The 143,431-nt window shown below is 41.3% G+C and overlaps 9 protein-coding genes across 12 annotated transcripts; 5 read left to right on the top strand and 4 right to left on the bottom strand.

The window, feature by feature from the left end:
* Nucleotides 1-3,389: 3,389 nt before the first annotated feature.
* Nucleotides 3,390-6,324, bottom strand: LOC133450523 (lysozyme g-like). Its single transcript, XM_061729210.1, has 5 exons — nt 6,194-6,324; nt 4,952-5,029; nt 4,650-4,846; nt 3,952-4,090; nt 3,390-3,872 (listed from the first exon to the last, which is right to left on the bottom strand). Exons 1-5 carry the CDS (start codon nt 6,195-6,197, stop codon nt 3,739-3,741), a joined length of 552 nt encoding a protein of 183 aa, XP_061585194.1. The 5' UTR covers nt 6,198-6,324; the 3' UTR covers nt 3,390-3,738.
* A 10,202-nt stretch (nt 6,325-16,526) lies between these two features.
* Nucleotides 16,527-23,778, bottom strand: LOC133450514 (lysozyme g-like). The gene is made up of 7 exons (XM_061729198.1): nt 23,616-23,778; nt 23,281-23,372; nt 22,710-22,790; nt 20,667-20,747; nt 19,696-19,916; nt 17,770-17,908; nt 16,527-17,686 (listed from the first exon to the last, which is right to left on the bottom strand). The coding sequence occupies exons 2-7, from the start codon at nt 23,345-23,347 to the stop codon at nt 17,547-17,549; spliced, it is 729 nt and encodes a 242-aa protein (XP_061585182.1). The 5' UTR covers nt 23,348-23,372; nt 23,616-23,778; the 3' UTR covers nt 16,527-17,546.
* Nucleotides 23,779-31,074: 7,296 nt separating this feature from the next.
* LOC133451204 (lysozyme g-like) lies at nt 31,075-35,203 on the top strand. Its single transcript, XM_061730206.1, has 5 exons — nt 31,075-31,202; nt 32,940-33,017; nt 33,123-33,319; nt 34,198-34,336; nt 34,416-35,203. Exons 1-5 carry the CDS (start codon nt 31,199-31,201, stop codon nt 34,547-34,549), a joined length of 552 nt encoding a protein of 183 aa, XP_061586190.1. The 5' UTR covers nt 31,075-31,198; the 3' UTR covers nt 34,550-35,203.
* Nucleotides 35,204-44,123: 8,920 nt separating this feature from the next.
* Nucleotides 44,124-47,159, top strand: LOC133449957 (lysozyme g-like). Its single transcript, XM_061728803.1, has 6 exons — nt 44,124-44,228; nt 44,322-44,456; nt 44,770-44,850; nt 44,990-45,210; nt 46,787-46,925; nt 47,008-47,159. The coding sequence occupies exons 2-6, from the start codon at nt 44,360-44,362 to the stop codon at nt 47,157-47,159; spliced, it is 690 nt and encodes a 229-aa protein (XP_061584787.1). The 5' UTR covers nt 44,124-44,228; nt 44,322-44,359.
* A 1,589-nt stretch (nt 47,160-48,748) lies between these two features.
* On the top strand, nt 48,749-52,586 carry LOC133450838 (lysozyme g-like). Its single transcript, XM_061729772.1, has 6 exons — nt 48,749-48,922; nt 49,008-49,097; nt 50,247-50,327; nt 50,467-50,687; nt 51,011-51,149; nt 51,577-52,586. Exons 1-6 carry the CDS (start codon nt 48,784-48,786, stop codon nt 51,714-51,716), a joined length of 810 nt encoding a protein of 269 aa, XP_061585756.1. The 5' UTR covers nt 48,749-48,783; the 3' UTR covers nt 51,717-52,586.
* A 5,137-nt stretch (nt 52,587-57,723) lies between these two features.
* Nucleotides 57,724-66,389, bottom strand: LOC133450763 (N-acetylmuramoyl-L-alanine amidase-like). The gene is made up of 5 exons (XM_061729663.1): nt 66,319-66,389; nt 66,127-66,238; nt 62,306-63,166; nt 60,953-61,163; nt 57,724-58,056 (listed from the first exon to the last, which is right to left on the bottom strand). Exons 2-5 carry the CDS (start codon nt 66,197-66,199, stop codon nt 57,753-57,755), a joined length of 1,449 nt encoding a protein of 482 aa, XP_061585647.1. The 5' UTR covers nt 66,200-66,238; nt 66,319-66,389; the 3' UTR covers nt 57,724-57,752.
* Nucleotides 66,390-70,542: 4,153 nt separating this feature from the next.
* LOC133450932 (lysozyme g-like) lies at nt 70,543-98,562 on the bottom strand. 4 transcript variants are annotated; one of them, XM_061729947.1, is made up of 6 exons: nt 98,493-98,562; nt 97,102-97,216; nt 94,854-94,931; nt 94,557-94,753; nt 93,690-93,828; nt 93,427-93,610 (listed from the first exon to the last, which is right to left on the bottom strand). In XM_061729947.1, exons 2-6 carry the CDS (start codon nt 97,172-97,174, stop codon nt 93,477-93,479), a joined length of 621 nt encoding a protein of 206 aa, XP_061585931.1. In that variant the 5' UTR covers nt 97,175-97,216; nt 98,493-98,562; the 3' UTR covers nt 93,427-93,476. The 4 variants fall into 4 exon arrangements, with proteins under 4 accessions (XP_061586082.1, XP_061586008.1, XP_061585931.1 ...); XM_061730098.1 differs by lacking the exons at nt 93,427-93,610; nt 93,690-93,828; nt 94,557-94,753; nt 94,854-94,931; nt 98,493-98,562 and adding exons at nt 70,543-70,736; nt 70,816-70,954; nt 71,564-71,760; nt 71,861-71,935 and having other exon boundaries at nt 97,102-97,189; XM_061730024.1 differs by lacking the exons at nt 93,427-93,610; nt 93,690-93,828; nt 94,557-94,753; ... (1 more) ...; nt 97,102-97,216; nt 98,493-98,562 and adding exons at nt 70,543-70,736; nt 70,816-70,954; nt 71,564-71,760; nt 71,861-71,935; nt 72,966-73,163.
* Nucleotides 98,563-102,002: 3,440 nt separating this feature from the next.
* trappc5 (trafficking protein particle complex subunit 5) lies at nt 102,003-104,074 on the top strand. Its single transcript, XM_061728802.1, is given in 3 exon segments — nt 102,003-102,035; nt 103,788-103,893; nt 103,896-104,074. Coding segments are annotated over 3 exon segments (318 nt in total).
* A 6,931-nt stretch (nt 104,075-111,005) lies between these two features.
* Nucleotides 111,006-142,423, top strand: mcoln1a (mucolipin TRP cation channel 1a). The gene is made up of 14 exons (XM_061729184.1): nt 111,006-111,146; nt 123,845-124,137; nt 126,634-126,801; nt 128,513-128,669; nt 133,046-133,154; nt 133,420-133,516; nt 135,534-135,633; nt 136,967-137,073; nt 137,898-138,047; nt 138,122-138,223; nt 139,104-139,226; nt 139,573-139,779; nt 139,854-139,984; nt 141,992-142,423. The coding sequence occupies exons 1-14, from the start codon at nt 111,116-111,118 to the stop codon at nt 142,026-142,028; spliced, it is 1,812 nt and encodes a 603-aa protein (XP_061585168.1). The 5' UTR covers nt 111,006-111,115; the 3' UTR covers nt 142,029-142,423.
* The last annotated feature ends 1,008 nt before the right edge of the window (nt 142,424-143,431 follow it).

Genomic DNA, 143,431 nt, shown 5'->3' with positions numbered 1-143,431 from the left:
TAGCCGTTTAGGTCGGGATGAAGTTTATGGTTTTTACAAATGAGAAGGAAATGACAATTGTTGATCAAATAGACAATACACGGCATACAATCTAACAACATAGAAATTCAAGGTAAACACAATGAAATAAACCAAGATGGTGTAAGAATGACCGAAATGACCAAAACGGTCAATTAGGAGCAAAATACAAATATTTTGATCAATTCTCGCTAAATATATGTATATATATATATATATATATATATATATATATATATATATATATATATATATATATATATATATATACATATATATATATATATATATATGTATATGTATATGTATATATATATACATATATATATATATATATATATATGTATATGTATATGTATATGTATATATGTAGATGATAGATTAGATTATTGATACTGGAGCCCCATAAGCAGCGCTGCTGCACTGTCTGTACATCAGAGCAGTCACAATTTTAATGAATGTATTAAAATTAACATATCAGTCAATTGAATTTCATTTTATTTTATTATTAACAAAGTTCTTCTCCTCTCTGTCGAGTCGCTCCCTCTCCCTATTTATTTCAGCTCCCGGACAAATTCTCTGTCAAAACACAGCAATGAAAAGTAGTTATTTCATGAAAATACAACGAACTCCCAATATATAACGTTGTCAAAACACTTAAATCACTTTTATTTACCTAGCAAGCATGCTAAGATAACTAACAAAAACCTAACATACTATTAAAAACCTAACTTCAATCCTTTTTGGGCAGCATTTGGCCGCCCATTGAAGAGGCTTCCTCGGATCGCCACATAATCAGCGCCTCGTTGTCTGCTCTGTCTCTAATAACAACAAATAGATTTCAAGTTATATGTTGTTTTCTTCTTGACAGCTCGCTATCGGTAACGTTACTTTAGCCGACTTAACGTTACATTATCGCTTTGTATTCCTCCTTCTCCCTCTCCACGGAGCAACTAGTCCTTTCTGCCATCACACAATTGTGCTGTCTTATCGCCACTGTTTTGTATTGCACTTGTGTTTTCTCAATAAAGCTTGTAAAAAAAAAATGCGCTGTCTGGTCAAGGGCGCATTGCATTCTGGGATATAATAGGCGAGGTAGACTGGTCTGATGCATGCTGCGGATTTTTTCCAAATCAGTAAAACATCTGGGTATTTTTCGCATACTGCAGATTTTGCTTTTGTTCACATACTTCATACTACATATTGGCAAAATCAGTACATACTAGCAGTACAGTATGCAAGTTCGGAAACGGCCTGAGTCTTTCGTGATTCAAAAAGACGAGATTTCGTCTCATCCAGTGAAAAGCAAACTCTGAGGTTTTATGACCAAGATAAGAGTGTGTGTGTGTGTGTGTCTGTGTGTGTGTGTGTGTGTGTGTGTGTGTGTGGGGGGGGGGGGGGGGGTTAGAAGGAGAGGATGAGAGGAGAAAAGTAAAACCAAAGACACGAGAATAACTTCTCACTACCGGAAAACCAAGTTCTTCTGATGTTTCCTACACAGAGACGCACCAATGTGAAACTAACTCCACATCTTTTCTCTGGTCATTAGACTGGGAAATGAGGAAGAGCTTTGTTTTCTGTTGTGGAAGAGCATGTCATCTAGATCCAGCAACATGGATGCAACAATAGACAAATGATAAAATGAACAAACACACTTAAACTAATAAACACAGTTGTGACGGGATCAGCGGCTCACAACGCAAAACTAGGATAGTTAAATTTGTTAACTATGTTTGTCTGCCCAGAGACAAAACAGACTCTTACGTGCATCTTTGTAGTTGAAGAAAAAGGTGGTTTGATCTGGCCGGTCAGCGTTCCTTGGTGAACAGATGGGTTATTACGCTACGCACAGGGCCGCCGCAAGGGGTGTGCGAACCGTGCGGCCGCACGGGGCCCCGCGCCCCAAGGGCCTCACGCTATGGGCGTTTTTTTTTCCGTTTTTTTTCCTTCTTTCCCTTTATAAATAGAAATTTCGGAGGATGTGAAAAGAGAGGCTCCAAAGAGTGACAAGACAAAAAGCAGCAGGGCAGATAGGGAGGGAGCGGGAGCAGAAAAGCGTCCGCCTTCACCGAGAGCCGGAAGATGAAGCTTATTTTATGTTGTCTGACATTGCAACCCGTATCCAACCAAGTACCGACTTTAATGTGTCTGAACGGTCCGACCATCAATCAAGCGGAGCGGCTTCTTCGCTACCAAAGTCACTAAAACATGTTGACAGATTCTTAAGTGCAGTGTACCACAAAAAACTGGTTCGAGGTCTGTAAACACAACGACATTAATAGAAATGGCGCACCTGATTACAAGGCGTACTGCCGATTTTTGAGAAAAATTAAGGATTTTTAAGGGCCTTTTTGTGCAGAAAATACGGCACTTTTATTGACCATAAAGACCCTTTCACAAACCGCCACAAGGACCCAGATTTAATGAAGTAACCAGCTTTGACAACTCAGGAAAACCCAGGACTCTCATATGGAGCCCTGAGGGATCCCATGGGCGCAGTCGGTCAGCCAATCATTGGGTCCCGGTGGTGTCTTGTTCTGCCCAGGTTCACATTAGCGTGCTCAGGAAGAGTCAGCTTAAAAAGACATCAAAGGGCATTTTTCTCATTCGTTTCTTTTTTTCTTTTTTTTTGAAATGTTTGTAATGTCCTTTTTATTCCCGTTTATGAACCTTATTTCTCATTTTCAAGCCATCCATCTTCATTAAAAGTTACAGTTGCTCAACATTTATTAGCTCCAGTGATTACAGATAGGCTTCACTTGCTCTGAAGTGAAAAATTAACTAAGCTGCGCTATGTAGGCCGATGGAAAGAACCTGAACACACTCTATTAGTTATTATTCAGTTATGACTTTAACTTTTCACATAGAGTCCAATAAAAGTAAAAAAGGAGCAGAGTTGTACTTTTCATGTGGGATTCTTCTCAGACTCCACAGCTGCTCAGATATGGAAACTAAACTTCAGTAAAACCATGTGACTTACAAGAAAAAGACCTGACTGCCTGTAAAAGCACAGGGAGGCTCTGAGTTCAAACATTGCAGTTAAATAAGTAAATCACGTGGTCTCTAACACTGACGACCACACCCAGTGCAGCTGGTTAATAACAGCGGTGACACTAGGAGAGTTTTATCAGTTACACACTTTACTCAGAAAAATCTGTGACCATGTAAAACTCCAACACGGGTGGTCATTTAGAGGATATACTGTATGGATAGTACCTACACACTTGATACGTTCTGGACTATAGTACTTGATTGTATTTCAATTAGTCGACCGGTTTGATTGTAAATAAGACTTGAGATTAAAAATGAACACATAAATATTTTGTGGAATAAATTATAAACATCAAAAAAAGCAATAAATAGAAGCACAATTTCTAAGCATGCTTGGAATGTAATTTATTTATCACCAAACGGTACACAAATGGTTTCTTTTTCATTCCCATCTTTACATTTTTATCACTTCCACGTAGGGATGGGAAGGAATGTTGCGTTTTCCAGCAGTGTCAGCAACGTTAGCATTTCGTTGGCTAATAATACTGCAGGTAACTAATTAACTAGTGAACACTCCCCATCATATTAGCGCCATTTGCCTCATTGTTGTCCTTTTTTTCCAAATGGGAAGCGATAAGGGAATTGTTAAAGAACCGAATTGGTAAGCAGAATCGAAAATGGAATTGGAATCGTAAAAATCGTGTCAATTCCCATCCCTACTTCCAGGTGTTAATATCCATTTCTTTTGTACCACTGAGCCCTGGCAGCAACATCGTTGGAGTAGTCTCGACCTGTTGTTTGGGCATCCACATCTTGGTAGGAGTGGACGCTTCCATCCCCCATGTTGTAGGCCGCTATCCCTCCTGCCAAGACAAGATTAAAGATGCAGCTAAGGAAACCGATCTTGTCTCCGTGCAAGTTCACCAATTCACTGAAACAAACCTTTCAGCTGCTGCTCCCTGGTCCAAGAGGGGAATTTGTTCTGGATGCGTTTGATGAAATAAACAAGGATATCTGTGCCTTGGGAGAGATGCTCCTCACTGTTCCAGTCCCCCTGTATGGCGTGGTGCCTCTTGTCAACCTGCAGAGACGGAGCAAACAGACGGTGAATACGGATGTCGGTGTACTGCTGTGGGAGGATCTACAAATATCGCAAAGAAAAACCTGTAATGGAAATGGCTCCGATTGAAAGTATCTAAACAATCATTTGAACGCTGCCTTCATGCTCTGTTGACTATTTTATCAACAGCGGTAGCAGCAATCGCTCTAATTTGTCAAAAGTTAAAGATGTTGTTGTTTTGGAGCGGCCCACGGTAGCACCGGCTGCTCACTGAGAAACAAATTAAAAGATATGTGCTTTAGACTCTCCAAATGACCTGAAGAAGTGACTAAATTTGTCAGTAGAGAGGTTTGAAAATTCACTAAATATATAGCGTGAGAGTTGCTAAATTGGCAACACTCCTGCAGTGCCGAAGGGCTTGCTACGCTGATGAATCATGTGACATAAAGGCGCCTTTTCATAGGTTGAAGGAGAAGACGATGAAAATGAGACAGTTGCACGTAGGTCTGAATCCAGACTAGGCTTTTTAACTAATTGTTTGTGCATGCCCAGATACGAGATAGACAATGTATGTCGAAACCTGCATCAGCCCCCAGGCATTTCCATGGTCCCCCCAGCCGTTCTGCAGAGCATTTCCGGCCCTGGACTCTCTGGAGATGATGCCAGCGATAAGGGCTGGATCGATTCCAAATCTGCTTCCCACGCGTTGGATCATTGTTTTGTATGTCGCCATTCTACCAACGTCAATCTGGGCCATTTGGTGTGATGCAGCCACTCCTGAGGTAAAAGAATAAATCAGAGCGACAGTGTGTTTATATCAAAACACTGGAGATGAAAATATCTTTCTGCAGGTCTCGAGCACCGCTGGACTCAGCTGTTTACCTGTAACACTGAGTCTGTCCTGCTGAGACGTTTCCCATGAAGCTCCAGAGGTTTCAACCCTCCCGATGTCTCCGTAACCTGCAAAAGTTCAGGTGATTACACACAAACATCAGCACAGTGATTTATTATATGCCTCCGGATTTTTCCATTAGACTGTAAAAGGAGAAGTGGACATTGGACGAACAGCTAACAGTCCATCACTACAGATCCTCTTAAAGGGATTTTTACCACCCCTACCCCCCCACTCGTGATCACATTCAATTTTTACAAATCAGAGTGCTCCGAAAGACATTCTTATGAAATTTAACAATGGAAACCAACATCGTTTTATGAGCCAGGCTGTGAATATGATTATTTCTGCTGTAAAGTTGGACATTTTTCATATATCCCCACATTCCATCCCACCACAACGACAAGACAGGAGACAATGGCAGCAGAAAAACTAAATTCGGTTGTTTCATTCATTTCACGAGGCGTTCGCTGGAGGAAAAGAAGCTGATTAAGGAGCTTGGACCGGACCAACCAGACCTAAAAATTAGAAGAGAACTCTAAAAGTAGAGTTTATAGTTGTGTTGTAATCCCCACTCGCCAGTGCGCCCCCCCTAAAATGTTTTATCACCAGCCGCCACTGAGCAAGAGGCAGCTGAGCGGGATCCTGATGAAAAGCTGAGACTTTTTCTGGACCGATGCAGACACAAGGACATAAAACTAAACGTGGAAAAGTTTAAACTGAAAAAAAAGGAGGTTTTCTGAAATGTTGATGTACGTTCATACTCAAATGGTTAAGTACAATTTTCAAGAAATATTTACGTAGCCAATGTTTGTGAAATACTGTATGGTGAGCTGTATAAAGTCAGACTAGCTTAAAAAGGAATTATAATACCTTTTGTTTACAGTAGAATACAAAGATGAACATTTTTTGGTTATTATAGCTGCTTTGTTTATTATTTCAGAGAGATTATTTCAATTAGAATTTTGTTTATCGTAACCGATATGAAAAGAGAAAACTCTCAGAAAAGAGAAAGGATGTAACAATAAGAGCTATTGTTTACATATATGTTCACTAGGAACTATTGTTTTACGTTGCAGGAGAGTTGCTACACGGACAGTTTTGAGTGATGCACCCCGAACAGGTTGGTCTGTAATGTGCTGAAGATATAATAAACTATAACCCACTTGGGTTGAAATAAGAAATTCTGTAGTCATTGATTAATGAAAGAGACAAAATTTAACAGCACTTACTCATTGTTCTGGTTTCCTCTGGTGATGCTCCGTCAGCTGAAGTGGAAAAGCTCTCTGCAGTTTCCTGCTCTGTCCTGCAAACGCACTGGATCAGGATTTATACCCGTTTTAGTTTCAGTTTTCACTTTCGCTTTGACTCTTTTTTTTTGTGGCATCACATCCATAGACATCATATAGAACATGTTCTAATCTTTATGATGTCTATGGCCACATCCACATGAATAAACAAAGTCCAACACAAGTCACGTTGAGAAAAAAAAGAAACCGTGAATCCTTAAACTACAGCAGCTTGAACGGCTGTTGCAGAAAATTAATTCTGCAGTATTTATATATATTACAGGACTGTCTCAGAAAATTTGAATATTGTGATAAAGTCCTTTATTTTCTGTAATGCAAAAATGTCATACATTCTGGATTCATTACAAATCAACTGAAATATTGCAAGCCTTTTATTATTTTAATATTGCTGATCATGGCTTACAGTTTAAGAAAACTCAAATATCCTATCTCAAAAAATTTGAATATTCTGGGAATCTTTATCTTAAACTGTAAGCCATGATCAGCAATATTAAAATAATAAAAGGCTTGCATTATTTCAGTTGATTTGTAATGAATCCAGAATTTAAGACATGTTTGTGTTTTTAATTGCATTACAGAAAATAAAGAACTTTATCACAATATTCTGATTTTCTGAGATTATATTTATATTTTCGAGCACCTTAAACCAGGTCCAATAAAAAAAAACACACAATACTCCCCAAATTTAGATTAAAGTATCTCTTAGAAATTAAAGAATCTTTAAAACATTAATTTAATTCGTTAAAAGAGCCATTTTCACAGTTTCTTAGAAGAACTGAAGTAGGGAGTGGGCTTTCCCTCCTTTTTCAACAATTGACTGCTAAAACTTGAAATAAAACATTATATATCTTTATTTAAACTCGAAAATCATTGAGACGAGCCCTCATTTACAATGACGTTGAGCAATACAAAAGTAAAAACAAAAGACAGAGACAAAAATAGAACAACAAAAGAGCAGTCAATTAAACAAATATGAAGTTACAATTAATAATGTAAAAATAAAATCAATTAAAACGGATACAAGCAGTGCTTAAAAGATTTAAGATCAGGGATTTAAAATGACCAAAAGACGCTAGTGAATTAATTTTTAGTGTTTTGTAATGAGTTCCAGGTGGAAGGTGCAGAAAAGCTAAAAGCAGATCTACCAAGCTCAGTAAAGACTCGGGGACTTGTAATATAAGCCAGTCATTGGATCGAGTGTCGTGTAAACTAGCAAGCCAAGCAAGGAGGGAGGAAACATATGTCGGCAGCAAGCCAATAATAGCTTTATAGATAAATAAATAAAAGTGAAAATCTGGACTCTCAGAGAGGGAGGACCATCCAACCTTACTGTACAGAAAGTGCAGAGTGATAAACAGAATCAAGGGGCTTTAGCGTTGTAGCCGAGCCATGTCTGTACAGTATGTCACCATAATCTAAAACTGATAAAAAAAAGTTGCCTCAATAAGGGTTTTTCTGCAATGCAAGGGGAAACAGGATTTATTCCTGTAGAAAAAGCCAATCTTTTGCCTCAGTTTACTTGCCAGATTTGAAATATGATATTTAAAAGATACATTTTCATCAATATAAATACCAAGGTATTTATAAACAATAACTCTTTCAATAAAACTGCAATTTTTAGTAGAAATGGTGCAACTACTCAAATCTTTATTTTTGGATCTGGAGAAAAACATACATTTAGATTTATCTGCATTTAAAACCAATTTAAGATTATTGAGTGCAACTTCAAGATCAGAAAAAGAGTGCTGGAGAGAGGTTATAGCAGATTCTGGGGTAACATATCTGAGATAGTAAAGAATATATCAAACAGGGATTTCTGAAACTCCAGCAGCAGGACCATCCTGCAGTTTTCAGTATTTCCCTTTAAGCTTTTCCTCTGTTGTGCCACAAAGGGAGTGATGGTTCAGCTATTAGAGACTTATTAATAATTGTCTTATGATAGTTATTAATAATTATTAAAGAAGATGACTTATCAGAATGAATTATAAAAATGAATCAATCAAAATGGGGAACCGCCTGACTTTATCAGGAAAAGGTTGGGCCTCACAGTTAGGCTTCAGAATTGAAATGAAGTGTTCCCATGTTCAACACAGGGCTGTGGCCCAACACCTCTGATTGTCTATGGACTTTAGTCCATCTGACTAAGGGAGGAGCTCACTTCAGAAAAAGAAAAGAAGAAGAAACAGCTTATTCACAAGAAATTGCAGCCAGAGAAGAAACGCAAGGCTCGAACCACAGCTGCTTTAACTGCTGCTGGAGAATTGTGGGGGGTGAAGTCAGATTATTTCTACTCCTGGTTACAAAATCCTTCAAATTTCAGGTCTGCTCAGGTTCAGACTGCAGTATGACCTTAGGGAAAGATGGAAGAAGCAAGCTGTTCATAGCTCCCATCTCTCTTAGTTAGTTAGTTGGTTAATATTTATTTCGGTCAATCACAAACATAAAAATCAACAAAGAAGATAACACAGGTTTTTCCCTGGTCAACATTGTGATTATTTTGACCGAAAAGGTCTGGGCTTGAAGCATAAAGCTTATCTTGCCCACCTTTTAACAGAATAGAATATACAAAAAGAACAAATGAAGTATCATAAGTCTACACAAAATAGTAATAATAATAATAATAATAATAATAATAATAATAATAATAATAATAATTAATAATAATAACAATAATGATGATGATAATAATAATAATAGTAATAGTAATAGTAATAATAATAATAATAATAATAATAATAGCAATAATATGATAATAATAATAATAATGATAGCTCTGAAAACAGAAAGTGAAAAGATGCTAAAGAAACCGACAAAACCAATTTAAGTTGTCATTTTATCTCATGCATGTGTACATTCTTCTTTGTTTGCTTATTCTGCTTCTATATATGTGTCCATTACCTTTGCTTTGAATAATATCTTGTATGCTTTTATTGAGTTTGCTAGTTTAAGGTCGTTGTGTAATGAGTTCCACAGTTTTACTCCTAAAACAGATAAACATCTGCCCTTTGTATTCCTTCTTATTGCTGTTGTGTCAAACACTGCTGTTCCCCTGAGGTCGTGTTTGCCCTCTCTTGGCTTGAACAGTTCCTGCAGCCCGGAAGTAAATTGTTGTAAGCCTTGTATATTATCACAGTGGTGTTCAGATTAACTATGTCTTGCAATTTAAGTGTATTGTTATGAATGAAAAGTGCGTTTGTTGATGCAAGATAATCAGCCAAGTTTACAATTCTAATTGCTTTTTTTTGTAAAATATAAATGGGTTGAATTATTGATTTGTACGTATTCCCCCACACTTCCACACAATAAGTCAGGTATGGGAGTAGGAGGGATCTGTAAAGTGTTTATAATGATCTTTTATTTATAATACCTTTCATTTAATATAATATAGCTATTGTTTTAGATAATTTTCTTTTTAAGGTATTAATATATGGCTTCCATATGAGTTTTTCATCAATAGTTATTCCTAAAAATGTAGTAGTGTTTGTTTGCTCTAGTTTTATGTTATTAATAATTAGGTTTATTGGAACATTTATCATTTTGTTGCCAAAAACAATGAATTTGGTTTTACTGATATTTAATGATAACTTATTTATTTTAAACTATTTATTCATTATGTTGAGGTCCTTCTGTACTGCATGCAGGAGCTGCTCCAGTTCTGTACCAGATAAGTACAGGCTTGTGTCGTCTGCAAATAAGACACACTGCATGTTTTGTAGGGCTTTACATATATCGTTTATATATAGGATAAATAATTTTGGCCCTAGTACAGAGCCTTGAGGAACTCCAAAAGTTATTTCTAAGGGTTCCGACTCGACTCCGTTTAGGCTTAGATGTATGTATATCTTTTTTAAAACCAAGAAAAATTAAAGCTGCAAGCAGCGATGAACGGGTCCTCACGCGTGCGATTTTCAAGAATAAAGGTCAAGGACTTTCTTTAAGTTGCGACATGATACAGGTGTGTCCCGATTTTCGTTCATGTACGTCAAACCGTATTATGGGGCTTGAGGCACAAAGTTTTTTCTGTCTGAACCAATCAGATGAAGGGTTCTCGCGCTTTTTGGTATCTATCGTCGCCACGGTAACGCTTTTGAAAGAGAAAAGTAATGCGTGGTGTCGGAGGATGGAGACGCACATTTTGATGTATAACACACTTGGGTGCACGTTACGGTTCGGGCTGAATTAACTGCCGAAGGAATGGCATACATTTTGCCAAAATGACACAATTCATTCAAAATGGCCGACTTCCTGTTGGGTTTTGGCCATGGCGCCAAGAGACTTTTCTTTAAGTTGCGACATGATACATGTGTGTACCGATTTTTGTTCATGTACGTCAAACCGTATCGTGGGGCTTGAGGCACAAAGTTTTCCAGGGGGCGCTGTTGAGCCATTAGACCACGCCTTTTAATGCAAACCATTAAATATCACATTTTTCGCCAGGCCTGGCTTGCGTGAAAAATTTGGTGACTTTTGGGGCACGTTTAGGGGGGCAAAAAGGCCCTCCTTTCGTCAGAAGAAGAAAGAAGAATTCCTACAGATACAATAGGGCCTTCGCACCAGGGACGTAGCCAGAAATTTTGAATAGGGCGGGCCTGAAGAAAAGTGGGCGGGCCAACTTTTGCCAGAGGAAAAATCAATATAATATCCACTAATGCCTAGCAGAAACAACCTTAAAGGGGACATATTATGGCATTTAATGTATATTTTAAACAGGCCTTGAATGTCTTAAAAACAATCTAAAGCTTGTTTTTTCTACCTAAATCAGAAATTCAGCCTCTGGGCGATGTCTATAGTTTTACAGATAATAAAGCCTTTTTCTGTGCTTCATTTTCAGGGCGGTGGGGGCTATGATAATGAACTCTGCGCTGATTGGCTGCTTGAATGACGTGTAGGAGGGGAGGAGACAAAGCGTTGCTCCGGGGAGAATAGCAGCTGCTGCGTAGCAAAGCGTGTCCACGGTTCTGCGTTAAATCGACACATACCTTACGCCGTAGGCTCTGCGTTGGTGTAACGCGGAACCATAAATCAGCCTTTAGTCACCTCGTCTTCACACTAATTCACACAGGAAGATTGAATTTAATTCTAAACAGGTACACCACAGTTATTTACTCCGATTCCTCATCATTTCACTTCTTATGTTACAAGACAAATGAATCATGTAACTGTAAAGAAATCACAACACTGAATTTTCACAAATGGCAACTTTATTTTATATATATATATATATATATATATATATATATATATATATATATATATATATATATAAATATAAGGAGAAGGTTCAATTTTGATGTAGATCCTTGTATATTTTGTAAAACAGAACACGAAACAATTGAACACTTATTCTTTTCTTGTTCGATCACAAAGCTTTTTTGGCAAGATGTTTATCGGTGGTTAAAGATTGGGATCAACGACTGTATGTTCAGCAAGCTTCAGGTCATGATTTATATGATGGTCTGCCAAAGAAGGTATCCAAGATGGTGAACATAATTCTAATTTTGGGTAAATATCATATACATAAAAATAAATGGAAAAACAGCAAACCCTCCATAGTATGTTTTAAAAACGAAATAAAAAGTTATATAACATCTATTAAGGTACTTTCAAAAGAAAATCAGTCTATAAATGATTTATGTGAAACCATGTTAGAGTCTCTTGCTCTTTAAGATACAATCTTGCTACGCTTATACACTTTTGTTGAAATGTCAACCCCTGTGATTATTTTATTTTGTGATTATTTAAATCTATTTTATTTATTTTCTTTTTATTTAAATTTAGAAGTTTATCTTGGAAAAAATGTATAGTTACATATTCGCTTGTGTGTTGTGAACTTATGTTTCAGTTGCAAACTAATGTTTCCTCAAAGGAATTTTGTAATTTTGAAATGTTGAATAAAGTTTGTTTTAAAAAAAAGACCAACTTCCGGTATGCATTGGTTTTGCCAGGTACTCTTGAATATTTCTGGAGTGAGATGCAGAGCGGCTACAGTCCAAGGGCATTGAGATACATTTAACCGTGAAGACAGTTATATTTGGTGTTTTTGCTGAAGACAAGATTTTGGACTTCGTCCTTTAATAATTTTGTGTTATTGCGAAAATTCTTCATTCACAAATGTAGATATTTTAAGACCAAACCGTGTTTGACCCATTGGAGAAGTCCTTGAGTCTTGTTAAAGAAAAGAAAGCCCTTAAACTGTTTTCTTTACTTGAAATATATGATTTAATATGAGATGGCCCTTGTGAGTTATTTATTTATTTATTTTTTCTATTTTATTTTTATTTTATGTTGTACAATAATTAGATTCTGAGTGTATATTTTGTAATACTGATGTTGCTCAACCCAAGGCAAAAGTTTGTAATTCTGATATGACGTTTATGTGCCTTGTTTGTTTGTATCTATGTTTCAATAAAAATAAACAACATTTGTATGACAATAACAATTAAAGCTGAAAGCAGCGATGAACGGGCCTTCACACGTGCAATTTTCCCCAATAAAGGTCAAGGACTCAAAACCATGTCCGATGACACCACCCACGAGTCTTCATGTCAAACCATTCAAAAGTTATGGCAGAAAGTAGGAACTATCAAATATGGACCAATCAGATGAAGTGAGGCGCGCTTTTTGGCGTCTATCGTCGCCATGGTAACGCTTTTGACTGAGAAAAGTAAGGCGCACCGTCGCAGGATTGAGACGCACATTTTGATGTATAACACACCTGGGTGCACGTTACGTTCGGGCGAAGAAGCGGCTGAAGAAATGGCATAAATTGCACCAAAATTACACGATTAATTGAAAATGGGCGACTTCCTGTTCGGTTTCGGCCATGGCGCCAAGAGACTTTTCTATAAGTTGCGACATGATACAGGTTTGTACCGATTTCCGTGCATGTACGTCAAACCGTATGGTGGGGCTTGAGGCACGAAGTATTCCAGGGGGCGCTGTTGAGCCATTAGGCCACGCCCATTAATTAAATGAATTAATTAATTGAATGCAAACCATTAAATATCAAATTTTTCGCCAGGTCTGGCTTGCTGCAAAATTAGTTGGGGCACATTTAGGGGGGCAAAAAGGCCCTCATTTCGTCAGAAGAAGGAGGAAAAATTAGGGCTATTATTAGTTAATAACAATATTTATCAAAATTTAAGAATGATATAGATGTTAATTGTTCTTTTTGCCAAAGGCATCCTGAAACATATTCTCACTTAAGGTACTTTCACACCTGTCCCGTTTGGAGCAGTTGTTCCGGAACAGGGAACGTTTCCCCCTAAATATCGGTTCGTTTGGTATATGTGAACATAGCAATCGCGCTCTGAAACGGCACAAAACAAGCGAGCCGAGATCTCCTCGGAGAGGTGGTCTCGGCCAGATTCCATTCGAGACCTGAAACGGAAATTTTTTTTATTTGTAGTGAGAACATAATCCACACACAGCAACCGATACAACTCCATTCATTGTGTATGTGCGACCGCGGTTCAAGGAGAAGAGTCGGAGCCTCCACCACCTTCTCTCCTATTGGACGTGCCGAGATGTCGTCCCAGCGCGGCACAGTGAAATAAAAAACTGAAGTGAAGAAAAAAAAATATATATATATTTTTTTTTTAATTCTCATTAAATTATGGAATCATTTTTCAAAATGCTTCAAAATATGCCTATTTGTGGAAAAAAAATATGTAGTATTTGAGTTACATAAAAGCTTGTTATTTGTTTTCTTCCTAATTGTCCTTGTGGTCAAGAACCCCCAACACAAAAATGGTTTGGCCGCTGATCAAAATTTGACGTTATCATTTAATTCAACCATTAGAATGGTCAAAATGTCCGGTCAGCACAAGTCCGGTGCTCAGAAAAGAAGAGAAAAGAGAAGAAGAGAAGAAGAAAATAGAGGCCTCAGAGATTCTCTACACAAACATTTTAAAAAAGGTGGTGACGGTGAAGCTGGAATTAATAAAGTCAGCGTAGAGCAAGGTAAGAGACAGCACAGCCAACGTTTACCAACCTTGTAACTTAACCTAACTGGCTAGCTCTAATGTTAACGTCCATTAGCTTGTATAAAAACCTGAAGAGCAGAGGGAGAGGAGAGGAAGAGGGAGAAGGAGAGATCCGGGTGCAGGGGGGCCCATCTTAGATTATTTTGTCCCAGGCCCCGGCAGGACTGTCAGCTGCCCTGGTCATGCTTACAGTGTGCACGGAAACTTCTTTTTGTAGTTTCTGGATTTCCAAGTCCAGCTTCTTTAGTGTATTTATTTCCATATCTAGGTCCAATTCCTGCAGTTTTCTTTTGTGATATGTGACCTGCATGTTTACCAATTCTATTTGCATTTTTTAAGTTGGTGCTGAAGAGACCTCTGACGGTTTGGGAATCATGTTAATCAAATTAGCAGAGCATGAATTGTGCCTGGTACGATGTCCTCTTAATTCCCCTATTAAGTATTAAGTATTGCAATTGCCCCTCGGGGATAAATAAAGTTTTTCTGAATCTGAATCTGAATCTGAATCTGAAGTCCTGCTGCTTCCCCTAGTATTTGTCCCACTGATCAGTCTGTCCTGGTGACGGGAGACTTCAACCAAAGGGCAGGGCTCAGCTCATCTGTCGATTCACATTGTTGCCTTCACTTACTTACGATCCTAATCCTGATAGCGGAAAGATTATGGATGTATTGTGTGACCGAAAGAGAAAATAGCGTTGGAGTTTTACATGCTCACAGCTTTTGCTGAGTAAAGTGCCTGACTGATAAAACTCTCCTCCTGCCCCTCCCTGTTATTAACCAGCTGCACTGGGTGTGTTTGTCAGTGTTAGAGACCACGTGATTTACTTATATAACTGCAATGTTTGAACTCTGAGCCTCCCTGTGCTTGTTACAGGCATCCACGTCTGTTTCTTGTAAGTCACATGGTTTTTCTGAAGTTTAGTTTCAATATCTGCAAAGCTCTGGAGTCACTCTGGGACAGTGAGACAAACAACAGTCCTGACTCTGCAAATGATCATTTATTTATTTCACCACAATACTTCACAAACAAACAACTTCTGAGGAAAACTTGGGATGCATTGCATCAAATAAAGTAACTGAAAGATAAATCTGCTGTGACTGGACGCAGTGACCATTTGGGAACGGACGAATATGTCGGACTTAAACTGTGAAAACCTGTGTTTAAAAAAACAAACCCAAAAATACTAAAATATATTTCATGATCTAAATGTTTTACCTATGAATTCAGGAAATCAAATGCATTGAAAGGTCAAAACTCAAAATTAAAGTAAAAGTGCATCCGTCAAGGGTTTAACAAGGGTTTAACAGAATTATGACTGATGCAAAAGACAAAAATCCTAATCAAATATTTTCAAAATAAAGACATACAGCATACACATACATACAAATATTTAAATCATCTTTTAGACTGAAAGGTTGAAATACATCTTTGTTTCATTTAAGTCAAGTTTAGCTTTTTTCAATTGTACAAAAAGAACTGACAGAACTGTTTTATTCTTACAAAGACTGGACCAGGGGCCTCATTTAAAATGGAGTGCGTAGGATTCAATTAAAAGTGCACATACACCCAACCCACCCACGAAAATGGCGGGCGCAAAAGAAAATCCGGATCTATAAAACCATGTGCACGCACACCTGCAAGCAATGTTCGCTTTATAAATCACAGTCCAGCTGGAAGGTTGCGCAGCTGAATCCGCCTCATGTCCCGCCCCCTACACGCCCACTTTTTACCTTAAAAGCGTAATCCAAAGTAGTATTTGCATATGAATGAGCCTGCTGAGCATGCGCAGCAGCTTCCTGCAGCCTGTTTGGCCTCGGAATGAATGAGACGTGTCGAGCTACCGTGCCACTGAATTTCACTGAGATCTGAGATCGAAATGTTGAGGATGAGGTGGAGGACAGGAAAATGACTTTATTTGGTGGATTACAGTAAAAAAAGAAAAAGTATATAAATAGTATAGAATAAAGAGAGTGAGTGGCAGCACGCCGTTGCTGCGCTAAATGCCGTGAGTGCCACGGCGCAACAGGGGGGACAGACATGTCCCCCCGTCAAAATCATGTTTTTGTCCCCCCCACTTTTTACAGTTTAAAAGGTAACGGTAGGATCAGCCTGTAATTTCAAATCATCAAGACACCCTGTGCGAAAGCGATGCGAAAACGGCCCGACAGCCCCGCTCCCCCTCCTCCCCTCCCGTCTCCCCTCAGAGCTGCTCAGGGCTGATTTATGGTTCCGCGTTACATCAACGCAGAGCCTACGCCGTAGGTTCTGCGTCGTTTTAACGCGGAAGCCTAATTTAGGCTAAGACCCGCATGTAAAGGTTTCATGCGCGCGTAAAACTCATTATATATATGAAAGAAAATCTGTGTCCCTTTAGGGGCTCCGTAGGGCCCCTAAACGCTCTACGGAGCCTCATTTGTTCTGTCCTAAAGCGGTGGGTGAAGGAGGTTCCCGGCGTGTCCTGCACCGCGGCTGCAGCAGCACCAGAGTCCTGACTGACGCTGAGCTTCAAACACAGAGGGACACGATCAGCGCTATTTTATTATAAGTCTGATATATGTTGTGATATGTGTTGACATTATTAAGAGTATGACATGAATCTGGCTTCATTTCACCACCTCACAGCCTGCGTCCCCAGTTCCCCATGTCTTAAGTAAGTTCCTACGGGAGGGTCGGGGTTGCCGTAAAGATAAGCAGATTTTTCGGTTAGTTTTTTCTTTTTAGATCCCAGCCTTTGCGTAGAAGGTGGCTTGCGCATCTTTCAGGCCCTTTTTGTGCGCAAGCAAGCTTTATAGATGAGGCCCCAGGTCTTTAGACTCATCAAGGGATCTAATGCGGTATAAACCCAGTTAAACTACTAACTTTCCAGTTCGTGACACAACCTGCCACCTTGCATTACACTCCTCAAGGGAGCAACATAGCCACAAGCCAATAACCTCAAATACACCTGGGGAAAAACAGCGATGCCTGTCCCTCTTAGGTGCAACGTGATGGCACACCACCATCCAATCAGGCACTTGTTTGTTCCATGCGATTCATTTTCACCCAAACTTGTCCTGCCACCTACACGCAGTATCCTCTGGGTACACCACCACCATCAGCTGGGTATCAGCTCAGTTCCAACAGGGATCCGAATCTACCAATGATCAATCGACCCGAGCAAACATAAGGCTCCTTGTCTGAGTGATAAAGTCCAACTCGGACCCATTTATAGTCTATCCACCTTCGGTCTGAATTGTGTCTCTACTGGGTCCAAAAGCCCATCAACGGCAGGCAATGAGGACATCTTCAGCTACTCAAAGCTAAAATTTTCTTTGTACCACTTTGCTCTTGCAACAACATCGTTGGAGTAGTCTCCGCCTGTTGTGAGCTTGTCCACGTTTCCATAAGACTCGACTTTTAGATCCCCCACGTTGTACGCCGCTATCCCTCCTGCCAAGACAAAACCCAACATGAAAAGGCAGCTGGGAAAATTCCTCTTGTGTCCGTGCAGGTATACTGATTCACTAACAAACCTTTCAGCTGCTGCTCCTTGGGCCACGAGGAGAATTTGTCGATAAATTCAACCAAGATCCGTGTTCCTTGTTGAATATGTATCTCACTGTCCCACCTACCCTCTGCAGTGTGGTTACCTCCTTTGGGATTGACATCGACCTAGAAATGAGGATGAGATGATGAGAGTCCAGTGTACACTATGTATCAGTAGAGATCGTGTCGTTGTTGCCTTGTTGTAAATCTGTAGACCTTGGCAACGAAAGTCACGCAATTTTTCAATAGTTCTGTTGTCATGAACATCTCTGAACCCATCTAGTTCTCAGGAAGCAGAGGCGATAAAGCCTCCTTCTTTTGCATCTGTTGTCAGTAGTTTGCACGATATTTGGTAGCTGACTTATACACTTTCAACGTTAAAACCCCCTTTGTTGGTCTGGGTCCATTTATCTGGGTCCGTTTGTCTGGGTCTTTTTGTCTGGGTCCGTTTGTCTGGGTCCTCATCCACACTGTCTCTTAAGTGGAATGCCTTTTTTGAATCTTGTCAGAGGGTTAAAACAGCAACATACTTTGTCTGTTGCACTCAGCGCTAACACGATTACCATTTTGCTGCATACACATATTTGGTTCTGACTCAAAACTGCTTTGACCCTGTCACTACCTGATGTGAGTCTGCTACCCGATTTGAGTCACGCATGCGCAGTCGCGTCCAACATGTGCATTTCAGCAGGAAATTAGTCAATCAGTGGAGATCTAGCTAAGCTAAGCTAAGCTATCATGCTTAGCTATGCTTGCTAAAAATAATATAAATATTTTTTGCATCAATACCCTTATATAGCATAACATTCCCTGTTGTTGGACGCAACTGCGCATGCGTGACTCAAATCGGGTAGCGACACACATCGGGTAGCGACAGACCCCCCTGTTTCGGTCCCTTGTGACGGTTTCCTCTGCTTACTAAGGATGGGAGTTGATAAGATTTTTTTACGATTCCAATTCCATTTTCGACTCTGCCCAACGATTCGGTTCTTTATCGATTCTCATTTGGGAAAAAAGGACAACAATGAGGCAAATGGCACTAATTTGATAAGCAGTGTTGGTTACTTAATTAGATGCCTGCAGTATTATTAGCTAAGGGCAGAGCGAAATTTGCTGCTGCTGCTGTTGGGTTGAGAATTACTGACGTTGGTCCCGAGCGGATCGAAAAGGCGACATTCATTGATTGTTATTACGGAAGAGTATTAGGGCCAGGCAGGAGAAAAATAAAAATAATATTTTAGGGGAGGAAGATTTTTTTTTCATTATGCACTTGGAGAAAAAAGTCGAAATGTCGAGATAAATATTCAAGTACAATTTCGAGAAAAAAGTCAAAATGTCAAGAAAAAAGGCAAAATATCGACTTTATTCACGAAATATCGACTTTATTCTTGAAATTGTATTGCAACATTAACCTCGACATTTTGAGTTTTTTCTCCACATTTAGACTTTTTTCTCAAAGTGCACAATAATAAAAAAATCTTCCCCTCTCAAATATTTTTTCTCCTGCATGGCCCTAACACTCTTCCGTATTGTTATTGCATGCTGTGTGCGGAAATGTTTTTGCATGTTGGAAGTGTTTCCTCCCCTTTGACGAAATATTTACATACCAAGTATTGCAAGTTGCCCTGTTGTCGTCTTTTTTACTGAAATGAAACGTTTTTGTCCACTGGAATCAGAGATGGAATCATTTGCAAAATTTGCAAACGATTCCAAGGAATTGAAACGCTGGGAACTGGTTCCGAACAAGAACTGGATCTCAATTCCCATCCCTACTCGTTACCATCTAATAATAGATCTGGGGTTGTTTTAACTCCAGGATGTTCCTGTATAATTCCTAAACTTCACCTAATAACCTGCTTTTTACAGAAACTCTTGGACCTCTTGGTCACAAAGCGCCGGCTGCTCCTTCTAACCTGCATCAGTCCAAAGGCGTTGTATGCATTTCTTTTTGGGTTCCAGTCTCCCCAGCCATCTTGATCTTTTATAGTATTTCCAGCCCTCGACTCTCTGGAGATGATGGCAGCAATGACGGCTGGATCAATTTCAAAGAAGTCTGCCACATTCAAGATCTTTGTCTTGTATTTCTCCATTTTTCCTGCATCCATCTCTGCCATTTTTTCTGAAGCGGCCGGACCTTTAGAAAGAGACAAAGAGACAACCTTACTGCGACCTCATTATAACAACCTGCAGGTATGAATGGTTGGAGGGAAACGTCATCAATAGAGCTAAATCATCCACGTGTCTATTAGACCCCATCCCGACTCGACTACTCAAATATGTTCTTTCTCTTATTGGCAGAACAATACTGGACCAGATCAACTTATCCCTAAACTTAGGATGTCTATCACAGGTTTTCAAAGTTGCAGTAATTAAACTTTTACTTAAAAAACCTTCCCGTGACCCAGACATTTTAGCTACTGTAATTATAAACCAATTTCCAACCTTCCATTTGTATCTAAAATTCTAGAAAAAGGTTGTTTCAACCAGTTATGTGACCATTTGTATAGAAATGATGTGTTTGAAGGTTTTCAGTCAGGGTTCAGAATGCATCATAGAGAGTCACGAATGACCTTCTTAAAGCCTCAGATAAGGGATTAGTGTCCAAACTGGTTCTACTGGAACTCAGTGCTGCTTTTAACCCTGTAGATCAGCATTTTACTGAACAGGTTAGAGCATGTTGTTGGGATTAAAGGGACAGGTCTACGTTGGTTTAAATCATATCTATCTGACAGATTCCAGTTTGTTCATGTACATGAGAACATGTCATGTTCTGGGTCTCTGGAAAGCTCCTAGAGACAACTTCTGTTGTAATATATATAAAACTGAATTGAATAGAATGGACTCAGTTCTCCTCAGCTGCTGGTTTCTTCTGTCAAATATGTACCTGAGTATTCCAGCTTGTCCTGCTGAGCCGTTTCCCACGAAGCTCCTGTGGTTTCAGCCTCCATGATGTCTCCATATTTATCTACGGAAGTCAGTTTGGTCGTCAATTTTCACAACAGCACACTTACGGAGCGTTTAGTTTATCTAGAAAATTAACTTCACCAGATGTAAGACAAGCTGCTGCTGCTGTTAGCCATCATTCAAGATGGTTTGACAATAAAATACACATTTCTCTACATTAAACATTTACTGAGGCAGAGGAAAGACTTCTCAAATTTAAGTCTCTGCCAGTAGATTTAATTTGTACCCATCATGAGTTCAGGACTACGAGGATTTTCATAAATGTGGAAACAGGCTGAGGTTTTGCCCTCCCAAACCTATTTCAGAGCACAGACATCTTTCAAAGTAAAAATGGCAAATTTATCTACGTGAGATTATAGTGTTAATAGCTGAATGAGTCAAACGGTGTTAGTGCGTTTGCGGGCTAGTTTTTCAAACCATCGCTGCTCCAGGTCAAAGCCACCAGCATAAAGTGTACGACGCCAGCTGCTACGGTTTTCAGCCATCCTTTCCCAGCTAGATGTATCGACATTTAACGCTTTCATAACGCGTTTCGCGACATCCTTGAAGCGAAGAAGTGGACGTCCTCTCCTTCGCACACCCTCACAAAGCTCGCCGTAGAGGATGCACTTGGGCAGCCGGTAGTCTGGCATTCTGTGCAGGTGACCAAGCCAACAACCGAGCCAACGACCAAGCCAACGACCAAGCCAACGACCAAGCCAACGACCAAGCCAACGACCAAGCCAACGACCAAGCCAACGGAGCCTTCTGATCTTCAGAGTTTGGAAGAGAGATTTGCTGCCAGCCCGTTTCAAAACTTCTTCGTTCGTGACCTTGTCCTGCCACTTAATTCCCGGTATGTGCCTTAGGCAACGCATATGGAAGGAGTTCAGCCTTTGTTCTTGACGGGCATATGTTGTCCATGTTTCCGCACCATATAACATTATACTAAGAACGCAGGATTCATAAAGGCAGCACTTAGATCGTTCCGTGAGATAGTTGTTCTGCCAAGTTCTAGCTCTAAGGCGGTTGAATGTAGTTGCAGCTTTACCAATGCGGATTTCGATTTCTTTGTCCATTGAGAGATCGCTACAGATTGTCGAGCCGAGATAGGTAAAGTGGTTTACACAGTCCAATGCTTTATCATCAACAGTGACGTCTGCGTCATATGGGGATCCCGTTTGGTGCATAACTACTGTCTTCTTTGTGCTGATAATCAATGCGAAGTCCGAACAAGCAACATTGATCCTGTCCATCAAGCGCTGTAGGCCTTCTGTGGAATGGGACACTATTGCAGCATCATCAGCAAAGAGTAGTTCACGTACTAACACTTTATGGACCTTTGATTTGGCACGAAGTCTGGCAAGGTTATACAGTTTTCCGTCAGTTCTTGTATGAAGGTAGATACTGTCCGAATCCTCACAATCACCGAAGGCGCGATGCAAGAGAACTGAGAAAAATATGCCAAACAAAGTAGGTGCAAGCACGCAGCCTTGCTTAACTCCACTGCAGATTGGAACGCTGTCTGCCGTTGAACCTTCGAAGGTGATTGTTGCAGACATGTCTTTGTGGAATGATTTTATCAATGCGAGTAGAGTTGGAGGACATCCGATTTTATCCAAGATGATGAATAGCCCTTCGCGGTTGACCATGTCAAATGCCTTAGTAAGATCTACGAAAGCTAAGTGCAGAGGTCTGTTTTGCTCCCTGCATTTTTCCTGAATTTGCCTCACAGAGAAAATCATGTCTGCTGTTGAACGGCCGCTTCTGAAACCACATTGAGATTCCGGGTAGACGATCTGACAGATTCCAGTTTGTTCATGTACATGAGAACATGTCATGTTCTGGTTCTCTGGAAAGCTCCTAGAGACAACTTCTGTTGTAATAGATATATTACAACAGAAGTTGTAATATATATAACATTGAATTGAATAGAATTGGCTCAGTTCTCCTCAGCTGCTGGTTTCTCCTGTCAAATATGTACCTGAGTATTCCAGCTTGTCCTGCTGAGCCGTTTCCCACGAAGCTCCTGTGGTTTCAGCCTCCATGATGTCTTCATATTTATCTACGGAAGTCAGTTTGGTCGTCAATTTTCACAACAGCACACTTATGGAGCGTTTCGTTTATCTACAGTAGAAAATGAACTTCACCAGACGTAAGACAAGCTGCTGCTGCTGTTAGCCATCATTCAAGATGGTTTGATATGAAGTTGGACGCCAAACAATAAAACACACATTTCTCTACATTAAACATTTACTGAGGCAGAGGAAAGACTTTGTACCCATCATGAGTTCAGGACTACGAGGATTTTCATAAATGTGGAAACAGGCTGAAGTTTTGCACTCCCAAACCTATTTCAGAGCACAGACATCTTTCAAAGTAAAAGGAGTTAAAAAGTACTAATACTTGAAAAAAAGTGGAGTAATCTCTATTAACAAATATGAAAATAAGAAAAATATAAACACAGAGTACAGACTAAAATATTAAATAATTTGTACGTTGGGGAGATTTAAAAAAAAATATTAAGAATAATGGTTAGTGATATTTGTGATTACCATAGTCAGATTCAGACTCATCATGAGATTCAGACTCATTGGTGGTAGAACTGAAAAATCCTCCCATCTTCTTATCAGAGATTCTCCTCAGGCTGGTCAAGTGAAAAAAGAAAACAACAAGAAAAAAAAACATTACTTTTACATTACATTACCTGGTAACACAAGTGACCATCAAGAAAGCATTCATCTTAAACCTCAGGTACTCATAGACTGCTAACACCGCAAGCCTTTACAAACTTGTGAACCGATTGTGTTTTCTTTAGACCGCCCCGAAAAGGTAAAGAACGTTTGGTTTAATCAACAGCAGTGTATGTATAGAAAGTATAAGCACTTACTAGTTTTTCCTCTTTTCCCCAACGTTTCCTCAGATCTTCCTGTGAAGTTGAAGCAGACGCTCTGGACAGCCTCCTCTCCCACCGGAGATATTTATACCGTTTTTAGTTTTGTTTTCACTTTCATTATGAGATCGCTTCTTCCCTGTGCCATAGGTGCTTTCCAACTCCCCTTTTCACTCGCCAAGATTACTCTATTACTCTACTAATTCATGTGTGTGTGCATGGGTTATTTGTGTCCAAGGCGTGAGTTCAGGTTCTTTCCAGCGACCTACATAGTGCAGCTTAGTTTCTTTTTCACTTCAGAGCGAGTGAAGCATATCTGTAATCACTGGAGCTGATCAATGTTGAGCAACTGTAACTTTTAATGAAGATAGATGACTTGAAAATGAGAAATAAGGTTAATAAACAGGAATACAAAGGACATTACAACATTTCAACAAAAAAGAAAAAAACGAATGAGAAAAATGCCCTTTGATGTCTTTTTAAGCGTTGATTTGAAGTTGTTCTTTTTTTGTTTTTGGGGCCTATTGAGACCTGCAGAGCTGACTCTTCCTGAGCGCGCTAATGCGAACCTGGGCAGAGTGAGACCACCACCGGGACCCGATGATTGGCTGACCGACTGCACCCTTGGGATCCCTCAGGGCTCCATTTAAGAGTCCTGGTTTTTCCTGAGTTGTCAAAGCTGGTTGCTTCATTAAATCTGGGTCTTGTGGCGGTTTGTGAAATGGTCACTAAAAGTGCCGTATTTTCTGCACAAAAAGGCCCTTAAAATCCTTAATTTTTCTCAAAATTCCGGCAGTGCACCTTGTAATCAGGTGCGCCTTATGTATGAATGTTGTTGTGTTTACAGTAACACACGCACACTCTTATCTTGTATAAGAAACCCTCACTGCTCGTCCACTGTGGATTTGGCTGCACTCAAACAATAATTGAATTTGAGATGGGTCTCAATAGAGAAAAATGAAATGAAAACTATCCCATTAACGTCTATCCCCTACTTGGGCTCTAGGAAGAAACTGGCTAAGATTACAACAAATTCAATTATTTCTAACACATTTGGCGCATGGCAGGACTCTCACATTTGAATACTCCTCTGATCAACGATCCTAACATTTCAAGTCATATTGCTGACAGAACTTTACAAAGTTGGACTGAGAAAGGTATTAAAACAATTGATGATTTATATATTAATTGTTTATTTGCCAGTTTTTCTCAACTATCTGAATAGTTTGACTTATCAACACATAATTTATTCAAGTATTTTCAAATAAGAGACTGGATTAAAAATCAATCGCCTGACACATTCCCCAATAAACCTGTAACATCTCCATTGGAAAAGCAATTGCTTGATAACAAAATTACATCTATAAAAGGAATAAAATCTGTAATCTATAATATTCTTATCAATAACCTACCACAGACCTCCAATGAAACAAAAATGAAGCAGAACTGGAATGTTCATATGAGGACAAGGATTGGTATACTCTTTTAGAAAAAACACACACTATGTTAATATCCACCAAACACAGACAAATTCAATTCAATATTTCACATCAAAACTACTACACTCCCTATAGATTAAATAAATGTAATAGTGCGGTCTCTGCCATGTGCCAAACATGTAAAATAAATACTGGAAATCTACTCCATATGCTCTGGAACTGTCCTATTATAGATGCTTTCTGGAAATACGTGATCAAAACACTCTCTGACATTTTAAAATCCCATATTCTTGATCCTAAAGTCTGGATACTGGGAGATATCAGTTCGCTAAATATGACTTATCATAAAAAGTATTTCATTCTGCTTGAGGGCACCGCGGCAAAAAATTTTATTCTTAAAAACTGGAAATGAGAAAACCCCCCAGCACCCAAACAGTGGATCAATGAACTAGATCATATAGTACTCCAGAAAAAATACTGTATTCCGTTAGAAAAAAAAACTAGAGACTTTGACCTTATTTGGGGACCTTTTTTGGATTTTTTGCCTTTATTGGACTAATGATCTGAATCATTTACTATATTAATGAATGTGTTTACACAGGACATGATTATCTAATTTATTATTCATTTTTGTTCCAGTATTGATAGGCATATGTGAAAAGAAGTTAAATGATTTTGAATGATGTAATCTATTGACCATATGAGGGAGGGAAGGGGAGAGGGGTGTGTTGTTGTATTTATTTTTGTTCTTATTTTTATTCTTATTTTTTATTATAATTTTTTTTTCTCTCATTATTATTATTTTTTTTGTTTAATTTATGTTATGAAAAGTAAAAAAAAAAGGGGGGGGAATATTGATAATTATATTGTTATTGTAAATCTTTTTTTTTTCTTGCCCTCAATAAAAATATCTATACAAAAAAAGGAAACCCTCACTGAATGAGAGGAAATCTCGTCCCCCATTTTGAATGATGCGAGACTCGGTCACCACGTGACCATCTATCTTTCCACGTGTATGAATAACCATCATGAAACACACACACACACACACACACACACACACACACACACACACACACACACACACATATATTTGTACATATTTGTCACAGCTGCTGGGTGCTAAAGTCTGTACTCGGACTCCTTCCTCACTGTTACTCTATAGCGCCACCCCTGGCAACAGGCTGGCACGCATAGAATAACAGCTACTTTGAGACTGATTTTGCTGTTTAGTTGTTATTTCCTGCTAAAATCAAGTGGTGCCCCATTTGGATGGATTCATTTTATTTTTTTTTTGTTATTAAACTTTTTATTAAAGAAATAAAGTCAGCCATGCAGGATTTACATATTCGCAGTATCAATATTTTCATAAAAAAGGAAAAAAAATGTAAATAAATAAATCAACCAATGAGTAAGTAAAACAAATCATCAATAGTCTAGATGGAAAGGGGGGTCCACGCGCACCCCCCGGATTTTTTTATGCCACCTGATTTTTTTTAATGCTTTAAATGTCTAGTTTCAGAATTTGGTCAGTGCCAAGATCAACTAATGTCTGAAAGGCTTCGTTTTCACACTTAATTGCATCTAACTCCAAACCACAAAATTTAAATTTGAGATTGGCAGTGGCATATCTTATCATACATACAAGCCACAGAGACTAATAAACACATTTATTTTTGCTGCAACCACCGAGCAACGACCAAAACAACCTAGCAACCACCTAGCAACCACTTTTAAGACCCTAACTACCCTAGCAACCAGCCTAGCAACCACCCTAGCAACCACACCTAAACGAACTTAAAACCTCCTTGGTCTAGAAGGAAAATGGGTTTCAAGGGTAACCCCTATTATTTATGTCATTTACTTTTTGTTATCATCAAAGTGTCTTCTTTCAGAATTTGTCAGGTGCCAACCTGAAATCATCTCCCAAAAGCTTTATTTTTTATCCTTGTACTGCGAACCCCGACCAGAAAACTCTAAACACCGACATAGTATGTGGTGCAACTTTTGTCCTAAACAACTTACAGAGACAAATTAATACATTTTACAAGCCAACTCTGATAGGCCATCACGTAGCAACCACCTTTAAGACCCTAGCAACCACCCTAGCAACCACCCTAGCAACCGCCTCTGTAAGTTGTTTAGGACAAAAGTTACACCACATTGTAGAGACAAATGAATATATTTACCCAGGCAACTCTGTTAAAATGAACATAATAAAATAATTGTTTATTACATTTGACTAAACACTGACTGTTTAAAACAAAAATCGTAAATAAAAAGGCAAAAAATGTGTGTAGGATGCAGTTAACTTGTGACTAATCGTCAAATTCGCCATCACTGAGGAGATCTTCTATCTCTATTTCTTCCATTTCTAAGTCTTCATCATTCTTATACTCGTTGTCCTCTTCATCACCAGATATGTTGTTGTTGACAGCATCGGCTCCCATGTCAAGAGCCGCCTGCTCTTCCACCTCAGCTCTTTGAGCCAGTAACTCGACAAGAGTAGGTGGGAGGATGGGTCCCATTGTCCATATGGGTTCCAGTACCTGTGTTTCAGGCAACCAGTGGTTGCCAGTGGTTGCCTGAACCAGTGGTTGCCTGAAACGCATCCTAAGTGGGAAATCATATGCCAAGGCTCTCTTTAGTCTGAAGGCAGTCACAGAAGCACTTGAACGGCTGCTCTTCGATGTCTTCCTAGATGACGAGAAGCCAGACATCCCACATGAAACCCTAATCAACCTCATCCACTGCTGCTCTTCGGAGAACCTTGACACCACTCTGAAGGATCCCTCACTCCTAAACCTGATCGGTCAGTACCAACAATACCAAGACAAGGTACGCAGAGGACATCTGGGTAAAACAGGAATGTTCTGGCTCTCCGTGATGGATCATGCGAGGCTGGTCTTCATGATGGATGTTGCTGTGAAAACCAACAACTTTGAGCTCTTTCATCACTGTAATGGCGCCATGGCGGATCTCTTCTTCGCGTATGATGGCCACAATTACTCCAGGTAATCTATTAATAATCTATTTTAACTTATTCTTTTATTACTTAATGTAAAAATAAGTGACAAACTTGTAATTGCTTACTAAGTTGATCTTTAAACGATTCATTTTTCATAGGTACCTGACCTGGTTTGAAGCCTTTCTCACAAATATTCAACTCACCTATCCTGGTGCTCTTGATTACATCAAGCTTGGAGCTATTGCTGTCGCAAGATCTCTGATCCCAAGTGCTCTGCAGCAGTGGACAAGACCATGGAGGAGACATTTATGAGATTTGCCAAGTCTTCAGGTATGTCAATGTGTGGACAGGATCACATCAACCATCATCTATATTAAGTACAGGCTCATGGTTGTGATGAGAGAATTCAGACTTTTCCATAACTACATTGCAGGTGGTGTTCTTGGTCTCTTCAACAACTGTGGTGCCTACCAAAAGTGGTGCCGCACAACCTCTGCCCGTGCTCAGCTCTATGAGCTTACCCTGGATATGTGCGGCATGATTAATGACCCTGACATGCCAAAGGCAGGCAAACACCGGGAACTAGAGCCAGCCCAGATCAAGAAGTCTGAGGAGGCGGTGCAGAGTGTCATCACTGCCACTGCCAGCGAGAAGGTCCTGGACTCTAGGTCGAAAGTAGACCTCGAACGCCTGCCTCCTCCCAAAGCCTGTCTCATCCCCCATGTGCAACGGGCTAACTACAGGGTGGCATGCTATAAGAGAGCAGCCGAGGCAATAATGGAAACCCAAAAGCATATGACCCGGGCATGGGCTGGGAGAAAACAGACGAAGAGGTACTGGAACCCATATGGACAATGGGACCCATCCTCCCACCTACTCTTGTCGAGTTACTGGCTCAAAGAGCTGAGGTGGAAGAGCAGGCGGCTCTTGACATGGGAGCCGATGCTGTCAACAACAACATATCTGGTGATGAAGAGGACAACGAGTATAAGAATGATGAAGACTTAGAAATGGAAGAAATAGAGATAGAAGATCTCCTCAGTGATGGCGAATTTGACGATTAGTCACAAGTTAACTGCATCCTACACACATTTTTTGCCTTTTTATTTACGATTTTTGTTTTAAACAGTCAGTGTTTAGTCAAATGTAATAAACAATTATTTTATTATGTTCATTTTAACAGAGTTGCCTGGGTAAATATATTCATTTGTCTCTACAATGTGGTGTAACTTTTGTCCTAAACAACTTACAGAGGCGGTTGCTAGGGTGGTTGCTAGGGTGGTTGCTAGGGTCTTAAAGGTGGTTGCTACGTGATGGCCTATCAGAGTTGGCTTGTAAAATGTATTAATTTGTCTCTGTAAGTTGTTTAGGACAAAAGTTGCACCACATACTATGTCGGTGTTTAGAGTTTTCTGGTCGGGGTTCGCAGTACAAGGATAAAAAATAAAGCTTTTGGGAGATGATTTCAGGTTGGCACCTGACAAATTCTGAAAGAAGACACTTTGATGATAACAAAAAGTAGATGACATAAATAATAGGGGTTACCCTTGAAACCCATTTTCCTTCTAGACCAAGGAGGTTTTAAGTTCGTTTAGGTGTGGTTGCTAGGGTGGTTGCTAGGCTGGTTGCTAGGGTAGTTAGGGTCTTAAAAGTGGTTGCTAGGTTGTTTTGGTCGTTGCTCGGTGGTTGCAGCAAAAATAAATGTGTTTATTAGTCTCTGTGGCTTGTATGTATGATAAGATATGCCACTGCCAATCTCAAATTTAAATTTTCTGGTTTGGAGTTAGATGCGATTAAGTGTGAAAACGAAGCCTTTCAGACATTAGTTGATCTTGGCACTGACCAAATTCTGAAACTAGACATTTAAAGGATTAAAAAAAATCAGGTGGCATAAAAAAATCCGGGGGGTGCGCGTGGACCCCCCTTTCCATCTAGACTACAACCAAAGTCCAATGTACAGTCAATCCAAGATTAATATCAAGTAAGTAGAGAAATCAAGAAGAAATCAAAAAGAAGATGCATCTGTAAGGGGACAGCAAAAAAGGGACCTTCACATCCGTCTCTCGAACATTCAGGCGAGTCACCTTAAAATAGTGAATACTCCCCTCCAGAAAAAATAAATAAATAAAGTAAGGTAAAATACATTTTTCTTTGTTTCTTTGGTACACCATCAGCACCAGTTATCGGTCAACAACAATAGCTACAGAGTCAATATATATATATATATATATTTACCTCATGTAAACTGTTTGGCCTTCATATATATTTGTGAACAAACCCCTTGGTGAATGGATTCATTTTTATAATTCATTTTGATAAGTCATCTTCTTTATTAATTATTAATAACTATTGTAAGACAATTATTAATAACTCTCTAACTGAAGCATCACTCCCTTTGTGGCACAATAGAGGAAATGCTTAAAGAGAAAAAACTGCAAACTGCAGGATGGTCCTGCTGCTGGAGTTTCAGAAATCCCAAACCGTTTTATATATTCTTTACTATCTCAGATATGTTTTATTTCAAGTTTGAGCAGTCAACGTATTGTCGAAAAAGGAGGGAAAGCCCACTCCCCAATTCAGTTTGTCTAACTTCCACAAGTTCAATAACAACTTCAGAAATCACAAACAGAGTTTTGTATATTCCTTAATCTAATTTAATTTAATCCGGTTTTAAGAAGTCCAGGTAATGCAGTTGTCTAACTGGATCTGGTCTGTGTTTCACATGTAGAAAAAGAAAAAGAAACTGTGAAAATGGCTCTTTTAACATGTTCACAAATTAAATTAATGTTTTAAAGATTCTTTAATTTCTAAGAGATACTTTAATCTAAATTTGGGGAGTATTGTGTGTTTTTTTCTTATTGGACCTGGTTTAAGGTGCTCTAAAATACTGCAGAATTAGTTTTCTGCAGCAGCCGTTCAAGCAGCTTTAGTTTAAGATTAATGGGTTTCCTGTAAATCAACTGTTTTTTTTTCTCTCCACGTGACTTGTGTTGGTCTTTGTTTATTCATGTGGATGTGACGCCACAAAAAAAAAGATAGTCAGAGCAAAAGTGAAAACTGAAACTAAAACGGGTATAAATCCTGATCCAGTGCGTTTGCAGGACAGAGCAGGAAACTGCAGAGAGCTTTTGCACTTCAGCTGATAAGAAGCATCACCAGAGGAAACCAGAACAATGAGTAAGTAACGGTTACTGAACTTCTCTGTGAAAAAACGTCTTAACTGCCGGAGAAAAGAAAACAAACCAAACTGGACACCACTGAAGTTGTATAGTTTTTACAGTTGTGTAACGCTGACAACAACGCGATGGAATGGGATGTGAGGATATATGTAAAATGTTCAACTTTACAGCAGAAATAATCATATTCACAGCCTGGCTCATAAAACGATGTTGGTTTCCATTGTTACATTTCATAAGAATGTCTTTTGGAGCACTCAGTTTTGTAAAAGTTGAATGTGATCGCGAGTGGGGGGGGTAGGGGTGGTAAAAATCTCTTTAAGAGGATCTGTGGTAATGGACTGTTAGCTGTTCGTCAAATTACCACTTCTCCTTTTACACTCTAATGGAAAAATACGAAGGCATATTGTGGCAGGGTGGAGGAGGTGCAGCCACTCAGGCTGACGGGACACAGGTGTGGCCCGTCAGCCTCTCCACCCTGCCAGCCTTATAAGAGGAGAAGCTACTGCTGAGACTTATGGAGCCAAATCAAGGCCAAAAGTTTTGCTAATTTGAAAATAAAATTTGGACCTGAAAATTCTTTTTTACAGTTTCAATTTTATTTTTTTCAGTATCAGATCTTTTTATTTCAGTTTCAAATCTTTTTTTCGGTTTCAAATCTTTTTTTTTTCAGTTTCACGTCTTTTTTTTTCAGTTTCACTTCTTTTTTTTTTCAGTTTAAAATTTTTTTTTCAGGTTCAGACTTTTGGCCCCGATCTGGCGTGGGGGGCGTGGCATCATGAGTGACAGCATAACAGAGAAGGCGGGGGACGTTCCTCAGTCATGTTGCCTTCAGGAATCGTAGGTTGCAGAAGTTATCAGTAGAAGTATGATTCAACACTGTATATACACCATATTCACGTGATTGGCAGTGGAAAAAACTGATATTAGTGACACATTTCTGTTTAAAAAGCTGTTTTAGACCGAACTTGACACCAATCGCAGTATAAAAGCAATAAACTATGCCAGACTGTACAGTTCAACAGCCACACTTTAAAGTTTGACATTTCCCACTTCCACATACTACCAAGTACGGTCTAAAACAGCTTTTTAAACAGAAATGTGTCACTAATATCAGTTTTTTCCACTGCCAATCACGTGAATATGGTGTATATGCAGTGTTGAATCAAACTTCTACTGATAACTTTTGCAACCTACGTTTCCTGAAGGCAACATGACTGAGGAAGGTCCCCCGCCTTCTCTGTTATGCTGTCACTCATGATGCCACGCCCCTCTCAGTTGATGCCACGCCCCCCACGCCAGATCGGGGCCAAAAGTCTGAACCTGAAAAAAAAATTTGAAACTGAAAAAAAAAGATGTGAAACTGAAAAAAAAAGATTTGAAACTGAAAAAAAGATTTGAAACTGAAATAAAAAGATTTGAAACTGAAAAAAAGATCTGATACTGAAAAAAATAAAATTGAAACTGTAAAAAAGAATTTTCAGGTTCAAATTTTATTTTCAAATTAGCAAAACTTTTGGCCTTGATTTGGCTCCATACGACTGGGGGTCAGACTGAAGCTGAAGCTGCTGAGTGATGCGGTGCTTGTGCACGTGTGGGTGTTTGCTAATAAAAGGGATTCTGCACTAAACTCCGTGTCCTCTCTATCCTGTCGGTCGGGTCCCGTGGCACTCGCCGTGCTACACATATAATAAATCACTGTGCTGATGTTTGTGTGTAATCACTTGAACTTTTGCAGGTTACGGAGACATCGGGAGGGTTGAAACCTCTGGAGCTTCATGGGAAACGTCTCAGCAGGACAGACTCAGTGTTACAGGTAAACAGCTGAGTCCAACGGTGCTCAAGACCTGCAGAAATATATTTTCATCTCCAGTGTTTCGGTATAAACACACTGTCACTCTGATTTATTATTTTCCCTCAGGAGTGAGTGCGTCACACCAAATGGCCCAGATTGACGTTGGTAGAATGGCGACATACAAAACAATGATCCAACGCGTGGGAGGCAGATTAGGAATCGATCCAGCTCTTATCGCTGGCATCATCTCCAGAGAGTCCAGGGCCGGAAATGCTCTGCAGAATGGCTGGGGGGACCATGGAAATGCCTGGGGGCTGATGCAGGTTTTGACATACATTGTTTATCTCGTATCTGGGCATGCACAAACAATTAGTTAAAAAACCCTAGTCTGGATTCAGACCTACGTGCAACTGTCTCATTTTCATCGTCTTCTCCTTCAACCTATGAAAAGGCGCCTTTATGTCACGTGATTCATTGGCGTAGCAAGCCCTTCGGCACTGCAGGACTGTTGCCAATTTAGCAACTTTCCCGCTATATATTTAGTGAATTCTCAAACCTCTCTACTGACAAATTTAGCCACTTCTTCAGGTCATTTGGAGAGTCTAAAGCACATATCTTTTAATTTGTTTCTCAGTGAGCGGCCGGTGCTACCGTGGGCCGCTCCAAACTTTTAACTTTTAACAAATTAGAGCTTTTATTGTAGTCTGTGTGAAAAGTTAAATCATAACTGAATAATTAATAGAGTGAACGAAACTAAAACAGATATATTGTTTGGTTGGGTAAGTAAGAAAAGTCATCAGAGATGCACGAGGAACTGAACATTTGCTCTTTAAAGCGCACTTAAACACGCTATATATTTAGTGAATTCTCAAACCTCTCTACTGACAAATTTAGCCACTTCTTCAGGTCATTTGGAGAGTCTAAAGCACATATCTTTTAATTTGTTTCTCAGTGAGCAGCCGGTGCTACCGTGGGCTGCTCCAAAACAACAATATCTTTAACTTTTGACAAATTAGAGCGATTGCTGCTATCGCTGTTGATAAAATAGTCAACAGAGGATCAAGGCAGCGTTCAAATGATTGTTTAGATACTTTCAATCGGAGCCATTTCCATTACAGGTTTTTCTTTGCGATATTTGTAGATCCTCCCACAGCAGTACATCGACATCCGTATTTACCCGATGTTTGCTCCGTCTCTGTAGGTTGACAAGAGGCACCACACCATACAGGGGGACTGGAACAGTGAGGAGCATCTCTCCCAAGGCACAGATATCCTTGTTTATTTCATCAAACGCATCCAGAACAAATTCCCCTCTTGGTCCAGGGAGCAGCAGCTGAAAGGTTTGTTTCGGTGAATCGGTGAACTTGCACGGAGACAAGATCGGTTTCCTCAGCTGCATCTTTAATCTTGTCTTTGCAGGAGGGTTAGCGGCCTACAACATGGGGGATGGAAACGTCCACTCCTACCAAGATGTGGATGCCCAAACAACAGGTCGAGACTACTCCAATGATGTTGCTGCCAGGGCTCAGTGGTACAAAAGAAATGGATATTAACACCTGGAAGTAGGGATGGGAATTGACACGATTTTTACGATTCCAATTCCATTTTCGATTCTGCTTACCAATTCGGTTCTTTAACAATTCCCTTATCGCTTCCCCTTTGGAAAAAAAGGACAACAATGAGGCAAATGGCGCTAATATGATGGGGAGTGTTCACTAGTTAATTAGTTACCTGCAGTATTATTAGCCAAGGACATGCTAACGTTGCTGACGCTGCTGGAAAACACAACATTCCTTCATTATTGATCATTATTGCTGCTGTGTGCGCAATTATTTTTGCATGTTGGTGGCATTTCCTCCCTTTGATGAAATATTCACTTAGCAAGTATTGCAGGTTAGCCTGCGTTTTTTTTTTTTACTGAAATATAACCAGACTTTTGTACGTCTGTATCGCTTGGGCGCCATGTCTACTATCGACTGCTGGCTTACGCACGTTACGTGCTGACGCCATTCATGCTCACTGGAATCGAAAAGCGAATCGTTTGAAAAATATGCAAACGATTCCAAGGAATTTAAATACTGGGAACTGGTTCTGAACAAGAACCAGTTCTCGATTCCCATCCTTACCTGGAAGTGATAAAAATGTAAAGATGGGAATGAAAAAGAAACCATTTGTGTACCGTTTGATGATAAATAAATGACATTCCAAGCAAGCTTAGAAATCGTGCTTCTATTTATTGCTTTTTTTTGGTGTTTATAATTTATTCCACAAAATATTTATGTGTTAATTTTTTATCTCAAGTCTTATTTACAATCAAACCGGTCAATACAATCAAGTACCATCCATACAGTATATACTCTAAATGACCACCGGTGTTGGAGTTTTACATGGTCACAGATTTTGCTGAGTAAAGTGTGTAACTGATAAAACTCTCCTACTGTCACCGCTGTTATTAACCAGCTGCACTGGGTGTGGTCGTCAGTGTTAGAGACCACGTGATTTACTTATTTAACTGCAATGTTTGAACTCAGAGCCTCCCTGTGCTTGTTACAGGCAGTCAGGTCTTTTTCTTATAAGTCACATGGTTTTACTGAAGTTTAGTTTCCACATCTGAGCAGCTGTGGAGTCTGAGAAGAATCCCACATGAAAAGTACAACTCTGCTCCTTTTTTACTTTTATTGGACTCTATGTGAAAAGTTAAATCATAACTGAATAATGTATAGTGAATGAAACTAAAACAGATACATTGTTTGGTTGGGTTAATAAGAAATCTTATCCTAACCTTATCGCTGGCATCATCTCCAGAGAGTCCAGGGCTGGAAATGCTCTGCAGAATGGCTGGGGGGACCATGGAAATGCCTGGGGGCTGATGCAGGTTTTGACATACATTGTTTATCTCGTATCTGGGCATGCACAAACAATTAGTTAAAAAACCTTTGCCTTTATGTCACGTGATTCATTGGCGTAGCAAGCCCTTCGGCGCTCCAAGAGTGTTGCCAATTTAGCAACTTTCACGCTATATATTTAGTGAATTCTCAAACCTCTCTACTGACAAATTTAGCCACTTCTTCAGGTCATTTGGAGAGTCTAAAGCACATATATTTTAATTTGTTTCTCAGTGAGCAGCCGGTGCTACCGTGGGCCGCTCCAAAACAACATCTTTAACTTTTGACAAATTAGAGCTTTTATTGGAGTCTGTGTGAAAAGTTAAATCATAGCTGAATAATTAATAGAGTGAATGAAACTAAAACAGATACATTGTTTGGTTGGGTTAGTAAGAAAAGTCATCAGAGATGCACGAGGAACTGAACATTTGCTCTTTAAATTGCACTTAAATACACGTGTATAGATTTAGGATATTTTAAATATGAAGCAGCTTCGTTTCGAGGTTAAAACGTCTGAGAAAGTTCAGTTCAACTTCATTTCCTAATCGGAGGGAAGTGAAATGATTTGCAGCTCGTAAGTCGACCCACCCCTCCTGCAAGATAAACATTCCTGTTTTACTCAGTGATGAAAACAATGAATGTTTTAGTAGCTCTGGTCAAACTGTATAAGCAAATAAAAGCAGAATTATTTCTGATTAATGTGCAGAAAAACAAAAATCAGAATCATTGATTTTCAAAATAAGAAATACATCCACATCAAGGATTTACATCAACTTTTAGACAGAGAAATTGAGATAAGTTTTTGTAGCATTTAAGTCACATTTAGCCGTTTTCCAATGTACAAATGACAATATAATTTCCAAACCCGAAGTAAAGACTTGTAATGACTTGGTAGGGACGACAGCGTGAACTTGACGCTCCTTGTTTACAGGATCACACATCCTTCATGTGTTAAGCTTAATAACAATGTAACCAGTTGAGTTGTAGTTAAACTTAGCTTTTACAAAGTTAGGCGCGGATAATTCACATCTGCTAAATACAAAATAATCCCTGAATGAACGTAAACTAGAATGTGCCATTATTTATTAGGGAATTCCTGGATTTGGAAAATACTAGCAGCAAAAATTCAGATTTATGAACCAGAACATTTCAACAAATATGGCTTTACAACATTAATTACAAAGTTATCAGCATGACACCCCCAACTAAATATGCCAAAAGTAAACTAAACATATTCGTAGCATCAATGTAGGGTCCGACCCCAAAACCTTAGGTGAACCCGGGTAGCCAACCACAAACAGGCAGGAGACCAAACGATTTAAATAAAGAGCCAGAAGGCTGTTTATTAAAGTGAAGGGGAAAAAACTGACTCAGGGGTTGATCCAGGGGGTGAAAGCAGAGGAAACGTGGGAGCGATGGTTGGGGGTCCAGGTGACAAGGGTCAGCCGTGAGTTGGCAGCAGGGAGGGGGCCACAGAGATCCACGAGAATGGCTGGGAGGGGAAGGCGTCGAGGAGGGGTCCAGGGAGGCAACGGAGACACAGGAACAAAAAGCCTTGGGACAAAAAGACAAAAAGATTTAGTTACCGCATGGGTTCAGTACAATCAAGCACTGAGTGAAGGTCCAGGTCTCCTTTTAAGCCTGGGCTGGTGATCAGTGGCAGCTGGGGTTGAATGCAGATCAGCAGCACCTGTGCTGCTGGCTCTCCCAGCCAGAGGAGGAGGACTCCTAACAATCAAAAGAGCCACGGTGTCTCGTCCTTCTTGGACAAGGGACATAATCCTCTTCATGATATCAAATGTCAAAGACTTCCAGGATGTTGAACTAAAAAGTCTCTTGTCTGGGTCGGACCAACCAGTCAAAGTTAAAGTTACACCCAGTTAAATTGCAGATGTTCTGAGCTGTGATGTCATCAAGGACACAAATACACTGTTATTCCAACTGAGAGACCAACGTGCTTCCTCGTGTTCTGCCGCGTCGCACTCAGTACTCGAGTTGAAGGGGGATGAGGGGGGATGGCATCCCCCGCTGAAATAAAAATGGTCAAAATAGTCCGGCCCCTGAAATAAAAATGGTCCAAATCATCCCCCCTGTAAAACTGCCATCCCCCCTTTCCATCCCTTATGTCATTTCATCAATGAATGTGGTTTTACTGCTATTTCAACATTTAGAGTCATCACCATAAAAATAACACCAGAAAAATAACTTATTTGACAATTTTCACCTGTTTCAGGTAAATTTTCACTTGAAATAAGTAGGAAAATCTGCCAGTTTATCTTCTTATTACAAGCAAAAAAATCGTGTTCCAATAGCAGATTTTTCTACTTATTTCAAGTGAAAATCTACTTGAAACAGGTAAAAATTGTTGTTTTTTCCAGTGATGAGTCTTGTTTTAAGTGTAATGAGATTTTTTTCACTAAAATGAGACATTTTAACTAGAAATAAGACACATAGGGCCAAATCCACAAAGAATAGTTTGCGCCCGCAAATAGCGCTGTGAATTGCGCCGCATTTGCGCCCGCAATTTGCCCCGCTTTAAGGTCCTATTCACAAAAGATTTTGCTCTAATGATACTAACGGTAGGCTCAGCCTGTATTACAAATCATCAAGACACTGTGCGAAGACGGGACGGGAGCCCGTTCCCTCTCCTCCCTCCTCCCTCAGTGCTGCTCAAGGATGATTTATGGTTCCGCGTTAAATCGACGCAGAGCATACGGCGACAAACAGCCGCGTACCCTACGGCGTAAAGGCTCTGCGTCGATTTAATGCGGACCATTATTTAGGCATAATTAGGCTTAACTAGTGTGTGCGTATGTGACAGACGTGCATGGGACGATTGTGAAATACGGAATAAACTGTTTTATATGAATTCTAATTCCCAATTACGTAACAATTCCGTATTTCAAGGGACGGATGGCAAGCCCACTCCCCGCGGCTGCATCTCCAGCAGCAGCTGAGAGTCCTGACTGACGCTGAGCTTCACAGGGACACGATCAGCGCTATTTTATTATAAGTCTGATATATGTTGTGATATGTGATGACATTATTAAGCTGTTAAACACACACATTCTAAATGTATATGTTTATATGGTGGAATTGTTTGTAATAAAGCAGCCCCTTATGGATGAATCCTGAGCTCCTGTTTTTTTTATTTTTAAATCCGAGATAAGTCCACAACCCCACTTCATCTGACTGTGTACAGTCATGTCTGACTATAGATTTTACCCTTAATATCATTCAGTATCACACAGGCTTGAATGACATTGAAGAGAGAGAGAAACAGAGAGATGGGGAGTGAGGAGTGAGTTTGCGCGCAGTTAATACACGCTTCCAAAAGACGGTATTTGCTCCACTATTTTTGCGTGTGGCAAATAGTGCTGGCCTTTGTGAATTAGACGGTTTTTGCAATGAGGCTTATTTGCATAGAAAGGGGGCAATTTTGCGCCGAATGTATGAATATTACCTAATTTACATGCATGCAAATGGCACAGGCGCACCATGACACTATTTGCTTGGCAGCGCAGTTTGTGGAGCAATTCGCCCTTTGCGGGTGCTTTAATTAGACGCTCTCTTTTTGTGTCATTTGCACCGGTTTAGCGGCCGCAAAAGCCGCGCAATCCTTTTGTGGATTTACCCCATATTCTTGTTAAGATTTTGAGTTTTTGCAGTGATCCATGTTACTTATCCTGTGAAGGACAGAGTCATATTGATAAGTTCAGAAAACTGTTTTTTATTGTTGTGTTTTGATGTATTTGATGTAAGCCCAGTGGATATTTAAAGCTTACAGAAGGCTGCATTTAACTGCTGCTATGTCATTCCTGCAGTATTTCTGCAGCTGTTTTGGTCAGTGCTATTATTTGTAATATATTTTATTATTTATAATCAGCACAAATTATCTGTCCCCATATGATAAAATCCACCATTCCCCGTGATTTCTTTTACAACTTGAGTACTGGTCGCACTTGCCCAGTTTGAACGACCCAAGCATGCGGGATGGAGAACCTAGAACTGAGAAACAGACAAGACTCCTGGCCCAGCCCAAGCCCGGCACCCACCCACACAGTTCAGACCAGAGTCTTCCAGCTCTGCTAGCTCTTGTTTCAGGTGGATGAATAGCAATAGATAGATAGCAGTAGTTCAGGAAATCAAACACATAAAACATCAATCCATTTGCTATTCGTGAAAACAGCACAAAAGGTAGTGTTCAATGACCTCAGATACCCCTTTTCCACCAAACCTGTTCCAGTGCTGGTTCTGGTTCACAACTCGTTCAACTTGAGAACCAGCTGAGAACCGGTTTGTTTTTCCACCGCTCGGGTGCTAAGAGGAGCCACGTCAGTTCTATAGTTTATTTTTTGTTGTGTAGTCTAATTCATGTCCCCTGCGATGTTGTAGAATCCTTCCTGGATGTAGTGGATTCCTCTGTGGCATTGGAAGGTTATGAGGATGTGCATATATTCTTTTAATGCTGTTCACAAGTTTTATTTTGGAATACTAGTGTTAGGGTTTAGCACACCCTGCCTCCCCCCACCAGAGGGTGCCAAAGCCTGGTCAGGCTTGGCCAGAGCACCGCAGCTGATCCTAATCACCGTCCCCACCATGGGCGTGGTAGTGGGGGGAAAAGTGGACCTGACTACCCAGGGCCCGTGTAGAGAGAGGGGCCCATGAAAATCCAGATTTTTATTTTTTTTTTGTGATGTTTTTATTTCGAATGAATTGGGCCCTCCAATTAATTGGTGTCATAATTTATTTAAAGTATATTGATAACATCAAATGAGAGAATGAACTTAATGGCACAGTTCTCCCAACATATTAGACATTCTGGGGCCCCCCTCTTGGAGATGCAAAATGGTTTAGTCCGCTCAACAGCGACCGGCAACAGGTCAGACAGTGCGCCCAGATCGACGCGGCGACGCGCACCGTACGTTCGCGTCTCCGCGTATCCTACGCCGTAAGATTTGCGTTGGTGCAACGCGGAACCATAAATCGTCCGGTGTCCGTCACTCATCTGCAAGACGCTGCTCTCTGCTGCTCCATTAACACAAAGTAACGATGGATATTCAGAAGTGGTTCAAGCACAACCACGCCAGCAAGATTACAGGACTGTCTCAGAAAATTAGAATATTGTGATAAAGTTCTTTATTTTCTGTAATGCAATTAAAAAAACAAAAATGTCATACATTCTGGATTCATTACAAATAAACTGAAATATTGCAAGCCTTTTATTATTTTAATATAGCTGATTATGGCTTACAGTTTAAGATTAAGATTCCCAGAATATTCAAATTTTTTGAGATAGGATATTTGAGTTTTCTTAAGCTGTAAGCCATGACCAGCAATACTAAAATAATAAAAGGCTTGCAATATTTCAGTTGATTTTCAATGATTTAATGAATGATCCATCTAGCAATATTGCTGCTGCATATATCAACACGTAAATAACATACCAATATCACTATAGGCTCAAGTGTACACGATTAATATATTAATTGAGCAATAACGCAATTTATTATTTTTATCTTGTAAAAAGCCTTAGCATTGCGGTGCAGTGCTGTGCTTAAAAGCTATTGTCAATGTTCAATAAATTCATGATGTTACCAAAGCCAATGAATAATCATGTTAAATAACTGTGATCTCACTATCAATGGAAAATGATTGTGATTGTGATTTTTGCCACAGATAGATAGATAGAGAGAGAAAGAGATAGGTCTGGGTGGTGAGAACATAGAAAAACAATTAGCTATTCTCAATCTGGCTGAAAAATGGCTTAAAACATTTTTGCCTCTGCAACTTATTGCAGCCAGATGTAGCCTAATGTTTTAGGTATTTGAGCACAAGTAGGCCAAATGCATCAATTCAGAACGACTCATCAATATAATCTGATCTGATTGTAGTTGATTGTAGTAGATGTATAAATACCCCCCCCCCCTTTTTTTTCTCTCTCACGCGCCTCGCGGGCATAGAAAGGGGCCCACTGACATTGAGAGTGTACAGGGCCCAGAATTTGGTGCTACACCCCTGGTCCCCACACCTGACACCACTCAGCCTCGTCGCCCAGTCTGCTCTTAAGTTTCCCTCCCACAAACTGCGGTGTCGGATGATTCTCTCCAGCTCAGAGCCCCGTACTCTGCCTGTTTTCCTGGTCTTCCCTAGTTTCCCGTTCGTGGACCTTCCCTTCCTGAGTCCTTTTGGATTACTTTTTCCAGCCGTGAGTTTCCCTCCGGTCTGTGCTTTTAGTTGGACTTTCCAGCCGTGTTTTTTAGGTCTGTGATTTTGTTTGTCTTCCTTCCCTCCTGTGGAGCACCTTTTGTTAATAAACTTTGTTATACCTGAACCTTGCTCGTGTTGTCCTGCATTTGGATCCGCCCTCCTTCCCTCAAGCCTATCAACTAGTTTCCAGACTCGTTGAACTTGAACGCATCACCATCCTATAACTTTTCCTGAGACGCAGCTCAATAACTCAGAGTTTGATCCTCATCCATCAAATACTCAGAATATGCTGGTTTTTCATTCAGTGGATTTATTTCGTTGTTTAGGACACTGACGTTTCGTCAATGTTTATACGTCCATGCGACTGTAATTTTGCCTCTTTCATCGTTTCATGGATGTTTTATCCGCTTAGATATCAGGCACCATTACTATGGAACCAACTTCCAATCTGGGTAAAGGAGGCTGACACCACCTCCACCTTTTAAAACTAAACTTAAAACCTTTCTGTTTAGTAAAGCCTATAGTTAGTGTTTAGTAAACCTCTAGCTGGTGTTGGTAAATCTCTAGGTAGTGTAAACTCTAGTGTGTTAGAGTCAGTAGTCATAGTTGCAGCTATAGAACAAGGCTATAATAGTTAGTCTCAAATATAGCTTTGCGGTAGATATGCTGCTATAGGCCTATGCTGCAGGGGGGCACCGACATGATCCGCTGGGCGGTGCCTCTCACCCTTCTTCTCCTCTCCCTTTCCCTTCCTGTCTTCTCCATTTCCATTTTTATAAATGTCTCATAGCTATCATTTTGTCCATCGTTTCTGTAGTTTCTTGTGCCGGCCCCCCTTTTTTCTCTTTTGTGCATGTTTGCAGGCCGAAGCCTCGGGAGCTGCGTTCTGGCCTGTGGTCCTGGTCCCCCCCCCCATCCCCGGTCATCCCGTTGCTGCTTCCACCTGCCTACGTGGATGTCTCCTGTGTGCTGCTGACACCCCCCCATCCCCCTCTGATCATCCCGCTGCTGCTTCCACCTGCCTGCTGTGCTGTTGCCGTCCCTGACCCACCAGTCTGGCCTTCGGCAGGAGGGTCCCCCCTTATGAGCCTGGTCCTGGTCCAGGTTTCTTCCTCCTAAAGGGGAGTTTTTCTTGCCACTGTTTGGCTTAAGGCTTTTCTCCCACAAGGGGAGTTTTTACTTGCCATTGTTTATGTAATAATTACTCGGGGGTTTATGTTTATGTTCATGTTCTGGATCTCTGGAAAGCGTCTAGAGACAACATCTGTTGTATTAGACGCTATATAAATAAAATTGAATTGAATTAAATTCTGATTTGTTTTCAAATTAATATTCATTACTATTACCACTCTGGATAAGTAATTGTTAATTGCATCTAATGTAGCAGTTTAACTGCTATTTTCATAATTTTCCAGTGGTACATTTAAAGACCATCGGAATTCTGATATTCCTCGTAATTTCTTGATATACAACGGTGCGTTCAAGAATAATATGTATATAATTAGCGATAATTGATCAAAATATTTGTATTTTGCTCCTTATTGACCGTTTTGGTCATTTCGATCATTCTTACACCATCTTGGTTTATTTCATTGTTTACTTTGAATTTCTATGTTGTTAGATTGTATGCCGTGTATTGTCTATTTGATCAATTGTCATTTCCTTCTCATTTGTGAAAAACCATAAACTTCATCCCGGCCTAAACGGCTATGCTGCTTGTGTGAAACAGGCCTCTGCTCTAATAGTTCATGAAATCAAACCCCAAAAGACATCAATCCATTTGCAAAGCAGTGTTCAATGACCGCAGAGAACATCATATATTTGACTGCTTGCAGGAAACATTTTTTATTTTATTTACACTGTTCATGACACTCTAAATACAGTCTTTTTTCCATCATTTCTTATTTAGATTTTTTTAATACATCCCCATTTGAAGGCAACTTTTGTCCTTTCTGGCTCGCCATTCACACAAATGAGCTTGACCTAGTGGCAACAGGAAAGGAAACAGGCGTTTCCACAATGAAAGTTAAAAACAACTGCGGTGGGTTTGCAGTATCAGGACGAGGCTGTCAAGAGCGTCTCTGCTTCAACTTCACGGGAAGATCTGAGGAAACGCCAGAGAAAAGAGGAAAAACTAGTAAGTGCTTATACTTTTTATACTTTCTCTGCTGTTGTTTAAAACAAATTGTCTCGACCTCTTCCTTGTTTTCTTCTTTTTTCACTTTACCAGCCTGAGGAGAGTTTCTGAGGAGTATCTAGGACAGGAAGATGGCAGATTATATTCCAAATTTTGGAAAAAGTCTTTGGTCATATTTTTTTGGTTCCACCACCAGTTCTACCACCAAAGAGTCTAAACCTGTTTATGGTAATCACAAATATCACTAACCATTATTCTTATTATATACATATACGTTATATATAATCTTTTATATATATATATATATATATATATATATATATATATATATATATATATATATATATATATATATATATATATAGTGTGTGTGTGTGTGTATATATTTGTTAATGGACTTTTTTCAAGTATTAGTACTTTTTAACTCCTTTTACTTTGAAAGCTGTTTGTGCTCTTAAGTAGGTTTTTCTGCATTAATTAAGCGCTCCATAAGTGTGCTGTTGTGAAAATATGACGACCAACTTGATACATACCAACGTAGGTAAATATGGAGACATCATGAAGGTGGAAACCACAGGAGCTTCGAGGATAACGGCTCAGCAGGACAAGCTGGAATACTCAGGTACATATTTGACAGGAGAAACTCAGCAGTTGAAGAGAACTGATGCAGAAATCTCCACGACATTTCCCTCCAACTATTAATACCTGCAGGTTGTTATAATGAGGCCGCAGTAACGTTGTTTCCTTGTCTCTTTCTAAAGGTGTGGCCGCTTCAGAAACAATGGCAAAGATGGATGCAGAAAGAATGAAGGAATACAAGACAAAGATCTTGAATGTGGCAAAATCCTTTGATATTGATCCAGCCCTCATTGCTGCCATCATCTCCAGAGAGTCGAGGGCAGGAAATACTATAAAAGACAAGAATGGCTGGGGAGACTGGAACCCAAGAAGAAATAAATACAACGCCTTTGGACTGATGCAGGTTAGAAGGAGCAGCCGGCGCTTTGTGACCAAGTCAGCTACCAAATATCACACAACTACTGTAGGAGCCTAAATGTAATTTCAGTTAACAACTACTGACAACAGATGCAAAAGAAGGAGGATTTATCGCCTCTGCTTCCTGAGAGCTAGACGGGTTCAGAGATGTTCATGACAACAGAACTATGTTGTAAATGTTCGAGGCACAAACCATCAACTCTCCTCCTTTTGCATATGTCGAGAAATGTTTGCGTGACTTTCGATGTCAACATTTATCGATTTATAACAAGGCAACAAACAGTTATTTGTAAAGGGGACCTATTATGGCATTATGCGTCTTCTGAAGGTGTCGTGAACAGCTTCAGGTGCTTGGAAGATCTGAAACCATAAACAGAAATAAAAGTATTACGGTACTAATAGAGCTCCGTAACACCGGAGCTAAGCTAAATACTTAGCCCATGCAAAGATCATACTAGTAAACAAATATAAATAAAATAAAAAATGAACGTTCTTACCACTGACTCGTGTGCAGTTGCCGGGTCCGTACTGTTGGAACTGATCCTTTTATGAGGGTAAATGTCGATGCAAAACCTCATTTTAACTGTCCCTCGCTGTTCAAACAGCCCGAGGTGAAGTGGTTAGCACACACGATTCACCGCTTCTAAACAATGGCTGAAGCTCCGGCCGGCGGAGTTAGTTGTGGGCGTGGGTTCAGCAGCGGAGGAGACCGAGGCGTGGTTTGCATTTGCTTACGTAACGAAAATGCACAAATCTGAACGGCTCGTAGAAGTCACATGACACTGGAAGGATCATCCAGGCGGCTGTACAGACACTGCAGAATTTGGTTGCTTTCCTCCTTCTCTGAGTTGTCAGGCTGAGGGGAGACCACTTTATATATGTTAAAGCAAGAGAAAACCTGTTTTTCATAATAGGTCCCCTTTAAATACTTTTCTGTACACATACAAAGTTTGCAGGGACCGTCCATACAGTCACGTAAGAGGAATTACCGGTACTTTTATGGAGTCATGTCAAAGGCTGAAAACAACACTGATGTAGCGTTCCTACTGAATTTAATAAACCTGTTGAGCAGCTCATTCACTCTCCCTTGATTTGGGGAGAGTGTGTCTGTGACTGGAGGTGTCGTGAATCAGGCCCGGATCACTAGACTGATTACTTACGGAAGAGCATTAGGGCCAGGCCGGAGAAAAATAAAAATAATATTTTAGAGGAGGAAGATTTTTTTTACATTATGCACTTTGAGGAAAAAGTTGAAATGTCGAGAAAAAAGTCGAGATTAATGTTGAAATACAATTTTGAGAAAAAAGTTGAAATGTTGAGAAAAAAGTCAAGATTTCGTGAATAAGGTTGAAATGTTGAGAAAAAGGGTGAAATTTCGACTTTATTCACGAAATTTTGACTTTATTCTTGAAATTGTATTTCAACATTAATCTTGATATTTCGAAAAAGCTTTTGCTCTGTTTTACTGTAGGTACCTTTTTCATATTTTGATTGCAGACTTTGATCATTTGAATCCCTACTAATTCTGTACACTGGTGTCTTCATCTCATCCTCATTTCTAGGTTGATGTCAATCCCGATGGAGGTGACCACACTCCAGTGGGCGAGTGGGACAGTGAGGAACATATTGAACAAGCAACTGGGATCTTGGTTCGATATATCGAAGAATTCTCCTCGTGGCCCAAGAAGCAGTGGCTGAAAGGTTTGTTTTTAGTGAATAAGGAAACTTGCACGGACACAAAAGTTTTCCCAGCTGATTTTTCGTGTTGGTTTTGTTTTGGCAGGAGGGATAGCGGCATACAACGCGGGGCCGGGCGATGTCAAGTCTTATGCAAACGTGGACGAGAACACAACAGGCAAAGACTACTCCAACGATGTTGTTGCAAGAGCAAAGTGGTACAACGAACATATCTTTAAGCTATATAGCTTTAAGTAGCTGAATATGTCCACAAGTGGAGAAGTGGTTCTACAAAGAGACATGTGTTAGACTGCCTGAATGTTCCTTTAATAAACACAAAAAAACCTTCTCCTGCAGGACTGTTTGCTTTTATAGTTCGACCAGAGCTACTAAAACATTCATTTTTTTATCAATGTAAAACATGCAGACTTATTAACTTTCCTGGGTGCACAAACCACATTATATATGAAAAATATTGTATAAATAATGTGTACTGGGGGGTGTTTTTGTGAGTAAAACAGGAATGTTTATTTGATCGAGGCTCCATGTCTCCCCTGCCCAACTTTCAAGCAGTTTTCCAGTGGTACATTTAAAGACAATCTGAATTCTGAAACTCCCCGTAATTTCTTCAAATCCAATGGTGCGTTCAGGAGCAATTGGAATTTTGTAAATTTGTCAAGAATTGACCAAAATATTTTAATTTTCTTCCTAATTTACTGTTTTGGTCATTTTGATAATTCTTACACCGTCTTGGTTTATTTAATTGTGTTTACCTTGAATTTCTGTGCTGTTAGATAGATTGTTTGCTGTGTATTGCCTATATCAATTATTATAATTTTCTTCTCATTTGTAGAGACCATAAACTTCATCATAAACCTAAACCTCATGAGAATCATAAATAAAGAGTGAAATGGTGTCTTCTGTCATCTGTTCTGGCCGGACAGCCTGGATTTAAATCAATTGCCTTATACAGTCCTTTAACTGTCACAAGTTTGAATTATATTCCATCACCTCTTTTATAAATGCCAACTACAGTCTTTTGATGGTGCGGCAAATAGTGGCTTTACTACGATTTTCGGTATCCCCTGGAGCTACTTATATGGCTTGACTTGATTGACAACACGTTTGCTTCTTTATCAGTCATTAAAGACCTTTCTGACAACAGTGTCTTCCGAAATATAATCGAACCGTAACAATGCCCATGTGGATAATTATAAAATTGATAATGATAACCATCATAATGTTACAATAATAATAGTACTTAATAATTGAATGTCAAAAGGAATCAGTTGTATATTATTGCAGGCTGACTTAAAAAAGGAAAAAAAAGTCCAAAACAGGTGGATAAGAAAACAGAATCACAGACAAAACACATTGGTTTCTGATCTTTGATGAAACCGAATCGAGGCTTAATTCAGCCAGGATATCTGGAAAATCACGGCTTAATCTGCTATCCTGGTTTTGTGAAACAGCCCTCGGCTCTAATAGTTCAGGAAATCAATCACATGAGACATCAATCCATTTGCTACTTGTGAAACAGAACAAAAAGCAGTGATCAATGACCGCAGAGAGCATCATATATTTGACTGCTTGTTGTTTTATTTTATTTTATTTACACTTTTCTGGACACCCTAAATGCGTTTATTATTATTATTATTATTATTATTATTATTATTATTATTATTATTATTATTATTATTATTATTATTATTATTATTATTATTATTATTATTAATAATAATAATAATAATTTCTTTTTCAATACCAATCCACGTGAAGGTAATTTTTGTCCTTTCTGGCTTGCCATACCCACACTAGTGGACTTGAGCTTCTGGGTCGGGGCGAGTGTAACGATGCGATAGCACAAGATAAGGGCGTTCCCATGATGAAATTAAAAAACAATTCTAAAAATAGCATACATTCGGGTGGGTTTGCAGTATCAGGACGAGGCTGTCAAGAGCGTCTCTGCTTCAACTTCACGGGAAGATCTGAGGAAACGCCAGAGAAAAGAGGAAAAACTAGTAAGTGCTTAAACTTTTTATACTTTCTCTGCTGTTGTTTAAACCAAATTGTCTTCACATTTACGGTTCTTTTTCACTTTACCAGCCTGGAGAGATGTTCTGAGGAGTATCTCTGACAAGAAGATGGCAACTTTTTTTTCAAGTCTCTTTTCCAGTCTTTTTGGTTCCACCACCAGTAAGTGAATCGGATGATGGCATTCACAAACATCACTAACTATTCTTAATATTTTATTTTTTAATCTCCCCAACATACAAATTATCTAATATTTACGTCTGTGCTCAAATTTTTTCTTATTTTGATATTCGTTAATATACATTATCCCACTTTTTTCCAAGTATTCGTACTTTTTAACTCCTTTTACTTTGAAAGCTGTTTGTTCTCTGAAATAGTTCATTCTATTTGTACTCAGAAGTCGGTGATGAAGTGATCAAAGCAACACAGCGCTGTCCATCGGGCTTAAGCGTGAAACAATAAAGCGATGTGGTAGATCAAACTAATAAGCAGCGCTATATGATCATACAGGACTGTCTCAGAAAATTAGAATATTGTGATAAAGTCCTTTATTTTCTGTAATGCAAAAACGTCATACATTCTGGATTCATTACAAATCAACTGAAATATTGCAAGCCTTTTATTATTTTAATATTGCTGATCATGGTTTACAGCTTAAGAAAACTCAAATATCCTATCTCAAAAAATTAGAATACTCTGGGAATCTTAATCTTAAACTGTAAAGTTTAAGCTATAATCAGCAATATTACAATAATAAAAGGCTTGCAATATTTCAGTTGATTTGTAATGAATCCAGAATGTATGACATTTTTGTTTTTTTAATTGCATTACAGAAAATAAAGAACTTTATCACAATATTCTAATTTTCTGAGACAGTCCTGTATTTACATGCTCCAAACAAAACTCAAAGCCTCAGAAAATAGGTCAGTTTTTAAAAGGGTTCATAAATGATCCACCTACTGTAGCAATATTTCTACTGCAGATGTCAACATGTAACTAGCCTCCCAATATCACTGTCGGCTCAAGTGCACACTAGTAATATTATTAATTGAGCAATAAAGCCATTTATTTTTTTTATCTGGTAAAAAGCTTTAGCAGTCCGGTGCTGTGCTTAAAAGCTATTGTTAACACTCAATAAATTCATGATGTTACCAAACCCAACGGTCATGGATCAAAACGTTAATACACAAAACAGATGTAGCCTAATGTTTTAGGTATTTGAGCACAACTGTGGTAAAGTTAATTTTCTAGATAAATTAAGCGCTCCATAAGTGTGCTGTTGTGAAAATATGACCAACCTGACTTCCTTAGGTAAATATGGAGACATCATGGAGGTGGAAACCACAGGAGCTTCAAAGGTAACGGCTCAGCAGGACAAGCTGCGTTACTCAGGTACATATTTGACAGGAGAAACCCAGCAGTTGAAGAGAACTGATGCAGAAATCTCCACGACATTTCCCTCCAACTATTAATACCTGCAGGTTGTTATAATGAGGCCGCAGTAACGTTGTCTCCTTGACTCGTTCTAAAGGTGTGGCCGCTTCAGAAACAATGGCAAAGATGGATGCAGAAAGAATGAAGAAATACAAGACAAAGATCTTGAATGTGGCAAAATCCTTTGATATTGATCCAGCCATCATTGCTGCCATCATCTCCAGAGAGTCGAGGGCAGGAAATACTATAAAAGACAACAATGGCTGGGGAGACTGGAACACAAAAAGAAAAGCATTCAACGCCTTTGGACTGATGCAGGTTAGAAGGAGCAGCCGGCGCTTTGTGACCAAGTCACTACCAAATATCACACAACTACTGACAACAGATGCAAAAGAAGGAGGATTTATCGCCTCTGCTTCCTGAGAGCTAGACGGGTTCAGAGATGTTCATGACAACAGAACTATGTTGTAAATGTTCAAGGCACAAACCATCAACTCTCCTCCTTTTGCATCTGAAATGTTTGCGTGACTTTCGTTGTTTACCGACATCTACCGATTTACAACAAAGCAACAATGACACAATCTCTACTGATAGGCTACATAGTGTACACTGGACTCTCATTATCTCATCTTCATTTCTAGGTCGATGTCAATCCCAAAGGAGGTAACCACACTGCAGAGGGCGAGTGGGACAGCGAGACGCATATTCAACAAGGAACCCGGATCTTGGTTGATTTTATCGACAAATTCTCCTCGTGGCCCAAGGAGCAGCAGCTGAAAGGTTTGCTTTTAGTGAACCACTAAACTTGCACAATTCAGTTTACAGAGGGGGGGCCCTCCTGCAGGAAAAGAGAAAACACACAGAGAGAATAAAAAACAGAGAAAAGAGAGACACACACACAATGGCTAGCTAGTGCACTGCAGGGATGATTATATAAACAGGTGTAGACTGCAGACACTGAGGTGGTCAGAGGGGGGGGCAGGACTACAGGTCAGGATGTCAGCAGGCATCTACCAGACATCCATACAGACAGGTGGAAGCAAGCAGTGGGATGATCAGAGGGGGGACTGCAGGTCAGGATGAAGCTCCTGAAGCTCCGGCCTGCAAACATGCACAGAAGAGAAAAGCAGGGGGCAGACCAGTATAACAAACTACACACAAAAGGAGTTTTCCCAGCTGCTTTTTCATGTTGGTTTTGTCTTGGCAGGAGGGATAGCGGCGTACAACGCAGGGGATCTAAATGTCGAGTCTTATGCAAACGTGGACAAACACACAACGGGCAGAGACTACTCCAACGATGTTGTTGCGAGAGCAAAGTGGTACAAAGAAAATTTTAGCTTTGAGTAGCTGAAGATGTCCTCAAGGGGTGAAGTGGTTCTACAAAGAGACGTGTGTTAGACTGCCTGAATCTTCCTTTAATGAACACCAAAAAAAAAGCTTCAGTTCCTGCCGGTATGTTTAGGTTGATTCGATTTGAAAGCATTAAAATATTATGATAAAATATAAGATTCAATTTTGTCTGCTTACGTTTTGGAAGTATATGTCCTGCCATCAGTTTGGCCAAAGTATCTGTGATGGAAAATGTAGCCTCGGGCACTTGATTAAACCAAAAATGATGACAGCGTCAAAAATGTAGCTTTGGCCGACTAAGTGTACAAACTGCTAGTCTGCTCCAAACAAGATTAACATCAACCTTAACGATGTTTTGTCTACTTGAATCGTAAGAATGAATCATCATTCTTACGTCATCATCATTCATGCTTTAAAATCCTTATGCTTCCTTTGTTTCATTGTCATTCTCCATCGAGATGCCCAATGTATGTTCTGATCCTATTGCATGCAACTGCTTTATTAAATCTACGGAAATCTGGCTCATCTCTCAAGTTTTCTTAGATGCACTTTCAGTCTAGATATTCACCTAGTTGGAAATAACTTATTAAAGAGCATTGAGTAGGTTTCTCCACAACAGTATCTTCGCACACTTATCTGGTTTGTCTCCTGCAACAAGTGTGCATCAATTTACAGAACTTTGTTGCACATCAACAACGATGAAACCGGCTCACAGAGTTACAGCAGAGCATCTCAGCAGGGACTCAAGAAAGAACCGACGGGAGACAAACTGTGATGAAGGACTGATGAGAACTGAATGACGGGATGTAACAGCCGGGTCTAAAGCAGGGTGGGGTCTAAATGACATCATTAATCTGGTGTGAAGGGCTGATTCAAATGCATCAATGAAACCGTTGCTTATCTTTTCTGAACGCTTTCCTGGCTCCAATCTGCCCTGATTGTCTGCACCTGTGTCTCGTCAACCCTTCTGTGTGAATCTGGTTTTGTCTTTCCTTTGCTCCCTGCTGGTCCGTACTGTTTCCTGTTAAGGATTTGGGGATTTTTCTCTTGTCCTTTGTTTAACCCTGCTCAGCAGCGCTTTTGGTTTTGTTTGATTAATAAAACCACCCTTTTTGGAACTCCTGCTCTCCTGCTCTCCTGCATTTGGGTCCTATCAACAACTCAACATGACAGGAAGACTCGATTTCAATTCTGAGACCAGCCTCGATTTCTTACAGCTGACTGCATGGTTTGAAACAAAGGAACCTCCAAACTGACTCAAAGCCCCGACAGGCTTTCCATTTATCGCCCTTCGGTGATAAGTAATAGCACCTTCATTGGGCATAGACCCCAAAACGCAGGACGGGCTGCTGACGATTTATGGCAGCCCAGGCTATAAAGAACAGGCCCCCCCCCCCGCCATGATTGTCTGCACCTGTGTCCCGTTATCCCCTGTGTATATCTGGTCTTGTCATTCCCTTGCGCCTTGTGGTTCCGTACTGTGCTTTCCTCCATGTGTCCTGTTTTTGCTCCAGTTTTTGATCCCTGTTCCTGTGTCAGTTTTTTTTATCCTGCCAAGCAGCGCTTTTGGTTTTTGGTTCTTGCCTTTTGTGGAATAAACCCTGTTTTTTGTTGAACTCCTGCCTCGCTCTCCTGCATCTGGGTCCTCACCACACCAGTCGTGACAATCGTGCCTAAAGAAGCGTCTGGTTGCCTTGAAATGGCAACCACAGTCTGCAGCGTTGCAACAAGAGACCCAGATGAGCCGAACGAGGGACCCTTTAATGCCTTGACTGTCATGGTTAGGTTGTTTTAGGACCCAAGTGCAGGAGACAGAGGGAGGCCAGAGGCAGGAGTTCTCAAAAACAAAAAGATTTAATCCACAAAAGGCAAAACAAAGCGCTGCAGAGCAGGATAGACAAAAAACCAGGATCATGAAAAAAGTACGAGGAGACATGGAGGAAGACACAGTACGGACCGACAGGGCACAAAGGAATGACAAGACAAGATATACTGTGGGGATAACGAGACACAGGTGCAGACACAATCAGGGCAGATGGGACACAGGCGGGGCAAGACAGAAACTGAAGGCAGGGGGGAATGTCAACCGTGACAGAACCCCCCCCTCAAGGGACAGATCCCAGATGTCCCACTCGGCCTAACACCCAGGGCGGGTGGAGGGGGCCTGGAGGAGGGCCCAGGCCAACACACGGCCAACGTTCCGGGGGCCGTCCTGGGGACCGTGCAGACCTGCGAGACAGCTCCGGGGGTCGCCCATGAAGCCGGGCAGACCGGCCAGTCACAATCTCCCTGGAGGAATGAGAACAAGACGCTCTGCCCCCACTGCCCTCCCCTTCCCAGGAACATCTGTGGACCTGTATCAGAACTGTACCGGGCTGTCTGATTACATCAAGAACAATGTCTGAGGAGTAGCTCTGGGGCAAAGTTCACAGACTTACCGCTCACACACACACATTTGCTGATAACCACACCTCCCTCATCTCAAAGCCTTCCCCGGCTCCCTTCTTATCAGCCCCCCTAACACCCTAACACGGTCTCCGGGTTCGAGCGCCACGAAGGCTGCGGCCCTCACTTGGATGAACTGTGCCCGGCCCACCCCCCATACCCATGCAAGTTATGATGTTGTTTTGCTGTGTGTATGTTGCTTTTCTGTGCTGAGGTGTTTTTTGCACCTTGACAATGGGTATTTAATACAGTGTGAAGATGCCTTTTTTTCCTCCTTCATCCCAGTGTCATCCTTCCTCCAAGAAATGGCATCCGTACAAATGGTGCCAGCGGTGTTAAACCGGAGTCAAGTTCTCTCGTCTGACTATATCTGACTTGGCAATAAAGTTTTATTCTGATTCTGATTCTGACTAGAACCAATGTTGTTCTTGTTGGGAGTCATACCCAAAGACATGTATAATGACAAACAATATATATTGAGGATTCTTTTATTTGTAACAAAGACAATGATTACAGTGAACTGGAGAGAAGTAAAACCACCTACTATAGCTCAATGGACCGAGAGACTGAAAGAACTAAACACGATGGAGCGAGTGACAGCTAGTTTACAGCTCACAATGGACACTTTCCTGCGAAGATGGACTTGCCTTTCAAGATACCTGAGGGTTTGATGGATGGGATGATGTGGGGGAGTACTGTTGGGAGATCCTCCTTATAAAACCCTGCTCAGCCACTATCCATAGATATTTGATCTTCTACCTGTCATTGTTACCGTTATTATTTTTAATATTACAATTATGTGGATCTTTAATTTACCTTGCTTTTTGCAGATTCATTTCTGCTCTGCTCTATATTCACTTACTCTTTTTGATGTGAAGTCATATGTCAAGATATCTAATGTAAAATGTTTAAAGTCAGTCAGTTAGAGTCATGACCTGCTGAAGAGATAATTTCTCTCACCTGGGAAAACCTGGAGGAGGTGTCGAGGGAGATGGAGGTCTGGGCACATGACCGGATTTCAGTTGTGACATAACGTAGTCATTTTTAAGGTGGAATGATACTACATACTAGGGCTGGGGATCGATTCAAATGTCAAGAATCCATTCGATTCCAATTCTTAAGATTTAGAATCGATTATCAGGATTTGATTCAATCCGATATTGATTTGGTTTAGATGTTTTTTGAGCTGCTGCCTGAATTATATGATTGTAAAATAACAAGTGAAATAATAATTTCACAATAATTATTGTGAAATAAATAACTCAAATAGGCCTAAAGTGCAAAAAAAGAAAGAAATTGCAACAGCTCATGCAGTAAACAAATCATTTTAACTTGTCAAATTCATTCTGTCACCAGACACACATATTGCCATGAAGCACCCGGCATTTTTTAGGTGTGTCATGACAAACCGTGTGTCCGATAACAGAGAAACCAAACAAGCTATAGTAAATTTAAATACTATGAACTTCATTGAACTAATATAACATTTTGAAATTTAAGCTGAAATATCCAGCATTTTCTGGAAAGAAAAGTTCCATTTAGTTCAGGAGTTTTGCCATGTTCATTGTTTGATAGTTTCACACCACGCGCATGTGTGAATTAAATGACTACTGGGATTAAAGTTCACCGGGCGAAAATCTAATGATGGAAAAAATCGATCTTTAGACATACAAATCGATTTTTAGGAATTAATATGAGAATCGATTTAGACTCGGAAAATCGTTTGTTTTTTTTTCAAAACAGCCCTAATGCATAGAGATGTGTTCACATCAAAACAATCCGTTTTTAGAGAGCATTGGTCCAGTTATTGTAATCCACACCCAGTACTGGAGTTGAGGGGGGATGAGGGGGGATGGCATCCCCCCCTGAAATAAAAACGGTCAAAATCATCCCCCCTGTAAAACTGCCATCCCCCCTTTCCATCCCTTATGTCATTTCATCAATGAATGTGGTTTTACTGCTATTTCAACACCAGAAAAATAACTTATTAGACAATTTTCACCTGTTTCAAGTACATTTTCACTTGAAATAAGTAGGAGAATCTGCCAGTGGGACAAGATTTATCTTCTCATTACAAGCAAAAAAATCTTCCACTGGCAGATTTTTCAACTTATTTCAAGTGAAAATCTACTTGAAACAGGTGAAAATTGTTGTTTTTTCCAGTGATGAGTCTTGTCTTAAAGTTATTCTATGCAACTTCCTAGAGCTAGCAAGATTTGAAAGTGGCGCTTCCTCTAAGCCCCGCCCCCACCCACGAGCGCTCCGTCCAAAGCCACGCCCCCACAAACACGAACGCGCATACGATTATTAAACATTTTGGACAGCATATTTACAGCAAAACTACCCCATGTCTCAATCACCTGTAAGCGAGGCCGGTTTTAGGGGGGGCAGGGGGGGGCTGTGCCCACCCAAACGTGCATCCTGCCCACCCGCGTCTCCATCCCGGAGAGCGCCGGTGCGGCTGGCGGAGCGCAGCAGTGCCGTGCAGCCTCTAGAGCCACGGCATCTACGCCGTAGGGTACGGCGTAGCTGCGGCAACAGAGCCTGCACGGCACCGCAGCGCTGCCGTGCCGTTCACCGGCGCTCTCCGCTCTCGCCGTGATGGAGACGCCTACATCCCCACGGACCCCATACAGCTTCCGAGCCGGAGCTGCTGCGGCTTTTCACGCCTGCGGCTGTTCACGTGTCCCCGCGGGCTGCTGCTGCTGCAGGAGCTGCTGCTGGGCAGAGTCCTGCTGCAGCAGCAGCAGCAGCAGCGGACTAACGGCTCTGCTCCCCGGTCACACACAGCGGGACCGACCCGCTCTGGAAATAACTACTGGGCTCCGTGGCAGAGGGGAGGGAGGGGGTTACACTGGGACACTGTGAGCCCAGGAGGATTTAAAATGAAGGCGTCTGATTGGTTCTTTCCCTTCCTGGACCTGGACCAATCCGTATCATTCGGACCGAATGGGCGGGGCTTAGAGGTGCCTCTTTCAAAATTCTTGCTAGCTCTTCCGGATCAGGGAGAATACCTTTAAGTTTAATAAGATTTTTTTTTTACTAAAATGAGACATTTTAACTAGAAATAGGACAAATATTCTTATTTTGAGTTTTTGCAGTGATCCATTTTACTTATCCTGTGAAGGACAGAGTCATATTGATAAGTTCAGAAAAGTGTTTTTTATTGTTGTGTTTTGATGTATTTGATGTAAGCCCAGTGGATATTTAAAGCTTACAGAAGGCTGCATTTAACTGCTGCTATGTCATTCCTGCAGTATTTCTGCAGCTGTTTTGGTCACTGCTATTATTTGTAATATATTATATTATTTGTAATCAGCACAAATTATCTGTCCCCATATGATAAAATCCACCCTCCCCCCTGATTCGAGTACTGTCCACACCAGAGTGCGGTTGCTGACATCAGACGAAACAAACTGCGACAATGAAAAGACATTGAAAGCACAAAAAAGTTGTGAAAGCACCCAAGTTAGAATGATTGCCTAAAACTCGTGTCGGTGATTAATCAGAAACAATAAATAGCAATCATACCCAGACAAACTGTTATTGTTACTGTGTTATAAACTAAATCTGGCAGTGGAGGTTCTGTTAGTCCTGGAAGTGTTCCCAGCTCCTTATCTCTGAAAAGAAGGCATCCCCGGGGCAGGAGGTGTAGTTCACCACCTGCCTGTGGCCGTGGATGGTGAAGTTGGCCGCCAGTCCTCCTCCGGCCACGCCGCACCGTACCAGTCGATGGCGCAGCAGGTTCAGGGCGTGGCGAGACGGCAGCGTGGAAGTGTAGTTACCGATGACTGACACGCCGTAGCCGACGGAGTTGTGTCCCCTGGTGTGTCTGCCCACCTGGTTCCAACCGACGCCCTCGTAGATGTAGCCGTCGGAGCCGACCACAAAGCTGAGGGCGCAGCAGGATCACAGCACACCATCAGTGACTGCAGCGCCAAGATACTTTTAACAGTTTTTACACTTCATAAAGTCAGTTAATCAGAATGAATGCATCTACAACAGTCTGCAGCAACACTGTGTGCTAACCTGCTCCACCAACATGAACACCAGACTCTTATTATTATTAAGAAACACAAATAGAAAATAGCACATAAGTGAAACTTCTACAACTTTACCTATGGAAAAGATTACTTACATTACTTACAATCCATTCACAAGCTACTTCCAACCTGTTTTCATTCTTTATTTCAATTCAATTCCCAAATTCATCAGTTTAATACTAGGTCTGCAAACAATCTCCATCCCACCTTTTTCAGGACTACTTTTTCCCAATTTTCAGTTCAGTTCAGATTCAGAGGTTCGTCTTTATTGGAACACCTTACCACTCAATATTAGATAATGCTCGAGTACAAATACTTTCAAAAAACAAATCACAACTTTTTTGCTAACCCAACTTAGCAAAACTTAACAACCAATTTCCAGAACTTCTCTGCACATCCTCATCAGATTCCTGTTTTTCGAGTAATTTAGTTTATTTTCCTTAGTTGTCCTATGTTTTACATATCTCTGTAGATATTGTTTGTTTCATTATAGGAGGAACCACTCGACAAGCCCTTAGGGTTTTTTTTGGTTCCTCCTGCACATTTTTTCTGTTACATTGTATTTCTTTTTTGTTGTTGTCTTTTTTTCTACATACTGTTTGTCTGAATTTTTGGCGGTTGTTATACTTTTTTATGGGCAAATAAACTAAACTAAAGTAAAACTAAACATTATAAAGGGCAAACTATCATTGTCCACAGTTACATGATGTTTTTTAATTCGGAATTAATTATTCCGAATTAAATAATTCTGAATTAAACTATTTTCCTTCGAGTTTACATGGAAATAGTAATTCCGAATTGAAGTTTACATGAAAAACACGTTTGATTGGCTTTATCCAATTCAGCTTAAGGTCTGCTTGTGGGGAAGGTTCTGATAGGATAGGGGGGCGGACGTCTTTACGTAAAGACATCTACCGGAAATTACGTCTACCGGAAGAAAAACAAACTTAGCCGCTACAACTTTGAAAACCTCACAATTTTGATGTTTCCTGTTTCCATCTGTTCTTTTAATTATTTCCAGGTCCTCCAAGCTATTTATTAAATAAATGGTCTCTGCTCTTGACCACAGTTTACTGCATGCTGCATCTTGAAACTTTGTTTGGAAAACAAGCCCAGCGCGGAATATAAGCGTCATGGAGACAGACGGGCGAGAGAACAAGCAGAAAGAAAGACCGGAATTAATTTAAAGAGGAATGAGTGAATACATGATCGTGGAATTATTCTATTCGGATTTAAAATCGGAAATGAACCAGCCACTTACTTCGGAATTAAGTTTAATTCGGAATGGCCATGTTCATTCGGAATTACGTGTTTACGTGGTAATTTTTAATCATTTTAAATCGGATTTAATTTCAGTTGTAAATTAAAGAGGAAATTAAACTTCCCATGTAAACGCACTCATTATTTCAAAACATTTGAGTCCTTTCATTGAATATATGGAGAGTGTGGATTTAAGCGGTCTGGGGCGGATGAGGTGTAGCTACTATCGATCCTCTGCAGGGTTCTAAAATAATTTCCTTTCTTTTGATAATTGATTTCTTTATTCTGTATGAATTGTACATTCGAGTTTGTATTTCTGAACTATGCACAATGGTGAAATAATTTGGGCTAAACCTTGAAAAATAGAGAAACCTTTGTTGTTTTGATTGTAGTTACTTTCTTGTTTTGTTTGGGGTTTTATTTTTTTATTTTTTTACTATTTCTTTCTTTCTTTTTTCTCTTTCCTTTTCTCATATAAAACTGAGTGTTGCTTTATGATATCTCACAAATACCTGACTTGTAAGGAAATATGATTCGAATGCTGACAATAATTCAGCTGCCCTTGATGTTTCCTTTTATGTAAGAGCACTCTTATTTTTGTGTATCATTGGAAGGATTTTGAAAACCAAATAAAGATAATGTTGAAAAAAAAAAAGGACAACTTTATCCTTGTTATATTTTAACTTTATTCTTGCATAATTGAAACTCACTCATTCTCGTTTGTATAAAACATTACGGTTTTGGAGAAGATTTCAGTTTGAAGTTTCAGTTTTTCCTCTTTTGACTTGTTAGATCTAAGGCAACAGTCCTTTTACTCATCATTAAATCTGATGATGGTGCACCAGTACAACCTTTCAAGCCATTTACCGTATTGGCCCAAATATAAGACGACCCTGATTATAAGACAACCCTGTCTTTTTCAAAACTCAAGTTTGAAAAAAGACTTTTTTAACACCAAATTCAATTTTTATACAGAAAATAATTACAGTACATCTGAAACAAATGATCAGAACAATATATTTGAGAGGAAAAGCACGTTATTTTGCATCATAACTTCTCCTCAGCTGCCGGTTAACCTGCCACTTTTCTCCAGATTGTCGCTACGTTTCTCCATTTTCTGTTATCTCTTCTCTTATTTTCTTCTCTTTTCTTTCTTACCGCTATTTTTATTTTTCTTCTTCGTGCTACCGCTATTTTTATTATTTTATTTTTTTTAAAGCATTCGCTTTAAGGATATCTGGCGCTATCTAGCGTTGTGAATGGGTATAATTTCTCGCCCCCGAATGTAACACGACCAACACTTTTTCAGTCTTACTTCAATGCAAAAAACACCGCCCTATATTCGGGCCAATACGGTACTTTGCAAAAAGAAACAAAAAAAAATGTATTGGAAGTGATGGGGAAAGAGCTTGTTATGATGTCCGTAGTGGAGTCAAACATGAGTGTTTACCAGGTGGTCCAACTATTCATGTAAAGGTGAGTTACCTGTATCCGATGTCACTCCAGCCGCGGTCTTCCTGGTGGTAGCGCTGCATGGATCTCATGTCACGAGAGCAGTTTGGGAAAGACAAACAGGGCGACGATGGTTCGTAGGTGTGATGGATGTAGAGATACTGGAGGGGGAGGGACAACGGGATGGGCGTGCCCCGGCGGGGCTTTGCCCCCCACTGACACCGAGGAATGACTTGAGGGCAGTCTGCATGTCGGAAGAGAGAAGTCGTGAGATAAAGCACTAAACTTTCTACATACGTCACTCGTCCAACAATCCATGAACCCTTAAACCCTCAAACTGTCAGCTCCTTTAAATCAGGCCTAAAAACATTACTATTTACTGAAGCGTACTCCTAAATTAAATACTTACCTGCTGTACTGTACTGCCCTTATTTTTTAACAACTTGTGCTTTTTATTATTTTACCTCTTTTCTCATCATTTTATTTTATTTTATTTGTTATTTAAGCCTACTCTTAAATGAAATACTTTTTGATAAGCCCTGAATACAGGCATTGTGACAAAAGTCTGAGTGTGGCGACTCCACCGTAGCATCGACGGGTGTACGGATAAAGCTGGGTTAGAGGCCCGGGAATTGAGGCATCCCAAATCACTGACGTAGAATTGTCAAATTGGTTTGATTCACCGCACGAATCGGCATAGATTACTTTCTAATACTGTATTTGACGCGGTCTTTGTACGTTTTGACCGTATAGAAACGTAATTCTCGTCAGTTGCGTGAAATAAGACCTGGAAACAGGCATTGTGGCATAGAATTGTCAAATTGGTTTAATTCACCGTACGAATTGTTATAGATTACCTTTGTAAAACTGTATTTGACCTGGTTTTTTTATGTTTTGACCGTATAGAAACGTAATTCTTTCCATTTTAAGAATGTAATGTGTACCTGCTGTACTCTACTGCCCTTACTTTTTAACAACTTATGCTTTCTATTATTTTACCTCTTTTCTTATCATTTTATTTCATTTTATTTGTTATTTATGTTTTAATTGTGTCTTGCCGCTTTTAATGTTGATGTAAAGCACTTTGAATTACCTCGTCTTGAATAGTGCTATACAGATAAACTTGCCTTGCCTAAATATCAGGTGCAAGTGTGTGTACTGTTTGGTTTCATCAGTGTTTTTTATATATTTTCACCATCAAAACAGCTGGAAGCCACTAACTTTACTTTTAATACTATATTATCTGATCCATAAGTGGTCAATACAGGTGTTCCGATAACAAGTTTTGGATATTGGCCGATACTGAGTACTCTTACTCTTACAGCAACAAGCAATCCAAGGGTAGCATTATTTATAGCTTTACTTTGTGACTAATAGCTAACTCACCCCAGTACTTGTGCACGAACGTATCCAGTCCATCCTTCACCGCCTTTTCCACTCCTGTATCCATAGCAATCCATTCCGTCTCCTCCAACTTCCAGACCAAATTCAGTGTTTCCATCACTTGACCCTGGAGATCCAGTGACTCCAGAAGGGATCTCGATAACTCCCGTCTCCTCGGGCTAACATGACTGGTCACATCATCAAGGCCCTGCTGCCCGTGCAAAATGAAGCTATAGTATTCTTTTAAAATCACACTCAGGGCCTTTGGATGTCCAGATGCAGGCAGTTTAGAGAGGTCCATGCCCAGGATAATCCCATCCATGCCCCCATTGATAATGGAATCTGTGGCCAAAGTAGCTGGACGAGACAACCTGAACACCTTGGGACGCTCCACGCTGTCCCAGCACCCGTTAGGCCCCAGACGAACAGAGGGTGGGAAGTCCTGGAGGCTGAGGAATGACAAACCCAGTATCCTGCCGAGGGTGAGAGGGAAGATCCCAACAGCTTCCGTTCCCTCTATCTTGCCCTTCAGTCCTGACTCAATTCCCAACAATAAGGGTGCAAGTGCTACCGTGGTGCCGTCCGGCGTGAGAACCACTCCTCGCTCCTCTCCGTGGTCCGTCACAATGTGGTGGATGGCCTTATCAAAAAAGCTGAAGGATGTTGCATTTAGAATGGCTTTATCTAGAACCTCAGAGTCACTGAGGTTATGTGACACGCCCAAGAAATGGACGGTCATCGCATCATCGTGACCAGCGGTCCTCCTCAGGGCTCTGACCATGGCCAGTGGGCATAAGCCGGGGTTGGAGTCTTCAACTTGCTGCACGGCTTGGATGAAGCTTTCCATGTTGCGCAAATGGATACCTGGGAACAACATAAAGAATGACAAAACAAGCAAGGGAAGTCCACTAAAGTGTAACAGCCTGTCCAAACTGCACGCGAGCGTCCGACTATGGCGTCGCACTGCGTGGCATCGGACGCTCTCTGTCCACACTGAATGCATTATGGGCCCCCACGTTATTTTGATTAACAGCTGAAACTCGCTTTTTAAAAGGCTGATTTATGGTTCCGCGTTACACCAACGCAGACCCTACGGCGTCGATTTTACGCGGAACCATAAATCAGCGTAACCATAAATCGACCTTTATTCACCGCACTACCCGCCCGTGCGCTCCTGAAAGAAACTCCTAAAATAACTCCTAAAAGAGTAAAGAGACAAGTAAAAGATGGGTGAGTACTTATTATCTTCCTACGTTTGTACTTTCTAAACAGAAAACAAGCTTGATATTGTGATATTTAAATGTTCTTCTATTTTCTTCCTGCCGCTCGCATTGAAAGCCGGTTGAAAGCGCTGTAGGAAACAGTCACGGATGAGAAAAAACGGTTGAAATGAGAAGTTATCTCTATGTTACCTCCTCATTTCACTACAAAAATCTCAATAAAGTGGCAGAAATAAATATTATCCTATTATTATATTATTATTATATATTATCTTATTATTATATCTTATTAGATTATATATATTCTTATTATATATTCTTATCAGAACCTTCCAGCTCCCTGGTGATCTCCCTCCAGCCAGCTGCCACTTTATTGAGGTTCTTGTATTGAAATGACTGTTTCCTACAGCGCTTTCAACGCGAGCGACAGGAAGAAAATAGAAACCGGGCGTCCGACAAAAGACCAGCTCCAAACGGCGCGTCGCGCTGCGTTGGTCGCAGCCAGTTTGGACAGTCCAATAGAAAATAAAGCAATGGAATTGTTTTTGTCGCTGATGCTCTCTCGCGTCACATGCAGTTAGGACATGGAGCCAGAATGAGTCAGTCAGGAAACTGAAAGATAATCCATATCGCGACTTCATATGGTTTGGCAGTGTCCAGAGGTTAATAGATTTTGGCAAAATGTTTCAAGCATTATGTCTAACGTCTTGGCAAGAGCCATCCCTCACTCACAGTGTCTGCCATTACTCAATGATACTTCCTCTTTAGAGCTCACCGCCAATGAGGCTAGCTGGTCTTATAGCGGCTAAAGGGATGATTGCCTACCGATGGAAACCACCACACACACTGTCTGTGAGGGAGTGGCTCTCTTCATTCTGGTATATTGTACAGTTGGAGCCACAGCACGTTTACATTATGCCAAAGCACGAAATATTATTTGGTGGTCGAATTTACTGAAGAAAATCAGTGTATTACTATAACCATCATTCGTCAACTGTCTTTCACCTATGGTTCTAGGTGTTTTTACCTTCTGTGGATATTATCGTGAATGGTGGAGGAAATTAGCATGGTTGTTTGTCATTGGATATTTTAATGTTGATGGTTTGCAATTGACCTTGGCATACAAGTGTAACATACACAGAAGTCACAGTTAGGTACAAGCTTGGTACAAGGGGGAAAAAACAAAGGTATAAATTAATATTTTGGTCCTTTAAATTTAACCATCCAACAATAATGGCTTATTGGTCATAGGTTTCAGGGAAGCAGCTCAGTTCTGCTGCAGTGGAAAAAGAAAACTGAACATAAAGTAGGGTTTAACATTTCAACAAGTCCACTGTTCCACTGCACGAAAATCGGTAAACACCTGTATCATGTCGCAACTTAAAGAAAAGTCTCTTGGCGCCATGGCCGAAACCGAACAGGAAGTCGGCCATTTTGAATTAATCGTGTAATTTTGGCGCAATTTATGCCATTTCTTTGGCCGCTTCTTCGCCCGAACCATAACGTGCACCCAGGTGTGTTATACATCAAAATGTGCGTCTCCATCCTGCGACGATGCGCATTACTTTTCTCAGTCAAAAGCGTTACCGTGGCGACGCTAGACACCAAAAGGCGCGCCCACCCTTCATCTGGTTGGTCCGTATTTGTTCCTACTTTCTGCCATTACTTTTGAATGGTTTGACATAAAGAGTCGTGGGTGGTGTCATCGGACTCGGTTTTGAGTCCTCGACCATAATTGGTGCAAATTAGCCCCCGCCCCTTCTTCTGATTGGTCAATATTTGATAGTTCCTATTTTCTGCCATAACTTTTGAATGGTTTGACATAAAGAGTTGTGGGTGGTGTCATCGGACTTAGTTTTGAGTTCATCGCTGCTTGCAGCTCTAATTTTGTATTGTTTTTTTCTTCCTGGTTTGGGTTCAGTTTATTTTACACATTCGAGAGAAGAAAAACATTAACATTTCCATTGTTCTGTATGGAATTTATATTATTTGTAAAAGGTAACGTTCCTTTCTTTCAGATATTTGATCACCAAATATTATTTCAAAAGCAAGTGTTATTTAACCTATTTAAAACAAACATAAACATCTGGTTTGTGTAGTTCAGTTTGATTTTCTAAAGAAGACGGGGAATGAATTGTCCAATCACATTAGATTAAAAAAACAACAAAATACGAGTACGTCACGATACTGATCGCTGATTGATTGCTGATAACTTCTGGGACGAACACGACTGCGTCCCTTTTCTCTTGATTTGACCCCCCTTAGTTGGTTCCTCAACCGGTAAACAGAAAGTCTTTTAGTTCAACTCTCTCTTCACCACAACAGATGAGTGCAGAGTCCAGATTACTGTAGATTCTGCACCAATTTACCTTTAAATCTTAATTGTCATGCACAAATGATCTCTTCCATTGCCTTGATTTTGTAAGATATTCTTTTTGGGATTTATTTTGCAGGTATTTCCTCAGAAACGGCGATTTGACAAAGGACTTCATGTAAATGGTTTGAACATGGAAATAAAAGGAATGTGAGTCAAACCAGAGCTGAAAGTCAGAAGTAAACTGAAGAAGAATATAAAGCATAAATGTTTATATATCGATACCTTACCTGTCGGGCCGCTGTAGACGGTGAAGATGCAGAGTAAAGCCACAACCAACACGGTTGGTTCAAAAGAAGTCATGTTGCAGCTCCTAGTTTTTCTCTCTTACCCTTCTGAGCTCTGAAGTAAAACAACTCGAATTAGGGCCTGATGTAGATGAAATAACCAACCGAAACTGACAGATTTAAAGAAATCCTCACACCAATCCCTGGCATGCGACCCCTCCAAAAACGATGTCAGGGCAGCAAACACAGAACTACATCCGAGAGCGTCTGTGGCGCCGTATTTGTGTGGATGTACGTGCGTGAACGCAGTCTTATGTGGCAACAGAGAAGAGTACTGTTTGTACACTAATGGATCCAAATATTGATTTAACCTGTTTTTCAAAGCACGTCGCAAGCAATGCAAAGTTCACCCCCACCCACCCACAATTTACTGCAGTAGTCATTAGGAGGTTTTCTTTTGGTTTTTTTCAGGGTTTCTTTCGGTTTTTTACCATCCCGAGGTGTCGCACCTTCCTCGCCTTATGTACCTTCATTTGTGTGCGTTGTGAACGCTGAAGCAGACTTAAGGTCAATGTTTACGTTCCCTTTTGGTATGTGCACACCCACCGGTGTCAGTAAACCTAACAATTACCTTTTGTTGAGAACAGAGGAATCACAGAAAACGGGGCCCGCCATGGCTTTACGCAGACTCTTGGGTGGGTTGCCAAGACACACAATCCTAGCATTTCCTTGTCAATCAATGTTTTATATCAATATTGTTAGTTTTCTCTCACAAAATTGCAATTTAATAAAATCAGGACTTTTCCTTTGCAAATGTTTAGTTTTAAAGTCCGTTTCTGAGCTTTCTCTTGCAAATTTGCAAGTGTGATTCTGAATCTCTATTTTCCTGTCATTATTTCTGAGGAGGTTTTTTTTTTGTTTTGTCTTGAATATTACATTTTATCTCCCATTCTGCCACGCAATGAGTTTTTCCCCCTCAAATGGACTTAATGCTCTAAAAAAATATAATAAATAAACAATTTAGGTTTATAAAGCCCGTTCAACAGGACTGCCTGGGGCCTGTACTACGAAGCGGGATTTGGGGTTAGCGAGGTAACTTCAGGTTTAACCCTGGGTTTTCAGGACTACGACGGTGGTTCACTTCTTACCGGGGTACATCGCCATGGTAACTTATGCTGAACAGCTAACCTGCTCCGGAGCAGGTTATGTTCGAGATACAGATCGGCGGGTGTAAAAGCACCGCCCACTGACCAATCAGCTCTCTTGGAAAATGGCATGCCCTTTCGAAGAGAATCCAGTGGAGCTCGGTGCGCGGATCGTGAGAGGATCCCTCCGAAGAGAACGCGTATTCAGGGACCGCCAAAACCCCTTTGCTTTCCCTGATGAGTACCTGTATGAACGATCCAAAAAAAAAGGAAAAAAAGAAAAAAGAGGTGGAGGAGAAAATAAAAAATAAATCAATCAATGAATAAATAAAACAAATCATCACCCAAAATCCGATGTACAGTCAATCCAAAACGAATACCAATTAAATAAATAAATCAAGAAGAAATCAAAAAGAAGATGCATTTGTAAGGGGATAGCAAAAAAGGGATTTTCAATTTCGTCCCTCGAACATTCTGAGAAGTCACTTTAAAATACTAAATACCCCCCTCCTGAAAAAATAAAAAATTAAATAAAATACATAAATAAACCCAATTCTTTGGTACAGCATCAGCACAAGTTATCGGTCAACAACAATAGTTATAGAACCAATATATACAGGACTGTCTCAGAAAATTAGAATATTGTGATTTTCTGTAATGCAAACACAAAAACAAAAAAATGTCATACATTCTGGATTCATTACAAATCAACTGAAATATTGCAAGCCTTTTATTATTTTAATATTGCTGATCATGGTTTACAGTTTAAGATTAAGATTCCCAGAATATTCAAATATATGTTTATACCCCTATGAATTTACACATTTATACAGTCAGCGATCTTTTGCCAGCTGTCTTTCCTGCATTTTGCAGCTGCAACTGTGTTGCTTTTTGCCTGTATTATATGCCTATACTCATCATATTTCCGTAAAATTATTGTTTGCTCTTCGCTACTGAAATAAGCGGCTCTGACAGCGGACTTCTCCATGCTTGCGATTGGTCATGCGCTGAAAACACTGCCCCTTTTATGTGCACGCGCTCATATCCAGATTGGAGAAACCTGGGTTGATATACCGAGTTGATAACCACCGTCGTGTGACCGCTTAGCGTGATTGCAATTGTCCGGGTTAGTGAATCTGGATAAGGAAAAGATATCCTGGGTATGTTGAACTTGCTTCGTAGTACAGGCCCCAGGTCTCATGTAGGATTTAACAGCGACACAAACATTATACACAGCCTCAAACTAAAAGAGACAATATAGGATGGGTATTGTCCTTTTTCCTCTTTCCTTACAGAGGAAAGAGGAAAAAGGACAATATAATGTAAAAGATCAACACTTCTTATTTCTATTACTGCCATTTTACTGGGCGCTGAATGCATTTAACTCTGTATTTGGGCTTAATGACGTCACCCAGAATTTGACTTGTAATAACGGCGTTCTGCCACTAGATGGCGACATAGACGCGGCTGGATAGGCTGCAGGATGCAGATGTGTCTCAGCGGATGTTTGATTTCTTAAAGTCACAAACATGGTGAAAATACCCCTGTAAACAGTCTTACTTTAAAGTAGTGTTTTCACAGTATATTCAGTAAATTAAGATTCTGTCTTTTTCTAGTCAATTAAGTGGGAGAGTTTTCAGTTACACACTTTACTTCGCAAAAGCTGTGACCATGTAAAACTCCAACACCGGTGGTTATTCTCTCTTTCTGTCACACAGTACATCCATCCATTATCTTTCCGTTATCAGGATCAGGATCGCAGGTAGGTGAAGGCAACAACATGAATCGACAGGTGAGCTGAATCCTGCCGTTTGGCTCAACGTTTTTGAGTTGGTCACAGTTTTGGTGTTTAAGTTCCTGTTCTATTTTGAAACCCTGTCTCTTTTTGTTTAAGTTTTGTCTTGATTTCCCTGGTTCCCGTCTGCCCTAACTGTCTGCACCTGTATCTCGTCAAGCCTTCTGTGTATAACTTGTTTTGTCTTCCCCTGGTGGTCTGTACTCTTTCATCCCTCCATGTTTCAGGTCTGGATCTTTCAGGTCTTTCTTGGATTTTGTCATATTCCTGTTCTGTTTTTTTTCTAATTCTGCTCAGCAGCACTTTTTGTTTTGGTTAATAAAACACGTTTTTTGGAACTCCTGCCTCCTGGTCTCCTGCATCTGGGTCCTGTTAAACACTTTCTTGACAGAACAGACCGGCCAACATGGACCCAGCAGGAGAAAGTTTTGCCTTTTGGCACCATGTCTGCGGGGAGGCAGAGCTCTCAATCCCTGGTTGGCAGGAGGAAGAGGAAAAGGAGTTCTCCTTCTGGGGAACACGCCTGGCTTTTGGCGGGCCCAAGAGTGTGCTGGTCCAATACAGGCAAAAAAATGGAGCCGACGACGTCGGCACAGACAAACCCCTCTTGTCGCTGTTCCAGTGGTGATCCCGGACATGCCTCACCCTGTTCCGGACCCGCCCTAGCCTGTCTGTTTCCCTGCCCGCGCCTCAGCCGGCACCTAGGCCCCAGCCCGGGTCTATGTTCAGCCCCTTAGTACCGCAACCTAGGTTAGATGCTGTGGCAGGTTGGAGGAGCTGCAGCCACTCAGGCTGACAAGACACAGGTGTGGCCCATCAACCTCTCCACCCTGCCAGCCTTATAAGGAAGAGGAGAAGCTGCTGCTGATACTGGTGGTCTGCTGCTGTGGGAGAAGGTGCTTAGGCACGTGTGAGTGTGTTTTGGCAAATAAAGGGTTCTGCACTAAACTCCGTGTCCTCTCTATCCTGTCGGTCGGGCCCCCGTAGCACTAGCCCTGCTACAGATGCATTGCGCCAGGAGGCTGCGTGTGCTCACTTGTGCAGACTGTGTTGGGAGGACAGAATAATATTACTGATGTTATTGGTGTCCCTAAACCTGAAGAGGGGTACCAGGACCCTGAAGCCAGACCTGGGAATCAAATAGCTGGGGAGTGCCCAGTGGTTGTGACTTCACCATCAGATCCAGTGGGTCACATCCCAAAACGGGCCACATGAGTCAGCCCTCTTGGTGCAGTGTGTTCTGGGCAGCAGCCGAAGGCATGGACCCTGGCCAGTAGATCAGATGTGATACTGGAACTTTTAATCATGTCATGTACCACTTGTTAGAGTATATTCTGTATGGATAGTATTTACACACTTGATAAGTTCAGGACCACAGTACTTGATTGTATTTCAATCAATAGACGTGCATGCAGCATAAATATTTTGGGGAAAAAATAACACAAAAAAAAAGGAATAGACAGAAGCACAATTCCTGAGCTTGCTTGGAATAATATTTATTTATCCCCAGACGGTACACATCTTTATCACTTCCAGGTGTTAATATCCATTATTTTTGTACCACTGAGCCCTGGCAACAACATCGTTGGAGTAGTCTTGACCTGTTGTGCGGGAATCCACGCTTTGGTAGGAGGTGACCCTTCCATCCCCCGTGTTGTAGGACGCTATCCCCCCTGCCAAGACAAGATTAAAGATGCAGCTGAGGAAACCGATCTTGTCTCTGTGCAAGTTCACCGATTCACCGAGACAAACCTTTCAGCTGCTGCTCCTTGGTCCAAGTGGGGAATTTTCTCTGGATGCGTTTGATGAAATAAACGAGGATCTCTGTGGCTTGGGTGAGATGCTCCTCACTGTTCCATGCACCTCGTTTGATGTGATGATTTTTGTCAACCTGCAGAGACGGAGCAAATATCGGGTGAATACTGATGTCGGTGTACTGCGGTGGGAGGATCTACAAATATCGCAAAGAAAAACCAGTAATGGAAACAGCTCCGATTGATAATATCTGAATAATCATTTGAACGCTGTTTTCATCCTCTGTTGACTATTTTCTCAACAGCGGTAGCAGCAATCGCTCTAATTTGTTGAAAGCTAAATATATTGTTGTTTTGGAGCGGCCCACGGTAGCACTGGCTGCTCACTGAGAGCTAAAAAGATACGTGCTTACACTTTAGACTCTCCAATATGACCTGAAGAAGTGGCTAAATTTGTCACTAGAGGTCTGAAAACTAAGTTGGCAACAGTCCTGCAGGGCCGACGGGCTTGCTACGCCAATGAATCACGTGACGTAAAGGGTTGAAGGCTTTTCACAGGTTGAAGGAAAATGTAGCCCTTGGATACGTTGAGGAGTATTTGAGAAATTCAAGACTTGGAGAGGAGATTAGGAGCATTTCTTTGTGACGCAGCTCGTGAGTCGAATGCAGAGGAATTGTTGTGGTTGGAGACGAGATTGCACGTAGGTCTGAATCCAGACTGGAGATAAATAAGAATATGTCCAAACCTGCATCAGTCCCCAGCCATTTCCATGGTCCCCCCAGCCATTCTGCAGAACATTTCCGGCCCTGGACTCTCTGGAGATGATGCCAGCGATAAGGGCTGGATCGATATTCAACCTGCTTCCCACGCCTTGGATTATTGTTTTGTATCTCGCCATTCTACCAGAATCAGTCCGGGCCATTTGCTGTGATGCACTCACTCCTGTTTAGAGGGAAAAATCAGAGCGACAGTGTGTGTCAACCGAAACACTGGACATGAAAATATCTTTCTGCAGGTCTGGAGCACCGTTGGAGCTGTTTACCTGCACTGAGTCTGTCCTGCCGAGCCGTTCGCTCTGAAGCTCCAGAGGTTTGAACCCTCCGGATGTCTCCATAATCTGAAAAAGTTCAAATGATTACACACAAACATCAGCACAATGAACAAATAAAAAGAAAGGGGGGGCACAAAAACATCCTTTGCAATGGCATCTTCTCACAACTAGAGCATGCATGTAAAAAGGGTTTTCATGAGGTATAGTGATTTATTATATGTCTCTGGATTTTTCAATTAGACTGTAAAAGCACCCTATGGGCTACAAATGGCCTAAGTTGTCTTTAGTCATCTGCAGTGTTTGATTTATGGGCTTAAGATCTAATTACTACCACAACATGAGCACTAAAAAAAAAACAAAAAAAACAGCTTCACAAGCATATCCCAGAGAACATTTATACTACCGGTAGTTAAAATTTGCCAAAAAAATCTAGATTTTAGTTTTAGCCTCAATTTATACTCCATTTTGTTCAAAATATCTCTTAAACTTCTTTCTTAAAACTCACCAGAACAAATAGATGAGACGGAGGAAACTGTCAGACATGAATCTTGAGGGGGATATCTTAAAAAGCTAATTTCAAGCTATTCTAAGGGCTATTTCAAATTTTCATGTAAACTCCCGACCTGTGCGTCCGTAATAACATCACCAGCTTGTACTTAAACTTTACAAATACCTTTGTAAAAGAACGGCAGTGTGTTCTTTGGCAGCAAAATAGCTAAATAAGTGGTGAAAATGTTCCTCCAGCAGCTGCACATTTACACATTTCATTAGTTAAGTTTTGGTCAGTAATCGTCAGTTTTGTGGAATGCAAATATAAGACATTTTTTATTTTGATTTTATCATGAACATGTAGTATAAATTCATTAGAATAAGTACAATATATTAATGTAGTTGCCTTGATTTTATAAGATATTCTTTTTGGGATTTATCTTGCAGGTAGGTCCTAAGAAACGTTGACTTGACAAAGGACTTAATTTAAATGGTTTGAACATGGAAATAAAAGGAATTTGAGTCAAACCAGAGCTGAAAGTTAAAAGGAAACTGCATCATCTAATGAAGGATTTCAAGCATAACTGTTTATATATCGATACCTTACCTGTTGGGCCGCTGTTGACGGTGAAGATGCAGAGTAAAGCCACAACTAACACGGTTGGTCCAAAAGAAGTCATGTTGCAGCTCCTAGTTTTTCTCTCTCAATCTTCTGAGCTGTGAAGTAAAACAACTCTAATTAGGGCTTGATGTAGATGAAATAACCAGCCGTCAGGGCAGCAAACACAGTTGAGAGCCACTACAACTGAGACGGTCTTTGTAGGGGTATTTGTGTTGATCTACGTGCATGGACGCAATCTTATGTGGCAATACAGGACTCTTTGTACACTAATGGATCCAAATATTGATTGAACCTGTTATTCCCAGTATTTCACAAGCAATGCAAAGTTCACCCCCCTACCCCAAATTTATTGCAAAACACAGATAGGAAATTATGTTAATTCAATGTTGAATTATGGTCAAAATGGTTGATTTTGGGTAAAAGTCGATGATTGATGGTGGATCAACCATTAAACACTCATCCAATTCTAGCCAAGTAACCAAAGTTGAAAAGATAACGTTGAATCAATGTTGTTTTGTGGTCGAATTTTAATGATTGTAATGCCTACGTCTTATCAATGTTGAATCAACTTGTGCCACTTGTCTCAGATAAACCAAAATATGTCCTCCCATCCTCTGAATGATGTTCTCTCAAGTCATACTTCCAAAGTATGAACCAACAAGTACACAAGTCCAAACCTAAAGCACTTGGAACTGAGTAGCAGCCATACTGACTGACAGACACTCAAACCCTAAGCAGACACAGGTGTTGACCTTCAGGATACTCAAGATACCCAAGATGCCCAAGCTACCTCAGCTGACTCCTCTTGATGTGAAGGAGCAGCGACTCCAAGCTTCTCCCGAGTGATGGAGCTTCTCATCTCTAAGGGAGCGTCCAGTCACCCTGCGGAGGAAACTCATCTCTAAGGGAGCGTCCAGTCACCCTGCGGAGGAAACTCATCTCTAAGGGAGCGTCCAGTCACCCTGCGGAGGAAACTCATCTCAGCGGCTTGTATCTGCAATCTTGTCCTTTTGGTCATTACACAGTTCATGACCATAGGTGAGGGTGGGAATGTAGAATGACCAATAAATTGAGAGCTTTGCCTTTCGACCCCAGAATAAAATTTTCAATTCAGTTTTATTTACAGTACATAGTGTCTACTTTAACAGCAGTTGTCTCCAGGATCTTTCCAGAGACCCAGAACATGACCATGACCCGCGAGCAATTACCGTATTACATAAACATAACATAAACAATGGCAGGTAAAAACTTACCTAATTGGAGAAAAACCTTACGCCAAACAGTGGCAAGGAAAAACTTCCCTTTAGGAAGGAAACCTGGACCAGGACCTGGATCATAAGGGGGGACCCTCCTGTCGGAGGCCAGTTGGGCAAAGCAGGAAAAGAGAGAACAGACAGAGAGAACAACCCAGTCTCACATAAAAACGTACCCTGCTTACGTTGGTCCAAAGTGCAAAAACGTAGAGGGGTTACAATATTAGCCCTTGAAATGTATAACTGTTACATTTTTGAAATGTATAACTGTTACATTTTTCTGCCTATTCATTTTGCGTCCAAGTCACGTGACTTTTAAGATTCTGGCCGTGACAGCAACAAACATGGTGGACATTTTTCATTTTTGAGTGAAAGAAATCAATATTTTGAGTTAGTTTCTGCATAGAAATATATATATTTTACTTTCATAATATTCACTCAGTGAATTTACATAATCACTTGCTTGCTCGTGGTTGCAACGTTTTTTCAGATCTCGTCAGAATAATGTAAAACGGTAACGTTTTAAAAATGTGAAAAAGTAACATTTTGGTTGTTGGTGTTGTGAAAAAAATCTATATTTTGATGCTTCCTCGTTGTTGGGAATTATTTTCAGATCTCTCCAGAATAATAATTTGAAATCGCAACATTTTGGTGCTGGGATACGTGGCCGTGATATATACACGGCCACGCACAGTATGCCGGCGGGGATTCCCCCCCCCAAACCAGATTTTGATAGCGGAGCGAGTCAGCCCACAGAAAGAAGTTTTATTTTGAAAACCAACCGGATTTTCTTGCATTCCAAAAGTCTGACTTCCGGCCCGCCAAAATAAAAGATACAGCCAGACAAATGAATGAAAAAATGAAAATAATCCCTCTGGGATCCCCCATAGATACGTCATAGTGACGAGGGGGATCCTGGACACGTGACAGATGCCCGCGATCGTGTGCCGGTTAATATTTAAGATAGTTAAGTTTAGAGTAACTAAACTAAGTAGGGATGCTGTTATAATAATAATAATAATAAATAATTATAAATAATTTGAATTAATTATTAATTATATATCAGACTTAACCTCCAGAAATTAATTAATAATTTATATTAATCATAATATTAATATTTAGTATAATAATAAATACACCTGTAGCACAAACCAGTGTTTATAGCAAACATTCAGAGACATTATCAGACAATGATTAATGGCAACATAAGTAATGTGACTGTCTTTCAACCATCCTTTAAAACCTTGTACAGAGAAGCATTTTTTTGCTAAATGGGAATATGTATTCCATAGTTTGACACCCCTGTACCGTATTGCATATTTACCCCTGGTTGTAACACACTGTATTTACCCCTGGTTAGGTTTTGAACTATTATTTTCCGATCTCCGATCAAAGCCGATAGGGCCATTATCGGCCCGATCCCGATCGGGGGCCGATCGATCGGTGCATCTCTAGTACTCAGTCAAGGAGTTTTCCTCCAGAAGGCCTCTCTCAGCTGCTGTGGAGTTGTAAGCTCTGGACGCTACGTTGCAGAAGGCGTCTCGACACTGCTGCGCCAGCTCAGGTGTAAGTTTGGAGAGAAACTTTTCTTGAGTTTCGGTGTATCTTTTACCCTCAGCTCTCACTGGACCGTACTTGGACGTTCTTTGGGGCTGAGGCCTGGCAACTGGACAGAGAAGGTAGTGGTGTTGGCCTTTGCGAAACGGATTTCCACACAGATAGATTGTTTTCTTGCAGTCTTCGCCGGGGTGGAGTTCGCGGCATCTTTTGCAGGCACCAAGTTGTTGTACTGCATACCTTTCTTTCCGATGGCTTCAGGTTGGTCCTGAACTTCCTGCAGAAGTACACTCTCTTTCTGTGCTTTGGGTCACCACAAAGTATGCAGCCTTCTGTTTCACTGCTGGACTTGGTCGTCTTTGTTCTGGCTTACTTTTGAAACTTCATCCTCTCTCTAGTGGGTTCGACAAAATCTTTTAGCTGATCTAGCTGCTCATAGACGGCTTCTTGTGACTTCAGGTATGTGATGAGCTTGTCGAAGCGGTTTTGGGTAAGAAACCGGTAAGAAACCGGTAAGAAACCGGTAAGAAACGTTTTTTAGTAAGTCTACTTAATAAAACATGTTACAACCAGGGGTAAATATGCGATACGGTACAGGGGGGTCAAACTATGGAATACATATTCCCATTTAGCAAAAAAAATGCTTCAATGTACAAGGTTTTAAAGGATGTCTGAAACACCACTTACTTTTTGTTTTGTGAATGGAACTGCTCTGGCATAAGTAATGGATGTGCTGAAAAATGTTACCGTCTTGTGTTATCTCCTTGAAATTATTATTTTTTGAGTTGCTCTAATATTTTAATTGATTGATTTATTTATTTTTTCTTTCTAAAGTGTCAGTCACTGCTGTCATAGTTATAAGTTGGCGACGTATATGCTCAGCATTTTGAACTTTCTTGAAGGGACTGTTTAGCTTCAAGGCTGGACATTTTTTATTTATTTTTATTTTATTTTATTTTATTTATTTTTTTTAAATTGATTTATTTATTTTTATTTTTATTTTTTTTTTAAATTGATTTATTTATTTTTTCTTTCTAAAATGTCAGTCACTGCTGTCATAGTTATAAGTTGGCGACGTATGCTCAACATTTTGAACATTCTTAAAGTGACTGTTTAGTTTAAAGATTGGATTTCTCCAGATGCGGGTTTAATCCCTTTTATAAGGCGAAAATCCCCCTTTTTTTATTTCTACTGCTCTTATTAACAGTCTGAGTTGTTCTAATATTTTAATTTATTTTATTTATTTATTTATTTTTAATTGATTTATTTATTTATTTTTTCTTTCTAAAGTGTCAGTCACTGCTGTCATAGTTATAAGTTGGCGTCGTATATGCTCAGCATTTTGAACTTTCTTGAAGGGACTGTTTAGCTTCAAGGCTGGACATTTTTTTTTTTTTTTTTTTTTTTTTTTTAATTGATTTATTTATTTATTTTTTTTTTTTAATTGATTTATTTTTTTTTTCTTTCTAAAATGTCACTCACTGCTGTCATAGTTATAAGTTGGCGACGTATATGCTCAACATTTTGAACTTCTTAAAGTGACTGTTTAGCTTCAAGACTGGATAGATTTTTTTTTTTTTTTTTTTTTCTCTTTCTCTCTCTTCTAATAATATCAGTCACTGCTGTCATGGTTATGTGCAATGTCAACAACTTTGATCTTCATGAGTGTTATAAGTTACCGTTGTCACCACAGAATTCCTGCTGGATTTGATTTATCTTTAGTTTTATGGTATATTGCAGCCTTAGCAGAGGGGCATTTCTGTTTTTACACGCTCAAGAGATTTTCTCACATCAGGCGGTAGATCTCAGTTTTGCCCTTGGTGTAGCCAACACTTTAATGGTAAGGCAGCTACCTCAGTCTTATAGTTTTAATTATGGCTATTGTGTTGTATCTCATGCATCATAAATAGGTCGGTACATTTTTACACGCAGCTCCTTGTGCACGGTTCATGCATGTAGTTCTAAGTATTGAAGGGATGACTTCTTTGACATGTTTTTCGTTATTGATACAGTCTGGGAGGGGAGGGGCTGGCTGCTGCTGCCCTACTGCTGCCCTATTTCCGACTATGGTCACGGAATCAAGTATTAGGGAAGGTTTGTTAGTTAGGGCATATTTCTGGCCCTTTCGGGGGGTGGGTTGGGTGGGGGGTGGGTTTAAACGTTTATTTTATTTTTTCACTATTTGTTTTGATGTGGAGCGGCTCACATCGTGGATTTTGTGTTCACATTCTGTTTGTGTGGTGGGAGAGAGGCTTGACTGTTTTAAGTTATACTCACATCTGCTTGGGTTCATCATTTCAGAGGGTCGCAGGGGCTGTTTTCATGTCTCTGTCCGCATCCGCTATAGAGGCTTCATTCTAAATTATGCCTGAACTTAATATTTTGAGCTGGAACGCGGGCGGCCTGAATAGCCCTCACAAGAGGATTAGCACCTTGAGTTTATTTCGCAGAAGGAGAATAGATGTTGCATTGGTACAGGAGACGCATCTCTTGGCTGCTGATGTCAGACGCCTGGCAGATAAACATTATCATGTGATAGCTTCCTCCTCGTCTGGTACGAAGACCAAGGGTGTGGCGGTTGTTGCCAGACGTAACTTTAAAGTTAAAATTCATGACACATGCTCTGACAAGGAGGGCAGGCTGGCAATTGTGAAGACAGAAATTAGCAGCAGGAAAGTTGCCTTCATATCGGTGTATGCACCAAACTGTTTTGATAGGGTCTTTTACGAAAACTTGACAAATAGTATGCTGGAACTGAATGATCATTCGTTAGTGGTGGGGGGAGACTTTAACGCTGTTTGGAGTGCAGCCAATGACAGGTCAAGTAAATCCGAGACAAGGGATCAGAAACTAGCGTCCACAGCTTTACAGACGTGGGCTAGCAGCTTGGGGCTCACAGATCTGTGGCGTTCGACTAATCCATCAATCAAAGACTACTCCTTTTTCTCTGCTCGACACAAATCTTGCTCAAGAATTGACTACATATTTGCGTCCCCTAAACTCTTCTCTAATATTCACAGTGTTTCTCTGCTTCCCATGGCCCTCTCCGATCATAAAGGTGTGCTTTGTTCATCGGTGCTCATTAACGCTTCCCCTCGTGCACCAAAATGGCGCCTTAACACGACCCTGTTAAGACAAGAAGAGTTTGGGGCACAATTTACAGAAAAACTTAAGGAATTCTTGGAGTTCAATGTTGGTTCAGTCGACGATCCTAGAATACTTTGGGACTCAATTAAAGGTTTTATCAGGGGTAATGCCACATGGTTTTCCTCCAACCAGCGCAAGATGCAAATTTCTAAATTACATGAATTGGAAAACAAACTTGCAAAACTAGAATCCGCGTTGTCTGCTAATTACTCAGAACAGATAGTCTTGCAGCGTGAGGTGATCAAAAAAGAAATCAATGCCATCCTCAGACGCCGATCAGAATTCTTAATCCACAGGACTAGGCAGCGTTATTATTTTCATGGGTCAAGGCCCAGCCACCTTTTGGCGATGAAGATTAGGTCAAATGAGCAGTTTTCAGATATCTCCTCTATCAAATTACAGTCAGGAGCTATTACCACCGACCCAATGCAGATTAATGACTCTTTTCGCAGTTTTTACTCTGACCTGTATGAATCAGACATACTTTTCGACAAAGATAAATGTGACGATTATTTGGCCCAATTAAAGTTACCTCGTCTTGCGGTGGAGGCGGCAAATGAGTTGGCAAAACCATTTTCTCTTGAAGAACTTAAGAGGGCTGTGCTCAGTATGCAAAGGGGCAAATCACCGGGTCTCGATGGCATTCCGCCAGAATTTTACGCGGCCTTCTGGGACCTTCTTGGCCCGCTGCTTCTCAGTATGATCCATTTTTCGATGGAGAAGGGCTCTTTTTCTAGGGATGTGAATACAGCTGTAATCACCTTACTACTGAAAAAGGATAAAAACCCGACGGAATGTGGTAATTACAGGCCCCTTAGTCTGTTGAACGCTGACGTAAAAATTTATGCCAAGGCTCTCTCTCGACGTCTGCAACCGCATATCTCGTCACTGGTTCACTGTGACCAGACAGGCTTTATGAAATCGCGTCTAGCCTCTGACAATGTCCGCCGACTGTTGCACGTAATCGACGCCGCAACAGACATCAAACATCCGGCAGCTGTTTTATCCCTTGACGCGATGAAGGCGTTCGATCGCCTTGAGTGGTCCTTTTTGTGGTCGGTGTTGGGGGCGATGGGTTTTGGAGACGATTTTGTGAAAATGGTACAGCTATTATACTCAAACCCCTCTGCAATGGTTCTTACAGGTAACATTTGCTCCACTCTGTTCCCAGTAACTAGATCATCTCGTCAGGGCTGTCCTTTGAGCCCGACGCTGTTTGCTCTGTCTCTTGAACCCCTAGCGCAGATGATCCGATTATCACCGGTTATTAAGCCCATAACTGTTCATAACACACTCCACCACCTGGCGCTTTACGCTGACGATATTTTAATCTTTCTTGGCGACCCGTTACAGTCTGCCCCCCACCTCTTATCAATGTTGGATGAATTTGGCTCGCTATCAGGGTTCAAAATTAATTGGTCGAAGTCGGCTCTGCTGCCATTGAACAAAGTGACTAGGGACTCTGTTTTACCTCCTAATATTCCCTCGGTTCCACATTTCAAATATTTGGGCATTGAGATATTTCCCTCTTTACACCTTATTGTGAAGCACAATTATACTGAGGTACTGAATAAGGTCTTGAGTGATTTGGAGAGATGGTCCAGCCTGCCCAACTCACTTCAGGCTCGCATTTCTATTGTCAAAATGAATGTATTGCCCAGAATAAACTTTTTTAGCTCTATGGTCCCCCTCCCTCCCCCTACTGGATACTGGGGTAAACTGCAGGCGGCTGTTTCAAGATTTATCTGGAATGGCAAGAGACCCCGCCTCAGATCTGCCACTGTCCAGCGCAAGAGATTAGATGGAGGTTTAGCAGTTCCCAACTTCAAATTTTATCATTGGTCTTTCTCTCTTAGACCCCTGGTCACATGGTTTGACTCTCAGACGTCGGTTTCCTGGCGCACGATGGAAGAAAGAATGGTGCACCATTGGTCTTTGGCAGATGTTTTATTTGCGAATATCTCTGTGAGGCAGTGTCAGCTGCGCTGCGGCCCCATTGTGTCCCATCTGATTCGGGTTTGGCGCTCTGTAGAAAGGATTTGTAATATATCTTGTAGATGGCACCTACAATCACCAATTTTCAATAATAAGGACTTGCTGATCGGGGGGAGACCTATCACCTATTCTCAGTGGGAAAGGGGAGGTGTACAGTTTTTGGGTGATATATTCAGCTTAGATGGTTTACGCTCTTTTCAGGACATTAAGAATAACTTCAATTTACCAGGCACTTCCTTTTTTTTTTATTTGCAGCTGAGAGCTTCTCTTAAAGCACACGGTGTACCTTGGCAGCACCCGCTACCTACACATCCACTTCACGAGTTGATCATTACTAATAGACCCTCGAGGGGAATGGTATCTACTTTGTATTTGTACATGCTTGAGGCCTCCTACAAAACGCTTCCAGTAGACAGGTTGTGGAGGGGTGATGTCCCCGGACTGGTTCAGGATTTTGACTGGGACGAGGTGTGGGCCAATATCAAACTTGCCTCTCGAAATTCTGACCATCAACAGATCCATCATAATTTTGTGCATAGGACCTACCTGACCCCTCGTAGGCTACATTTTATGAAAGTTATCAGTGATCCCTCATGCACCCTGTGTACATTAAAAACTCCTGGCACTTTTCTCCACATGGTGTGGGAGTGCCCCCCCGTCGCTCGTTTTTGGCAGGGCGTGGCCGCTGAGCTGACGACACTCATATCAGAGACATTACCTGTGACCATACCAGTGTTATTACTGAATGATCTTTACGCACTTCCAGTCCCTGAACGTCAGAAACGGGTCATATTAGCAGGTCTAACAGCTGCTAAGAAAATGATAGCAGTACGTTGGAAGCCCCCTCATACTTTGTCCATCAAACAATGGATTCTGACTTTTCTTGATGTTACTTACATGGAGTTATCGACAGCCCGTATAAATGGGGCCAAAGAGGCGAATGTGAATATGTGGCTCACCACAGCTGAAGCACTGAAGCGCTTGCTTTGATCCGTGGTTTTTGTTGTGTATCTGACTTAACTCACTTAGCACCGTGAGGCATCCATAGATCTATATTAACTGTTTCACAAGGCCACAAGTCTCTCTCTCCCTTTTTTTTTTTTTTGTTTATTTTGTTGTTGTTGCTTGCTTTAGCCGCCCTGTCTCGATTTTATTTTAATTTCATATACCAATGTCAAATAATTGTCCTGGTCTTTAATAGTTTATTTTCATTTTATGTATATGTCCGGGTGGGTATGGTGGGGGTGGGGGGATTGATGTAACAATATATTCAATGAGGTGCATCATTGTTTGTTCTCTGTTTGAATGAAAATAAAATAAAAATTTGATCAAAAAAAAAAAAGAAATTATTATTTTTTGTTCATCTGGTTTGTTATTTAGTCGTTTATTTTTTTGTTTGTTTCTTAATTATTAAATTTTACTCGTTTTTCATATATCCGATCATTTTTCTTTTGTGTAAATTCTTCGTAATTTTCCTTTAATTTCTATCATCTATAGATTTCTAACTGATAATCTGTATATTTTGTTTTTATAAGTATGATATTACATTTTATGTTAACTATAGGTGGAGGCACCTGATAAGCTCTTTGAGTTTTCGCCTCTTCCTGCACTTTAAATTGTAAAGTTGGTACTTTTATTTGTGTAATGTTTAACTGTGCGAATAAATAAATCTAAATCTGAAAATCTAAGAAGAAGAGATGGTCGGACTGATGAATAGTTTAGATTCAAAAGTATAGTGTTTGTTAACACATTCAAGACCTAAAGTCTAGATAAATTATATACTGTTTCTACAGTAATTGCAATCATCCATGGAAAATTAATCGGACCGTGTTTTTGGGTAAGTGGCTAAAAAAACTCAATATTAGTGGTTGCCAGGTTTGCTATTGTCAGTGTTTTTCACGCATTACTGGACAACTCCGCCTGTACTTAGTCAACGACGCACTGCTACATATGCTAATATGCGTGAAAAACGGGATCACAGATCTGGCAACCTGGTTCACTAACTTCCCTCAGCTTTTAAAGCGCTGGACAAAAAGCCGAACAAATACAACTTTTTGAGCTTGTGACTTTTTTTTATTTTATTCATGCCAAAATTTGTTTACTTTATACTGCAAGGTTTAGACACCAGAACAGTGGAGTGCCATCCCTATTAATTAATTTCTGGAGGTTAAATCTGATATATAATTAATAATTAATTCAAATTATTTATAATTATTTATTATTATTATTATTATTATTATTATTATTATTATTATTATTATTATTATTATTATTATTATAACAGCATCCCTACTTAGTTTAGTTACTCTAAACTTAACTATCTTAAATATTAACCGGCACACGATCGCGGGCATCTGTCACGTGTCCAGGATCCCCCTCACTATGACGTATCTATGGGGGATCCCAGAGGGATTTGTTTTCATTTTTTCATTCATTTGTCTGGCTGTATCTTTTATTTTGGCGGGCCGGAAGTCAGACTTTTGGAATGCAAGAAAATCCGGTTGGTTTTCAAAATAAAACTGCTTTCTGTGGGCTGACTCGCTCCGCTATCAAAATCTGGTTTGGGGGGGGAATCCCAGCCCCCGGGTCTGGCAGTCAGAAGGCGCGCCGATTTTTTCCAGTGGCCACCCGCGGTACTGCAACAGAAAATCCCATGCGGCCCAGAAAGCTTTTTTCCCATAGACCGCAATAGTAAAAGAGAAGCCTCTAAAACTGTTCACAGGACACCTCCAGCTGTAATCACCGGCAATTACTAATCTTTGTATTCTATATTTTTAAGTCATGGACTTTATATCCGTCAAAAATGTTTTATAACGGCCAGAAAAGTCAAAGAAAAGTCTCTTTCTGGGCGTGACGTCACTGATGACGTCACAGCCGTGTCCGTGCATTCCACGGATGTTTATATTAATATATATTATGTAATTATATTATATTAATACATTAATCATATATGTAATGCTATACATGTAATAATATACATTAATTTATGTATTATATTAATACATATTATATTAATATTCGCGGCATTCCCCCGGGGCATGATGGGAGGCCCCAGAGCATCATGGGAGGTGACTCAACTGCGCATGCTCTATGGGCCGCTGTATGCGGAAGTAAACCCGGAAGTCAGAGATTTTTTCGGCTTATGCGCTGGCTGAGCAGAAGGCATTGAAATGAATGGGCGGCCATTTTTAGTCTCCGATCCAGTTTCTATAATACATCCATGGGGAATCCCCGCCGCCATACTGTACGTGGCCGTGTATATAGACAAGTTTACGCGCCAAAACACGGGCGCTGCCATTCGTCTGCATAGATGCGGGTCATTTCCGGCGGAAGGGGTTTTTTGCAGCCTTTTACCTGTATAAACACAGCGGCGTGGACACGGCGTGGACACAAACCTAAACGAAATACTTGCTGTTCGTGTGTTTTTTCTCTCGACAACTATGTCTTTGCCATGGGAACACGGTTCTACGACTTTAACTGGAGGTGGCGTTACTCTCCCGACCCGAATTCAGTGCAGAACTGGGATGATAACGTGATGACAGCAGCAGAACTGACAGCTGATCTGCTCCCACTTCCTGCAATCCGCAATGGACAAACTGAAAGTTTCTGAGGTTTATCAATATCTGCACAGAGACAAAGTCGGTTTTGTCATGTCATACAAACATGGTCGTTTTGTTTATTTGAAAGCAAATGTCGAACCTGGCCAGTGTTTGAACAATGCGGGGCTTAAAGCTCGGCTGCTGTAACTGAAGCTGGAGAAGTCAGACCTGCGGGATGTTCGTGTTTCTGGACCTGGAGATCGTGTTCCCATTCAGCTGCGATCTTATGGAAGGTAACAAGATTATTTGACATATATGTCTTCATTTTTGCTATCCGAACTACATCATAGTCTACTTGGCTTTTTTTTTCTTTAGGTAGAAAATGCTGTGAGACGGGAAAACCGGGCTTGCCTGCACTGACTGACAAGAGCTGGGTCTGAAAGAAATGCTGGTCAGAAGAAGATGAAGTGCAGGACTGTCTCAGAAAATTAGAATATTGTGATTTTCTCTAATGCAATTAAAAAAACAAAAATGTCATACATTCTGGATTCATTACAAATCAACTGAAATATTGCAAGCTTTTTATTATTTTAATATTGCTGATTATGGCTTACAGCTTAAGAAAACTCAAATATCCTATCTCAAAAAATTAGAATATTCTGCGAATCTTAATCTTAAACTGTAAACCATAATCAGCAATATTAAAATAATAAAAGGCTTGCAATATTTCAGTGGATTTGTAATGAATCCAGAATGTATGACTTTTTTTTTTTTTAAATTGCATTACAGAAAATAAAGAACTTTATCACAATACACACACAGGAAGGATCTTTACCAGCCGTCACCAACAGCATCTTCTACCACTCCAGAACCGGCACAGGAGGTGAAACTCTGTAGGACTCATGAAGAGTGGAGGACCAGCCCTGGGAATATTCTCCTGCAGCTCTGCCTCCCGCCATCACCCAACCAACTTCACATACTCCCAAAAATTGATGATTTTGTTGAGGGAAGGTTACAGTTCTGCAGTAAATATCTCAGCATTTTAAAACTAAAATGAATTATTTAGGAACCAACAGATGTTTGTACTGTGAAAATAAAGTTTGATGAAACTTAATTTCATTTCATTATTGCACTGAACTACGATCAATGAATGATAGGCCTTATCTTCCTTAGTGTGTTACAATGTCTTTTAACAGTTCATCATTCATAGTAAGCTCATACTGTACATTAATAATGGATGAATTTTGAGTTTTGAGGAAACTAAACAAATGGCTTCAACAAGAAAATTCATATGTTTAATCTTAACAGGAATAAAAAAAGTAAAATATGGGGTAAGGGAACTGTCAATCGAATTTGTGCACATAAATCAAATGTGTGCATATTATTCTACAGTTATGCATAAATAAAAAATTTAAATATTTGTCAAATCATACATATAGTGTGTATTTTCTCTGTAATCCATGTTCATAATCTTCTAATCACAGAGAAAATACATTACATATTATATGTTTGATTTGACTTAAATGTTTACATTTCTATTTATTTATGCACAACTGTAGAATATGCACACATTTGATTTATGTGCACAAATTCAATTAACAGTTCCCTTACCTCCATAGTAAAATACAAAAGCATCCCACACAATTACATCACTATAAAAACTATTCATATATAATATTAAAAAATACAATGCACACAGTATTTGTTGTTTATCTTTATTTAATGAACAACACTTGTGTAGCAGGCTCGGCCTCAGGTGACAGGTTTCAGGACCATCTAAAAAAAGGGGAAGAGAAAAACATGGAGCAAAATTAATGCAGAAAATCTCATTACACTTAAAACAAGAGTATTTACCAAAAAAATAACTTATTTGACAATCTTCACCTGTTTCAAGTACATTTTCATTTGAAATAAGTAGAAAAATCTGCCAGTGGGACAAGATTTATCTTCTCATTACAAGAAAAAAAATCTTGTTCCACTGGCAGATTTTTTCACACGCAGGCACACACACACACACACACACACACACACACACACACACACACACACACACACACACACACACACACACACACACACACACACGCATCTCAAAACCATCAACTGCCTTATAAATATACCAGTAGCAATGTTAGTGTATGACAACTTTTTCAGTATTAACAGTAGCTACTGTCAGCTTCACAGCTAAAGTTGCTGAACTTACCCTCAGATCCGTGTTTGTTTCTCCGGGGGCGACAGCGGATCCGCCGGCTGAGTTTACTCCTCTCTGGCTGGGGAGAGCGATTATAAACCAACCACAACTCAGGGAATGGATTATCCTTTGTTGTTTTTTTGTCAACAAAGTGGTGTGAACAAACAAAAATGTTGCGCGGTGGTTTTTTAGATGTAATGCCTCCAGCCCGGTCCGTGGCTTCAGAAAAAAAGTAAACAACGCAGCGCATTGGACGTGTCTCTTTGAAGCTGGTTTGTGGTTGCAGCAGTCTCTATCCAACCACTCCTTCAGGTGCTTCCTAGAGTTACTACATCCAACTGCCGAGACATGTCGTTCCCGAACCACTTTTTTTCTTAGAAATATCCATTTTGTCCCTCTTTTTCAGAGCAATGTTGCCACTGTTTTCAATGGAAAAACCCAAAAACGGAAGTGAACTACTTACGGGGGAGGAGTTTAGGAAGTAGAGCGGAAACGGCCGGTAAACTTGTCTATAGACGAATCCGGCGAAACCCGGAAGTCGAGCGGCCGCCATTACTGCGGTGGCGGCTCCGCTCCTCCGCTCCAGCCCATAGACATATATACGTATGGATCTATTACTCCGCTCCCTGCCAGGCTCTCTTAATGTATTTGTATCATCGGAACACTCCTGTCCCGTCACGTGCATTTGTTTTGATAGTGAATGAAGACGGGAGGGACTTTCAAAACTACTTTTCTGTTTCACCAAGTGAACAGACGGAACGCAAAAAAAGATGTTAAACTACTGGAAAGGAACTGGAATTTACCTGGATACCTTAAACAAGGAAGCCAGGGAGCGGTTTATGGAGAAAATAATGATTATTAACGGTTTGGGTTCATATGAAATCAAGAATGAAGCTCCGATGAGGATTTACTGCCGCAGTTCTGCAGAACCACCGTCTTACTACCTTGTTTAGTGTTTGGCAGCTGCTTTGGTAAATGTTTGACTCGCCATGTGTTTCAATAAATTAGTATAATATAACAACATACAGTAGCCTACATCTTTTTTATTACTCTTACTTCTCTTTTCTTTTTTTTTATGCTGAAGAGGCTCCGATGGCGTGAGCAATATTTTTCTTTTCCTCGTGAGATTATTTTTTTCTTCTGCAGCTACAAATAGAGTTGATATTTTTTCCTCAACAAACTAGTTTTATCTGCAGATTGGGGTTATGTATGTATGTATTCTGTATCATCCGGAGCTGAGATAGTTCTGCCCTTCAATTAGAGACCTGTAATTGCGTTTTTTTTCGTCATCGGACGCCAGGCGATCAATAAAATATTCTTGGATACCTAAAATAAAACAAAACATAAACAGGTAATATTTAATTGTGCAGACGTGCCTCGTAAGGATAGGAGGTGGAGAGAGCTATATTACAGTGTTTAATCATACACTCCCTTATCTCCCTATTCCTCTATTCTTTCCTGCTTATCGCTCAAACAAATCATTATTTATAAATTAACATCAGCATTAATTTAAGATACCTTCATTATTTATGGAAGGCCACTGTCTAACATCATCAATCCAGCTATAATGATGCTGTAGAGCGTCAGGTTACAATAACAGCGCTGCGGTGGCAGATTGACACCTGCCACCGCAGCAATGGCGCCGCCGCAAGATGGCGGCGCACACAAACCGGTCGCCGGATTCGTCTATATCACGGCCACGTATCCCAGCACCAAAATGTTGCAATTTCAAATTATTATTCTGGCGAGATCTGAAAATAATTCCCAACAACGAGGAAGCATCAAAATATTGATTTTTTTCACAGCACCACAACCAAAATGTTACTTTTTCACATTTTTAAAACGTTACCGTTTTACATTATTCTGACGAGATCTGAAAAAAGTTGCAACCACGAGCAAGCAAGTGATTATGTAAATTCACTGAGTGAATATTATGAAAGTAAAATATATATATTTCTATGCAGAAACTAATTCAAAATATTGATTTCTTTCACTCAAAAATGAAAAATGTCCACCATGTTTGTTGCTGTCACGGCCAGAATCTTAAAAGTCACGTGTATGGCGTTATATTTATGTCATTAAAGGAGCGAGCGATAACACATGTGCACGCGCGCATATTTCTTTGCGCGAGTGAATTATTTCGTGTCACGCGCGCAGATTTCAATAGCCGCGCGCACTTGTTTGATGTTCGCGCACATATTCAGCAACCGAGTGGAGCAGAGGGAGGTGCGAGCGAGTAAAAAACGCTGCTTTGCGCGCGCTGGATTGCTCCTGCTCTCCCTCTCTCTCCCCCTGTGCTCTCGCAGATGGAGTTTTGCTCGCTCGAAGCAAAGAGTTTTGACAGTTTGGGGGCGGAGACCATGGATGACCCCCGGCCCTCTTATGATTGGTCATTTTCCAGCCCCCCCCCCCCCCCACATGACATCTATCACTTTCTCCATCCATCCATCCATCCATCCATCCATCCATCCATCCATCCATCCATCCATCCATCCATCCATCCATCCATCCATCCATCCATCTATCTATCTATCTATCTATCTATCTATCTATCTATCTATCTATCTATCTATCTATCTATCTATCTATCTATCTATCTATCTATCTATCTATCTATCTATCTATCTATCTATCTATCTATCTATCTATCTATCTATCTATCTATATGTATGTATGTGTGTATATATATATATATATATATGAGATTGATCAATACAATTTTTAGAATATATCTTTATCAAGAATAAATCACATTGTCAATCATTTCATGGAAAGAGGTAAAAAATATTGTATTCCAACTTTACACACACACATGGATGGATGGATGGATGGATGGATGGATAGATGGATGGATGGATGGATGGATGGATGGATGGATGGATGGATAGATAGATAGATAGATAGATAGATAGATAGATAGATAGATAGATAGATAGATAGATAGATAGATAGATAGATAGATAGATAGATAGATAGATAGATAGATAGATAGATAGATAGATAGATAGATAGATAGATAGATAGATAGATAGAGGGGGCTGGAAAATGACCAATCATAAGAGGGCCGGGGGTAATCCTTGGTCTCCGCCCCCAAACTGTCAAAACTCTTTGCTTCGAGCGAGCAAAACTCCATCTGCGAGAGCACAGGGGGAGGGAGAGGGAGAGCAGGAGCAATCCAGCGCGCGCAAAGCAGCGTTCTTTACTCGCTTGCACCTCCCTCTGCTCCACTTGGTTGCTGAATATGTGCGCGAACACCAAACAAGTGCGCGCGGCTATTGAAATCCGCGCGCGTGACACGAAATAATTCACTCGCGCAAAGAAATATGCGCGCGTGCACATGTGTTATCGCTCGCTCCTTTAATGACATAAATATAACGCCATACACGTGACTTGGACGCAAAATGAATAGGCAGAAAAATGTAACAGTTATACATTTCAAAATGTAACAGTTATACGTTTCAAGGGCTAATATTGTAGCCCCTCTACGTTTTTGCACTTTGGACCAACGTAGGCAGGGTACGTTTTCATGTGAGACTGGGTTGCAATCCTAGCATTTCCTTGTTTTTTTCCTTGTTTTATATCAATATTGTTAGTTTTCTCTCACAAAATTGCAATTTAATAAAATCAGGACTTTTCCTTTGCAAATGTTTAGTTTTAAAAGTATTGTGACATCATTTTTAACATGCTTTTAACACTATTAAAAGTCTTGGCCAACATCCCTCAAATGTGTCTAAAAGAGTGTAACAAGAAAAACTTCACTCTAGTACTCCATTCCTGGCTTTTTATTACAGTGTTTTTTTGCCCCATGAAAAACGCTTCCTTTTGCCCCTTTCCTGTCAATCATTGCTCCGCTCCTCCTCCAAACCTCCTCCTCTTCCTCCAGCCATACGCTCACAGCGGCGTCGGAGAGTTAAGCCGGGAGCGACAGGCGAAGCATGCACGAAAAAGCAGCACGGCGAACCAGAGCAAACAATCATAAAAATAAAAGGCATGCAAGCAGCAGTGTCCCCTTGTCTTAAGTCCAGTCAGTGGCCGCGGGTCTTCTTAGCAGTTTTCCTCCGGTGATTAGAACAGAAGAGGCTCTAAACAGCTCCGTGTTAAGCCTGATTTATGGTTCCGCGTTAAAGCGACGCAGAGCCTACGCCGTAGGGTTCAGCGTACCGAGCGCGTCGCCGCGTAACCTTACGCCGTAGGATCTGCGTCGGTGTAACGCGGAACCATAAATCAGCCTTTATGGTGCACTGGAGAGGAGAGGAGGCAGGGAGCTGGGTGGAGGGGGCGGTGATTTAGCGGGCCTTGACGTCACGGCCCGCCACCAAACCAGATGAGCCGTTTTTGCATAGTTATGCGGAAAATCCCAGAAAGCACACAATACACTGAATGTTAAAAGTTCGTTGTTTTTTGGGTGTAATTGATGTCAAGACACCCAACAAAACACAAAAAATCAAGAAAAATTTGTTTTTCATGTCACAATACCTTTAAAGTCAGTTTCTGAGCTTTTTCTTGGAAATGTGCACGGTTTTAGATTCTGAATCTCTATTTTACTGTCATTATTTCTGAGGAGTTTTTTTTTGTTTTGTCTTGAATATTACATTTTATCTCCCGTTCTGCCACACAATGAGTTTTTTCCCCCTCAAATGGCCTTAATGTTCTAAAGAAATATAATAAATAAACAATTTAGGTTTATAAAGCCCTCTTCAACAGGACTGCCAAGTCTCATGTAGGATTTAACAGCGACACAAACATTATACACAGCCTCAAACTAAAAGAGATGGGTTTCCGGTGATAGAGGACAGAGAAAAATGTGGAAAAAGGACAATATAATATAAAAGATCAACACTTCTTCTTATTTCTCTTACTGACATTTTACTGGGTGCTGAATGCATTTAACTCTGTATTTGGACGATAATGACGTCCCCCAGAATTTGACTTGTAATAACGGCGCTCTGCCACTAGATGGCGACATAGACGCGGCTGGATAGACTGCGGGATGCAGATGTGTCTCAGCGGATGTTTGATTTTAGTCACAAACATCCTGAAAATACACCTTTAACCACTCTTAATCTAAAGGAGGGTTTTCACTGTTTATTTTTTTATCCAGTATATTAAGATTTTCTCTTTTTACTGCCAATTAAACAAACACAGGAGGCTGTGGGAATAAAAACAGGAAGTCATGATTTGTCTTCCATCCATCCATATATCCATCAACTTCCGCTGATGTCATTTCACATTCTCAGGCCACCCAGGAAGAGTAAAGTCAGTGCTACGCTAATGTGCACAGGGAGGCTCTGAGTTCAAAACATTATAGTTAAATAAGTAAATCACATGGTCTCTAACTGACAAACACACCCAATGCAGCTGGTTAATAACGGGTGGCAGTAGGAGAGTTTTATCAGTTACACACTTTACTCAGTAAAAGCTGTGACTATCTAAAACTCCAACACCGGTGGTTATTCTCTCTTTCTGTCACACAGTACATCCATCCATCATCTTTCCGTTATCAGGATCAGGATCGCTGGTAGGTGAAGGCAACAAAATGAATCGACAGATGAGCTGGATCCTGCCGTTTGGCTCAACGTGTCAAGTTTTTGAGTTGATCACAGTTTTGGTGTTTAAGTTCCTGTTTTATTTTTAAACCCTGTGTCCTTTTGTTTAAGTTTTGTCTTGATTTCCTTGGTTCCCATCTGCCCTGATTGTCTGCACCTGTATCTCGTCAAGCCTTCTGTGGATAACTTGTTTTGTCTTCCCCTGCTGGTCTGTACTCTTTCATCCCTCCATGTTTCAGGTCTGGTTTCTTGGATTTTGTCATATTCCTGTTCTGGTTTTTTGCAATTCTGCTCAGCAGCGCTTTTGGTTTTGTTTAAGTTAATAAAACAGTTTTTGGAACTCCTGCCTCCTGGTCTCCTGCATCTGGGTCCTGTCAACCACTTCCTTGACAGAACAGACCAGCCAACATGGACCCAGCAGGAGAAAGTTTTGCCTTTTGGCACCACGTCTGCGGGGAGGCAGAGCTCTCAATCCCTGGTTGGCAGGAGGAAGAGGAAAAGGAGTTCTCCTTCTGGGGAACACGCCTGGCTTTTGGCGGGCACAATAGTGTGCTTGTCCAATACAGGCAAAAAATGGAGCCGACGACGTCGGCACAGACAAACCCCTCTTGTCGCTGTTCCAGTGGTGATTCCGGACACACCTCACCTTGTTCAGGACCCGCCCTAGCCTGTCTGTTTCCCTTCCCGTGCCTCAGCCGGCACCTAGGCTCAGCCAGGACTATGTTCAGCCCCTTAGCAACCTAGGTTAGATGCATTGCACCCGGAGGCTGCAAGCACTCACTTGTTCGGACAGAATAATATTACTGACGTTATTGGTGTCCCTAAACCTGACGAGGGGTACCAGGACCCTGAAGCCAGACCTGGGCATCAAATAGCTGGGGAGTGCCCAGTGGTTGTGACTTCACCATCAGATCCAGTGGGTCACATCCCAAACGGGCCACATGAGTCAGCCCTCTTGGTGCAGTGTGTTCTGGGCAGCAGCCGAAGGCATGGACCCTGGCCAGTAGATCAGATGTGATACTGGAACTTTGATGTACCACTTGTTAGAGTATATTCTGTATGGATAGTATTTACACACTTGATAAGTTCAGGACACTAGTACTTAATTGTATTTCAATCAATAGACCTGCATGCAGCATAAATATTTTGGGGAAAAGATAACACCCAAAAAAAGGAATAGACAGAGGCACAATTTCTGAGCTTGCTTGGAATAATATTTATTTATCCCTAGACGGTACACATCTTTAGATTTTTATCACTTCCAGGTGTTAATATCTATTATTTTTGTACCACTGAGCCCTGGCAACAACATCGTTGGAGTAGTCTCGACCTGTTGTGCGGGAATCCACACCTTGGTAGGAGTTGACCCTTCCATCCCCCGTGTTGTAGGCCGCTATCCCTCCTGCCAAGACAAGATTAAAGATGCAGCTGAGGAAACCGATCTTGTCTCCGTGCAAGTTCACCGATTCACCGAAACAAACCTTTCAGCTGCTGCTCCTTGGTCCAAGTGGGGAATTTTCTCTGGATGCGTTTGATGAAATAAACGAGGATATCTGTGGCTTGTCTGAGATGCTCCTCACTGTTCCAGCCCCCCCGTATGGTGTGGTGCCTCTTGTCAACCTGCAGAGACGGAGCAAATATCGGATGAATACTGATGTCGGTTTACTGCTGTGGGAGGATCTAGGACATGAGGACATTTTGGAAAAAAAAAGGATCAAGATATTTTTGCTTAGAATTAAGATTGTGATTTTTCGGCACCCAAATATCACAAAGAAAAACCTGTAATGGAAACAGCTCCGATTGATAATATCTGAATAATCATTTGAACGCTGCCTTCATCCTCTGTTGACTATTTTCTCAATCGCGGTAGCAGCAATTGTTCTAATTTGTCGATAGCTAAATATATTGTTGTTGTTTTGGAGCGGCCCACGGTAGCACCGGCTGCTCACTGAGAGCTGAAAGGATACGTGCTTACACTTTAGACTCTCCAATATGACCTGAAGAAGTGTCTAAATTTGTCACTAGAGAGGTCTGAATACTTGCTAAATATAGCATGATTGTTGCTAAGTTGGCAACAGTCCTGCAGGGCCGACGGGCTTGCTACGCCAATGAATCACGTGACGTAAAGGCGCCTTTTTATAGGTTGAAGGAAAATGTAGCCCTTGGGTACGTAGAGGAGACTTGGAGAAGATTAGAAGCATTTCTTTGTGACGCAGCTCATGAAGTCGTGGAGAGGAATTGTCGTTGGTTGGAGAAGAGATTGCACGTAGATCTGAATCCAGACTGGGTTTTTTTAACAAAACTTTTGTGCATCCCTAGATATGAGATAAATAAAGATATGTCCAAACCTGCATCAGTCCCCAGCCATTTCCATGGTCCCCCCAGCCATTCTGCAGAACATTTCCGGCCCTGGACTCTCTGGAGATGATGCCAGCTATAAGAGCTGGATCGATATTCAACCTGCTTCCCACGCGTTGGATCATTGTTCTGTATCTCGCCATTCTACGAGAATCAGTCCGGGCCATTTGCTGTGATGCTCTCACTCCTGTTTAGAGGGAAAAATCAGAGCGACAGTGTGTGTCAACCGAAACACTGGACACAAAAATATCTTTCTGCAGGTCTGGAGCACCGCTGGAGCTGTTTACCTGCAAAAGTGAGTCTGTCCTGCCGAGCCGTTTGCTGTGAAGCTCCAGAGGTTTGAACCCTCCGGATGTCTCCATAATCTGAAAAAGTTCAAATGATTACACACAAAGGCCCAATCCCAATTCTCCTTCACTCGCCCTTCTTTTCTCCACTCGCACTTCTTTTCTTCCCTAAGCCCTAAAAAAGAAGGGGGAGATTTTAGGGCACTTGAGATCTAGGGCACTTGGCCCAGGTGCCTGTCCCAATTCTCCCCCTACCCCTCGTTTTCATCCCTTCCCTGATCAGGAAGCTGAGAGCCAAAAGCTGTTTTAATTTCAGCTGTAGCGCTGTTAATATGGCACTTTATTAAGTTTTAATATTTTTTCAGGTATAATGGTAACCTTAAGATCCCCAACCGGGGCTCAGTTTATCCAAATAACGCCTGTTAAGAAATTTGACCCGATGTTTTCGGAGATGAGAAGAGCCGCCGGCCCCGGGGAGCAGCCTCAGCTCACAGCCCGAGAAGAGACGTTTCCGCCGGGTCAGGCTGCTGCGTCAGCCCCGGGAGAGAAACTCTCTCTGGGACGCAGCTCTGTTGAGAATCACGCCGGCTGAAATAAATCATTTAGGAATATGTTGGTTTAATAGATGAAATCTAACAGTTGTAGCTACGCCTGTTAAGAAATTTGCTCCGAAATTTAGAGATTTCTGTCTGCCGGGTCCGGAGCTTGGGTCCACGTTAAATCGACGCAGAACCTACGGCGTAGGTTGCGTAACCTCCGCCGTAGGCCCTGCGTTGGTGTAACGCGGAACCATAAATCCCTTTATTCTGGCGTGATCTTCCGCAACTTTATCTGAAAGTGTGTAAATTACCCAGATAACAGCTGGATTACTTTGTGGTTTCTGAAGACTATTATATCAGAAACATCCAAAACAAATCTGACGAGTCACAGGATTATTTCTCTCTATTTCTCTGAGACCAGTCTGCCTGTTTGCCTTCGGTCGGCGAGTCAAATCGACGCAGAGCCTCTTTTTTTCATACCCCCTCGCTCGCCAAGTCAGCATCTGAAATCCCTCGATTTGAAGGGGCTATTCTCAGCCCCTAGCCCTCGTTATGCCCCCTCCCCCTAGGTGAAAAGAGGAATTGGGACACCACTACCTTCACGGGAACGCGCAAAATTTAGGGTTAGGGAAGAAAAGGAGGGCGAGGGGGAGTATTGGGACGCACCCAAACATCAGCACAATGAACAAGGACCAGATGGGAAATAAAAAGAAAGGGGGGGCACAAAAACATCCTTTGCAATGGCATCTTTTCACAACTAGAGCATGCATGTAAAAAGGGTTTTCATGAGGTATAGTGATTTATTATATGCCTCTGGATTTTTCAATTACACTGTAAAAGCCCCCTATCCACTACAAATGGCCTAAGTTGTCTTTAGTCATCTGCAGTGTTTGAGTTATGGGCTTAAGATCTAATTACTACCACAACATGAGCACTAAAAAAAACAGCTTCACAAGCATATCCCGGAAGACATTTATACTACTTAAAACTTGCTCTAAAAATCTAGATTTTTGTTTTAGCTTCAACTTATACTCCATTTTGTCTGAAATATCTCTTAAACTTATTTCTTAAAACTCACCAGGACAAATAGATGAGACGGAGGAAACTCTCAGACGTGAATGTTGAGGGGGATATCTTAAAAAGCTAATTTCAAGCTATTCTAAGGGCTATTTAAAATTTTCATGCAAACTCCCGACCTGTGCATCCGTAATAACATCACCAGCTTGTACAAGCTTTACAAATACCTTTGTAAAAGAACGGCAGTGTGTTCTTTGTCAGCAAAATAGCTAAATAAGTGGTGAAAATGTTCCTCCAGCAGCTGCACGTTTACACATTTCATTATTGAAGTTCAGCTTGACCCCAATTTGTTCCGATATTGATATATTCATGGAAAATATTTGGTTTTGGTCAGTAATCGTCAGTTTTGGGGAATGCAAATATAAGAAATTTTGTATTTTGAATTTATCATGAACATGTAGTATAAATTCATTAGAACAAGGACAATATATTAATGTTGTAGTCTTGATTTTATATGGGATTTATCTTGCAGGTAGGTCCTAAGAAATGTTGACTTGACAAAGGACTTAATTTAAATGGTTTGAACATGGAAATAAAAGGAGTTTGAGTCAAACCAGAGCTGAAAGTCAAAAGGAAACTGCATCATCTAATGAAGAATATCAAGCATAACTGTTTATATATCGATACCTTACCTGTCGGGCCGCTGTTGACGGTGTAGATGCAGAGTAAAGCCACAACCAACACGGTTGGTCCAAAAGAAGTCATGTTGCAGCTCCTACGGTAGTTTTTGTCTCTCAATCTTCTGAGCTGTGAAGTAGAACGAATCAAATTAGGGCTTGATGTAGATGAAATAACCAGCCGAAACGAAGAGATTTATAGAAACCCTCGCAGCAATCCCTGGTATGCAACCCCTGCAAAAACAATGTCAGGGTAGCAAACAAAGTTGAGAGGCACTACAACTGAGACGGTCTTTGTAGGGGTATTTGTGTTGATCTACGTGCATGGAAGCAGTCTTATGTGGCAATACAGGACTCTTTGTACACTAATGGATCCAAATATTGATTGAACCTGTTATTCCAAGTATTTCACAAGCAATACAGAGTTCACCCCCTACCCACAAATTTATTGCAAAACACAGATAGCAAATTATGTTAATTCAATGTTGAATTATGGTCAAAATGGTTGATTTTGGGTAAAAGTCAATGATTGATGGTGGATCAACCATTAAACACTTATCCAATTCTAGCCAAGTAACCAAAGTTGAAAAGATAACGTTGAATCAATGTTGTTTTGTGGTCGAATTTTAATGATTGTAATTAGAGTGCGAATTATACAATGACAATTGGGGGGTCAACATTTTCTAGAGGCCAGGGTGTAAAGGGAACCCAGTACGGCGCAGGTGCGTTGCTTCAGGTAACCGAAGTCTTGCACAATTTTTACAATATCTTGAAGGTTCAAGGTTCAACAATCTTTATTATTATTATGATTATTATTGTTTAATATAGAGCAAAGGTAGAAGTCAGAGAAAACACGCACATCCCAATATCCATGTGAGTGCTGGACAAAAAAGCGTCATATATAGAAAAAGAACAATGTCCGCACATCAAAATGAGCTCCTACAAAAACATTTATTCTAGCATAACGTTTCAAACTACATTGCTCTTCCGCAGATGCTCAAGTAACTTAAGCGGACATGTTATTTTTCTTAATGTAGAACATTTTTGAGTTTTGAGCACTCTTTGAGCACTCCCCCCCCCCCCACCCCCGGAAATATTAAACCAGATTTACACGTATCTCAAAAATGACCCCAGGATGGAAAGAAAACTTGTCATCATGGGGTAAAAAAAAAATGGACATCCTTGCTGATCTATATTATTGTCAAAACGTACGAACGTCAGTCCTCCATTTTCTGACTGCTCATGAGCACCAGTGTAAGCTAGCATTCATGACATTTTACACTGCAATGCAAAGACATAGATACATGATAACGTTTGTCTGAGACACCGGACACAATATTAATATAAATATAATTCAGAAATCCAAAAGTGAGACAGTAATAAACTAAGTTATCTACATAACTTACATCACAGTGTTCCCCCAGTCGTCAACGAAGTCGCAGAAACAGCGTGAAGACCTCCCGCGCTCTCTCTATTTATTCTGTCTGGGTGTGTGTGTTTTACCACAACCCTCTTCCTGGCATGAATATGGAAAATACAATACACTGTAATATTTATGACACTGATAAGACAGATAAATCCAGAGAACCATGGCCTCGGTTTTCGAGGTGCTGATTCTCATCCCTGCCGCGTCGCACTCAAGGTCAAGGTCTCCGGTGCCTGTTGTGGCGATGGAAAATACAATACACTGTAATATTTATGACACTGATAAGACAGATAAATGTTTCAACCCACCCAATATCTAATTTTCCCTCCTTTAGGGGGGTCGAGTTTGTAATTGGGGGGGTCAAACCCCCCCCAAACTCCCCTGTAATTCGCACTATGTCAGAGTGCGAATTATACAATGACAATTGGGGGGAGGTCAACATTTTCTAAAGGCCAGGGTGTAAAGGGAACCCAGTACGATGCAGGCGCGTTGCTTCAGGTAACCGAAGTCTTGCACAATTTTTACAATATTTTGAAGGTTCAAGGTTCAACAATCTTTATTATTATTATGATTATTATTGTTTAATATAGAACAAAGGTAGAAGTCAGAGAAAACACGCACATCCCAATATCCATCTAAGGCATGAGTGCTAGACACAACCCTCTTCCTGGCATGAATATGGAAAATACAATACACTGTAATATTTATGACACTGATAAGACAGATACATGTTTCAACCCCCCCCAATTTCTTATTTGTCCCTCCTTTAGGGGGGTCGAGGTTGTAATTAGGGGGGTCAAACCCCCCAAACCCCCCTGTAATTCGCATTATGATTGTAATGCCAATGTCTTATCCATGTTGAATCAACGTGTGCCACTTGTAGCAGATAAACCAAAATATGTCCTCCCATCCTCTGAATGATGTTCTCTCAAGTCATACTTCCCAACTATGAACCAACAAGTACACAAGTCCAAACCTGAAGCACTTGGAACTGAGTAGCAGCCATACTCACTGACAGACACTCAAACCCTAAGAAGACACAGGTGTTGACCTTCAGGATACCCAAGATACCCAAGATGCCCAAGCCACCTCAGCTGACTCCTCTTGATGTGAAGGAGCAGCGACTCCAAGCTTCTCCCGAGTGATGGAGCTTCTCATCTCTAAGGGAGCGTCCAGCCACCCTGCTGAGGAAACTCATCTCGGCCGCTTGTATCTGCAATTTTGTCCTTTTGGTCACTACCCACAGTTCGTGACCATAGGTGAGGGTGGGAATGTCGATTGAGAGCTTTGCCTTTCGACCCCCAAAATTCCATCCATCCATCCATCCATCCATTTACCGCCGCTTATCCGTTCCCGGGTCGCGGGGGCAGCAGCCTCAGCAGAGATGCCCAGACTTCCCTCACCCCAGACACTTCCTCCAGCTCCTCCGAGGGGAGTCCGAGGCGTTGTTAGGTTCCTAAATCAACATAACTTAGGAAAGACACAGAGACTGTTGGATAATCTTTAAGGCGCTTCTGCAGAAGCTTTGGAGAGAAGTCTGAGGAGCTTCAGGGCAACACGGCCCTACTCTGAGAACTTGTCAGGTCTTCTCTCAAAATCCTCTTGCAGCATGATGCTTTTATTTGAGAATCCGGTGACAGGAATGACCATATTTGGTAAACAGACTGTCAGTGTATAGATAATGGACAATGAACAGATGGAGAACAGACATGGTGACAGATGATGGTTAAAAAGGTCACACCTATGACTTTTTAGTTAATAAGCAACTTATCTGTGGTGTGCAGAGTAACAGACATCCTTTTAAAAAACTCAAATGGTCAAGGGGGTCTTGTGTCACCAGATGGTCAACTAACCCTTAGCTAACCTTTAAAATACAATGGGACAGTTGTCCCAGGATAGCCCAAACCCTTAACGGAACACAGGAAGGGCTGCCCTCATCTGTTAACATGTGATAAGAATGTGACAACCAGCAGTCAACTTAATAAGCTGACCTTAATAGGCCTAAATTCTGATTCTGGTAGTTTCATAAGCACAAACCTAATTCAAATAAGGTTGATTAACCTAACAGCGTTCCCAGGCCAGCCGAGAGACATAGTCTCTCCAGCGTGTCCTGGGTCTTCCCCGGGGTCTCCTCCCGGTGGGACATGCCTGGATCACCTCCCTAGGGAGGCGTCCAGGAGGCATACGGTACAGATGCCCAAGCCACCTCAGCTGACTCCTCTCAATGTGAAGGAGCAGCGGCTCGACTCCGAGCTCCTCCCAGGTGACCGAACTCCTCACCCTATCTATAAGGGAGCGTCCAGCCGCCCTGCGGAGGAAACTCATCTCGACCGCTTGTATCCGCGATCTCGTCCTTTCGGTCACTACCCAAAGTTCATGACCATAGGTGAGGGTAGGTGCGTAGATTGACCGGTAAATCAAGAGCTTCACCTTTCGACTCAGCTCCTTCTTCACCACGACGGTCCGGTACATCGACCGCATTACTGCGGACGCTGCACCGATCCGTCTGTCAATCTCACGCTCCATCGTTCCCTCACTCGTGAACAAGACCCCGAGATACTTGAACTCCTCCACCTGAGGCAGGACTTCTCCACCCACCCGGAGAAGGCACGCCACCCTTTCCCGGTGGAGAACCATGGCCTCGGTCTTGGAGATGCTGATTCTCATCCCTGCCGCATCGCACTCAAGGTCAAGGTCTCCGGTGCCTGTCGTGGCGATGGAAAATACAATACACTGTAATATTTATGACACTGATAAGACAGATAAATGTTTCAACCCACCCAATTTCTTATTTGTCCCTCCTTTAGGGGGGTCGAGTTTGTAATTGGGGGAGTCAAACCCCCCCAAACCCAGGGTTTGGGGGGGGCCAGGGTGTAAAGGGAACCCAGTACGGCGCAGGCGCGTTGCTTCAGGTAACCGAAGTCTTGCACAATTTTTACAATATTTTGAAGGTTCAAGGTTCAACAATCTTTATTATTATTATGATTATTAATGTTTAATATAGAACAAAGGTAGAAGTCAGAGAAAACATGCACATCCCAATATCCATGTAAGGCATGAGTGCTAGACACAACCCTCTTCCTGGCATGAATATCGAAAATACAATACACTGTAATATTTATGACACTGATAAGACAGATACATGTTTCAACCCCCCCAATTTCTTATTTGTCCCTCCTTTAGGGGGGTCGAGGTTGTAATTAGGGGGGTCAAACCCCCCCAAACCCCCCTGTAATTCGCATTATGATTGTAATGCCAATGTCTTATCCATGTTGAATCAACGTGTGCCACTTGTAGCAGATAAACCAAAATATGTCCTCCCATCCTCTGAATGATGTTCTCTCAAGTCATACTTCCCAACTATGAACCAACAAGTACACAAGTCCAAATCTAAAGCATTTGGAACTGAGTAGCAGCCATAGTCCCTGGCAGACACTCAAACCCTAAGAAGACACAGGTGTTGACCTTCAGGATACCCAAGATACCCAAGATGCCCAAGTCACCTCAGCTGACTCCTCTTGATGTGAAGGAGCAGCGACTCCAAGCTTCTCCCGAGTGATGGAGCTTCTCATCTCTAAGGGAGCGTCCAGCCACCCTGCGGAGGAAACTCATCTCGGCCGCTTTATCTGCAATCTTGTCCTTTTGGTCATTACCCACAGTTCATGACCATAGGTGAGGGTGGGAATGTAGACTGACCGATACATTGAGAGCTTTGACTTTCGACCCCAGAATTCAATTTTCAATTCAGTTTTATTTACAGTATACAGTGTCTACTATTACAGCAGTTGTCTCCAGGATCTTTCCAGAGACCCAGAACATGACCATGACCCGCGAGCAATTACCGTATTACATAAACATAACAAAAACAATGGCAGGTAAAAACTCCCCTATAGGAGAAAAACCTTAAGCCAAACAGTGGCAAGAAAAACTCCCCTTTAGAAAGGAAGAAACCTGGACCAGGACCTGGATCATAAGGGGGACCCTCCTGCTGAAGAACAGCTGAGCAGAGTAGGAAAAGAGAAAACAGACAGAGAGAATGAATAACAGAGAAAGGAGAGACACAGACACAATGGTTAGTTGTTGCACCACAGGGATGACATACATATATATATATATATATATATATATATATATATATATATATATATATATATATATATATATATATATATATATATATATACACATATATATACATATATATAAATATATATGTATATATATACATATATATATATATATACATATATATACATATATATAAATATATATGTATATATATATACATATATATATATATATATATATATATATATATATGTATATATATATATATACATATATATACATATATATATATACATACATATATATATATATATATATATATATATATATATATATATATATATATATATATATATATATATATATATATATATATATATATATATATATATATATATATATATATATATATATATATATAACTAATAAATAAACAATCTAAGTTTATAAAGCTGTGTTTCTTTCCCGGGACTGCCAAGTCTCATGTGTAGGATGTGAATAGCAACATAAACATTATACACAGCCTCAAACTAAAAGAGAAAATGGGTTTCCATTTCCAGTACGGTTTCCAGTATGATATAATAGATCAACAGTTGTGTCTTTATCTCTCTTATTGACATTTTACTGGGCACTGAATGCATTTAACTCTTTATTTGGACGATAATTAATTCACCCATAAGTTGTACATTCCCGAGTTTGAGACAGAATTTGACTTGTAATTACGGCGCTCCGCCACTAGATGGCGGCATAGATCCAGCCCGAGGAGCTGCAGAGTGCAGATGTGTCTCAGCCACAAAGTTCAGGACTCAGCTGTGAATAATCACGACTAACCAGGGATGAAGGAAGTTTAGGTGTTTCATTTGTTCTGGGAGAATATGCAGAGCTGATGTTTGATTTTTATTCAAATCACAAACATCTTGAATATACCCCTTTAAAAACTTAAAAAAGAGTGTATTCACTGTATATTGTTGGATTCAGTAAAGTAAGATTCTGTCTTTTTTTTAAGTCAATTCAAGTAAACATGGGAGGCTGTGGGAATAAAAACAGGAAGTCATTATTTGTCTTCCATCTTCCATCAACTACTGCTGATGTCATTTCACATTCCCAGGCCACCCAAGGGACCGGGCTCAGAATAGTTCGATCACACCAAAACTAAAATCTGCTCATCATATTTAGTGTGAGTCTGTACTTCCTGTCCCATCTGCAGGTATCTGTGTGGAGAGCACTTTTTGGCAAGAAGCCGGAAAGGCTGGAACAGGCCAATGATGACTACAAGACGTACTACGTCATGGAGAAGCAGACCCCGGTCAACACCTCTCCGTTCCCAGGGAGAACAGCAGCTTGAATTGAGCAGACGTCCTCGGGGGCAACGTGGAGGCCGTCCTCACCCACAGCGGCTTCCCCGCCAAAGTCCACTGGCACGAAGGCACCACGCTCATGATCGAGTTCGATGCCGCCGTGATCGCCAGGGACAAGGTTCTGGAAGGGAGATGAACGGAGGGGACCTGCATTCAAGGGAACTAAACACATCCACAACCAAAGAGAGGATGCATTTCGCCGTTCATAACCAGATAGCATGCATCTAAGTTTAAAAATATAAAACATTTATTATTTATAGAGTAAGGGCCAGTCCCAATACTCCCCCTACCCCTACTTTTCAGCCCTACCCCTAAATTTTGCGCATTCCCGTGAGTGTAGTGGTGTCCCAATTCCTCTTTGCATCTAGGGGGAGTGGGGAAAACGAGGGCTAGTTTGTATCAATCTAGCCCTTCACAGCGAGGGATTTCAGATACTGACTAGCTGACTGAGGGCTAGAGAAATTTCCCAGCATGCTTTTCGTCATCCTTTGCAGACTGAATCAAACAAAAAAACATGGTGGAAATTTCTTATTTTTTTGTGAATAAAATCAATATTTTGAGTTAGTTTCTGGAAAAAAATGCGTTTTGATTACATTTCTAGCGAGAAATATATATTTTACTTTCATAATATTCACTCAGTGAATGTACATAATCACTCGCTTGCCCATTGTTGGGAAGTCTTTTCAGATCTCGCCAGAATAAAGGCTGATTCATAGTTCCGCGTTACACCAAAGCAGAGCCTACGGCGTAGGTTACGCGGTGCCGCGCAACGTACGGTGCGCGTCGCCCCGTAACCTACGCCGTAGGCTCTGCTTTGATTTAACGCGGAACCATAAATCAGCTCCCGCTTCTCATCCCGAAAACATCGGAGCAAATTTCTTAACAGGCGTTATTTGGATAAACTGAGCCCAGGTTGGGGATCTTAACGGTTACTTTTACACCTGAAAAAATATTAAAACTTAATAAAGTGGCATATTAACAGCGCTACAGCGGAAATTAAAACAGCTTTTATCTCTGGGCTTCCTGATATGGTGTGACGTTTGTGCAAACGTAACTACGCAGTCGCTTACGGACCCGAACATAAACCACGCAGTGACGTAGCAAGTGGTGTCCCAATCCCTAGGGAACATTACAAGGACCCTACGCCTGCGGCTTCATTTTTAGGGCTAGTGGTAGTGAGTGAGGGCTAGTGGTAGAAAGTAGCGGGTGTATTGGGATTGGCCCTAAATTTGGTTGAGCTCAATCATTTCTGTTCAACTCAGTACTTTGGGAGGTGCGTGATTCTGCCAGGACGTGGTGGTAGAGCAACTTTGTTCACATCCGATTCATACCACGCATGCTAAGACCCAGCAGAAGACGTCTGGGGGTTGTCCTTCTCTAGAAAAACAACTTCCCACAAATAAAACTGAGCCATAACCACCAACATCTGTCCAGATTAGGCCCAAACGTGTCTGCGGTGCATCCTGGGGATGTACGGAGCTGGTGAACTTTAACCTTTCTTTATATACAAAATGTTCCAGCAGGGATTTAACTTGCATGAGTATTTTCTTTGTTGAGTTGGTGAAGATAGGAGTGGCTTTCTTTTCCTTTACGTTAAAGGAGTTGGTCTTTTGCCTTGAAGTTTGGAGTGGTAGAAAAGCATATCACAAAAGAGACATGTGAAGGCAAGTAAGCGTGACAGGTGGATTTCAGGGGGAAGTGGGATTGCACCGGTGGTCAGCCCTGCCCTTCATGGTGCCATGGAAGTCTGGTTTTAGATCAGGGGTGTCCAAAGTCTGTCCTTGAGTGCTGCTGTCCTGCAGGTTTTACATCAAGGGTGTCCAAAGTCGGTCTTCGAGGGCTGGTTTCCTGCAGGTTTGAGACGTTTCCTTGTACCAACACGTCAATTCAGAATAATAGCCATCGTGAGCATGTTATCAAAGTCACCACAAGTCTTTTAATGACACAGTTGTTTGTTTCTGGGTCTGATGAGACAGGAAAACATCTGAAACATGCAGACAGTTTCCCACCGTGAACTCTACACTCTACACAGTGAACCTTCAGACTTTTGTTTTGCTATGGTGAAATTTAAATAATTACATAGAGTTCATTTTCCTTGAACTTGGGGGAAAATAGCACATTTTCAAACTGTGGCAATTTCAACTGAAAAATAACGTATTGAGAAATCAAGGAGAGAAAGTCAGTCACTGTGAGAAAATGAAGACACAGGCTTGCCACACTGCTCCGACTTCTACCTATCTATCTATCTATATATATATCTATCTACAGGACTGTCTCAGAAAATTAGAATATTGTGATTTTCTGTAATGCAATTACAAAAACAAAAATGTCATACATTCTGGATTCATTACAAATCAACTGAAATATTGCAAGCCTTTTATTATTTTATTATTGCTGATCATGGCTTACAGCTTAAGAAAACTCAAATGTCGAAATATCCAATTCTCAAAAAATTTGAATATTCTGGGAATCTTAATCTTAAGGCTTGCAATATTTCAGTTGATTTGTAATGAATCCAGAATGTAGGACATTTTAGTTTTTTTAATTGCATTACAGAAAATAAAGAACTTTATCACAATATTCTAATTTTCTGAGACAGTCCTGTATCTATCTATCTGTCGAATAATTCTTGTAATTGCTGCAGGGACGTTTTTGGATCTGTACGATAATTTAGCAGGGGCTAGCTTTGCTGATTATGGGTGGCTTTTAAATACAAAACGTACATGTTTTGTGAGTATTTATTAGACTTGTAGTTCTCCAGACCGGTCTTGGTCTTGTCACGGGTCTCTGGGTCTCTTCAGGTCTTGGACTCAGATAACTGAGAGTCCGCTGCACCAAGGTGACAGAATCTGGTGATCAGCATTTCTTCCTCTTGTTAATGTACAGTTTTGTAAACTATTTGTATTTTGCATTTGATTTAATGTTTTGGTGCATTTGCATGTGTCTGTATTTAATTACAGTTTTGTGTTTATAAAGGCCTTGTTTGAATAAATATATGGATAATATTTGTACATAGTTGTGATTGATTACGTATCAGGTCCATTTCAGTGATGCTGATATACGGTGTAATCTGATTACTATAATGGTAAATAATGTCATTTCAATCTTTAATATTTAAAATTCAGGTTTCATCTCCAAATTCAGTCCAATTTAAATCAGTAACATTTACTATTCACTACTTTTCTGAGGTGGAGGGGGGTGTTGGAGCTGGTTATTCTCTAGAGGACTTTGGGACTAGTTAGTAGTCGTGTCAATCCTTAAAAGCACTGGAGTCAATCCTCCAATAGTGTAGAAATAGCGGTAGTGCAGTCGCCACACAGATCTGATCTCACTGATGGATGAAAACATTTATAGTGAGTTCAACATCATCATCCACTTCTCTGTGTTATTGAGCTGCAGTTGAAAACAAGCTCATATGCAAAGGTGGGTAGTAATGAGTTACATTTACTCCGTTACATTTACTTGAGTAAGTTTGGGGAAATGTTGTACTTTTAGGAGTAGTTTTGAATCACTATACTTTTTACTTTTACTTGAGTAGATTTGTGAAGAAGAAACTGTTCCTCTTACTCCGCTACATTAGGCTACGTTGAGCTGTTACTTTTCTTTTATCCCTTTTATCCGCGTACGTGTCAATCTCATGACATCACTGAGTTATTCTTTCGGGAAAAATGTTTGTTTTTGCATGTTTTGTCACATTTACACAGACTCAAACACACACAGAGTTTCTATGGGTTCATGTTTGTTCTAGTTCTGCCTGGTTAAAAAAGAAAGGTACAAAGGCTTGAAATTTTGTGCTACTTGTGCTTAATTTATTTTTTTATTCTGTTATTATTTTATCTATTTTATTATTTATTAAAGTACTTGAATTTACTTTAAGATTATTTTAATTTAAGCTATTTTTTATTAATTTTAAATTATTTTATTATTTTATTGATTTAATTTGCCTGAAGATGATTATTTTGTACTTTTGTCTGTTTGAATGGTTGTGTTAAAAAAATAAATCAGACGTTACTCAACAGTTACTCAGTACTTGAGTAGTTTTTTCACCAAGTACTTTTTTACTTTTACTCAAGTAATTATTTGGATGACTACTTTTTACTTCTACTTGAGTCATATTATTCTGAAGTAACAGTACTTTTACTTGAGTACAATTTTTGGCTACTCTACCACCTCTGCTCATATGGAAACTAAGCCAACTAAACCATGTTGATTTGTCTTGTTTTAATGGTATTTCTACTTTTATTGTAGGGTTTTATTTGTGTTATTATAGATGTTGTTTTATTTTTTATGAAGCACCTTGCGACATACCATTGTCTGTGAAAGGTGCTATAGAAATGAACTTTACTTACTAAGCAGCTGAACCAGGATGGTGCTGATGTTCTAAAACTCATGCAAGATGATGAAATAACTAGGTTTCTTTTTGGTCTTGGTCTTTAGCGGAACTAGTCTTGGTCTTTAGCTGAACTAGTCTTGGTCTCGGTTTAGGCCGTCTTGACTACAAGTGTACTGTAGTATTTATACACATTAAATGTGGAGATGTGCGCGAGAGAGAAGAGGAATAAAGGTCGGTCAGAGGAAGACAGAATATATGTGCGGAAATAAAAGGAGGAAGGTGGAACGGTGATGATGCAACGAGTGGAGGTGAAGAAAGTGCACCAGTTAATTATAACCGGGCTCAACTGCACGTCAGTGGAAAAGAGGTGAAGAAGAGAGAGAATGCAGTGTGAAAAAGAGGAGAAGTGCCAATGAAGGGGAAGGTCTTTGTTAGGGACTGAGGTTAAAACCCTCACCATTAATCACCTCATATATGCTGATGTCTCCATACAGTGCTGGGCTACAGCAACTGCTAAAGTACTCTAGCTTTGGAGTCCAGTATGACCAGAGCTGGTAGAGTAGCCCAAAGTTGTACTCAAGTAAAAGTACTGTTACTTCAGAATAATATGACTCAAGTAGAAGTAAAAAGTAGTCATCCAAATAATTACTTGAGTAAAAGTAAAATAGTACTCGGTGAAAATACTACTTAAGCACTGAGTAACTGTTGAGTTACGTCTGATTTATTTTTTTAACACAACCATTCATTTTTTAACACAGACCAAAGTATAAAATAATCATCCTCAGGCAAATTAAATCAATAAAATAATAAAATAAAAATAAAACTACTTTAATAAATAATAAAATAAATAAAACAGAATAAAAAAACAAATTAAGCACAAGTAGCACAAAATGTCAAGCCTTTGTACTTTTCTTTTTTAACCAGGCAGAACTAGAACAAGCATGAACTCATAGAAACTCTGTGTGTGTTTGAGTCTGTGTAAATGTGACAAAACATGCAAAAAAAAACATTTTTCCCCAAAGAATCACTCAGTGATGTCATGAGATTGACGCGTACGTGGATAAAAGGGATAAAAGAAAAGTAACAGCTCAACGTAGCCTAATGTAGCGGAGTAAGAGGAACAGTTTCTCCTTCACAAATCTACTCAAGTAAAAGTAAAAATATAGTGATTCAAAACTACTCCTAAAAGTACAACATTTCCCCAAACTTACTCAAGTAAATGTAACTCGTTACTACCCAGCTCAGAGTATGACATTGTGTTTAACCCTAAGAAGAGTTTTATTCTGATTGTTAAAGCTAAGGAGGATCAGAAACAAAAGTTTCCCCCATTCTAACTGTCTAACCGCCCCTTAGATGTTGTTAAGAGAGTACGGTATTTGGGTCACATCATAAATGAGGATCTATGTGATGATGATGATGATGACGTCCAGCGTCAGTGCTGTAAACTCTATACTCAGGCCAATATGCTGGCCGCAGATTCATATGTGACAGCTGATGTTAAAGTAAATCTATTCAGAGCCTATTGTAACCCTCTTTACACAGCTCACCTGTGGTGTAATTACTGTATACCACCGCCAAGGTAAAGAAGTCCCCACCTTCTCTGCTCTGCTGAGGAATTTTATGTTTAAATGTATGTGGCGACTCCATGAGTCAGAAAATTGTCTAATAACTGCACTCACTAACATCAAACGGAGTGATACAAGGTTCACATCTGGACTATGGAAACATAGGAACAGATGTTTGCATGTATTTTAATGTGTGACCTGTAATTTTTATGTATTTTTATGTATTTTATATGGAACCTTTTGAGTCTGTATTAAAGTATTCATCAGAGTGGGTAGTAACGAATTACATTTACTCCGTTACATTTACTTGAGTAAGTTTTGGGAAATTTTGTACTTTTAGGAGTAGTTTTGAATCACTATACTTTTTACTTTTACTTGAGTAGATTTGTGAAGGAGAAACTGTTCCTCTTACTCCGCTACATTAGGCTACGTTGAGCTGTTACTTTTCTTTTATCCCTTTTATCCGCGTACGCGTCAATCTCATGACATCACTGAGTGATTCTTTGGGAAAAATGTTTTTTTTTTTGCATGTTTTGTCACATTTACACAGACTCAAACACACAGAGTTTCTATGAGTTCATGGGCTTGTTCTAGTTCTGCCTGGTTAAAAAAGAAAAGAAAAGGCTTGAAATTTTGTGCTACTTGTGCTTAATTTATTTTTTTATTCTGTTATTATTTTATTTATTTTATTATTTATTAAAGTACTTCAATTTACTTTAAGATTATTTTAATTTAAGCAATTTTTTTGTATTTTTTATTTTATTGACTTAATTTGCCTGCAGATGATTATTTTGTACTTTTGTCTGTTTGAATGGTTGTGTTAAAAAAATAAATCAGACGTTACTCAACAGTTACTCAGTACTTGAGTAGTTTTTTCACCAAGTACTTTTTTACTTTTACTCAAGTAATTATTTGGATGACTACTTTTTACTTCTACTTGAGTCATATTATTCTGAAGTAACAGTACTTTACTTCAGTACAATTTTTGCCTACTCTACCCACCTCTGGTATTCATTCATTCATTCATTCATTCATTCATTCATTCATTCATTCATTCATTCATTCATTCATCATAATAACCTCTGTTGGGCAGAAGCAGCAGAGCCTGGCGGGGCCGCGTCACGTGGTCACATGCCCCCGTCACGTGACCCGGGCAGAGCGGAAGCACCTCCACAGTTCAGCACGGAGTCCAAACATCTGCGGGACAAAACTGTCCTGATCTCCGCTTCTGTTCGTTTATCCTCCTCTCTGGACCATTTTTTAATGCTCGGTTCTTCACATGGATGCGACGAGACGCCAGGACTGCAACGGTAACTTGTTTGAACACTTTTACCATTTATCCTCGTTACTTAACAGGCTAAATTGTTTTGTTTTTTTGCTTATTAATATTCAGTCTAGTTTGTTTTTAGTTTTAAAATACCTCTTGGTGTCTAAAACGACTCCAGCGTCAGCGTGTTTGTCATCTAATAAGCAGATGAGCAGTTTTTAGGATCAACAAATGTGAGGTTTCTCCTGTCAGGCCGGGTTTTGACTTTTACCACCAGGATATGGTAAATATTGGAGATAAAGTGTTATGTACCGTGTCCACTCATACACCTGTCGTTTCTGAGTTAAACAAAAGTGTCCAGAAGGAAAACAACAATGAGGTTAAAGAGGTCCTTGAACGCCTCACAGCAATACAATTTAGTAAATATCAGGCAGAGATTAAAACTTTACTGTCTTTTCCCACACAGAAAATCCATCTTCATAAAACTTAACTCAACCCTGAAAATATCAGGGTCAAATATATATATATATATATATATATATATATATATATATATATATATACACACACACATACACATTAGCTCTTCCCTCCCAGGATATGGCAAATATTGGGGATAAAGTGTTGTTCACCTAGTCCACTCCTTCACCTGTTGTTTCTGAGGTAAACAAAAGTGTCCAGGAGGAAAAGAACAATGAGGTTAAAGAGGTCCTTGAACGCCTCATGGCAATAAAACCTTTTAAATATCAGTCAGAGATTAAAACTTTACTGTTTTCTTTTCCCACAAAGGAAACCCATCTTCATAAAACTTCACCTAACCCTCAAAATATCAGGGTCAAATATGTATATAGCTCTTTTCCCTCCCAGGATATGGTAAATGTTGGGGATAAAGTGTTGTTTACGCTCTCCATTCCTCCACTTGTCGTTTCTGAGGTAAACAAAAGTGTCCAGAAGGAAAACAACAACAACAACAATGGAGGTTAAAGAGGTCCTTGAACGTCTCACAGCAATTAAACCTAGTAAATATAAGAGATTAAAACTTTACTGTTTTCTTTTCCCACAAAGGAAATCCATCTTCATAAAACGTAACGCAACCCTGAAAATATCAGGGTTAAATATATATATATATATATATATATATATATATATATATATATATATATATATATATTAGTATAAAGTAACTTTTGCATTGAAAATGTTAAAAGTTTTGGAGCCGAACTAAAAAACATTAATTGTAATGAAACAGTTTTTGTTTGAGTTTTTAAAGTTTTTCCCTGCAGCTCTATGTGTGTGTGTTTGAGCTCCAAGTACCACACATCCTGCCCTTCGGCGTGATGCTTCAGAGTTGCAGTGTTTGCGTGCAGAAAGACTCGGTCACACTAAAACCCGGTGACCCCGCCGCCGCCAGAGCCCCTGAAGCAAATGATCCGGATCTTTCATGCCTGACGATCATTAGGACCAGCTTCATAATCTCCTCACATGCATGGTTGAGAGGATAGCGTCTGAGTTTGAGGTTTAAAAGTTCCTTTGAGTTCAAATATATATGTTTCTAAGTAAACCTGTTTTCTTAAAACATCATTATGGATGTTCTTCGTTGGCCTGGTTAACTGATTATGTCACATTCTGTGATTAGCTGCTTGTTTCCACGGTGATGGACAGGTTAAAAGGTCAAGTCAGACAGCAGCCTCCCTGAACTATGTTTACAGATGACATTGAGATCTGTGGTCAAGAGTAGTGAGCAGGTGGAATAAAACCTGGAGAGATGGAGAATATACAAAGAGATGGTCTGGATGTGAAAGCGGCCGTGCTGCAGAAGACAGGATGAGATGGAAACAGATGAAGTGACCTATTGAACTGAAAAGCAGAATGAAGTAGGGGAAGGGATGTTTCAGAGGCGGGTTCCCCAAAGTTTCATCACTTAGAGCTCAAATCAATCGATCAAAATTACGTGAGGAAGACTATATTTTTGTTTTGGACTGTATGGAAGTGAATCTGTGTCATGGGATTTTAAAAGGAAAAAAGGGATTGAATTGTGAGCACTGTGTATTTATGCATTGTAATTGTGTATCTGAATGTTTTTCAACATTAAAATATTCAACTGCAAAAACTTAAAGCAGAAATAATTAAACTTCCAAAAATTTGGCCACAAAAAATTCAACCTTCAAAAATTAGATCATAAAAAATTCAACCTTCAAAAATTAGACCGCAAAAGAATTCAACCTTAAAAGAATACAACCTTAAAAAATTAAACCGCAAAAAATTGACCTTTTAAAAAAAATCGATTGTAAAAAATCAACTTTAAAAAAATCTAACTTGAAAAAATTAAACCGCAAAAAATTCGACTGCAAAAAATTAAACTTAAAAAAAATTAAACCTTAAATTCGACTGCAAAAAATTCAACCTTAAAAAATTCGGCCTCAAAAAATTCAACTTTTGGTGGGTTATTTATGATAGTATATAAAATATGAAATCGTACTGAGAGCTTGGAAAAAAAACAAACGAACATCATCTCATTTAATTTCCGCTTGGTTCATGTCCACAACACTCATGACATTTGTACTAATGTACAAATGTCATCGTCTATAACTGACTCTTACAGACACAAACCTCACTGATGGCATTAGGAGCCTGAACCCGTGGGTGGCCTCTAGCCACGGACGAGCAGACCAGATCCAGGTCCTGATACCGAGCTGTTGACAGATGCTCAGGAACGATAGCGTGACGGGTAACAAGTGCATCTGCCGGCGACGCTGAACCGGAAGAGCCGGATATTTTCTTAGAGATATTCAGCTTGAGCGACACTGTCTCCCAAGTGTCAGCGCTGACGGCGCGGTCCGATAGCCACCCGGTGTGACGGTCGACAGGCTCCGACCGGATTTGACCGGGTGTTGCACCTGCCGCCTGCATGAAACGTTAAGTGTTTGGATTCTTTCAGCCGCTTGGCACGCAAACGATTAAAGCCAGCGCATTCAAATACTGTCAATCAACTGCGTGGAGACCCGCCCCCTTTCCTTATTTCCAAAAGTGTACCTCTTTGGGCCAATCCCAATGTTCACCCTACTCACTACCACTAGCCCTCACCCACTACCACTTCACCCTCAAAATGAAGCCACAAACTTTAGGGCCCTTGTAATGTTCCCTAGGGATTGGGACACCACTCGCTACGTCACTGCGTGGTTTACGTTCGGGTACGTAAGCGACTGCGTAGTTACGTTTGCACATACGTCATACGTAGTTACGTTTGCACATACGTACGTTGCGCGTCGCCGCGTAGCCTACGGTGTAGGGTACGGCGTACGTTGCGCGTCGCCGTGTAACCTACGCCGTAGGCTCTGCGTTGGTGTAACGTGGAACCATAAATCAGCCTTTATTCTGGCGAGATCTGAAAAGACTTCGCAACAACGGGCAAGCGAGTGATTATGTACATTCAGTGAGTGAATATTATGAAAGTAAAATATATATTTCTCGCTAGAAATGTAATCAAAACGCATTTTTATGCAGAAAATAACTCAAAATATCGATTTTATTCACTAAAAAATGAGAAATGTCTGCCATGTTTTTTTGTTTGATTCAGTCTGCAAATGATGACGTAAAGCATTCTGGGAAATTTTCTCTAGCCCTCCGTTGGCGAGTCAGCATCTGAAATCCCTCGCTGTGAAGGGCTAGATTGATACACACTAGCCCTCGTTATGTCCACTAGCCCTAGATGCAAAGAGGAATTGGGACACCACTACCCTCACGGGAACGTGCAAAATTTAGGGGTAGGGGAGGGATTGGGACTGGCCCTTAGACTCCTCATCACACGTCTTCGTCCCCTCTCACCAGAAATATGAACGTACGGCGTCATTGTAGTGTTGGACCCGGTAGGATCCACTGAGTTGGTGAACTACCACTCCAAACCACCTGGTGGCAGTGGAGCGCCACTGTTGCCGATTTAAAATCAGGAAAACGAATAAGAAAACTGGAACGATGAGATCAGGATTGAAGGTCTAGAGATGGATGGTGCTACCAAACATTCAGATTAGGCGCTGGTCCTGGTAATGGCGCTGTAAACCCACCCCGGACCTAACTAACGTAAGCCGGCGGTATCGTAAGCCGGCGGTATCGTAAGATGGCGATCTCCATCCAGGCCACGCCCCCTCATAAGGCAAGGCAAGTTTATTTGTGTAGCACTATTCAACACAAAGTAATTCAAAGTGCTTTACATCAACATTAAAAGCGGCAAGACACAGTTAAACAGTAAATAACAAATAAAATTAAATAAAATTATAAGAAAACAGGTAAAATAATAAAAAGCAAAAGTTGTTAAAAAGTAAGGGCAGTAGAGTACAGCAGGTACATCTCATTCTTAAAATGGCAAGAATTACGTTTCTATACGGTCAAAACGTACAAAGACCGGGTCTAATACAGTATAACAAAAGTAATCTGTGCCAATTCGTGCAGTGAATTAAACCAATTTGACAATTCTACATCACAATGCCTGCATTCAGGGCTTATCCATCACTAGTGTAACTTCGCACGGTTTTCAAAATGATAAGTATTTAATTTAAGAGTATGCTTAAATAACAAATAAAATGATAAGAAAAGAGGTAAAATAATAAAAAGCACAAGTTGTTAAAAATAAGGGCAGTAGAGTACAGCAGGTAAGTATTTAATTTAAGAGTACGCTTCAGTAAACAGTAATGTTTTTAGGCCTGATTTAAAGGATCTACAGTTGGAGCAGACCTCAGGTCTACAGGAAGTTTGTTCCTCCGGTGAGGAGCAGAATAACTGAACTGCCTCACCTTGCTTGGTTCTGGTTCTTGGGAACCACAACAAACCAGATCCAGATGAACCTCAGGGGTCTGGGAGCTTCAGAGGAACTAACAGATCCAGCATGGATTCTGGTCCAAGACCATTCAGGTCTTTGTAGACCAGCAGGAAGATTTTAAACTCTGGAAGCCAGTGTAGTGATTTCATGACCGGTGTAATGTGGTCCAGTTTCCAGGTGTTTGTGAGGACTCTGGCAGCAGCGTTCTGGATGAGCTGCCTGGTTGAGTTCTTGTTGAGGCCTGTAGATGCGGTTGTTTACGCCGTCGTTAAGGCTCTTTGGTGACATCATGGGAGCAGCCTCGATGAATCAGGGAAACGTCCGCGGTGACTCAGCGGAGGAGGAAATCACGAAGGTTCTGGTTCTGTCCATCCACACCGCAGATGAGTCGGGTTTTGAGGATCAAACGCGGGGAGTCATGAGGAACCACAACAAAGGTTTCACACTTCACAGTGAAACCACGCTTGCACGTGTGTGGACTTGGTAACCGGCACGTATTAAACTGGGATAACCTCGCTTCAGAGCCGTCATTTTAAACTGATGTCGGTTAAATGTGTTTATTTATATTTATACATTAACAAATCTGTTTCATCGGATTATGAAAGAAAAAAGTGATTGAATTACTAGCACTGTATACTTATGCATTGTGATTATGTATCTAAATGTTGTTCAATTTAAAAAAATGAAACTGCAAAAACTTCAACCGCAAATAATTCATCCATAAATAATTCAACCGCAAAAATTCAACCTTAAAAAATTAAATCGCAAAAAATTCAACCTTAAAAAATTCCACTATAAAAAATGAAACCGCAAAAAATATAACTTTAAAAAATTCGACTGCAAAAAATTCAACCTTAAGAAATTCAACTTAAAAAATTTCACCTTTTTAAAAAATGTGTGTTGCCTTGGTAAACGGCACGTATTAAACTGGGATAACCCTGCTTCAGAGCCGTCGTTTGAAAGTGATGTTGGGTAAATGTGTTTATTTATATTTATACATTAACAAGGAATTAATGCATCCTTTAATAACTCAGGATGGAGGAGACAAGGACTCAGATTGCAGGAACGAATTGCTCGTCTGGTTGTTCAACCTGGAAACCGCAGTCAGACATCCTGCCGGCCTCACACAGGTGTCGGACGGCGCAGGAAGTGATCCGTGTGAAAACGGCTGCGGTTCGCCGCAGGAAACCACGCGTGGTTGTCGTCAGGTGTCCGTTTCCACCTCAACTATGACCTCATTGGTTACGACCTCGTGCAAGGTCACATCATTGACGTGGAGGCCGAGCAGAAGGGTCCGTGTTTCTCGACCGGTTGAACTTTTATCCTCGCCTCGCCTAGACGTGCTGAGTAACCTCGAAATCTGAGGTTTATTTCTTCCAGTTTCACTTCTGGTTTGCCTCGGCCGGCTCTGACGGTGCTGACTGGAGTCTGAGTCGGCCACTCTTAACTTGCTGACTTTTTAAATATTTTTTTGGCATTCACATGCTCTACAAACCCCCATCCCCCCCCCCACCCCAGTTGTGGGGCCCGCGTCGTAAATGCGACGCATGTGAGCCGACCGAATGACCTCCTTATTCTAATTCTCTTAAGCAGCCTCGGCATGCGGGCGGAGAATCATGTGACAAGCGTTTGGAGAAATCAGCCCAGTTTGGATGTGAGAGGGTTTCCTGTCAAGTGCGGTCGGTTGCCACGGAGACGTGGCACACAGATGTTAAATATGCATGATAAGGATTCCGATATAACCGTCGTCCTCCTCCAACAGGATTTCCTCGTGATTTATTCACGTTTTAACTGTCTCACGTGCGCTTCGTTCCTCGGTCACACCAGACCTCTCAGGTTTCTAAACTCCGATATCCGAGGAGTCTCTTCTAACAGAGACGACGGACTAGATTAGATACTTTTGGACATGATGCACAATACTTGGAATCATCTGTGTTCAAAACGGTATAAGACTTCGTTTCCACTTTCCATCCATAGTTGCAAAAACAGCTTTGGAAAAATCCCGGATCAGGAGAGTCAGGACTCTCCGACTGCAGACTGGGTTCTCCGGCTACAGGCGGGACTCTCTGACTGCGGACGGGACTCTCTGACTGCGGACGGGACTCTCTGACTGCGGACGGGACTCTCTGACTGCGGACGGGACTCTCTGACTGCGGACGGGACTCTCTGACTGCGGACGGGACTCTCTAACTGCGGACGTGACTCTGTAACTGCGGACGTGACTCTCTAACTGCGGACGGGACTCTCTATCTGCGGACGGGACTCTCTATCTGCGGACGGGACTCTCTATCTGCGGACGGGACTCTCTATCTGCGGACGGGACTCTCTATCTGCGGACGGGACTCTCTATCTGCGGACGGGACTCTCTATCTGCGGACGGGACTCTCTATCTGCGGACGGGACTCTCTATCTGCGGACGGGACTCTCCGGCTGCGGACGGGACTCTCCGGCTGCGGACGGGACTCTCCGGCTGCGGACGGGACTCTCCGGCTGCGGACGGGACTCTCCGGCTGCGGACGGGACTCCCCGGCTGCGGACGGGACTCCCCGGCTGCGGGCGGGACTCTCTTAACTGCGGACGGGACTGTCTAACTGCGGACGGGACTCTCTATCTGCGGACGGGACTCTCTGGCTGCGGACGGGACTCTCTGGCTGCGGACGGGACTCTCCGGCTGCGGACGGGACTCTCCGGCTGCGGACGGGACTCTCCGGCTGCGGACGGGACTCCCCGGCTGCGGACGGGACTCCCCGGCTGCGGGCGGGACTCTCTTAACTGCGGACGGGACTGTCTAACTGCGGACGGGACTCTCTAACTGCAGACGAGGCCCTCCGGCTGGACTCTCCGGCTGCAGACGGGACTCTCTAACTGCGGACGGGACTCTCTAACTGCGGACAGGAACTGCAGACGGGACTCTCTAACTGCGGACGGGAACTGCAGACGGGACTCTCTAACTGCAGACGGGACTCTCTAACTGCAGACGGGACTCTCTAACTGCAGACAGGGTTCTCCGGCCGCAGACGAGACCCTCCGGCTGGACTCTCCGGCTGCAGACAGGACTCTCCGGCTGCGGACGGGACTCTCTAACTGCGGACGGGACTCTCTAACTGCGGACGGGACTCTCTAACTGCGGACGGGACTCTCTAACTGCGGACGGGACTCTCTAACTGCGGACGGGAACTGCAGACGGGACTCTCTAACTGCGGACGGGACTCTCTAACTGCGGACGGGACTCTCTAACTGCGGACGGGACTCTCTAACTGCGGACGGGACTCTCTAACTGCGGACGGGACGCTCTAACTGCGGACGGGACGCTCTAACTGCGGACGGGACGCTCTAACTGCGGACGGGACGCTCTAACTGCGGACGGGACGCTCTAACTGCGGACGGGACGCTCTAACTGCGGACGGGACGCTCTAACTGCGGACGGGACGCTCTAACTGCGGACGGGACGCTCTAACTGCGGACGGGACGCTCTAACTGCGGACGGGACGCTCTAACTGCGGACGGGACGCTCTAACTGCGGACGGGACGCTCTAACTGCGGACGGGACGCTCTAACTGCGGACGGGACGCTCTAACTGCGGACGGGACTCTCTAACTGCGGACGGGACTCTCTAACTGCGGACGGGACTCTCTAACTGCGGACGGGACTCTCTAACTGCGGACGGGACTCTCTAACTGCGGACGGGACTCTCTAACTGCGGACGGGACTCTCTAACTGCGGACGGGACTCTCTAACTGCGGACGGGACTCTCTAACTGCGGACGGGACTCTCTAACTGCGGACGGGACTCTCTAACTGCGGACGGGACTCTCTAACTGCGGACGGGACTCTCTATCTGCGGACGGGACTCTCCGGCTGCGGACGGGACTCTCCGGCTGCGGACGGGACTCTCCGGCTGCGGACGGGACTCTCCGGCTGCGGACGGGACTCTCCGGCTGCGGACGGGACTCCCCGGCTGCGGACGGGACTCCCCGGCTGCGGGCGGGACTCTCTTAACTGCGGACGGGACTGTCTAACTGCGGACGGGACTCTCTATCTGCGGACGGGACTCTCTGGCTGCGGACGGGACTCTCTGGCTGCGGACGGGACTCTCCGGCTGCGGACGGGACTCTCCGGCTGCGGACGGGACTCTCCGGCTGCGGACGGGACTCCCCGGCTGCGGACGGGACTCCCCGGCTGCGGGCGGGACTCTCTTAACTGCGGACGGGACTGTCTAACTGCGGACGGGACTCTCTAACTGCAGACGAGGCCCTCCGGCTGGACTCTCCGGCTGCAGACGGGACTCTCTAACTGCGGACGGGACTCTCTAACTGCGGACAGGAACTGCAGACGGGACTCTCTAACTGCGGACGGGAACTGCAGACGGGACTCTCTAACTGCAGACGGGACTCTCTAACTGCAGACGGGACTCTCTAACTGCAGACAGGGTTCTCCGGCCGCAGACGAGACCCTCCGGCTGGACTCTCCGGCTGCAGACAGGACTCTCCGGCTGCGGACGGGACTCTCTAACTGCGGACGGGACTCTCTAACTGCGGACGGGACTCTCTAACTGCGGACGGGACTCTCTAACTGCGGACGGGAACTGCAGACGGGACTCTCTAACTGCGGACGGGACTCTCTAACTGCGGACGGGACTCTCTAACTGCGGACGGGACTCTCTAACTGCGGACGGGACTCTCTAACTGCGGACGGGACGCTCTAACTGCGGACGGGACGCTCTAACTGCGGACGGGACGCTCTAACTGCGGACGGGACGCTCTAACTGCGGACGGGACGCTCTAACTGCGGACGGGACGCTCTAACTGCGGACGGGACGCTCTAACTGCGGACGGGACGCTCTAACTGCGGACGGGACGCTCTAACTGCGGACGGGACGCTCTAACTGCGGACGGGACGCTCTAACTGCGGACGGGACGCTCTAACTGCGGACGGGACGCTCTAACTGCGGACGGGACGCTCTAACTGCGGACGGGACTCTCTAACTGCGGACGGGACTCTCTAACTGCGGACGGGACTCTCTAACTGCGGACGGGACTCTCTAACTGCGGACGGGACTCTCTAACTGCGGACGGGACTCTCTAACTGCGGACGGGACTCTCTAACTGCGGACGGGACTCTCTAACTGCGGACGGGACTCTCTAACTGCGGACGGGACTCTCTAACTGCGGACGGGACTCTCTAACTGCGGACGGGACTCTCTAACTGCGGACGGGACTCTCTAACTGCGGACGGGACTCTCTAACTGCGGACGAGACTCTCTAACTGCGGACGGGACTCTCTAACTGCGGACGGGACTCTCTAACTGCGGACGGGACTCTCTAACCGTCTCTGCGGACGGGACTCTCTAACCGCCGACGGGACTCTCTAACCGCCGACGGGACTCTGCATCTGCGGACGGGACTCTCGGGCTGCAGATGGGACTCTCCGACTGCAGACGGGGCTCTCTGGCTGCAGACGGGACTCTCTTAACTGCAGACGGGACTCTCTTAACTGCAGACGGGACTCTCTAACTGCGGATGGGACTCTCCGGCTGCAGACTATTTTACAACAGAACAATATCAGTTTTAGCAGAGCATCATGGTTATCTTCTTAGTTGTCGATGTTAGGTGTCAAAATCTACTCGTTTACGGACATAAACTCGTGAAGTCTAGACTGTACAAAAAGATCTGGACAAAACCCCTGTGATGTCACCGACGGGTTTCTGGAGCGAGTTCTTGAAACCTCGTTTCCTTGTAGCGCAGGACACTGTGTTGTAAATGTGCAGCACCAAAGTTAATGATTTTAGCTTATGCTCTGATGCTGTTTACCATTATTTCACATTAGTTTGTTTCAAATCGGTCCGAGCATCTACATTTCAAGTGTTTCTTTCGAAACAGTATGTAAAAACGAGTGCAACCAGAGCTGAAACGAGGACTAACAGTTCTGTGCTGGGACCCGAGTCACATGACCTGCCTCTCTTTCGGCTGATCCAGGCCTGAGGACTCGTGGAGGAGCTGGCCGTGGATTTATGAAAGTTAACTCCAGATTTTAATGTTGTTCTGGTGGCCTGAAGGACCCGGGCTGCCGACCTCTCCTGACCCCTGCTGACCCCGGCCCTGCTGATCTCTTTCTTGTTTCTAGTTTAGACTTGTGACTTTTGAAATTTCACAAGTGAAGTATTTAGAGGAAACTTTTGGTTTTGAAATGGAACAAACCGTCTGATGCTGAGTTCAGGGGAACGACTTCAGGTCATGTGACCGGTGCGCTCCTCGCCCACCAGCTCTGTCACTCACCATAAAATGTCCTCATGCAGTAAAGGACATGACGTTATTTCAGTTGTTTTACATAAAAAAAACTACTTGGCAGCATTATGTAAATAAATAATACATGATCACATGATTTTGGCCCGTTTAACTGCCTGACAGATGTTACACAGCTGTCCCAGATAAAATAGTTCCCAGCTGAATTTATTGATGCAGATTTGAGTATCGGCTCCAGAAACAGCTTCAGTGATGCGGAAGAGAAAGAACATCCTTTCATCTTTTAATGTTTGAGTTTTCTGATGGTTTGAAAAAATAAAAATCAACAAAATGAGTCTTTTTAATAAGATAAACGCAAATGAACATGTGACTTACAGTCATGTACAGAAGTCAGTTCCCCTTTTATGTTTTTGTGTGAAAACATGAGAACCATCTGATGGAGGTTTGCTCTTTTTTGTTGCTTTCTATCGTCGTCCTGTTGCTGTTGGACGAATGCCTCGCAGTTTCTGTGAGTTTCACTCTCACATTTCCGTTTCTCTGACCTCGGAGTTAATTATCTTAGCTGTTCTCCATCTTTCTCAGTTTGAACACCATAATGGTTTTATAAGCCTTTCAAAGTTGATGTGCACCAATGCTCACTTCTCGAAGATCTTTGCTTACGTTTTTCCCTCCTGGCATTGTGTTAGCGCACACCTAAATGCACCAGATCAGCAAACGTCTGCTTTAACGGAGACCTGCTCACCTCTGGCTGCTCCTTCGATCTCAGATCCTAAGGAAGCAGCGAGGGGGTACTTAGTATTTCCCACATCAGTGATTCTCCACCGGGGGTCCGCGGCCCCCTAGTGGTCGCTGGTGTAACTGCAAGGGGGTCAAATGGTCTGTGATGATAATAAAATATATATTTTTTAAATAGATCCTCTGACATTTATAGAAATAGATAATTATTTTACTCAAATGTCAACGAAACCTTTATCTACCTAAACTACAGAGGGTCACATGTACTTCTTTTACTCTTTACAAGTGTCATTCTTTGTATTTTAATAGGAAATCTTGCCCTCATTTGTATTGTTTTTACTTCATGACACCGTTAACACAAACGTAACACGATCTGCAACCTTTTCAAATTATGGGCCCCCTAGTTTCAGTGGGAATATACACGTTTCAGTTCTTTAAAATGACAAATATTCTGAAATATTTGCAGCTGCTGGGGGAACGCTCATTGAGTTGCAAAGTTCAAGTTAGGGCTTGAATTGCAATAATGTTATAAAAAACAGTACAAAGAAGAACAAAATCATAATCACAAAGGAGAAGAAGAAGAAAAGAAGTAGACGATGATGGCTCATATAAATAAAAAAAAGACCGCTTGTTCTGGACGGAGCAGACTCTGAGCCACCGGGAAAAAAAAGAAAACGGACGGCAAAAAGAGACTTTATAAAGAAGAATATATCATACTGGGATTTACAGCAACTGATTGGGGTCCGGGTCCTAAGAGTTGATTATAAATATTTGACGATATAAAGGTTGAGAACCACTGTCCCACGTCTTTTTTTCTTATTGGGCTTCTCTTTTATTTAAATGCATGAATGTTCTGGTTATAAAACGAAGTTGTAGTTCAGTTTTATGACGAGGTTTGTGTAACCCGGGGCAACAGCTGAGGAGATAAACCTGCTGTGTGTTTTCCCTGCAGCGGAGGGCGACGGCCTGTCCTCGTCCACGGCCAACTACGGCTCCACGGACAGCAGCGGCGAGCACGAGGGCGACGCCCACGTCGGTAACCATGGCAACCACGGCGGCCACGGCGACCACGGGTTTCCCACGACGACGGCCGGTCACTGGGTCCGGGCCGACCAGGAGGAGGAGGCGCTCCGCAGGAAGCTCAAGTACTTCTTCATGAGCCCCTGCGATAAATACCACGCCAAGGGACGCAAGCCGTACAAGCTGATCCTGCAGCTGCTGAAGATCGTCATCGTCACGGTTCAGGTACCACCGCCGCCGCGCCGCGCTCTGATCTGTCTGGCAATCACTGAGGAAAGATTAAAACTGTTGACCTGTTGTGCTTTGTCAACTGACCAATCAGAAACGTCTTCCTCCATTGCTACATCCGGTTTATCTGGTTGGAGCAAACAGTCGTCTCTCTCATTCACATCAATGGAAAAAGTGTAGTTTTTACTTACCTGGTATCGAAATTCAAATCACTGTATTATTTTATAAAACGTTGTATTAGTAGAAAGGAACACTTGTAGTGTTGTGAGGGTGCAGCGTATTTTTATCCCCAAACTGGCAGAAATCTGATTCGTACTTCCAAAACAAAGTCGGCTCGGCGGCAGCTACAACCCATAGCTACAACCAAGAAGACGTTTATTTATTTATCTTTAAATGGTTAAACCGTGTGTTTGGGGCACTGGTGAAAGAGAGAATCAGAGGAGACATTTCATGCCAAAACCAACTGTAAATTACGTAAAAAATTTCTGATTTGAATAAAGCTACGTGGACAACAATACCTTTCCACCGTGCTATCAGCTAAACTCATCAAAACATCTTGTTTTTGCCAAAAACCTTCGTTTTTTTAAACTCCACAGTACCTGAAGTACTTTTTATTTATATCTAGTTGCTGTTGATTTTCTTGTGTACAAGTTTTGTCCAACCTAGCAACGGAATTGACAAAGCGTCAATTCATGAGGTGCAAAAACGCATAATGAGCATCACCGGTGCATGATGGGTAAATATTTCCCCAAGGCAAAGCCGGCTGTCTAGGAAGCGTGATTCAGGCGGAGCTAACGGGAGGCGAGGCGAGATCAGGCCGCTGTCAAAGGGTTAGCTGATGTCTTTCCTGTTTTTAGTCAGAAAAATAAGACTTGTGACTTTTGAAATTTCACAATTGAAGGATTAAGAGGAAACTTTTGGTTTTGAAGTGGAAAAAAAAATACTTCAGGTCATGTGACCGGTGCGCTCCTCACCAACCAGCTCTGTCACTCACCATAAAGTAAATGACATGACTTTATTTCAGTTGTTTTATAAAGGAAGACTTATTATTTAAATAAACAATACATGATCACATGATTTTGGACCGTTTTAACTATCTGGCAGATGTTACACAGCTGTCCCAGATAAAATAGTTCCCAGCTGAATTTATTTAAGCAGATTTCAGTCTCGGCTCCAGATGCCAGTACTGGGTACTTGTAATCAAGAACATTGATAACCAATATTTGACGCTGATTCAAGGCCTTGGTGTGAACATTTAGACGATCACAGACTCCTACACAAAGTTAAAGTAAGGGTACGTGCCTTATTTCAAAAAGATATTGTTGCTACCCCTAATATTACTGTTTATTGGAATCGTTTCACAGATCATATTGATTGGAAAAAAACTTGGATGCTTCCTAACAAATTTTTAATCACAAATAAGGTGAAGGAGGTCTCTTACAAAATCATACATAAATATTATCCTGCTAGCCTTTACATGCAGAAATTAAAAAAGGACATTAATACAAACTGTTCCTTCTGTAATTTACATCCAGAAACAGTTGTTCATTTATTCTGGCTTTGCTCTCATTTTGAAAAAACTATGGGCAGATATTAGCACATTTATTATTGACTCTTTTGCTATAGATTTTAATTTACATTGGGAAAATGTTGTTTTTGGTTTCCATAGTTTCCCTAAGAAAGAAGGAAAATGTTACTTTTTGATAAATCTGTTTTTATTTCTTGCCAAATTTCATATTCATGAGAGTAAATTTTCAAAGAAAATCCCTTGCTTTTTTGTTTTCCAGAAAGAAATGGAACTTTACCTGAAATTAATCCTAAAATCAACAAATGAAAAGGCTATTAAAACCGTAGACTTGTATTATATGTTTAATCTTCTTGAATAACAAACATCACCCCTGGCACATTTTTATATTTTATATATATATTTTCTATATTTTATTTGTATACTGTTCTTGTATACTGTTTTGTGATAATTCTTTTAAATAAAGTAAAAAAAAAAAAAAAAAAAGTTAAAGTAATGTTTCTTCTATCTCCAGTCTTTAATTTATTAAGAAATAAGTAAAATAACAAGAATCGATGTTGTAACCTCCCGACTGACGACCTGTTCGGTGATCACAAAAATAACCAGAGCCATAAGAGTAGTAAAAGTTATTTAAAAAAAAAAAGCTATAAATATCACCCTGGATATTTTCCCTGACTGATAATTGATTGATCCATGTCTCTCATCATTTCACCCCCCCCTTGCCTCCTACATGTGTCCTTTTAAGCTAAAGATGGCCTGTGTTTGGTTCCTCGATGTTTCCCTCCTAACTGGTCCGACTGGGCTGCACAGCATTGTAAAACACAAATACTTCTAGTCCGACTGATCGTTGCTGACGAGCCGAAGGTCTCGCCCACCTCGTATTTCCTCGGGTACCACGTCCAGCGGTGGGGGGGGGGGTCTCCTGTTACCGGTGGACCATAATCCTGGTGTTTTCCTCGTCTCTGCAGCTGGTTCTGTTCGGCCTCAGCAACCAGATGGTGGTGACGTTCAAGGAGGAGAACACCATGACCTTCAAGCATCTCTTCCTCAAAGACTACGACGAGTCCCTGGACGACTCCTTCTCCGTCTACACGCAGGAGGACGTCTACGACCACATCTTTTATGCCGTGGACAAGGTCAGATTATCCTTTTTAGAAGTGCAGTTTACGATAAATGAGACATCAGAGGAGCAACAACAATGTGAAGCCTTATACGTGTAACGTAACACACCTGGCCACACGGGGGCGTATTAATCTGTGTTGATGATACTGTGGCACATATCTTAATATCAATTTGTCCCACCGGAGTTGAACAGAGCTTGAGCTTTCTACTGATATGCTGCCCCCATGTGGTCAGACATGGTATTTCTGGAGTAGTATTTTTATTTTTGTATTATTTTCTTACAAAAACATCACCAAAATGCAGAGATAGTTTGTGATCATACCATAAAGAACCACATTTCTTTTTGTGCGCTACAAAAATAAGCAGCGTACTTTCAAACAGGCCTTTCAGTTTGGATGTTTCTCACAGCGAAACTTGAAAAGTTTAAAATCCTCCAACTTTTGACGATTCTCCTCCATCCGGCATTAGAAGTACCAAACTGCCAAAATGGTTACATAAAGTGATAAGTATGGAGTTTAGAGAAGGTTTGTTAGTGTACATAACCCGTTGATGATATTGGAAGAGGAAATTATTGATTGATTGAATTGTTTATTTCGAACACATAAGGAAAAAAATATAAAATGTTAAAACAAATTCAAAACCTACAGAAAAAAAGCAACAACAACAAAAACGTAATACAAACAGGGGGAAAAAAACAGTGTCTGAAAAGGAGAAGGTAGAAGTAAAACTTATTTAACCCTGACCCTTTGTTACCTCTATTATAAATGAAACATAAATATTAATAATAAATAGCTGCTAATTTACCTATTAGGCTACCGATTTTCCCATTGGTTGAGCCTTTGCACCTAACCAGCTAACAAACACAATCTTTCCTTAACATTGTGATTTTTTCTTTTTTTTTGTTTTGTTTTTTTTTTTGCGGTTACAGCCGATAAAGTTACGTCTGGTATTTTTGGAGATAGTTGGAGATATTAAACTATTAAATCAGTTTTTCTCTCAAATTGGACAATGTTTGACATTTTAACACGGGAATCGTTGGAACTTGAGCATCATCATTCCCCCGGTGGTCAGTCGATGAACTGCAGCTTTTCTGCATCAGTTGCTTCAACCTGAAAATTCAAATGTTGTTGCTAAATGGAGACCTTGTTTTTTATATTATAAATATATATTATAATATTTTTCTTCTCCTGCAAAGTCAGACTTGTGAACACGGGTGTCGTTGGAGCTTATGATTTAATGTACTTTATTTATTCAGCACTTTACAAAAGCCTTTTGGTGTGCCAAAGTGCTTTACAGCAAGTCATAAAAAGAGGATAAATAAGAAGAATCAAAAACAATAAAATACAACAAAATCCAAGAAGATAAAAGTGTCATCACACTACTGGGTGTTAAAAGCCATCTTTAATAGTTTGGTTTTTAGCCTAGATTTAGCCTGGGGGTGGGGGGGCACGGAAAAGCTTGGCTCACTTTTGGAGCCAGCACCTAGTTGATACTTCTCCGATGGCGACCGTTTGGAAAGCTTTTTAAGTACATGATAATAATAATAATAAACCTTCAGCATCAGCTCCCTCTGTAATATAGAAAGTGATTTAACAGGAGCTTTAGATGTGTTTTTTCCGACTAGGAGCGACAGACACATTAGTTTGTTGGATCACTTTTGCCAGATAACCGAAAGATAAACGGTGCCGACTATTCCTAATGACTGTAATCTCCTCCTGCCTTCAGTACCTGACGTTGCCGGAGACCACGGTGGGACGCTACGCGTACGTCTACGACGTGGGCGTGAACGGCAGCGCGCTCTCCCTCTGCCAGCAGTTCTACAAGAAGGGCCGCATCGACCCGGCCAACGACACCTTCAGCATCGACCCCCGCGTCATCTCAGGTGCGTACCCGCGTACCCGCGTACCTGCGTACCTGCGTACCCGCGTACCCGCGTACCCGCGTACCCGCGTACCTGCGTACCTGCGTACCTGCGTACCTGCGTACCTGCGTACCTGCGTACCTGCGTACCTGCGTACCTGCGTACCTGCGTACCCGCGTACCCGCGTACCCGCGTACCCGCGTACCCGCGTACCCGCGTACCCGCGCTGGGCGGAGGAGGAGGAGAACGAGGACGGTCGGCACCGGGCCACCGTAGTTGGTCTCGGTGATGAGACCAACTACGGTCTCAAAACTGGACACATTTCCCTCCAGAGCCCTAAAGGGAGGAGCTATCGGGGAGCTAGCGCTCTGGGTTTAGTTTTGTTTCAGATATCAACAGATGTGATGTCATCCAGAAATCGCTTACCCTACCTTTTAAGTGAATCTGCTGCAGGGAAAAATAACATCCTTATCATTACAAGTTGAATATTTTACACCCTAACTAAGCCTGGGCGATAAACCGAAAATGTACCGTTACCGACATTCATTGCGATGACCGACGTCAATTTTCCAATTGTCGGTAAATTTGTGTTTTGATTTAAAAAAAGAAAAGAAAAAAGAAAATGAACATCTTTTTATGGAGCTAGAACAGTCTCATAATTCGCAAATGCACACACCGTTTCACAAATGCACAGGACAAAATTCACAAATGCACAGGACAAAATTCACAAATGCACACACCGATTCGCAAACGTGGGGTGCGCTCTTATGATTGGCTGAAACAAAGGAAGATATCTGATTGGTTGTGCAAATACGTGTTTAAAAAAAACGTATTTGTGGATCGAGTCACGTCAGGGGAGTCTCAAAAGTCAAACGCAAATCCAGCGCAGCTCACAGACAAAAAAAAACGTTTGTAAATCAGATTATATTTGTGTGTGCATCAAAAATACATTTGTATATCTTGTCCTACGCACGTGTGAATTGTTCTGTGTATTTGTGAAACTTGTCCTGTGCATTTGTGAAACGGTGTGTGCATTTGCGAATTATGAGACTGTTCTAGCTCCATATCTTTTTGTCTATTTTGACTGCGTGCTGATAGCCTAGTTTCATTCCCCTTTAAGACAGCGTGTCTGTAATCACGTGACTCCTCCATCCAGTCTGAACCAGAAGGGAAACCCTAGAAAATGACTGATGCTTCAAACGAAGATCCGGCTGACCAAATAACACGGTTCTCAAGTCTCACGCATTGAACTTGAGACTCACGAATTTCAACTCAGAGCAGCCGCATCGAGCTACCGACCAATCAGCAAATCAGAAAATAGATTTTTCTTGTTGCCGGGTAAAGTCTGAGTTTCAGCTTCAAGCGTTCCATGAATGCTCAGTTGAGGTCAACTAAATTAAAACACTAATCACTCTTAAACACAGAAACACAAACCACCACCATTCAGGGGGCCGATTTGGGGCTCAATGTGTCTCTTTATTTAATTTTTTTTTTGTTTGTTGTGAGCAGAATGAGACCACTGCTGTCATCAATAATAATAATAATAATAGCACGCAGACAAATTATTTAATATAGCTTGAAGAGTTTAAAATCTCCAACGTTTGATGATTCTCAACCATCCAGCGTTAAAAGTTCCAAACTCTCAAAATGGTTACATCAAGAGATAAGTAAAGAGTTTAGAAAAGGTCTGTTAGCGGACATAACCTGCTGATGATGACACTGTTGAAAGGAGGAAATTATTGTGTTTTTTTTATTTTTGTTTGCAGTTACAGCCAATAAAGTAACTTCTGATATTTTTGGAGATAGTTGGAGATATTAAACCATTAAATCAATGGTTCTTTTTTTTTTAATTAAAAAAAAAAAAAAGTTTTTTTGATTTTTTCTTTCAAGTTGGACAAAGTTGGACCACTGCTGTCGTCAATAATAATAATAATAATAATAATAATAATGAATACAGCACAAAGACAAATTATTTAATAAATCCTGAATATTGTGAATAGACAACGGCCACTACAGTGTTTTTCTTTGTTATAGAATAAATAAATAAAACGGTCTATTTGATAAATTAGTTCCTTCTGAAGAAGGTCGATGGGACACTGGGAGGATTTAAACGGCTCATGAAAGTAATAACAAAAGGTGCATCATACCGTCGCGTTAATCGTGCATTTATCGTTATCGAAGTAAAACTGCCCAATTTATCGTGATATTGATTCGAGGTCATATCGCCCAGCCCTGATCATAACATGCAACAATAATCACGCTTTGTCCTCTAAGGACTTAACGTAGTCCTGTAAATGCAGAACTCTGCACTGATACTTCAAACTGAGTTCATTAAACTGTTCTGCTTCAATTTCAAGTTCCTTCTCTTTTTTTTGAGACTTCCTTTGACATTTAAAACTGAGCATTTTTAATCAACTGTTGACATTTCATGTTTTCCAAACCCGTAAGCAGGTTAGCGCTCGCTGGGAGGCCACCGTAAGCAGGTTATTGATCCTCCGTTCACGGTTATTGATCCTCCGCTCAGTCGTGCTCCGGCCTTCACGTACCAGAGGTCGCTCTCATGGAAACACGTCCAGCCCGTCGGTTTTATCATAAATAAGTCCTGTAAACATCTGCTGAGCAAAACGCAGCCGTAAGCAAATAAATGAGAACATAGATAGTTAGAATATCAGCAGAATTATTGATCATTCAGTGAATGTTCCCAACTACACTGCAGTGTGTTTTTCCTTTTTTAGACATTTGTATTGGTTTTACATTAAGCAATATACATGTTTACAGTGTTACAGGTTATAGAGAATACAAGCATAGTATGGCTGTAATATTCAAATACTTACAAGCAGTACTGGAGTTGAGGGGGGATTAGAGGGGGTTGGCATCCACTCTGAAATAAAAACGGTCCAAATCATCCCCTCTTTCCATCCCTTATGTCATTTCATCAATGAATGTGGTTTTACTGCTATTTCAACATTTAGAGTCATCACCAGAGAAATAACACCAGAAAAATAACTTATTTGACAATTTTCACCTGTTTCAAGTAAATCTTCACTTGAAATAAGTAGAAAAATCTGCCAGTGGGACAAGATTTATCTTCTTATTACAAGCAAAAAAATCTTGTTCCACTGGCAGATTTTTCTACTTATTTCAAGTGAAAATCTACTTGAAACAGGTGAAAATTGTTGTTTTTTCCAGTGATGAGTCTTGTTTTAAGTGTAATAAGATTTTTTTTTTACTAAAATGAGACATTTTAACTAGAAATAGGACAAATATTCTTGTTAAGATTTTGAGTTTTTGCAGTGATCCATTTTACTTATACTGTGAAGGACAGAGTCATATTGATAAGTTCAGAAAACAGTTTTTTATTGTTGTGTTTTGATGTATTTGATGTAAGCCCAGTGGATATTTAAAGCTTACAGAAGGCTGCATTTAACTGCTGCTATGTCATTCCTGCAGTATTTCTGCAGGTGATTTGGTCACTGCTATTATTTGTAATATATTATATTATTTGTAATCAGCACAAATTATCTGAACAGTTTTAAGACGAAGCGGCATCACATGAAGCCCACATGGATCTCAGCATTTATTTTTTACGATGAGCTCATTGAGAAACGGTGAGAAATGTATGGAACTAGAACAGTCTCATAATTCACAAATGCACAGGACAAGTTTTACAAATGCACAGACCGATTTGCAAATGCACACACTGGTTGAATGGCCCAACAAACCATCTCTGATCACTGTTTTCTTTACCGGGATCACAAGAAAATCAGAACAGTGATCTCCTCTCCATCCTGTTTATTTATCTTTTATCTCCTGTTGCTGTTTATCTATCTTTACTCCATCAACTCGAAATATTAATCACTTTTCTAAGCGAACAGCGCTAACGCAGTTGAAACAGCAGGTGTATCCGCCCCTTTAATCTGATTGGTTTACGTGTAAATCGTCCCCCACGTGGGGTGCGCTCTTATGATTGGCTGAAACAAAGGAAGACATCTGATTGGTTGCAGATCCTTCCGTGTTAATAAAACCGTATTTGTGGATCGAGTCACGTCAGGGGAGTCTCAAAAGTCACACACAAATCCAGCGCAGCTCACAGACAAAAAAACGTTTGTAAATCAGGTTATATTTGTGTGTGCATCAAAAATACATTTGTATATCTTGTCCTACGCGCGTGTGAATTGTTCTGTGCATTTGCAAATCGGTCTGTGCATTTGTGAATCTTGTCCTGTGCATTTGTGAATCTTGTCCTGTGCATTTGTGAATCTTGTCCTGTGCATTTGTGAATCTTGTCCTGTGCATTTGTGAATTATGAGACTGTTCTAGCTCCATAGAAATGATCTTCAGCTGAAGTGAAAGCGACTGGAGCTGACGTGTCTCCGCTCGCTGTTCCCCGTCCTCAGATTGCGTGGGCGTGAACCCGATGACGGCCCCCCTGATGACCGTTCCCCCGATGGCCGCCCCCCCGGACCCGCTCACCAGCTACAAGAACTTCACGCTCAAGTTCCACAAGTAAGGCTTCCTTTCTCACGCCGCTTCGTTTGGCCTCCGCCGGTGAGGTTATCTCTGCGGGACGGTATCTGATGATGCCACTCAGCAAGTCACTTATCTGACACACACACACACACACACACACATACAGTTGCACACACACACACACAGAGGAATACAGAGTCTCATCTCTTGCACTTTCTGGTCATTTCTTGTCGCGTCGGTTTAAAAAAAAAAACAACAAAAAACAAATCTTTTCCTGTGTTTTTGTGTTTCTTCCGTCAAGACTGATCAACGTTACCATCCAGTTCCAGCTGAAGGCGATCAACATCCAGAGCATCATCAACAACGAGATTCCCGACTGCTACACGTTTTATATAACGGTAGGTTTCAAGTTTTTAACCCTCTAAGCGCCAAAAGGCGCAAAATTGAGACAAGATAACAAACTGGTACCCCTTTTCCACCAAACCAGTTCCAGTGCTGGTTCTGGTTCACAACTCAACTTGAGAACCAGCTGAGAACCAGTTTGCTTTTCCACAGCTCGGGTGCTAAGAGGAGCCATGTCAGTTACGTCTCTGCAAACGTCAGTTACGTCTCTGCGTTTGCGTGAAAGTTGCAGCAACATCCAGGTATCTGCTCTAACAGGACTTGGTCCTCGTGGCTCCTCCGTGGACACATCTCTAAAAGACAGGTTGTCTCCTCCTCCCATGGTGCTTTGCTGCATCCAGATTCTTATTTGAAAATGTCTCCGTCTCCCAGTTTTGCTAAAGAGGGAATGCGCATGGCGTCACAGATGCGACTTCACAGCAGGTTTCGCCCACTGTCGGAAAGACTGAGTGTCGGAAAGACTGAGTGTCGGAAAGACTGAGTGTCGGAAAGACTGAGTGTCGGAAAGACTGAGTGTCGGAAAGACTGAGTGTCGGAAAGACTGAGTGTCGGAAAGACTGAGTGTCGGAAAGACTGAGTGTCGGAAAGACTGAGTGTCGGAAAGACTGAGTGTCGGAAAGACTGAGTGTCGGAAAGACTGAGTGTCGGAAAGACTGAGTGTCGGAAAGACTGAGTGTCGGAAAGACTGAGTGTCGGAAAGACTGAGTGTCGGAAAGACTGAGTGTCGGAAAGACTGAGTGTCGGAAAGACTGAGTGTCGGAAAGACTGAGTGTCGGAAAGACTGAGTGTCGGAAAGACTGAGTGTCGGAAAGACTGAGTGTCGGAAAGACTGAGTGTCGGAAAGACTGAGTGTCGGAAAGACTGAGTGTCGGAAAGACCGAGTGTCGGAAAGACCGAGTGTCGGAAAGACCGAGTGTCGGAAAGACCGAGTGTCGGAAAGACCGAGTGTCGGAAAGACCGAGTGTCGGAAAGACCGAGTGTCGGCGTAAACTTTCAGTTTGAGCAACAGGAAAACATCTAAAATGGGAAAGAGCTGTTGTGCGATCGACTGTACTCATAGATTCAGCAAGAAATCGGAGTTATCGTTTACAGACTGCAGAAAAATAAGCTTAAGAGAGACAAATGGATCGCTGCAATTCACAGAAACAACTGGATTCCAGGCACCGAAACGTGGATTTGGTGGTTCCCCTTTTTATATCAGGTAATGTTGGATTTTTGGGTAGCTAACGTTAAACGGTCAAATCATAAAGTTCGGTGTCCTCATCACTTTAATTTCTACAACAAATCCTGCCTTGAAGTCGGACCAAGCATCAAGACTTTTGTACGCCTTCAAGCTTTGCTTCGTGTATTTCCCCGGCGTAAAAATTAAGTTCATATAAATATCAGGAAACTGGATTCGTGGCCAAATATTAATGTCCATGGACCACTGGTTCTTGGTAACTGTACCAAATATTAATGTCCATGGACCACTGGTTCTTGGTAACTGTACCAAATATTAATGTCCATGGACCACTGGTTCTTGGTAACTGTACCAAATATTAATGTCCATGGACCACTGGTTCTTGGTAACTGTACCAAATATTAATGTCCATGGACCACTGGTTCTTGGGGTAACTGTACGGGTCACTGTCAAGTCCAACTGACCCGGAGCCAGATCTCGTTACCACTTCCCACAAAAACATGTGCTCCTTCAATCCTAATGTCGGTCGCCCATAAGTGAATCGAGTTTGACGGACAGAAAACGCACGAAAACGTCAGTAGAAGAAGTCGCGTAATTGCCGACTCCGGTTGTGATCGGGAAAAGTAAGTGGCGATGCGATGCGTCCGTCTGCAACTTTCAGCAACAGGCCGCCAGCCTGAAATTCACTTTGCTGCGTCTGACACCTGAACCTTCTTGTGACACGCCGCCCCCTTGTGGTCAGACGTGGTATTACTACATAGAGAGGCTTTGAATCTATTTTCATGTCCTGATGATGAAAGCTTCACGTGACGAGTTCTTATTCTCTCTTCCAGATCGCTCTGGACAACAAGGCTCACAGTGGGAAGGTGAAGATCTGGCTGGAGAACGAGGCCAAAATCAAGGACTGCAAAGACCCGAGTGTCTCCGGACACGGTGAGAGCAACTTCCTTTACCGCCGTTTGTTCTGTATGTGAGGGGGGAGGGGGGGGACAGGCGTTGACCCGTCCTCCTCCGGACCATAAAACTCCGAGGCCCGGCCCTGGATTAATAAAAACCATAATGTATCAAATAAATATAAAAAATGTTTAATAATAGTTTATTAAACACAGTTTTGCAAAGAAAAATAACAAAAATATATTAAAATAATACAAAATTAAAAGGCCAATCTTTTTATTCTTGCAGCCGTGCAGTGTTTTGTTGGACTGCATATTGTCCAAATGTGTTTAAAAATAACAAATTTGGATAAAACAGCACTGTTTCACACTAAATTACATATTTTTATTACATTAAAAAGTATAATCACGAAAGGAACTTTCTTTTAGGGGATGGAACTAAAGAAATAAACTGTTGTTTTTGGTAGGAACCATTTTCTGGTGGCATTTAGCTTCTGCTAGCCAATAAAAAAATAAACAGTAAATGGAGTTATGACCAGAAAGCATCAAATATAGGAGCTGATGTAGACCATAATTTGATTATGTGACGTTTTTTTAAATATTATTATTGTCACACAAAAAAACATAAAAAAAATATGAGTAAAAAGTGTTAGCGCTGGTTCGGAAGAGTTACAAACATGTGCAATGATCACAGATGAATGAAAAACAAACTTTTCCTCCCTGCTTTTGATTAGTTTTAGTGGATTTTGGCAACATTTTATTTCAAACTTATTCAAATTTTTAAATATTTCATTGTATTCGTGTATTTTGTACTCATCTAAGTCTATTTATTTTATCTTTGTAATATATTTACGGGACTGTCTCAGAAAATTAGAATATTGTGATAAAGTTCTTTATTTTCTGTAATAAAATTAAAAAAAAACAAAAATGTCATACATTCTGGATTCATTACAAATCAACTGAAATATTGCAAGCATTTTATTATTTTAATATTTCTGATTATGGCTTACAGTTTAAGATTAAGATTCCCAGAATTTTTTGAGATAGGATATTTGAGTTTTCCTAAGCTGTAAGACATGATCAGCAATATTAAAATAATAAAAGGTTTGCAATATTTCAGTTGATTTGTAATGAATCCAGAATGTATGATGTTTTTGTTTTTGTAATTGCATTACAGAAAATCACAATATTCTAATTTTCTGAGACAGTCTTGTATATATTATTCAGCTGTTTTTAAAGCGTACACCAATTTGGTCACCCTTGGTTGTTTCAAACTGCTCTATAAATAAAGTTTGAGTTGAGGGTGAAGCGTGGAACCCGGCGACGGCGAGCGCCAGGCGTCGACATGATGAGTTTTCACCGTTTCCCCCCAGCGGAGAACTACGCCCGCGTGGCCTTCGACGTGGCGGTGGCGCTGGTCTGCCTGCTGTCCCTGCTGCTCTGCGGCCGCTCCATCCTGCGAGGAATCCTGCTGGAGCAGGTAAGAATCCCCCCCACGTCCGTCAGAGCGGCACCGAGGCGGAGACCTAGGGGGGTTGAGTTGAGTTGAGGGGGGATGAAGGAGGATGGCACCCCCCTGATATAAAAACGCTCAAAATCATCCCCCCTGTAAAACTGCCATCCCTCCTTTCCATCCCTTATGTCATTTCATCAATGAATGTGGTTTTACTGCTATTTCAACATTTAGAGTCATCACCAGAAAAATAACTTATTTGACAATTTTCACCTGTTTCAAGTAAATTTTCACTTGAAATAAGTAGAAAAATCTGCCAGTGGGACAGGATTTATCTTCTCATTACAAGCAAAAAAATCTTGTTCCACAAGCAGATTTTTCTACTTATTTCAAGTGAAAATCTACTTGAAACAGGTGAAAATTGTTGTTTTTTCCAGTGATGAGTCTTGTTTTAAGTGTAATGAGATTTTTTTACTAAAATTAGACATTTTAACTAGAAATAAGACTAATATTCTTGTTAAGATTGTGAGTTTTTGCAGTGATCATTTTACTTATCCTGTGAAGGACAGAGTCATATTGATAAGTTCAGAAAAGTGTTTTTTATTGTTGTGTTTTGATGTATTTGATGTAAGCCCAGTGGATATTTAAAGCTTACAGAAGGCTGCATTTAACTGCTGCTATGTCATTCCTGCAGTATTTCTGCAGGTGTTTTGGTCAGTGCTATTATTTGTTATATAATGTTATTTGTAATCAGCACAAATTATCTGTCCCCATATGATAAAATCCACCATCCCCCCTGATTTTATTTTACAACTCCAGGACTGTCTAACCCCCTCCGTTTCTCTCCTCAGGAGTACGTCCGCTACTTCAGGGAGAACCTGGGCCGTAAGGTGGTCTGGGGCGACCGGCTGGAGTTCATCAACGGCTGGTACATCCTCCTCATCATCAGCGACATCTTCACCGTCACCGGCAGCGTCATCAAGATCGGCATCGAGTCCAAGGTCCGATTCCCGCCAGGTGTTTCTCCCGAACCTCAAACCCCCGCAGGTCCTCACCCGTTCTCTTCTCCCGGCAGACGCTGTCCTCGTATGACCTGTGTGGGATCCTGCTGGGAACCTCCACGCTGCTGGTGTGGGTGGGCGTCATCCGCTACCTCACCTTCTTCCAGAAGTACAACGTAAGACGCTGCTGCTCCTCGCTCCTGGTTCATGCTGCCGCTGAGAACGTCTGTCTTATGGAGCTAGAACAGTCTTATAATTCGCAAATGCACACACCGATTCACAAATGCACAGGACAAAATTCACAAATGCACACACCGATTCGCAAATGCACACACCGTTTCACAAATGCACAGGACAAAATTCGCAAATGCACACACCGATTCACAAATGCACACACCGATTCACAAATGCACAGGACAAAATTCCCAAATGCACACACCGATCCGCAAATGCACACATAGTTTCACAAATGCACACACAGTTTCACAAATGCACAGGACAAGTTTTACAAATGCACACACCGATTCACAAATGCACACACCGATTCACAAATGCACACACCGATTCACAAATGCACACGCCGATTCACAAATGCACACACCGATTCACAAATGCACACATAGTTTCACAAATGCACACACCGATTCACAAATGCACAGAACAATTCACACGCGCGTAGGACAAGATATACAAATGTATTTTTGATGCGCACACAAATATAACCTGATTTTCAAACGTTTTTTTGTCTGTGAGCTGTGCTGGATTTGCGTGTGACTTTTGAGACTCCCCTGACGTGACTCGATCCACAAATAGTTTTTTTTTTTAACACGGAAGGATCTGCAACCAATCAGATGTCTTCCTTTGTTTTAGACAATCATATGAGCGCAGCCCACGTGGGGGACGATTTACTCTAAACCAATCAGATTAAAGGGGCGGATACACCTGCTGTTTGAGCTGCGTTCGCCTCGTTCGCTTAGACTGTCCTGTGCATTTGTGAAACGGTGTGTGCATTTGCGAATTATGAGACTGTCTAACACGCTCCGTCTCCCACCGCAGATCCTCATCATCACCCTCCGGGCGGCGTTCCCCAACGTGATCCGCTTCTGCTGCTGCGTCGCCGTCATCTACCTGGGCTACTGCTTCTGCGGCTGGATCGTCCTCGGCCCGTACCACGTCAAGGTGAGGGCTGTATTGGGATTGGGTCCCGCCGGATCCCGCGGGACTAGGGGTGTAACGATAACAACTAAAGCCATAATCAGCAATATTAAAATAATAAAAGGCTTGAAATATTTCAGTTGATTTGTAATGAATCCAGAATGGATGACATTTTTGCATTACAGAAAATAAAGAACTTTATAACAATATTCTAATTTTCTGAGACAGTCCTGTATAGACCTATTTTTGTTTATGTATCAGGGATCAAAATAATACATTTTCATCTTCACTTACTCCCACACAACGACTCCTCTGGAGTCGGTGAAACCGCCTCACTCACCTCCGTTCCACCTCCGTTCCTCCTCCCCAGTTCCGCTCTCTGTCCATGGTGTCGGAGTGCCTGTTCTCCCTGATCAACGGGGACGACATGTTCGTGACGTTTGCGGGGATGCAGGCGAGCAGCCCGCTGGTGTGGCTGTTCAGCCAGGTGTACCTGTACACCTTCATCTCCCTCTTCATCTACATGGTGCTGTCTCTGTTCATCGCCCTGATCACCGGGGCCTACGAGACCATCAAGGTACGGCCGGCTCCTGCACCATGAGAGACGGGGAAACAAAAACCTTCCTAACGCCTTCTGATTGGTTCCCGCAGCATCAAACCCACGAACCGCTGCACATCACGGACCTGCACGCCTTCATCGCCGAGTGCACGGACGCGCCGAGCTCGGGGAAGTTCAGGGGTCTGGAGACGTCGCCCTGCTCCGTCTTCTGCTGCTGCGACAGGTGAGCGACGCCACGGCCCTGGAGAAGGATTATCTCTTTCTGAGGAAGTAAATGTTGTTTTCTTTAGTCTTTTTTTTAAATGAACACTTCAGCTCAGTGCCTGAGATGGATTGTACGGAAGAGTATTAGGGCCAGGCAGGAGAAAAATAAAAAAAAAATTTTAGAGGAGGAAGATTTTATTTATTTTTTTCATTATGCACTTTGAGAAAAAAGTCGAAATGTCGAGATTAATGTGGAAGTAGAATTTCGAGAAAAAAGGCGAAATGTTGATGGAAAAAAGGCGAAATTTTGTGAATAAAGTCAACTTTCTCAGACTATAACAAACATATGCAGCTGCATAACTTCCTTAACGTTCCACTCCAAGGATGTAAGTTAGTTAGTTAGTTAGTTAGTTAGTTAGTTAGTTAGTTAGTTAGTTAGTTCCGGCTGCTGCTGCAGAGCTGTCAGTCTCTCTCCTAAATGGATTTGATGAGCCAGAGGAGACATTTTGACTTTATTCACCAAATTGTATTACAACTTTTTTCTCGAGATTTTATTCACGAAATTTCGACTTTTTTCTCAAAATTGTATTTCAACATTAATCTCGACATTTCGACTTTTTTCTCGACATTTCGACTTTTTTCTCGAAGTGCACAATAAAAAAAAATCTTCCTCTGAAATATTTTTTTCTCCTGCATGGCCCTAATACTCTTCGTAGGATTGACTCCGTGTATCCAGAGGTTTATTACAAACTGCAGGGCCTCGACCCGTCAAAGTGAAATGTACTCTCGAGTGTGACGGCCTTCTTTGTAGACCAGAACTTTGGAGAACTTGGGAACGCTGGTAAGAATCAGATCCGATGGCTCGAGAACATAGATGGATGGACTTCACCGATGCCAAGCTGAGAAAACTAAAACCTTCATATATAAAGTTCAGGAAGGTCTTTTTCTGAACGTATCTGGGTCAGATCTGGATCCTACTCTGATCTTGGCTTTATCCACTTTTATTTACAAGGCTTGGACCACCGCCCTCTTACATTTGTTACTTGATCACACGGAGGAGTGTTGATTCTTGTGATATTATTCTTGCAATAATCTGTTGCCACACTGAGCTGGAAAGGAGGCTTTAGTCTTCTCTGTCCCTTCTGTGGGGAACCAGTTGCAAAAGGACTTGAAACTACGGGAACTTATCTCTCTGAGTGACTTTAGATCCAGACTGAGAGCACGTGAGATTAACCTGTGACTGTTTTATCTCATTTATATGTCATTTTACTTTTTTGAAACTGTAACTTTTTGCTGCCAGGACTCCTTAGAAAAAGAGGTTTATAATTTAAATTCCTAGATAAATAAAGGTTAAATAAATTATATAGTTAAATAAATCTCTTAACCCTTGTGCTGTCTTTGGGTCAAGGAGGAAGGAAGGGAAGAATGAAGGAAAAAAAGAAAGAAGGAAGGAAGACAGAAAAGAAGGAAGGAAGGGAGGAAAGAAGGGAGAAAAGAAGGAAGGAAGGGAGGGAGGAAAGAAGGAAGGAAGGGAGGGAGGAAAGAAGGAAGGAAGGGAGAAAAGAGGGAGGGAGGAAAGAAGGAAGGAAGAGAGGAAAGAAGGAAGGAAGGGAGAAAGGAGGGAGGGAGGAAAGAAGGAAGGAAGAGAGGAAAGAAGGAAGGAAGGGAGAAAGGAGGAAGGGATGGAGAAAAGGAGGAAGGGATGGAGAAAAGAAGGAAGGAAGGAAAGGAGAAAACAAGGAAAGAATGTACGAGGGGAGAAAAGAGGAAGGGAATGAGGAAGGAGAGAGCAGGAGGAAAGAAGGACAGGAGAATTAGGTCATTTTGACCCAAAGACAGTACAAGGGTTAACGGATCAGAAACCACCTCAGTCCATGTCACAGTGATCCGCTGAACCTTTGAACGCCACGATAAGCAGATCTTCAGTCACTTCTGCAACATCTGGACGGGTTTTAATTGCTAAAGTGAAAACAGATGTTTTAAAACTGATTATAACGTTAGACTCTTCCTCCTCCTCCTCCTCCAGAACCACGACGTATGAAGACGTCCTGCTGGTGAACTGAGCCTGACGACAGACGACAGCTGACCGTGGAGGCCCCGCCCCCTCCCAGTGACCACGCCCCCTCCCTGTGGCCACGCCCCCTGCGTATCAGCTGTGTATCTGGGTCAAACGGGACTCGTCTGCAGGGGCAGCTCCATCTTTCAGGGCCCGGACCCCCCGCGGGGGAAACTGTGGACGGATTAAGGGCTGGACCTTTTCCTCTCCACGATCAGGACGTTGATCATGTTTTTATTGCTGTTTAGAACGAGTACAGTATTGTTTTTCTTATTATTTATTGGTGTCACTGCTGAACCAGCAGCACAGAGACCAAGTTCTTTCATGAGAACTGCAAGCTTTGTTGTTTTTATGTCGTTTTATCTGTGTTTTCCTTTTATAGTCTCTAAGATTACCACATTTTTCCCACTTTTGTTTTATAAAGATTTTCTTTTTACTTGAAAAAGAAAATGATGGGACTCTCTTCTGACCACATGGGGGCCATCATGCAGATCTGCTGTATTTTTATGGTAATAGGGGCTTTTTGCTCCTGTGTGAGTCGTCACTTAAAGCCCACGCCCCGCTTCGGTACGTTTGGTACCGGGGAACGGGTGAGGTACCGGACCAGAAGTGTTTTTTTTTTTTTACTAAAAACAGTGATTTTAATAGAATAAGGAAAGTAAACGTTACAGAAAACAGGACCTCAGAGTTAAAAATGCCCCACCCCTCTCCGTTCAGGGACAGAACAAACATCTGACTCGTCCCACGAAGACGAGGGAAGACTCAAGAACCGGGACGGGATGCCGACCCGTCCTGGAGCATCGCTCATTTTCAGCTCGTCTGCTGCTTTTTTTAGGATAATTTAGGATAATGTTTACCTTTTTCATACCGCATTCAACGCACAATTGTTGAAGGACTGTTGCAGTCGGCCTTCGAGGACAAATGGACAAATGTTTTATATATATATATATATATATATATATATATATATATAATTATTTATATTTATATATAATTATTTATATATATATATATAATATAATTCATATCATTTTCAGTCCAACTCACCAGTGTTTTCACATTTTTTAAGCTAAACGAGCTGGACGGTCTGAATGCCACATGTGCCAAATGTAAATGTCGTTTTAACTTTAACTAATAGTATGAGATGCATGTGTCTATATATTAGTATCATTATTATTATTGATATTGAATAGTGCCAAGTTTTGTTCATAATGCACTTTTATTGTACCTGAGAGCTGCCATTGATGTTTGAGTAGTCGTCTACTTAAACTGCCAGAAAAGAATAAATAAAAGTGTCCGAAGGTCAACTTTGACGTCACATCCCCATGTTTGCGGTCTGATCTGACCCACAGAGGTGTCAAGAGTATTAACATTCATTACTCAGGTAGAAGTATAGATACTAGAGTTTAA

Source organism: Cololabis saira, chromosome 1 (genome assembly GCF_033807715.1).
Source record: "Cololabis saira isolate AMF1-May2022 chromosome 1, fColSai1.1, whole genome shotgun sequence".
Taxonomy (NCBI): Eukaryota; Metazoa; Chordata; class Actinopteri; order Beloniformes; family Belonidae; genus Cololabis; species Cololabis saira.
Note: the sequence above shows the minus strand (reverse complement) of the source record. Positions and strands in the feature narration are given on the sequence as shown.

Bases quoted from the DNA above. Each gene is read 5' to 3' on its own strand.
- LOC133450523 (XM_061729210.1), bottom strand. The intron at 4,847-4,951 runs GTAAACAGCTGA...CTTTTACCTCAG, and splicing joins GGACAGACTCAGTGTTACAG to GAGTGGCTGCATCACACCAA. The intron at 4,091-4,649 runs GTTTCGACATAC...CCGTCTCTGCAG, and splicing joins ATGCCTGGGGGCTGATGCAG to GTTGACAAGAGGCACCACGC.
- LOC133450514 (XM_061729198.1), bottom strand. From the start codon at position 23,347: ATGGGAGGATTTTTCAGTTCTACCACCAATGAGTCTGAATCTCATGAT. The intron at 22,791-23,280 runs GTAATCACAAAT...TGACTTCCGTAG, and splicing joins TGAGTCTGAATCTGACTATG to ATAAATATGAAGACATCATG. The intron at 20,748-22,709 runs GTACATATTTGA...TGACTTCCGTAG, and splicing joins GGACAAGCTGGAATACTCAG to ATAAATATGGAGACATCATG.
- LOC133451204 (XM_061730206.1), top strand. The intron at 33,320-34,197 runs GTTTTGACATAC...CCGTCTCTGTAG, and splicing joins ATGCCTGGGGGCTGATGCAG to GTTGACAAGAGGCACCACAC. The intron at 34,337-34,415 runs GTTTGTTTCGGT...TTGTCTTTGCAG, and splicing joins CAGGGAGCAGCAGCTGAAAG to GAGGGTTAGCGGCCTACAAC.
- LOC133449957 (XM_061728803.1), top strand. From the start codon at position 44,360: ATGGCAGATTATATTCCAAATTTTGGAAAAAGTCTTTGGTCATATTTT. The intron at 44,457-44,769 runs GTAATCACAAAT...ATACCAACGTAG, and splicing joins AGAGTCTAAACCTGTTTATG to GTAAATATGGAGACATCATG. The intron at 45,211-46,786 runs GTTAGAAGGAGC...CCTCATTTCTAG, and splicing joins ACGCCTTTGGACTGATGCAG to GTTGATGTCAATCCCGATGG.
- LOC133450838 (XM_061729772.1), top strand. From the start codon at position 48,784: ATGATGAAATTAAAAAACAATTCTAAAAATAGCATACATTCGGGTGGG. The intron at 49,098-50,246 runs GTAAGTGAATCG...TGACTTCCTTAG, and splicing joins TCTTTTTGGTTCCACCACCA to GTAAATATGGAGACATCATG. The intron at 50,328-50,466 runs GTACATATTTGA...CTCGTTCTAAAG, and splicing joins GGACAAGCTGCGTTACTCAG to GTGTGGCCGCTTCAGAAACA.
- LOC133450763 (XM_061729663.1), bottom strand. From the start codon at position 66,199: ATGACTTCTTTTGAACCAACCGTGTTGGTTGTGGCTTTACTCTGCATC. The intron at 63,167-66,126 runs GTAAGGTATCGA...TGTTGTTCCCAG, and splicing joins CGTCTACAGCGGCCCGACAG to GTATCCATTTGCGCAACATG. The intron at 61,164-62,305 runs GTGAGTTAGCTA...TCCGACATGCAG, and splicing joins GTTCGTGCACAAGTACTGGG to ACTGCCCTCAAGTCATTCCT.
- LOC133450932 (XM_061729947.1), bottom strand. From the start codon at position 97,174: ATGACTTCTTTTGGACCAACCGTGTTGGTTGTGGCTTTACTCTGCATC. The intron at 94,754-94,853 runs GTAAACAGCTCC...CCCTCTAAACAG, and splicing joins GGACAGACTCACTTTTGCAG to GAGTGAGAGCATCACAGCAA. The intron at 93,829-94,556 runs GTTTGGACATAT...CCGTCTCTGCAG, and splicing joins ATGGCTGGGGACTGATGCAG to GTTGACAAGAGGCACCACAC.
- mcoln1a (XM_061729184.1), top strand. From the start codon at position 111,116: ATGGATGCGACGAGACGCCAGGACTGCAACG. The intron at 126,802-128,512 runs GTCAGATTATCC...TCCTGCCTTCAG, and splicing joins TCTTTTATGCCGTGGACAAG to TACCTGACGTTGCCGGAGAC. The intron at 137,074-137,897 runs GTAAGAATCCCC...TTCTCTCCTCAG, and splicing joins GAGGAATCCTGCTGGAGCAG to GAGTACGTCCGCTACTTCAG.